At 36.9% G+C, this 108,224-nt stretch overlaps 6 protein-coding genes and 2 non-coding genes across 10 annotated transcripts; 3 read left to right on the top strand and 5 right to left on the bottom strand.

The window, feature by feature from the left end:
• Positions 1-23,328: 23,328 nt before the first annotated feature.
• Positions 23,329-23,408, top strand: TRNAL-UAG (transfer RNA leucine (anticodon UAG)). The gene has a single exon. It is a non-coding gene; the product is annotated as a tRNA-Leu (tRNA).
• A 9,246-nt stretch (positions 23,409-32,654) lies between these two features.
• LOC104111788 (protein CHLORORESPIRATORY REDUCTION 42, chloroplastic) lies at positions 32,655-34,661 on the top strand. Its single transcript, XM_009621554.4, has 2 exons — positions 32,655-32,956; positions 34,449-34,661. Exons 1-2 carry the CDS (start codon positions 32,688-32,690, stop codon positions 34,549-34,551), a joined length of 372 nt encoding a protein of 123 aa, XP_009619849.1. The 5' UTR covers positions 32,655-32,687; the 3' UTR covers positions 34,552-34,661.
• A 684-nt stretch (positions 34,662-35,345) lies between these two features.
• Positions 35,346-35,417, bottom strand: TRNAK-UUU (transfer RNA lysine (anticodon UUU)). The gene has a single exon. It is a non-coding gene; the product is annotated as a tRNA-Lys (tRNA).
• Positions 35,418-35,819: 402 nt separating this feature from the next.
• On the bottom strand, positions 35,820-36,194 carry LOC138891661 (uncharacterized). The gene has a single exon (XM_070175351.1). The coding sequence runs from the start codon at positions 36,192-36,194 to the stop codon at positions 35,820-35,822; it is 375 nt and encodes a 124-aa protein (XP_070031452.1).
• Positions 36,195-37,613: 1,419 nt separating this feature from the next.
• On the bottom strand, positions 37,614-42,842 carry LOC104111787 (uncharacterized). The gene is made up of 9 exons (XM_009621553.4): positions 42,361-42,842; positions 41,399-41,603; positions 41,094-41,184; positions 40,867-41,012; positions 40,336-40,579; positions 39,759-39,863; positions 39,464-39,646; positions 39,169-39,373; positions 37,614-38,425 (listed from the first exon to the last, which is right to left on the bottom strand). The coding sequence occupies exons 1-9, from the start codon at positions 42,572-42,574 to the stop codon at positions 37,944-37,946; spliced, it is 1,875 nt and encodes a 624-aa protein (XP_009619848.1). The 5' UTR covers positions 42,575-42,842; the 3' UTR covers positions 37,614-37,943.
• Positions 42,843-51,697: 8,855 nt separating this feature from the next.
• Positions 51,698-52,093, bottom strand: LOC138891660 (uncharacterized). Its single transcript, XM_070175349.1, has one exon. The coding sequence runs from the start codon at positions 52,091-52,093 to the stop codon at positions 51,698-51,700; it is 396 nt and encodes a 131-aa protein (XP_070031450.1).
• A 20,037-nt stretch (positions 52,094-72,130) lies between these two features.
• On the bottom strand, positions 72,131-82,716 carry LOC104115143 (abscisic-aldehyde oxidase-like). 2 transcript variants are annotated; one of them, XM_018777222.3, is made up of 11 exons: positions 82,377-82,716; positions 81,992-82,198; positions 78,900-80,573; positions 77,533-77,792; positions 77,192-77,401; positions 76,624-76,842; positions 75,061-76,026; positions 74,187-74,282; positions 73,762-73,860; positions 73,483-73,672; positions 72,131-72,690 (listed from the first exon to the last, which is right to left on the bottom strand). In XM_018777222.3, the coding sequence occupies exons 2-11, from the start codon at positions 82,137-82,139 to the stop codon at positions 72,449-72,451; spliced, it is 4,104 nt and encodes a 1,367-aa protein (XP_018632738.1). In that variant the 5' UTR covers positions 82,140-82,198; positions 82,377-82,716; the 3' UTR covers positions 72,131-72,448. The 2 variants fall into 2 exon arrangements, with proteins under 2 accessions (XP_018632738.1, XP_070048728.1); XM_070192627.1 differs by having other exon boundaries at positions 81,992-82,716.
• Positions 82,717-85,000: 2,284 nt separating this feature from the next.
• Positions 85,001-89,207, top strand: LOC104115135 (uncharacterized). 2 transcript variants are annotated; one of them, XR_001972980.3, is made up of 4 exons: positions 85,015-85,183; positions 87,020-87,276; positions 87,935-88,479; positions 88,681-89,207. XR_001972980.3 is itself a non-coding variant. In XM_009625719.4 (3 exons), exons 1-3 carry the CDS (start codon positions 85,078-85,080, stop codon positions 88,400-88,402), a joined length of 831 nt encoding a protein of 276 aa, XP_009624014.1. In that variant the 5' UTR covers positions 85,001-85,077; the 3' UTR covers positions 88,403-88,576. The 2 variants fall into 2 exon arrangements, 1 of the variants encoding a protein (XP_009624014.1); XM_009625719.4 differs by lacking the exon at positions 88,681-89,207 and having other exon boundaries at positions 85,001-85,183; positions 87,935-88,576.
• The last annotated feature ends 19,017 nt before the right edge of the window (positions 89,208-108,224 follow it).

Below are 108,224 nucleotides of genomic sequence, written 5' to 3'. Positions count from 1 at the left end.
AATTCATATATGGTTTGTGTCTGAGAGATATTGAAGGAGTTTCGGATGGTTAACAGATCAAAATTTGGACTTAAACAGCTGCTGGAAATTTCTGCTCCTGGAAAAATCGAGGTCATGAAAAAAATTGAGGTCATAAAAATCGAGGCTGGAGAAAATCGAGGTCATACAAACCGAGGACTGAAAGCCGAAGACCGAAGGCGGAGGACCGAAAACCGAGGGCCTGGACAGAACTGTAAGTTATAAAGCAGGGGACTTCGTCCCATTTTCCATTTTTGTCAAATTGGAGATTGGGGAGAGGCGATTTTTGGGAGATATTCAGAGAAAATATCGGGATAAGTATTCTTAACTCAATTATGGTTAGATTACCCGAATCCATCATTTGTTTTCACCATTTAATTAGTGTTTTGAGATTGAAATTTCGAATATTTTAGAAATCTCATAGAAACGATTTTTTGAGATTTTTGTGTCGATTCGGAGTTGGATTTGAGTGAAACTGGTATGGTTGGAGTCGTAATTGAATGGGTTGTCGGATTTTATGAGTTTTTTCGGATTCCGAGACGTGGGCCCTACATGCAGCTTTTGAGCTAAAATTCGGGTTTTTATGGAAAATTAACATTTTCTTATGGAATTAATTCCAATAAATTTTATTGATTGAATAGAATTATTTATGGCTAGATTCGAGGCGTTTGGAGGCCAATTCACGAGGCAAAGACTTAGCGGAATAAGAATTTCACTGTTTGAGGTAAGTAATAGTTTTAAATCTGATCCTGAGGGTATGAAACCCCGGATTTTATGTCATGTGATTATTTTATAGGTGACGAACATGCTAGGTGACGGGCGAGCGGGCGTGCACCGAGGGTATTATGACTTGGTCCGTCCCGTGAAACTCTAAAGTTGAATAACTTGTTGTTAGCTATATGCTCTCTCTATGTGTTAAAGAAATTTGACTGTAAATCATTCTTAGGCTATGTGATAGTACTGTTGGGAACCGCAGAGGTCGCGTACTTGTTAAATTATTTGCTAATTGATGCCTTGTACTCAGTCATGATTTTTCTTGCGTATCATATCTCAGACTTTCTTGATTTTTGTTGATACATTATGTTGTCTTTGTTTGGGCTGATCTTTGTGATTTTCGAGAGCCCGAGAGACTAGAGAGGTTGATAACTGAGTAAGGCCGAGAGCCTATCCGTGAGGTATGGATATTATAGCACGTGAGTTGTCCGTGCAGATTATAGCGCTTGGGCTGTAGGAGCCTCTCCGGAGTCTGTACACCCCAAGTGAGTGCGGGTACCCATTCAATGTGAGTGCTGAGGGCTGAGAGCCGAGTGGTTGAGCTGTTGTGACGAGTTGAGTGACTATTGCCCTGAGATGTTGTACTTGTTTTTCATTTGCTGTTGAACTTAGTTGATATTTGTCATAGTTGTGAAATTCTCTGAAAGATTTTTATATTCGGATTAATTCTGTATAAAACTGGTTTGACTTAAACTGCTGGATTTGGAAGTACGTCTATTCTTTGCTGGAATTACTGAAAGTGAACTATAACTATGTAGCTCGTCATTATCTTAAATTCCTTATTTATTATTGTTACTTGCTGAGTTGGTTGTACTCATACTACACCTTGTACTTCGTGTGCAGATCCAGGTGTTCCCGGATCATAATCCAGTTCTGAAAAATTGCATAGCTCTGTTATGTCATTTATGACTTGTTTGCAAAATTTGAGGTTAATCAGAATTGATTTGATAGGTTTCGGCATCGAATGTAGAAGTTGGAAATTCTTAAGTTCCTTAAGCTTGAATTAGGGTATGATTCATGGTTTTAGCATTGTTTGATATGATTTGAGGTTTCGACTAAGTACGTATGATGTTATAGCACTTGTTGGTATGATTTGACAGGTCCCGAGGGGCTTGGGTGTATTTCTTTTTGGGTCAGTAGTTGAGAGACTAGTAAGATTAAGAATTTTGGGAGTTTGACCATGGTTAATATCGGGTCAAGACGACCTCTTTTCAGTGTTATGAGTGCGCGAGCAAGCCCCTAGCGTATGTTATGATTGAAATTCATATATGGTTTGTGTCTGGGAGGTTTCAGGTTAGTTTCAGATGGTTAACTGATCAAAATTTGGACTTAAAAAGCTACTGGAAATTCTGTTGCTGGAAAAATCGAGGTCATGAAAATCGAGGTTGGAGAAAATCGAGGTCATACAAACCGAGGACCGAAGGCTGAGGACCGAAGGCCGAGGGCCTGGACAGAACTGTAAGTTATAAAGCAGGGGACTTTGTCCCATTTTCCATTTTAGTCAAATTGGAGCTTGGGGAGAGGCGATGTTTGAGAGATTTTCAGAGAAAATATCGGGATAAGTGTTCTTAACTCAATTATGGTTAGATTACATGATTCCATCATTTGTTTTCACCATTTAATTAGTGTTTTGAGATTGAAATTTGGGAAAATTTTAAAAATTTCATAGAAATGAATTTTTGAGATTTCAGAGTTGGATTTGAGTGAAACTGGTATGGTTGGACTCGTAATTGAATGTGTTGTCGGATTTTGTGCGTTTCGCCGGATTTCGAGACGTGTTTGAGCTGAAATTCAGATTTTTATGTAAAATAAGTATTTTCTTATGGAATTAATTCCAATATATTTTATTGACTGAATCAAATTATTTGTGGATAGATTCGAGGCGTTTGGAGGCCATTTCACGAGGCAAAGGCTTAGTGGAATAAGAATTGTACGGTTTGAGGTAAGAAACAGTTTTAAATCTGGTCCGAGGGTATAAAACCCCAGATTTTTTGTCATGTGATTATTTTGGAGGTGACGCACATGCTAGGTGACGGGCGTGCGGGCGTGCACCGAGTGGATTGTGACTTGGTCCGTCCCGTGAAACTGTAAAGTTGAATAACTTATTGTTAGTTGTATACTCTCTCTCTGTGTTAAAGAAATTTGACTGTAAATCATGTTTAGGCTATGTGATAGTATTGTTAGGAACCGTAGAGGTTGCGTACTTGTTAAATTATTTGCTAATTGATGCCTTGTACTCAGTCATGATTTTTCTTGCGTATCATATCTGAGTCTTTCTTGATTTTTGTTGATACACTATGTTGTCTTTGTTTGGGCTGATCTTTGTGATTTTCAAAAGCTCGAGAGACTAGAGAGGTTGATGACTGAGTAAGGTCGAGGGCATGTCGGTGAGGTATAAATATTATAGCATGTGAGTTGTCCGTGCAACACATGAGTTGTCTGTGCAGGATATTATGGCATGTGAGTTGTCTATGCGGATTATAGCGCTTGGGGTTGAGAGTCATTGAATGTGAGCGCTGAGGGTTGAGAGCCGAGTGGTTGAGCTGTTGTGACGAGTTGAGTGACTGTTGCCCAGAGAGGCTGTACTTGCTTTTCATTTGTTGTTGCACTTAGTTGCTATCTGTCATTTTTGTAAAATTCTCTGAAAGATTTTTATATCCGGATTACATGAACTTGAACTGTATAAAACTGGTTTGACTTAAACTGCTGGATTTGGAAGCATATCTATTCTTTGCTGGAATTACTGAAAGTGAACTATAATTGTGAAGCTCGTCACTATCTTCAGTTCCTTATTTATTATTGTTACTTGCTGAGTTAGTTGTACTCATACTACACCCTGCACTTCGTGTGCAGATCCAGGTGTTCCCGGATATAGCGGCTATTGATTCTTTCGCAAGGTTAATTTTCGGAGATTCAGAGGTAGCTGCCGTGTTTCGCAAACCTTGCCTCTCCTTTCCTACTTTCTTATGTACTGCATTTAGTCTCAAACTATTATGGACCGTATTTCCAGGCTTGTATTCATATTAGATGCTCATGCACTCAATGACACCGGGTTTTGGGAGTGTTTATATATGTATTTGTGAATTTTCTTCCGCGGAATGTAATCATTTTGTTTTTAAACATAAAATATATGGGAGTTTATTGAGATTGTCGGCTTGCCTAGTATTGAGATAGGTACCATCACGACATATGAGATTTTGGGTCATGACAATTTTATAATAGAAGGAGATTCATACCCAACATATATCCCTAATCTTCTTTGGGGTCCCATCTTTGTGCATTGTGGTGGAGCAATTGGAACATATATTGCACATCCAAATATTCTAAGATGGAAAATATAGTTACTCCTAACCAAAAACCAATTATATTGGGGAGACTTTATGATAACTTGTAGGTGTGATCCGCACAGGAGTTGTTGCATGCAAAATAGCATGGCCCCATGCTGAAATGGGAAGTTTTGTTCTCATAAGCATTGGTCTAGCAACTAATTGGAGGCGTTTGATCAATGATTCCGCTAGACCATTTTGAGTATGAACATGAGCGACTGGATGCTCAATTGTTATCCCAGTTGATATGCAATAATCATTAAAGGCATGTGTAACGACCCGATCGGTCGTTTCGAGTATTATAAACCCGTTCCTCCATTTACTGCCCAATTTATGCTTTACAATTATTTTATGACTTGTCGAGTTAATTGGTTCGAGTCCGGAAAGAATTCGGAGTGAAATGAGATACTTAGTCTCATAATTAAAAATTTAAGTTAGAAAAGTTGATCGGATATGGACATATGTGTAAAAGACCTCGGATTTAAATTCTGATAATTCTAATAGCTTTGTATGGTGATTTTGGACTAAGGAGCGTGTTCGAAAAATTATTTGGAGGTTCGTAGTGGAATTAGGCTTAAAGTGGGGAAATTCAAAATTTTTGGAAGTTTGAACGGGGGTTGACTTTTTTATATCGGGGTCGAAATTCGATTCTAAAAATTTGAATACCTCTGTTATGTTATTTATGCCTTGTGTGCAAAATTTGAGGTCAATCGGACGTGATTTGACAAGTTCCGAATTCGTTTGTAGAAATTGGAAATTTCAAAGTTCATTAGGCTTGAATTGGGGTGTAATTCATGGTTTTAGCATTTTAGAGGTGATTTGAGGGCTCGATTAAGTTCGTATGATGTTTTAGGACTTGTTGGTATATTTGGTTGAGGTCCCGGAGGGCTCGAGTGAGTTTCAGGATGGTTTCAGATCATTTTCCTTGTTTTGCAACTGCTGGAACTGATATCTGGTATTGTTCTTTGCGAACGCGAAGGGTCTAACGCATTTGCGAAGAAGGAATTTTGGGATTCACCCATCGCGAACGCGAGCAAAGAGACACGAATGCGAAGAAGATACTGGGGAAGCCTACGCAAACGCGAGTGGGCTGACGCGAAAAGGAAAGGGAGCTGGGGCTTGCATGGAATTAAGCTTTCGCGAACGCAGCTCGTGTCTCGCGAACGCGAAGGGAAGAGGTAGGAAGGCATCGCTAACGCGATGAAAAGGTCGCGAACGTGAATAAGGAACCTTGGCAGTACATTTTTGTGCTTCGCGAACGCGATAAAGGCATTTCTGGGCAGAATTAAAAGTTCCAAAACGGTCACGAGGAAAAGACATTGGAGAGTAAAGAATTTCACGGTTTGAGGTAAGTAACAGTTATAAATTTGGTACTGAGGGTATGAAACCCCGAATATTTGTGTCATGTGATTATTTTGGAGGTGACGCACATGCTAAGTGACGGGCGTGTGGGCGTGCACCGAGGGGATTGTGACTTGGTCCGTCCCGTGAAACTGTAAAATTGAATAACTTGCTGTTTAGTTATATGCTCTCTATGTGTTGAAGAAATTTGACGGTAAATCATGTTGGAAATCATGCTTAGGCTATGTGATGGTACTGTTGGGACCCACAGAGGTCGCGTACTTGTTGAATTATTTGCTAATTATAGTCTTGTACTCAGTCATGATTTTACTTACGTATCATACCTTAGTCTTTCTTGATATTTGTTGATACATTATGTTATCTTTGTTTGGGCTGATCTTTGTGATTTCCAAACCCAAGAGACTAGAGAGGTTGAGGACTGAGTAAGGCCGGGGGCCTGTCGGTGAGGTAAGGATATTATGGAACATGAGTTGTCCGTGTATAATATTATAGCACGTGAGTTGTTCGTGCAGCACATGAGTTGTCTGTGCGGATTATGGTGCTTGGGTTGTAGGAGCCCCTCCGAATTCTGTACACCCCCACTGAGCGCGAGTACCCATTGAGTGTAAGTGCTGGGGGCTGAGAGTCGAGTGGTTGAGTTGTTATGACGACTGGAGTGACTGTTGCCCTTAGAGGTTGTACTTGCTTTTCATTTGCTGTTGCACTTAGTTACTATTTGTTATTGTTGTAAAATTCTCTAAAAGATTTTTATATCTGGATTAAATGAACTTGAACTGTATAAATTGATTTGACTCAAACTGATGGATTTGTAAGCATGTCTATTCTTTGTTGGAATTATTGAAAATGAACTATAACTGTGTAGTTCGTCACAATCTTCAATTCCTTATTTATTATTGTTACTTGCTGAGTTGGTTGTACTCATACTACACCTTGCACTTCGTGTGCAGATCCACTCTGGACATAACGAGTGTTTATTTTCTCGCACAGCTGATTTTTTGAGATTCAGAGGTAGTTGTCATGTTTCGTAGACCTTGTCTCACATTCCCTATCTTCGTGTTCACTATATTTGGTCTTATATTACTATAGACCGTATTTATTTTAGACTTGTATTCATATTAGATGCACATGTACTTAGTGACACCAGATTTTGGGGTGTGTTCCTATTAGTATTTGTAGGATCTTGTATTGTATTTAAATATTATATTTTCAAACTTAAAAGAAATTGTGGTTTATTGAGATTATCGGCTTGCCTAGTATCAATATTTGCGCCATCACGTCAGGTTAGAATTTTGGGTTATGACAAGTTGGTATTAGATAGGTCTTGCATGTTTAGTATAGTCTTGCGAATCGGTACAGAGACGTCTGTATTTATCTTCGAGGGGCTATAGAACCCTTAGGAAAATTTCACTTTCTTGTATTCTGTCGTGCGAATTTGTTGATTCCGGAAACTAAAATTCTATTTTTCTTTTCTCTCACAGATGGTGAGGACACGTACTACCGGATCGGACGGTCAGCCACCAGTGCCACCAGTTAGGGCTGCGAGAGGTCGGGGCCGTGGTAGAGGCCGGGGCCGAGGTAGAGGTTGAGGTGTAGCTCGTACCACAGTTGGACCAGCACCTGTAGTACCACTAGTTGCTCCAGCTCAGGAGTAGATTCCAGAAATAGCTGAGCCGACAGGTCCAACTCAGGCACCAGTTGTGCCTATTGAGATTCCAGGTCTTCAGGAGACTTTGGACCAGATATTGACAGTTTGCACTGGTCTTGCTAAGGTGGTTTCGGCTCAGGCCGCACCTGCCACTTCTCAGGCCGGGGGAGGTACTCATACCCCTCTTGTCCGTACTCTAGACCAGGTAGTACAAGGACTTCATATACCGGGAGCACTACCAGCCTAGCCGGTTGCAGCTGCTCAGGCCCCGGTAGTTCCTATTATGGCAGATGATGAGCAAAGGAGACTTGAGACATTCGAGAGGCTTCGACCTCCACCATTTAGCGGCACTGAGTTAGAGGATGCTCAAGGTTTTCTAGATAAGTGTCAGCGGATGCTTCGGACAGCGGGTATTCTGGAGACTAGTGGGATCTCGTTCACTACTTTTCAGTTTTTTGGGGCTGCCTTCAGATGGTGGTAGGCTTATGAGAGGTGTAGGACAGTCGACGCAGCACTTCTTACCTGGCAGCAGTTCTCCGGTCTATCCCTGGAGAAGTTCATGCCTTAGTCCCTTAGAGAGGAGCTGCACAGGCAGTTCGAGCAACATCGTCAGGGGGATATGTCCGTGACACATTATGAGATGTTATTTTCATAATTGGTCTGTCATGCTATTTGGTTGATTCCCAAAGACAGGGAGAGGATCAGGAGATTCATAGGTGGCCTCACTTTTCAGCTGCGATTACTCATGACTAGAGAGAGAGTGTCTGGTGCTACTTTCGACGAGGTTGTTGACATTGCTCGTCAGATTGAGATGGTTCGCAACCAGGAGCTGGTTGAAAGAGAGAAAAAGAGGCCTCGTGGTTCAGGTGATTTCAGCGGTGTTCCTTCAGAGGGTCAATTTTACCGCAGTAGGGGTTGTTCTTTCAGACACGCTCAGGAAACTCGTCCCGCTCATCGTGGTGCATCAACTAGCCACAATTCTTATAGTTCTCACTCAGGCTAGTCTTCATTCAGTGCACTACCAGCATAGAGTTCTCATCATGCCTCATCCGCTCAGGCTTCTACAAGTAATTCTTCGGGTTATCGGGAGCAGCAGTTCCATCAGAGGAGGGGTTGTTTCGAGTGCGAAGAATTGGGTCATTTCAAGAGAGATTGTCCTAGGTTGTTGAGAGGGGCTCTACAGTAGAGTTCTCGACCAACGGTACCAACACCAGTAGTTACACCACCCGCCCAGCCAGCTCGGAATGGGGGTCAGGAAGCTAGGGGTCGCCCAAGAGGGGGAGGCGGGTCAGGCCCGATTCTATGCCTTTCCTGCCAGGTTAGATGCTGTTGCCTCAGATGCAGTGATCACAAGTATGTTTTCAGTATGCCATAAGGAGGCTTCTATATTATTTGACCCTGGTTCCAATTATTCATATATATCATCGTATTTTGCTCATTATATGGATATGCCTTGTGAGTCCTTAGTTTCACCTGTTTGTATATCTACACCGGTGGGCGATATTATTATTGTGCACCGTGTGTATCGGTCGTGTGTAGTAACCATTGGGAAACTAGAGACTGGAGTTGATCTCTTATTACTTGGTATGGTTGATTTCGATGTAATCCTAGGTATGGACTGGTTGTCTCCATATCATGTTATTCTGGATTGTCATGCAAAAATTGTGACGTTGACGATGCCGGGGTTGCCAAAGGTTGAATGGAGAGGTTCTCTAAATTTTGTTCCTAGCAGGTTAATTTCTTATTTGAAGGACTAACATATGGTTGGAAAGGGATGTCTGTCATATTTGGACTTTGTGAGAGATATTGTTACAGATACTCCTATTATTGATTCAGTACCGATCGTGCGAGACTTTCTGGATGTATTTCCTGCAAACCTGTCGGGTATGCCACCCGACAGGGATATTGATTTCGGTATTGACTTGGTGTAGGGCACTCGGTTTTCTATTCCTCCGTATCATATGGCACCAGCTGAGTTAAAAGAATTGAAAGAGCAATTTCAGGAACTCCTTGAAAAAGGGTTTATTAGGCCTAGTGTGTCACCTTGGGGTGCACCGGTTCTGTTTGTAAAAAAGAAAGATGGTACTATGCGGATGTGCATTGATTATAGGCAGTTGAACAAAGTTACAATCAAGTATAAATATACTTTGCCGCGTATTGATGACTTATTTGACCAGCTTTAGAGAGCGAAGCTGTTCTCCAAAATTGATTTGAGATCTAGGTATCACCAGTTTAAAATTCGGGATTCAGATATTCTAAAGACGACATTCAGAACTCGTTACGGCCACTATGAATTTCTTGTGATGTCTTTTGGGCCAATCAATGCCCCAACAACATTTATGCATTTGATGAATAGTATATTCTAGCCATATCTTGATTTATTTGTAGTGGTATTTATTGATGATTTTTTGGTGTACTCACGTAGCCAGGAGAAGCATGCACAACACTTGAGTATTGTATTAGAACATCTGAGAGAAGATAGACTTTATGCCAAATTCTCTAAGTGTGAGTTCTGGCTTAATTCGGTGGCATTCTTGGGACATATATTGTCCAGTGAAGGAATTAGGGTAGATCCGAAGAAAATAGAGGCAGTTCAGAGTTGACCCAGGCCATCTTCAGTTACTAAGATTCGGAGTTTACTCGGCTTGGTTGGTTATTATCGTTGCTTCGTGGAGGGTTTCTCGTCTATTGCATAACCTATGACTAAACTGGCCCAGAAAGATGCTCCGTTCAGGTGGTCGGATGAATGTGAAGAGAGCTTTCAGAAGCTCAAAGCAGCTTTGACTATAGCTCCAATATTTGTGTTGCTTACAGGTTCATAGTCTTATACTGTGTATTGTGACGCGTTGCGTATTGGTCTAGGCATAGTGCTTATGCAAAACGGTAGGGTGATTGCCTATGCATCCAGACAGTTAAAGGTACATGAGAGGAATTATCTAGTCCACGACCTTGAGTTAGCAGCTATTGTTCATGCCTTGGAAATTTGGCGGCATTACTTGTACGGTGTCCAGTGTGAGATATATACCGATCATCAGAGTCTACAACATATTTTTAAACAGAAGGATATTAATTTGCGGCAGCGAAGGTGGTTGGAGTTGCTTAAGGATTATGACATTACCATTCTCTATCATCCCGGAAAGGCCAGTGTTGTAGCTGATGCTTTGAGTAGAAAGACTGTGAGTATGGGCAGTCTTGCGTATATTCCGGTTGGTGAGAGACCGTTAGCTACAGATGTTCAGACTTTGGCTAATCAGTTCGTGAGGTTAGATGTTTCGGGTTCTAGCTTTCATAGCCGCTCGGTTTTCTTTATATGATCGCATTAGAGAGCGCCAATATAATGATCCACATCTTCTTGTCCTTAAGGACACGGTTCAGCACGGTGATGCCAAGGAAGTCACTATTGGAGATGACAGTGTATTATGGATGCAGGGCAGGCTATGTGTGCCTAATGTAGATAGTTTGCGTGAGTTGATTCTCTAGGAAGCTCACAGTTTGCGGTACTCCATTCATCCAGGTGCCGCGAAGATGTATCAGGATTTGAGGCAGCACTATTAGTGGAGGCGAATGAAGAAAGATATAGTCGAGTTTGTAGCTCAGTGTCTAAATTGTCAACAGGTAAAGTACGAGCATCAGAGACCGGGTGGATTACTACAGAGACTTGAAATTCTGGTGTGGAAGTGGGAGTGTATTACCATGGACTTCGTAGTTGGGCTCCCACGGACTTTGAGAAAGTTTGATGTTGTTTGGATAATAGTAGATCGGTTGACCAAATCTGCACATTTTATTACAGTTGGTACAAATTATTCTTCGGAGCAGTTGGATGGGATTTATATTCGCGAGATTGTTCGCCTACACAGTGTACTAGTGTCCATCATATCAAATCGGGGCACGCAGTTAACATCACATTTTTGGAGAGCAGTGCAGCGAGAATTAATTTCACCCATGAAGGGTGTGTTGAGGTTCGGGAAGAAGGGCAAGTTTAGCCCTCGGTATATTGGGCCTTTTGAGATACTTAAGAAAATTGGAGATGTGGCTTATGAACTTTCTTTGCCACCTAGTATATCAGGTGTTCATCTAGTGCTCCATATATCCATGCTCCAAAAGTATGTCGGGGATCCGTCTCATATTCTGGATTTCAGTACAGTAAAGATGGACGGTAATCTGACTTATATTGTGGAGCCGGTGGTTATTTTAGACCGGCCAGTTCGAAAGCGGAGGTCAAAGGACATAACATCAATGAAGGTACAGTGGAGAGGCCAGCCAGTCGAAGAAGCTACTTGGGAGATTGAGCAGGAGATGCAGAGCAAATATCCACACCTGTTTGAGACTCCAGGTATGATTCTAAACCCATTTGGCGACAAACGTTTGCTTAAGAGGAGGAGAATGTAATGACTCGGCCGGTCGTTTCGAGTATTATAAACCTGTTCCCCAAATTTACAACTCAATTTATGCTTTACAGTTGTTTTATGACTTGTCGGGTTAATTGGTTCATGTCCGGAAGGAATTCGAAGTGAAATGAGACACTAAGTCTCACAATTGAAAATTTAAGCTAGAAAAATTGACCGGATGTGGACCTATTTATAAAAGACCTCAGATTTGAATTATGATAATTCCAACAGCTTCGCATGATGATTTTGGACTAAGGAGCATGTCCGAAAAATTATTTGGAGGTCCATAGTGAAATTAGGCTTAAAAGGCGAAAATTGAATTTTTTAGAAGATTGACCAGGAGATGACTTTTTTATATCGGGGTCGAAATCCGATTCTAAAAATTTGAATACCTCTGTTATGTCATTTATGACTTGTGTGCAAAATTTGAGGTCAATCGGACGTGATTTGACAGGTTCCAGATTCGTTTGTAGAAATTGAAATTTTCAAAGTTCATTAGGCTTGAATTGGGGTATAATTCATGGTTTTAGCATTTTTTGAGGTAATTTGAGGGTTCGACTAAGTTCGTATGATATTTTAGGACTTGTTGGTATATTTGGTTGAGGTTCCGGAGGGCTCGGGTGAGTTTCGGGATGGTTTCAGATCATTTTTCCTTGTTTTGCAACTACTGGAACTGATATCTGGTATTGTTCTTCGTGAACGCGAAGGGTCTAACGCGTTTGCGAAGAAGGAATTTTGGGCAGTTGGGATTTACCCATCGCGAACGCAAGTGGGCTGACGCGAACGCGAAAAGGAAAGGGAGCTGGGGCCTGCATGGCGTTAAGCTTTCGCGAACGCGGCTCGTGTCTCGCGAACGCGAAGGGCAGAGGTAGGAAGGCATCGCGAACGCGATGAACAGGTCGCGAACGTGAAGAAGGAACCTTGGCAGCACATTTTTGTGCTTCGCGAACATGAAGCCATGGTCGCGAACACGATGAAGGCATTTCTGGGCAGAATTAAACGTTCCAAAATGGGGGTTTTGAGTTTATAACACAAAATTGAATTGGGAACTCGGTAGAAGCCGATTTTTGGAGAGATTCTTGCGTGGGTGTTTGGGGTAAATGATTCTTATCCGGTTTTTATTAATTTTCATGATTATGTCTTTGAATTCATCATTTAATGGGTGAATTAAGTTGAAAAATCTAGAAAACCCTCTTGGTTTAAATTGAAGATTTGAGGGTCGAGTTGAGTTCGGATTTTGGTAAAATTGGTATGGTTAGACTCGTAGTTGAATGGGCTTCCGGATTTTGTAACCTTTGTCGAGTTCCGAGGCGTGATGTTTGAGCTAAATTTTAGATTTTTATGGAAAATTAGCATTTACTTATGTAATTAATTCCAATGAATTTTATTGACTGAATCAAATTATTTGTGGCTAGATTCGAGGCATTTAGAGGCCAATTCACGAGGAAAAGACATTGCAGAGTAAAGAATTTCACGGTTCGAGATAACTAACAATTATAAATATGATCCTGAGGGTATGAAATCCCGAATTTTTGTGTCATGTGATTATTTTGGAGGTGACACACATGCTAGGTGACGGGCGTGTAGGTATGCACCAAGGGGATTGTGACTTGGTCCGTCCCGTGAAACTGTAAAGTTGAATAACTTGTGGTTGGTTATATGCTCTGTATGTGTTGAAGAAATTTGACTGTAAATCATGTTAGAAATCATGCTTAGGCTATGCGATGGTATTGTTGGGACCTACAGAGGTTGCGTACTTGTTGAATTATTTGCTAATTGTAGTCTTGTACTCAGTCATTATTTTACTTATATATCATACCTCAGTCTTTCTTGATATTTATCGATGCACTATGTTATCTTTGTTTGGGCTAATCTTTTTGATTTTCGAGAACCCGAGAGACTAGAGAGGTTGGGGACTGAGTAAGGCCGAGGGCATGTCGGTGAGGTAAGGATATTATGGCACATGAGTTGTCCGTGCAACACATGAGTTGTCCGTGCGGATTATGGCGCTTGGGATGTTGGAGCCCCTCTGGAATCTGTACACCCCCAGTGAGCGTGGGTACCCATTGAATGTGAGTGTTGAGGGCTGAGAGCTGAGTGGTTGAGATGTTATGACGAGTGGAGTGACTGATGCCCTAAGAGGTTGTACTTGCTTTTCATTTGTTGTTGCACTTAGTTGTTATTTGTCATTGTTGTAAAATTCTCTGAAAGATTTTATATCCGGATTACATGAACTTGAACTGTATAAATTGATTTGACTCAAACTGCTGGATTTGAAAGCATGTCTATTCTTTGTTGGAATTATTAAAAATGAACTATAAGTGTGTAGCTTGTCACTATCTTCAATTCCTTATTTATTATTGTTACTTGCTGAGTTGGTTGTACTCATACTACACCATGTACTTCGTGTGCAGATCCAGGTGCTTCTGGATAAAGCGGGTGTTGATTTTCTCGCACAGTTGATTTTCCGAAGATTCAGAGGTAGTTGTCGTATTTCGCAGACCTTGTCTCTCCTTTCTATCTCCTTGTTTGCTGTATTTGGTATTATATTATTATAGACCGTATCTTTTCTATACTTGTATTCATATTAGATGCTCATGTACTCAGTAACACCAGGTTTTGGGGAGTGTTTGTATCAGTTTTTATGGGATCTTGTATTGTATTTAAATATAATATTTTCAAACTTAAAAGAAATTGTAGTTTATTGAGATTATCAGCTTGTCTAGTATCGATATAGGTGTCATCACGACAGGTTAAGAATTTGGGTCGAGACGGCTTGGGACGTAAATTCAACAGCATTATCAAGACGAAGTGTCTTAATTGCATAATCTAAAAATTGAGCTCTTAATTTTATTAATTGAGTTAGTAACCTCGCAAAGGCCAAATTACGGGTTGATAACAAGCACACATGTGACCTTCTTGTAGACGCATCTATCAAAACCATATAATATCTGAATGGTCTACATGGAAGGTGTATGGGCCTACATATATCACCTTGTATACATTCCAAAAATGCAAGAGATTCAACTCCAATTTTAATTACTGATGGTCTAATAATCAGTTATCCTTGAGAATATGCAGCACAAGAGAATTCTTTAGTTTGAAGAATCTTCTGGTTCTTCAATGAATGACCATGTGAATTCTCAATTATTTTGCGCATCATATTATAACCAGGATGGCCCAACCGGTAATGCCAAATAATAAAATCATTAGTAAATTCCTTGTTTACTATGGCATGTGATTCAACTACACTTATACTAGTGTAGTATAATTCGGAGGAAAATGTGGGAAGTTTTTCAAGCACATACTTCTTTTCCTCTTTTATTGTAGTAATATAGAGGTATTCAACATTTTCTTCATTGGTGGTCTCAATATGATAGCAATTTTGGCGAATATCTTAGAAACTCAAAAGTTTCTTTGAGACCTACTACAATATAATGCATCATTAACAACCAATATAGTTTCTTCTGGTAGTAATATAGTTGCTTTTCCAGAGCCCTCAATTAATTTTGTACAATCAGATATTGTTATGATATTGGCTTCTTTCATAATTAAATAAGAAAAATATCTCTTATCTTTTAATATGGTATGCGTTGTAGCACTATCAAAAAGGCATATTTCTTCTTTATTATTCATACGGCCAAATAAAGATTGAGAAGTTTTCATATTCTTCATAAAGAAAAAAAAAATACATCATAAGCAATATTAAAAATTTTAAGAACAAAAGAAACTATATTTAGGGAGGTAAATACTAACAATATAAAAAGTTTTATTCAAAATATGAACTTCATAAAATAAAAAGAACAATTATTCTTATAATTTTTCCTAATAATAAGTCTTCAGTTATGATGCTTAAAGAAGTCTTCGGCTTCTAAATGACTATTATCTGCAAGGCCTTAAAAAAATATCCTCTTTATAGGCAAGGTTTGCTTCAACTTTATCATGATTATTCATATGGTCCGCCTCAAAATTATTCTGAGAGGCCAAGTGAGTCTCAACTTTATTTTATTTTCTTTTTTATAGAGGCTTGATAAAGTTTAACAAATGTTCAGGCGTACGATAAATTGGTGCCCAATGATTTTTCATACTACATCGGTGGTAAATACTACCTTTACCTTTTGAAGGATTATTCCGAGAACCCTTATTGTTCTCTTGTTTATAACGACCACCACTATAGAGATTATTATTTCGTCCCTTGCCACGCCCATAAATATTCATACGGCCACAATAATTATTTTGTCTTCTTTCAGACTTTTGATCTATCGCTATCACATTCGCTTCACGGAATGGAGGTGATCCAGTGGGGCGGGCTTCATAATTTTTCATTAATAGAATATTTTATTTGCCTTAGCGATCATTATGCCATCAATATCATACATTGGGATTCAAACCCAATGTCTTAGCATCATGGTGCACCAGGACTTAAACCTGGTGTCTTACCCTCATGGAACACTGAGACTTGAACCCACCGTCTTACCCTCATCGCAAGATGTTTCATTCATTTTAATGAATGTAACATAATTTTGTGTACGATAAATTTAATTTTTGATCAATTCGACATAGAGAAAACTATCATAAATAATCAATTTAATTTACATGATAATTATTTTTTTACAAGTGATAAAGGCATGTAAACAATTATGAATGACTAAAACATAAAGAGATATTCTAACCGTTCGAGACAAATACATCAATTAGTATAGATAGACATTTAAGTCAATATTAAAGAGGTACTGTATCTTTACGTTAGCATACTATAACTAAAAGATGAAGAATCTATAAGTATTACTCTAGTGATTGATCAAAGTAATATGTAATCATTTTTTATTTTATTTTTGCGATGTAAGTGTGCACATCAAAGTTACTAATTTGAAAGTTCAAATAATTCTAAAAGTTACCCCTAATGCAAACAAGAAGCAGAACATGAGATGGCAATATATTCTATGTAATTATCTATTATATTTATATATACATGTTCAGGAGCAATATTGCACGCAATCTTTCAATTTCATAGCAAAGTTAATATTATTATAATTCTCATAGAAAGTCATGCATGTAGTACTATATTTAAATCCAATTGTTGGTCAGAAACTTGAGAAGATCCATAAAACGGTATAAACAAATGAAAGTGTACCTGGACTTGAGAGAAGGTTAACTAATAACTTTAGGAAGAAGATAGAACCCGACTGAAACACATAATTCGAGTTGGTAAGAGACTCGTGCTGATAACGTTTTAATAAATGAGAGCAAGCTAGAACAATATAGTAATGAAGACAAGATATATAGGAGGGAGAATGATTTTGTTATTTCTCTTCTTGTGGGTGTTTTTCATAAGGTCAAAAGTTCTCTATTTATAAAGGTACAAATACATTCAAAGGTTATAAGTTAATGTACTTCTTATATGAGTACATGAATACAAAGTACGTTAAATGGACAGACAAATGCATTCATCTCAATCACGTGCATTCATCTCATAACAATTTTATAATAGTTCAAAGGGTAATAGGACCCCTGAAAAAGAAAGGTGTGTAGTTGAAACTACGGTCATAGGTTGAGGGGGTACTTATGCCTTTTCCTTATTTTAAATGTACTATGAGTTTATTGCTAAAAATATTAAAGATCGAGATCAAATTTCAAATCTCAATCAACATATGCCATGATGGTGAGGCCAGTGGTTGCTACTTTTTTGCCTTCTTAATCTTGAGAAGTCCCCTTCCATTCCAGAAACCCCACTTTATATTGATCCCAGCCTTATTATAAACTTAGTATATCCTAGTAATTTCTCTTTGGTACGTTATGGTTGAGTAATGACTTGAGAAATGGAAAGTATGCTAGGTTGGAAAGGGAATGAATTGAATCAGAGTGACTTGGAACATGAAAATTAAAGTTGAATTTTTGTGTTTACGCTAACAAGTGAAAAACACGATCTAATTAAACTTTAAGATGCAACAACTGCTAATGTAGAAATTATTAATCACAACTCCTTTAAGAAAATTGTAACAGTTGAAGTCTAGGTTCCAAACAATTTCAATGGTTCGTCATTTGAATATTTTTACAAAAAGTTATGATCGATTTACGGAAGATATTAGCATTGCATTCACTCCTATAACAATGAAGGAAGTTAGGATTTTTTTTAGTTTGCGTTTTAAATGTCAGTGAGCAATAATCCTAAGCAATTATAAGAAGTGGCAGCATTTAAATTGCATACAATAACATATTTCTTCCATTTCATTTTAAGTGTCTTAGTTTGACTTAGCACGAAATTTAAGCTGTCGTTTGGCCATAGATTTTAACTTCATGTTTTCAAAAAATAAAATTGAAAATATTGTTTGTTTATGAAATATGATGATGTTGTAGAAAAAAAAATTAAAATATTTCAAGTTCCCAAAAACTAGTTTAGGGTAATTTTTGGGTGAAAGTTTTTTTTCCACTTACAAAACTTCAAGTTTTTTCAAATAAAATGCATGTCCAAATATAACTTCAACTTCCAAAAATTATTTTTCAACACAACTTCAAATACTCTTTTTACAAGTTTCAACAAAATCTATGTCCAAACGTGTCACGACCCAAAATTCAACTAGTCGTGATAACACCTAACCCAACCCGCTAGGTATAAGCCAATTAACAACTATCCAATTTAATGAGATTTATTGAGACAAATGAATGATAAAATAATTTAACATTTATACATTTCCCAAGGACTGGTAGTACAAATCATGAGCTTCTAAGATTTAGAACTTATAAAGCTGGTATGAAATAAAATACATCATTTGTTTGAAATATACATGAACAGATTAAAATTATAAAGCTACAAAGATCAAGAGGCAGCTATAACTGGAACGCAGGTACATCTTTAAATCCAGCTCGTGCCGTATACAACATCAATATCCAACATTTGCGCACAAGGTGCATAAGTGTAGTAGTAGTACAACCGACCCCATGTACTCAATAAGTGACAAACCTAACCTTAGGTTGAAAGTAGTGCCGAGCTTGGACAAGGATCAGAGTCCAACACCAATAGCTAGGAACAACTCATAACAATATAACTAAAGCGGTACAAGTAATAACTCAAAGATATAATGCTCAGCTCGTTCACAGTTTCGAAAAATAGGCACGCTTTTCAAGTATAATAGTAAAACCCAAATCTTTTACCGAAATCACCAAAATATGAGTAAGTTTGCAAAACTGTAAATTTTTTCAAAACTTTCAATAGTAAATGTTTTATTATCATATGGCATGAGGAAAGTATATTTCTATGCCTACATGTCAATGTGTATGTGAAGTCATGAATGATGCAATACCATACATCATGAGAAAAATATATCTCTATACATGTATGTTGAGTGTGCATGTATAATGCAATGCAACACGATGATAAAACCATATGCATACTCTCAGAGTATCAATTCACTCAGTTCTTCCAGTCACTCTGTCCCCCCAATCACTCAGTCCTCACACTCACCCAGTCCTCAAAATCACTTGGCACTCGCACTCAGTAGGTACCCGCGCCCACTGTGGGTGTGCAGCCTCCGGAGGGGTAGATCCATCCCAAGAGCTATAATAAGCCAATCATGGCATAAATCAATAAATCATGTTGCGGCGTGCAACCCGATCCAATAAACATCCTCACAATCATGCCCTCGGTTTCACCCAATTATCAATCTCTCCAGTCTCTCGGCCTCACAAATCTCATGCCAATCGGCCCAAACAATGATAATATGATGTGAGCCAAATAATTACAGAGACTTAGATATGATATGCAATGAATGAGTATGACTAAGTAAGTAATTATAATTTAAGCAAATAACTCAACAATAGAAATGATATCGATGGGTCCCAACAGGATAAGCATATAGTCTAAACATGGTTTTTAACATGGATCACAACTCAATTACACTAGCATGTAGAAATCTCATGGATAGAAACAAGATTATATAACTAAACAGTACCACAGAAACAATCGAGTCATAATTCACATGGTGCAGGCCCACACGCCCGTCATATCACGTATATTCAGGGGTTCATACTCTCAGCACCAAGTTTAGAAGTGTTACTTACCTCGAACAAGATGAATCCAATACTGAAAATGCCAACAATACTTTACAAAACACCATCCTACGTTACCGACCTCCGAACGGCTCAAAACTATCCAAAAACAACTCAAATACATCAAATAATGCCTAAGGAAATAATTTCAAATGATAAAGGTCGAATATTTAATCAAAAGCCCAAAGTCAACCAAAAATTCAAAATCGGACACGTACCTCAGAACCCAACAAAACTCACAAAATCCGACACATATTCAATTACGAGTCCAACCATACTAGTTTCACTCAAATCTAACTCTAAATCGATGTTCAAAACTCGAAAAATCACTATATGTAACTTTGGACAAAACCCTCCAATTTTCTCTTTAAATTCACAATCCAATTACCAAAAAGAAAGATAGATTCATGAAATATAACCACTACCGAGTAGAGAACACTTACCCCAATCCTTGTGATGAAAGTTGCCTCCAAAATCGCTCAAATTCGAGCTCCCCAACTCAAAATGTGAATAAGATAGCCAAGACCTCGATATATAGCTTCTGCCCAAGCATCGTCGCATCTACAACACACTTAGCCACTTCTGCGGCATCTCTTTTGCGACCAAAAACTCGCTTCTGCGAAAAACCATTGAAACTCGCCCATCGCACTTGTGGAAATTGCCCCGCTTCTGCGCACACGCAAGTTCGACAACAACTCCTGCTTCTATGCCACACTACGTTTCTGCGTTCAAACTCACCGCATATGGGATTCCGCAGATGCGTCCAAAACGGTGCTTCTGCGTAAACAGTCCCACACATCCTACTTTGCCTCTGCAACCAAATTGCTGAATCTGCGGGCTCACATCTGCGACCAGCCCTCCGCAGATGCAGATACACTAGAACTAGAATCTCTAGCCAAGCCAACTTGATCCAAAATGATCTTAACCTCGTCCGAAACTCACCCGAGTCCCCGTCTAAATATACCAACAAGTCCCATAACATAACACGGACCTACTCGAGGCCTCAAATCACGCATAACAACATTAAAATGACAAATCGCACCCCAAATCAAACTTAATGAACTTTTAAACTTTCAACTTCCAAAACTCGCGCCGAAACATATAAAATTAACTCAGAATGAATTCAAATTTTGCACACAAGTCCCAAATGACATAACGATACTATTCCAATTCCCGGAACCACAATCTGAACCCGATTTCTTAAAGTCAAACTTATGAACTTTCCAAACCTTCAAATTTCTAACTTTCGCCAATTAGCGCCAAAACATTCTAGAAATATCCAAATGCAAATCCGAGCATACGCTCGAGTCCAAAATCACCATCCGGACCTAACGAAACCATCAAAACTCCAATTTGAGGTCAAATACTAAAATATCAAACTTGGTCAACTCTTCCAACCTTAAAGCTTAAATCATGAAATTCATTCTTCCAAACTAATTCCGAAACACCTGAAAACCGATACCGATGATACACACAGGTTATAATACATCATACGAAACTAATCGAGATTCCAAATAGCTGAACAGAATGCTAGTGCTCAAAATGACCGATCGGGTCGTTACAAAACGCTAGCTAAGAATGCAAAGATAACTTTTAAATCTTGTGATCATAAACTAAGAACGCATGTATAACATATAAAAAATATCCTTATTGTTAGAAAATGTAACAGAATATGAGATGAAATAATTAGGCCTTGATAGTGTAGTCACTGTCCTTAAGAATTTTAAGCCTCACAATTTTGTTGTTGTAGGGATTATGGTAGAAATCCTTGAGGATTCTACAAAGCCTTTGAAATTCTAGTATCAGTAATTAACTCGAATTTCCACTAGAACAAACTTTGTGAATTGTAGATAGCAGAAAGAGAAGAAGATGAAAAACTCGTATTTTTCTGATGATTTTCGTTCTGGAGAGAAATAAAGTATTTATAAACCCTTTTACGTGTCTGTTAGAATTAACAGACTCAACTTTTGCCAACATGTACCTTTTTAAAATCAAGTCACCTTTTCAAAATTAATAAACTGTTAAAACGTTTTAATAATTTAAAACATTTTTATTAAATAACAAAATTAATAGGTGACTAAAAAATTAAATTTCGGACAATTCTAATTGGCCCAAGGCCCAAGTGCCCCAAGCGCCCAATCTTGACTATTAATAATATAGTCAAATTCTAATTTTCCTCCAAAACACCTTCAAAATATTCAAACCATATAAGACAAAAAAATACTTTTAAACACTTCTTCCTTTCTTTCTTTTTCCACTAAGGGACAAAACATCCTCTTCTAATATACTACACTAACTAATCTAACATTTATCATGTGATTTTACATGTCATGACATCATTCCTTTAAAGAAGTGTCACTAAATGTAATTTTAATTATTAAATATGTAAAGATGATTTTTTTTTTTTTAAAATAGACTAAAAAGAAAATTACTACATGACATTCTGCATATGCGGTTGTTTGTCATAATTTCTTTCCCTACAGAATTTTTATTATGGAAATATAACTTCTTGCTGTTCTCTTTGAGAAGGAAAAAATAGTGAAATTAATTGCCAATTCTTTGACGGGTTTGGTGTTTTAAAATATTTTACTCTAAAATTTTGGAATTCATTTAATTCCCTTTTTTTTAATTTGAAGTATTGGCTTATCTGGCTGACCACATTTTCTTTTGAATGTTTTTGTGACATCAATGTTATTTCTATGAAGAATATCTTAGAGTGCAAAAATAAGAAGGGACCTGTACACAATTAGCCGGCCGTATCCTTTGTTTATTATTCCTAATTGGTATATAAAAATTATAATATCATTATAGACGATTATATATATATATATATATATATATATATATATATAAAATACATGGACTAAACGTATATCAGACATGACTATTTTTAATCTAGGCTATTGAATATTTAGGTTAATTCTTCAATTAATAAAAGAATATAATGGCTATGAGCCTATGAGGACATGTATTGGGCTAAGATTATACATGCTCCTTCGGTGGGTTCAAATAGCCACTCTAAATGACTGCTATTTAGAAATTAGTCAGTGCGTCCTGAATTTTATTTTTTCAGTAGAAAAATGTCTTGAGTTCTTCTGAAGTTAAGATTTTTTATTTAAAATTTTAGGACAAAATAAGTACTGATTAATCTCTAAATAGCATTCTTAAAAATGGCTATCTGTGCACTTGCCCTGGAAAAAAAGGGAAAGGTGCATAGTTTTTTTATCCAAGAATACTTATCAAAAGCTGAATACAAGGAATTAGTTTTCTGATAACTTAGTTATTTCTTCTGTCGGATCTGCCTTTCATTTGCAATAACAACCATATGTATGCGATTTTAGGTTGTGGTTTAGGTATTGAGTATGCGTTTAGACAATATTTAGTTGAAGTTATTAATAAAAAAGTGTACTAAAATTGAAGTTGATAAAAAGTTTTTAAATTTTTTTATATCATATGGTTAGTGAGGGGAGATCTGCATAGAAGAAAAACATTAAGGGTTGTTGGGGTTATCCCAATATAAATTTAGGATTAAATTTGATCAGTATTTAATTGTGGGTATTAGTAAAAGCAGAATAAAATTTATACCAAAATTATGGGATTGTTCATCTCATATAAAAGGGGATCATCTATCCTGGTTATATTCCCAGAATATAATCTTGGGATAACCTTATTTTGAACCAAATAACTCCTAACTATTTTAATTGTTATAATAAAGAAGGTTATAGTGTCGTTGAATAAATAATATAAATGATGCCACAACGTGCAACTCGACAGTTTGGCCGAGTGGTCTAAGGCGCCAGATTTAGGCTCTGGTCCGAAAGGGCGTGGGTTCAAATCCCACAGCTGTCACGTTTGTCATTTTTTTTAACAATACAAATTAAAATCAAACAAATTGTTTTCAAAATATCTTTCCGAAGAAAACAAAAGGACAAAAGAATACAATATTAATATCACCACCACATCAATCATAGGAACACCATGAAATCCAGAAGAAAAATATAAAACAAAAGGAAACAATATTAGTATCACCAAAGCAATCATAGGAAAAATATTAACACTATGAAATCCAGAAGAAAGATGCAAAGCGATAGTTAGTAAATAGGGTGTGAGGATGGTAATGTGTACGCAGACATTACTCATACCCCGGAGTAGAGGAGCTATTTCCGATAGACTTCGGCTCCCTCCTTCTAAGAACTCCACACCTTATTCTTAAGGTGACTTGAACTCACACTGAAAAACGAAATAGTAAGACACAACATTGTCACTAGCTATCCTAGACAAAATCAACCTTGCCACCTTACACAAAAACCTCTCATTGATTACTTCATATAAATTGGCACGGTGCAAATCAAAATGGAAAGGAAGGATATGAATTCGAATTCTTTTGAAACATCTCAATTAGACTTGTGTTTGTAGCTATCCAATCCTCTCGGAAATGTATTCTTCTTGTTTTAATGTTTGGTGTTTAGTGCTCACGTTTGTTTGATCCAAAAGCTGATTCTAGGATATACAGTTAATTTGTACTTTAAGTTCACTAACAAACACATTAATTCAAAGCTCTTATAATGAAATGAAGAACAATAAATAAAAAAGAATTAAAATTGAGATAAAAGAATTCTTATTAAGTGCCGGCATTCCATGTGGCTGTTTAAAAGTGAATTACAATCTTTGAAGTCTTCTCATTTCTGTAATTATATTTGTTCTTGAGCGTATTTTAGACGTGAATTCTATATATGACTGTTGGAGCTGATTGTTTGAAACCAGACTCCATGACCGAGAAAGTTGAAGATGAAAGAAGAAGAGACAAGGAAAGAGAAATTGGAGCTTTGGTCTGCACAAAAGCTTGGTCACATTGACCAAAACTCTTTATCTGCTTTTGATACAAAGCAGTTGTCCACTTTTCACTTTAGTGCATGTGAGCACGTAACCCACAAATAAGAATAGTACATTTATTGAATAAAGTAGTTGTTTTTATATTCTTTCATATACTATGTAAATAACAATGTAAAGGCACGGGAAAAAAGCAGAAAACTTCTTTCCATCATTATCATTTCCTTTTCAATATTCTTACATGGTATCAGAGCAGTGAAAGCTCGATCCATCAGTCGTCTTTCTCATCTTCATATCAATTATAAACAATGTCGGATAACACTGCAAACACAGTGGCTCTGAACACCACTGGAGGAATCCCCACCATCGACTCAAACCATGCATACTTTCTTCATTCTTCTGATGCACCGGGAATGTCTCTTGTCAACACAACTTTTGATGGAAAAGGATTCCAAGGATGGAGAAAGTCTGTGCTTATAGCACTATCTGCTAAAAATAAAATAGGATTCATCAATGGTGCTTGCCCTGCTCCAACTCTCACTTCCAGAGACTATCAGCCTTGGAGTAGGTGTAATGAATGGTAACATCCTGGTTGCTCAACTCATTGTCCAAAGACATAGGAGACAATGTCATTTACTCTATCTCTGGACCAGTCTTGAACATAGGTTTGGTCAGTCAAATGGAGCTAAGCTCTATCACCTGAGGAAGGAATTATCAAGGTTAGTACAGGGAACTAGTGACATAGCAAGCTATTTTACAAAATTCAAACGTTTATGGGATGAATTGGATTCACTTAATTATGATGTGAAGTGTAGTTGTTTGTGTGTCTGTGAAGGGAAGCAAAAATTGGAAAAGTCACTAGATGATGAAAGGCTTATTCAGTTTCTTATGGGTTTAAATGGTAGTTATGGCCAAGCAAGGGGAACCATCACAATGATGAACCCCCTACCAAGCATAAACCATACATATTCCCTAGTATTGCAAGATGAAATCCAGAAAGAAATTTTTTCTAACCCACTCATTTCTCCAGATTCTTCATCTTTCATGGCAACAAATCAAAACGACTTTGCACAAAGAAGTGCAAGGAAGATGCAAAGGAACCAAATGCAACATCAAAAGTTTGGGAACAACATCCAAAAAGTGACTAACTCTACTCAAAGAAACACAACTTTAAAGGGAAAGAAAACTAAGTTTAACCCTAATGTAACATGCAGTCATTGCAAGAAAGTAGGTCATATTGTCAGTGATTGCTACATAATTATAGGTTTCCCAGAAGACTTTGAATTCACAAAGGAAAATCAAGTTCACGCCAGAAGCAATGGAGCATTTCAAATTGAAGAATCAGGTCAGAACATCAACAATCAAAATGAAGTATTAAATCAACACCTCTCACATGATCAATTTTCACAGCTGGTACAACTGATCAAGCAGGTTAAAGGTGCATATTCAGGATTATTGATTCTGAAGCATCTGAACACATGTGTTTTGACTCAAATGCCTTTATTTCCTTGACACCTCTCCTAGTTCCATTAAACATAAATCTGCCTAATTCTTTCAAAGTCATTGTCACTCGCATAGGAAGAATATCTATTCTTCCTGATTTTATTTTAGAAAATGTATTACATGTACCTAGTTTCAGATATAATCTATTATCTGTTAATAAGTTTTGTTTACAATTTCATTCTATCCTCTTTTTTACCTCTAGTAACTGTATGTTGCAGGGGCTTTTAGTGAAGAGGGCACAAGTTTTTGGTAAGGCAAGGGATGGGCTCTACCTTTTGGAACTAAGTGGAGTTAGAAATAACACAAGTCTGGTACCACCTTCAGTTTTAAATCAAAATGTCTTTAGTCAATTGCCAGTCTTATCTGCAAGCTCAGTTTCAGATGTAAGCCTTTGGCACATTAGGTTAGGATATTTGCCCTTTTCAGCAATGAAACATCTCAGTTTTATTTCTTTACCTTCTAGCTCTGATTGTTTCTGTCAAATTTCTCCTAAAGCTAGGCAAACCAGAATTCATTTTCCATTAAGTCAAATTAAATCAACAAGGGCGTTTGAGTTAATCCATGTAGATGTTTGGGGGCCTTACAAGGAGTCAACTTACAATGGTTTTAAGTATTTCTTGACAGTTGTAGATGATTATAGTAGGGCAGTTTGGACTTTTCTTATGAGCACCAAAAGCAATGCTTTTGGACTCCTTAAAAGTTTTCTCACGATGGTAGAAAGACAGTTTGGTGTAAAGGTACAAAAATTAAAAACAGATAATGCTTTTGAACTTGGGAAAGGTTCTTAGGAGGTAGCATTTTTAGCCTCTCAAGGAGTGCTACATCAAACATCGTGTGTGGCAACCCCTCAACAGAATGGAGTGGTTGAGAGGAAGCACAAACATCTTCTGAAAATTGCAAGGGCTTTGTTATTTCAATCTAAGCTTCCTCTTTCTTATTGGGGAGAATGTGTACTAACTGCAACATATTTGATCAATAGGTTACCTTCTAGAATGCTTAAAAGGACACCTTATTTTGTTCTATTCAAATAAAACCCCTCTTATGAACTATTGAAGTGTTTTGGTTGTCTTTGCTTTGTATCTACTTTGACTAGCGGAAGAGGTAAGTTTGACCCAAGGGCAAAGCCCTGTGTGTTTTTAGGTTATCCCTTGGGGCAGAAAGGTTATAAAGTTCTAGAGTTGGATACAAGAAGAGTATGTGTATCTAGAGATGTATACTTCTATGAAAATCAGTACCCTTTTGCCTCTACTACTACACCTACAGATTCTTTTTTTCCTGTTACATCATCCCTAGAACATAGTGTAGACTCTTCATCAGAACACATAAAGGATAAGCCCATTATTCCTAGCTCACCCTTACCTTCACTGCCTACCTTTTCAAACCCAAGCAACTCTAGTACTCTTCCTTCAACCTCAGGTACAAGTTCTATTTCCCAACCTTGATCATTTCCTTATTCACCCTTACCTATATCCCTTCCTGAAGTCAGGAAATCCACTAGAATATATAATCCACCCTCATATCTCCAGGAATATGTGTGCAACTCATTCTTTCTCACATACCTCACAAACTCTTGCTTCAATGCACCAATCCAGCCCATGGTTCTACCATTCACAGCTCTTTCTCCTATCAATCAGTCTATACTTAATTCCACTTCCTACCTTGTTGAACCTACTTCTTACTCGCAGGCATCTTTACACCCAGGGTGGTAGGAAGCAATGAAAAAAGAATTAGAAGCTCTAGAGCTTAACAAAACCTGGGAGGTTGTGCCTTTACCTAGTGGAAAGAAAGCTCTTCCTTGTAAATGGGTCTACAAAGTGAAATACAAGTCTGATGGATATTTGGAAAGATTCAAAGCTCGTTTGATTATTAGGGGAGATATTCAAAGAGATGGGATAGACTTTACCGAGACTTTTTCTCCAGTTGTAAAAATGACAACAATTAGGTGCTTACTTGTTATTGCAGTGAAAAGGGGATGGAAGGTGTCACAACTAGATGTGAATAATGCCTTCTTGCATGGGGATTTGCAAGAAGAAGTGTTTATGAAATTTCCAGCAGGGACAACACCACATTCACCCAATCATGTCTATCTTTTGAAAAAATCACTATATGAGCTGCGGCAAGCCTCAAGGCAGTGGTATGCAAGGCTCACTGCAGCCCTAAATTTTAAAGGATATTCACATTCTTTAAATGATTATTCCTTATTTTTTAAACAATCAACAGGAAGGATTACCATAGTTGCAGTTTACGTTGATGATATTCTAATCATAGGGGATGACCCTACTGAGCAGGCAGACCTCAAATCTTTCCTTCACTCTGAATTTAAAATAAAGGACCTAGGGGATGCACATTATTTTTTGGAATTTGAGATTATAAGGGAAGCACATGGAATAATTTTGACTCAAAGGCGTTTTACCTTAGATCTCTTGTCTGAATTTGATTGCATGAGCATGCGCCCAGTTTCTTCTCCTTTGAATCCTACTCAGAAATTACGAGCAGAGGCAGGGACTTTGCTCCAAGATCCCACTTATTATCGTCGGTTGTTAGGAAAGTTGAATTTCCTAACACACACCAGGCCGGACTTATCCTTTGCGGTGCAACATCTTAGCCAATTCATGCAAATACCCCGTCAACCCCATTTAGATGCTGCATTTCATTGCCTCAGGTATCTCCTCAAGGACCCTTTTCTGAATTCAAAGCCTAATTATCAGCTCCTTGCTTTCTGTTATTCTGATTGGGGATCTTGTCCTCAATCTCGCAAGTCCATTAGCGGATTTTTCATCAGCTTTGGGGGTTCTCCCGTTTTCTGGAAATCAAAGAAACAAACCTCAGTGTCATTATCCTCTGCTGAAGCAGAGTATAGATCTATGTGGAGAGTCACAACAGAGGTTACCTGGTTAGTTCGTCTATTGACTAATCTTTCGATTTCTCCTCCATTGCCAATAGATCTCTTCTCCGACAATCAGGCCGGCATTCACGTCGCGAAAAACCCAGTTTTTCACGAGCGTACCAAGCATGTGGAGTTAGATTGTCACTTTGTCCGACAACAATTTCTGGCCGGAATCATCTCTCTTTCTTACATTCCTTCACGTTCTCAGGTGGCTGATATTTTTACTAAACCTTTAGCAGGGCCGACACACAACTCCATTATTGGCAAGTTGGGTGTGGTTACACCCCCTCCAACTTGAGGGGGGGGTGTTGGAGCTGGTTGTTTGAAACCAGACTCCATGACCGAGAAAGTTGAAGATGAAAGAAGAAGAGATAAGGAAAGAGAAATTGGAGCTTTGGTCTGCACAAAAGCTTGGTCACATTGACCAAAACTCTTTATCTGCTTTTGATACAAAGCAGCTGTCCACTTTTCACTTTAGTGCACGTGAGCACGTAACCCACAAATAAGAATAGTACATTTATTGAATAAAGTAGTTGTTTTTATATTCTTTCATATACTATGTAAATAACAATGTAAAGGCACGGAAAAAAAGCAAAAAACTTCTTTCCATCATTATCATTTCCTTTTCAATATTCTTACAATGACTCAATTTGGCACTATCTTATTTTGGACAAGAATCATATAACTTTCTACAAAAACGAATCATGATCGAGTCTTCTCCGTTGTTGAATAAGATGCAAAAGAAATATCTTCTTATTAATATACAAAACGAGAAGGAGCTGATTATTTTTTAATGTATGTTTTTATGTATAAATATATGCAAAAACAATTATACTTATGACTTAATAACCACAGTTAGATGTTGAGGGAAGGCTAATTAAGACACGTATTTAAAAATAATGGTTATATATTCAAAATTACATGAAGTATATTAGATTAGAAATTAAAACTTCCTATGGCCCCTATTCACCAAAAAGAAACCAAGATTTCTGAATCTCAAAATCAATTTCCCTTTTCCAAAAATTATTTTGACTTCATTGCTCCAATTCTAACAAACTCTATTCCTTTCAACTTTGAATTTTCCAGAAATTAATCCTAATACGCCTTTTTTGACAAATCATTTTGAATGTTTTTCAATTTTAAATTTTCCCATGAGTTCTTCTTCCTTGAGTCATTCATTATCCCTTTTTACAATTTATTTGTTGTTTTCAATATGAATATTCCAGGAATTCTTCTTCTTTGGATCCTTAATTAGCCTTTTCTACAATTCGATTTTGCAATATTAAGAATTCTTTTTCTTTGAATCCTTAATTAGCCCCTTTACAATTTATGGGTTGTTTCTCAATTTGATATTTTCCATGAATTCTTCTTCAAATCCTAATTAGCATCTTCTACAATTAATTTTGACCTTTAACTATCTATTTTGGTGATTTCAATATTAATTTCCCTTAAAATCTTTTACTCTGAATCCTTAATTAGCCCAACTTTACAAATCATTTGAATGTTTATCAATATGAATTTTCCATCAATTCTTCTCCTTTGAAGTCCTTCATTAGCCCCTTTTACATATTTATTTTGTTCTTTCCCCTCAAATTTTGGGTTTTTACTATTTATTTTGGTGATTTCAATATTAATTTTCCTTAAAATATTCTACTCTGAATCCTTAATAAGCCTAATCTAACAAATCATTTTCCATCGATCTTCTCCTTTGAATCCTTCATTAGCTCCTTTTTTTTAAAAAAAAATTGATTTTTTCTCTCTCAATATTTTGGTTTTTTTTTCTTTCCAATATTAAGAATTCTTCTTCTTTGAATCCTTAATTAGCCCTTTTTAATATTTATTTTGGTGCTCCTTTTTTCCGATTAATTTCGACTTTTTTCAATAATGAATTCACCGACAATAACAGGGGGAGAAGACTCATCGACGGTGAACCGCCGGCAACCGCTGCTACGAACAACAACCAGTGCGACACCGACAACGACGAAGAGTATCGAAAGTCCGCACCGGCGGAGGGCCGGGGAGGTGGCGGGACGGACGGCAGCGGAGTGCGCGACGGTGTGTTGCTGTTTTCCATGCGCGGTGGTGCACTTTCTCGTATTGGCAGTGTACAAAGTTCCGACGGGATTGTGCCGGAAAATGTGGAGAAAGAAGAATCAGAAAAAGCTTTTGAACAATAATACGAAGAAGAATGAGCCCAAAGGTGCCTATGATATCGTTGCAAATGAGAAAAATGGCGGCGGCGGTGTTGGAATCGGTGGCGGCGGAGGAAAGCCAGTGGTGGCGGAATCTGAAACGGAGATGTGGAGCCGGTTTTATGAAGGTGGATTTTTTAGGAGTGCATCAGAGAAGAAAAAAGATTAAATTTAAAAATATTAAATAATGGGAAAATTAAGTCAGTGGATTACATATAATATAAGAACTTTTGGAAAAATATATATATAAATAAATAAAGGATATTTGATCTTTATTTTCCCTTTTCTTTTTTGGTAAGAGAAATGGGAGAAAAAGGGATTTCAATGACATTGTTTGTACATTTTTTCTTCTGTACTTTTTGCTATTGCTGTAATTTCTTTGTAAAAATGAAGGATTCAGAACTGTGAATTGGAAGTTTTACAATGTTTGATTTTCTTGTTCTTTTACTTGTAATGTTGTTTTAGCTTAATTTCAGTTCCATCCCATGCATTTCAATCTTAGCATATTTCTAATTTAAATTTTGATAAGTAATTTAATTTTTTTGAGCTAACATACCACTAGACAAAATGTCTACAGGCTAATTTTAGTAATATTAAAATCAAAATTGTGTAATACAAAGTGTTCAAAATTAAATTTTGGACGAATTAAAAAAGCTAGAGCCAATATAGAACTTATAATGAACTCCATATTAGCACGAATAAGAAAAGCTTGAGGTGGCGTTTAGTTTTCATAAAGGTGTTCATTTGGATTTTTTTTTCATAAATTTATATTTAACTTAACAAAGTTTACTAGTATAAGATCTCATGTCATATATTTATTAGTTTGACTTATTATGATGCAAATAGATTTTCTTTAGAACCCATATTAGTTTACCATAAGTAAATGATAAATTAATATGAGCATACACATTATTCAATCATAATTTATTAATAAATATGTTTATAAACTTCATATGTTACGTATTTATTGATTTAATATAAATATCGAGTATGTATAAATTTATACTTTGATTTCTCTCATCTTATCCCCTATCTCCAAGGGCTTATGCAATAAACAAACTATGAGTTCATCATAGTCTATAACGCTTAGATCAAGCATATATGTTAAAAAGAATTATTAAATATGTACAAATAATAGATTTTGAACCTAGTAAATTAAATGGAGATAGTGAAATTACGAATTTGAACTCATAAAATTTAATTCTTGGATTCGCCTTCGTCTCTTCCTTTAGTTGAAATTTTAGAGCTCCAGTTTTAAAGAATTCTCATAAGTGGCGGAGCCAAAATTTTCATCAAAGGATATCAAAATATATTTAAAAAATAGATACACCGGAAAGTTTAAGGGAGTCAACATATATTAAATATATATAAAACATAAAAATCTATCTAATAATATAATATAATTATCCGGTGAAGGACACCCCTTGTTGAATGTGGTTCCGCCATTGATTCCCGTATCTCTCATCCAATGTCCAAGGATATGACCTAATTATGTAAATAAAATAAGCCGAAAACATATGAGATCTCAAGTTAAAATCTAGAGGCATTTAAAAACAAATTCGTATCTCTCTTTTCCCAATTTCTCTTTAAACAACGTGGTCCCCACTATATTATGCAAAAAACAAATAAAAAAAATCCAGTAGTATTCTATACCAAGAACCACAAAAACATCATCTTAAATAATTTAAAACCATACCTTTTTTTTTATTCTTCCAAATGGCACTCTCTATTACCTCCATTTCCAAATGCCGAAGCTCAAGATTATTCAGCCATGGTTCAATATTACAACCCCCTCTCAAAATTTACAATTTCGTCACAAAGTGTGACTTAAAAGAACCATCAGCAGACTCAAAAATAGACTCAAAAAAGCTTGGAATTGGGTCTCCCATTATAGTAATAGAGGCACCCAAATTGCTTAAAACTGCAGCCTCTGTGCCTTGTCTTAGACCCAATGATGGCCTTGTCAAACCTGGTGATGTTGGCAGGTACTTAATTTTTCTTATATAATACTCTCATTGTTCCACTTTAATTGATTTTTTTAATCTTTTTTTGTAGTTCACAATTTTCTTATATAATACTTTTTAAAAAAAAAATTATTCTTGGAGTAAAGAGGTATTTGTTATATTTCCAAAGAATAAATTAAAGTTAATATAATATGAATTCCGTAATACATGTAAAACTATCCAAAAATCAATTAAAGTGGAACAAAGCGAGTATATATATACCCTCACACAATTAATGCAATTTCACCTTTTATAGAAAGTTATTTTGTCTTATTTATTACTCTATCCGTTCACTTTTACTTAACATGTATACTAAAAATAGATTTTTATTTTTACTTGTCACTTTACGCATATCAAGAGAAGATAATTTTCTTTTACTATTATACCCACAATATTTATTATTCATTTCAAATCATTTTGTCAAATTCAATAAAATATGCATCAATTAATATGGGTATCATGGTAAATTATGCACTTCATTTATTATTTCTTAAGGAGCGTGAAAAATCAAAACGTACCAAGTAAAAGTGAACGGAGGGAGTATTTATGGATAGTCACCTATAATTGCGTGTAAGGTGACCTTATAGTTTATATTACGTTATTGCATTTTTATAGCCTGTGTACATTGTTATGTTTGTATTTTCGTGCATTTGATTTGTTTTACGTGAATTATCTAAAAACTTATGCAACAGGGGTTGAAATTTACTGAAAAGATGATCCGGGATAAGTAAAATCATCAAATATTCCCAAAATGGATTAAGAAGAACAAGAAATTTGAATTATTTGGATTAAGAAGAACTAAATGGTAGCTCTTGAACCAAAAAATGTTTATATATTACCTTTTCTTTTCAGTGTTAACACAGAAATGTGATAAAAAAAAATGTTACCTTTTTTATTTTATTTTGAGTTTTCGTTCTCAGAATTTGTATTTAATTTATCCGACAATTATAATTTTTCCAAGTCGAAAAGCTAAGACTCAAAAAAGGACAGCCTGATACACAAAGCTTCCCGTATTCATGCTGGATTAGGAAAATGGCCGCATCCTAAAGGGATGTGATGCAGATAGCCTAACCTAATGCAATCATTAGTGGCTATTTCCGCTACTCGAACCCGTTAGTGGCGAAACCAGAAAATTCAATAAGGGTGTTCAAATCTATCTGCCAGCGAGCTATGCAATGGCATTTAAAGTCTATTTTTTTAATCAATAATAAGTAATATTTTACCTTATATATAATATAATTTTTAGGTGAAGAGTGTTCAGTTGACCACCCTTGGCCACACATAGTTTCGCCTTGAAACCCATGACTTATAGATCACACGAAAATAATTTTATCGTGTTTAACCCGATATATATAAAGAGTAGAATTCAGTGATTCTAAATTTTGAATTTACGATTGATTGTCCATATGGAGACATACTGTTTATTATTATTTTAGAATTTATTTAAATTAAGTGAAATTGAATTAAAATGCAGGATAGTATCAAGGAAGCCTATGGATGTGTGGGCAGTTCGTCTCAGCATTGGCACTTATCTTATTGATGGGAAATATTTTAAGCCCTTAGAGCTTGAGAATTGATCCCTCCGTCTTCTTCTAGGAATGTATGCACTTAATTTATTTATTTTTTAAAATATTCTTATAAAATCTCATATATATATATTGCAGTAAGTGGTAGTTTCCCTTTATTATACACAACCTCTAAGACGTATGAATATTAACCTTTTCTTTTTTGGAGCACTTCTGTATAATTTAAAAACTTAAAGGAAAGATGAAAAAGTCATGTTTTTTTGTTTTATTTTTATTTTTTTAATCTTTTTATAATACGATAGTTGCCCGCCTTAGATGTAGCTCTCATTTGGCCATAGATTTTGGCTTTAGTTTTTCAACAAAAAAAAACGTTGTTTGATTATGAAATATGATTGGGGAAAAATATCAAAACATTTTAAGTTTTCAAAAACTAGTTTATGACATTTTTGGGTGAAATTTTCTGTTTCACTCACAAAATTTTAACTTTTCTGCAAATAAAATGTACTCTATGTCCAACCACAACTTCAACTTTCAAAGATTATTTTTTCAACACAATTTTAAAAATTTTATTTTCAAGTTTCAATCAAATCTATGTCCTAACACTAGTGTAGTTTGCATTTGCAAGTATAATTTTTGACTTTTGTAATTCTGTTTGTTTGAGATAAAAAATAAAAAAATATTTTTAAAGAAAAACTCAAATTCATTTTGCACAAAAGAAAAAAAGAAGCTTCAGGAAAATAACATTTTCCCAAAAACAACTGCCGATTTTATTTTTGTGATGTAGCATGAGATATAGACTTGTCAAATGAAACATTTACGGAGAAAGAGAGCAGCCAATGTTAGATCGCCGTCTGTGGGGATCGAACCCACGACCACGTGGTTAAAAGCCACGCGCTCTACCACTGAGCTAAGACGGCTGGTTTAATATTTAACTGCACAAATGTCATAATATTTAATTTTCAAGATAGACGAGGATTTGCACACATCATGATTAATCCAAAAACATATCAAGTGTACTCCTACAAGTGGAGTCTAAGGAGTATATGATGTACATAGATCTTACCTCTACCTTTTAAATGTAGAGTTCAAATAGACTATCGCCTCAAGAAAAGTATACTCACATCAGTTATGAAAAGGAAATATGATAGTGAAGAAGCTAGGAGAAGAGAAGCAGTAATAGCAACCAAAAAATACAACCGAAGCAAAAGAAATAATAGGTAATAATAGAAATCTTAGAATATGAAATACGAGAATAACACTAGTACTACAAGTATAAAAAATAAATACATCTATGAAAAAGAAATACGCTCGGCAACCTACTAACCTACTACCCTAATTCTCGACCTCCACACACTCTTATCAAGGGTCATGTTCTCAGTAAGCTTAAGATGTGTCATGTCCTGCTTGATCACCTCTTCCCAATACTTCTTCGACCTACCTCTCATTGGACCTACCATCGCCAACCTCTCACACCTCCTCACTAGGGCATTTGCGCATCTTCTCTTCACATGTCCAAACCATCTCAATCTCGCCTCCGGCATCTTATTCACCACGCATGTCACTCCCTTCTTGTCCCGAGTATCTTCATTCTTAATCATATCCCTCATAGTATGTCCACACATCCATCTCAACATCCTCATTTTCGCTACTTTTATCTTTTGAACATGAGAGGTCTTCACTGGCCAACACTCCATCCCTTACAATATAGTCCAATAACCACTCCGTAGAATTTATCTTTAAGTCTTGGTAGCATATTTGTCACACAAGATGCCGAATGTGAGCCTCCATTTCATCCACTCTGCTCCAATAAGACGTGTGACATCATCGTTAATCTGATCATTAACTTGGATTATAAACCTCAGATACTTGAAACTTTCTCTCGTAGGAATGACTTGTATTTCCAGCCTCACTTTCACATCAGCCTCCTAAGTCACTTCACTGAACTTGCACTCCAACTATTCTATTTTAGTCTCGCTCAACCTGAAATCTTTAGACTCTAGGGTCTACTTCCAAACATCTAATAATGAAAAATAGTGAGCTATCCTTAACCAGAGGTCGGGTTCGAGTCCTGAAAATAAAAAAAACTTGATATGAAGTATTTTTTTCCTTTTGATGAACGTTAAACAACACGAATTCAAATTTGTCGGATTCAAATAAGAATACCAAATACTGGGAAATCACAAAAGGGTGAGCTAAGTAATTTGTAAGTTTAAGGTGATACCGTTGTTGTTTAAAAAGAAAAGAAATAAATAAACCTTGTTCCCTTGAGTGCTTACATGTAAAGACTTTTTTACTCTCTTTTTAATGGTAAAAACTAAAAAGGATACTCATATTAATAATTAAAACTTGACTTTTCTAGGATAAGAAGTTCTCATACAACCATTCAAAACTTTTACTCTTCTATAAAAATATACATAAACTCTTCTTGTAATTTAATTTGACGAATTTTTAAAGTAGCGGTTGAAAAGAAAGAAAATATGGCATTTAAATTAAAGTATTATCAGTTTAACAAATTGTGAAAGTTGTACAGAGACACAGAATGGTGTCAAACATTTCGGAACGTCCCAAAATAAAAGAGTGTCGTATAAATTGAAAAGGAGTGAGTATTAATTCTGTTCAATGCAATTTTTAAAAGTTTGGTCACTCTGTGTAGGGATCTCCTTTCTTGATATTTCAAATATTTGATTCCATATTATTTTCGTTTTGATTTGGTTCCATCTATTATAATTTTTCTTTATTTTCATAGAGTCATGATATTGCCAATTCTTTCAACTTTAAAAGCAATATTATACCTGTTGTGGTGCTGCCCTTTCTCCGACGCCGCGTGAATTCAAGATGCTTACTATTGCGAATAACTACAAACCACTTAGTTTATAGGGCTGCCCTGCTCATTGAATAACTACAAAACCACTATGTACATAAATAAATATATTATATATCTATCTCCCCGTGAATGCATGATGCTTAATTTACCGGGCTGCCATATTCATTACGAATAAATACAAACCACCATGTACATAAATAAATATATTAGATATTTATCCATGCGTGAATGCATGATGCTTAGTTTATCGGGCTTCCATATCCGTTACGAATAACTACAAACCACCATGTACATAAATAAATACATTAGATATCCATATTATTTATGTGATGAACCTCAGCAAGCTCAATACAATTATATGCCTATAGTGCTATTTACAACAATGGATAAGAAAAATAACAAGATAATGACTGCATTCACAATATGTTAAAATAAAATCAGCAAGTCCTTTTTTTTCTCTCCTCCTCTTGCTTGCTAGTCTACTAAGAGCTCTTAACCATATGAAGCTTTTCTTAAAAAATGACTTCAATTAAATATGTTTTCTAGTTAATTCCCATTCACTCGGGTAGGGATAAGGTATGTGTACACACTATCCTCCCCAGACCCCACTTGTGTGATTTTAGTAGGTTGTTGTTGGTTGAGTTGTCAGGCCAAATCCAAAGGGAAACAGAGGATCATAGTGTGGATCGCCAACGTTCATCGGAAGCTGATCGACTCTCTTGAACCAAGTACGCGCGAGTTTTCCAGTGAATCCATAGTCACCAAACAAAACATCAGCAACACCTTGTCCTTCTGTCCCAGGAAGCCAAGCAGCCACTAGCGCGTCCATTCTTTCAATGTATGGTTCGATCACAACAGGACGGCCAGAGATAACGACTACAACACACTTGACAATGCCACAGACGTTTTTGATAATGCTAGGACCAGGATCAAGTATAGTGAGATTTGAGCTATCACCATACATCTCAGCATATGGAGGTTCGCCAACAACTACGATAGCATAGTCGAATTGGCTAGACTCGACTAGGACAGGATTCTGCTGGTATACTACTTCTGTTGAAGGATCAACAGTATTCATGATAGCCTTTGAAATGGTAGTTCCTGTAACATTTAAAGATATATTAGCTTGATTTTACTCGTGCTGCAAAGAGAACTCTTCAGCTCTAATCAGTAGCAGAACCAGAAATTTATACGACGGGATTCACAAAAAAAATAAGTTCACTATATCCAAGCATATTGTCAAATGAAAACGTAGATATGTTGCCAAATTTTGGCCAAAAATGGCAAGCACACTAATCCAGGTAACATGGATTTGCTTAAGTACAGAGGCGGACCTATGTTATCAAGTGAGGGTCGCCACCACCTGAAAAGTTTGGCAAAATTTTCATGAATATATGTAGTAGCGGCACCCTGTATACAAAGCATATTTTGGTTGAAAACAAACTTGCACCCCCGATCTTCAAATCTTGGGTCCGCCTCTAGTACGATACACGTTATAGTATGATTTTGGTTGCTTACGTATCTAGTACGATACATGTTATACTATGATTTTGAATTAGAAGAGGGATTTCAAAAGATGGTTAGAACTATTCATTCTATTAGTAACCAAGCCGGATTTGGTGTATCACAAAAGATTTGCCTTTTCTATTGATGTCCTAGAGAATGGATCAAAAACAATTCTTGAAAGAGGCGAGGGATAAACCGAAAAAGTGATTGGCTCTAATTTGTATGAAGAGAATGAATCTTTTTCTCTCAAAAGATCAGAAGAAATGTGTCAAGTATCGGTACATCAAGTTTTTGCTGCAGAAACTCAAGTCGAAACGACAGAATAGGACAAAACATACCGATTGTAAGATTATTGCCAGGAACACCCTGCCATTGAATTGTCCAGCCTCCACACTGATATCCTAAATTTTCAGCATGAGTTCCGGCAACAAGTATCCTTCGCGCTTTCTTCGGAAGGGGAAGTAATGGTTGATCAGGTTTTTTGCCATTCTTCAAAAGCACAAGTGATTTCCTCACTGCTTCCCTTGCCAATTCTCTATGCTCCTACAGAAAGATATTAAAATAACATAAATATAACGCGAAAAATCCAACGAATTGAAACATTTTTGGTTATAGCACATCAGCAATTTGCACCTGGCAACCCAAATACTTTGCCAAGCTAAGATCAGCCATTGGATCCTCAAAGAGTCCCATGACAAACTTAACCCTTAATATCCTCTTCACTGCATCATCAATTCTGCTCATCGGAACAAAATTGTTTTTCACTAGAAAAGTCAAGTTGCCGATAAAATCTGTATAGTTCTCCGGTACCATAATCTGTGCATACACAAACCATTCAGTATGAGCAACTAACATTGTAATAAAATATGAAAACCATCATCATTTTCGTATTGTTTAAAAGAACGACGAAGAAATTTAGTATACTAACCATGTCAACTCCTGCCATAACACTTGCTTGAACGGAATACGTGTAGTTAGAGTTAGCTGGGTTAGTAATACGGTTAATACCTTCCCAATCTGAAATGACAAAGCCCTGAAATATACAAGCCATAAAAATAGGTAGTTATTTACTTTGGATACATCCGTCACCGACCTTAACCAACTGAACGTCAAACCGAACGTGCACTTACAGTGTAAGAAATTTTTACACTATCAAATCACTTAAAGGATAGCTACAGTTAACTGTCCATAGAAATTGAAATTTAGTAACTTGAAAAATAAGGCAGGTTATTCGCTAGGCTACTACAAGGGGTAAAAGTACATTGGCCGTGTAAAAGTTCTTTATAGTATCAGCCAGTGGTGGAGCCAGAGTTTTTACTTTAGGGGGGAGGATATAAAAAAGTAAATCCAAGAAGAAGCCAAGGAGTGTCAATATATAGATTTTTTTACCTAGCAACATAGTCATTGTCAGACAAAGGGGTGTCAATTAACACCCATCGAATACATGTGGCTTTGCCACTGTTGTCAGTGTATATAAGTTAAATCTGTGAGCTAATCATTCTTACCCTGAAGTTCAGCCTCTCTTTTAGGAAGCCAGTAAGTAGATGTGTGTTGGCGTGCATCCTTTCACCATTCAAGCTCGAGTAAGATGCCATTACTGTCGCGACACCCTTTATGACTGAATCATAATATGCTGGCATGTGAATGCTAAATAATCCTTGCGAGTCGATTACTGTATTATTTTCATCGATTCCATTGACCGTGCCACCATCTGCCACAAAGTGCTTAGCACAGGCCACAACCTTTTTCCTGCACAACCAATTAATAGTTCAATTAATACCAAAAATACATTCTCTGAACCAGATTATAAGTTCAGTGCAACGCGAATATTGTTAAAAGAGAGAAGATTTCATGTGATGGCAACCGTATGTGGTGAATCAATTGCACTAATTCTTAGATCATTAACTCTGACGTTCATCTTGATATCCATTTATCCCTTTTACGTTGATATATAATTTAGTCAGATTTTGTTCAAAAGATACGGACATTGTATAGATCATTGAATGAAAAGGAAATACAGTAATAAAGATTCATACTTTCCATCAACAAAGGGAACACCCTTGCTCATGTTAGCCGGCACATCTCCTTGTAAACCAGGAATGATCTCTGTCATGCTTCGCACGATATTAACATCTTCGCTGTAGCTTTCATAACAACGGCCCCACCTCGGGTTTCTACATATCTACATTAACAAAATATATATTAGTATATCAAACAAATAAAAATGCCTAATGTGCAAGAAGTGTTAATCACATCAACTTACTGCAAGGCAGGGAGAAAAAGCATATTGTATTCCTGTGGCTCTGACTTCAAGTGCAGTTGCAGCCCCGATTCGTTTCACAAGATCAGGATCCCTGTATTAAAACAACCAAAATCTTGAACTCAAATACCTAAGATAATTGCTTGATCATAAGTTTTAACCAGAAGGAATCGGCTATCAGGCATCTTTATAGTCTAATTCAACAATAGAGCTCGGACAACACGGCTTAATAAAATTTCAGATAGTACTAATAACACGAAAAGCGCCTGAAGTTCAAAGAATGACTTAAAATGTATATAGATACTTGCCTGGTGACACCAAGTCCAACATTGTGAGGAAAGATTGTAGCTTTGTACACATTGTTATGGCCATGAACTGCATCAATGCCATAAATCATGGGAATACCAAGGCGAGTCTTAAGAGCGCCCTTTTGAAACTCATTTACCATATTCACCCAATCCTCCGCGGAGGCATTAGGTTTTGGTACACTCCCTCCACCACTCAATAAGCTCCCTGCCAAAAAAGAATAATCGAAGATGAAAAATGAATTCTCTTACTTATGAGCAGAAGTTATTTTCCTTACGACTATCTTAACTTTTAACTTCGTATTATTTGCTCCAACTAACACATAAACATTACTATTAATCTTCGGTACCAAAACGTTTCATTAAAGCATTCTTCGATAACTTTTACTTTTCTCAAAGAAAATATTTTCCACTCACAACATAAGCACCAAAAAACATTCTTCAAGGAAAATATTTTCTCCGAAAACCAAATTTTCAAGAAAACATTTTCCATGAGAGAGACGACTTCTGTCATATTAAACATTTTCAAACAAGTCACCCTCTTCCCTCTACCTTATTCCCTCTAAATGCAAATATTTTTAGAAAGGGATTGCTTTCGTGTTGTGACTGTGCGTGCATGAGCCGAGGGTCTCTTGAAAACAATAAGGTAGGGGTAAGGTCTGCGTATACACTACCCTCCCCAAATCCCACATGTGGTAATATACTGAATATGTTGCTCAGACTCTTTAAAAATGCCGATAGGCGCGTGTCGAATCCTCCAAAAGTAGTACATTTTTGGAGGATTTAACACGGATGCAATAGTATTTTCGGAGAGTCCGAGCAACATAGACAAAAGACGCACATTATGAACAAATGTGGCTTTTCAAACATACAATGCACAAGGTTTTAACATCAATTATCCACAAAAATGAATTCAAGAATGGCCAATTCAATCTTAGAAACTAAACAAAAAATCATAAACATACCAATGAAATATTTCTTCATAACATCAGCTGAGGCAACTTTCCTCTCAATTTGAGTCATCTGACCAATTTTCTCCTCAAGTGTCATTCTTTTCATCAAATCTTTAATTCTAACACCCAATTTCTGTTTTGGATCCTTATATTTCATGTGTTCTGCCTCTGTGACAACAGCCAAGAGGCAAAATAGCCCAAATCCCATTATTAAAAATCTCCCCATTTTTTCTTACAACCTCAAAATCTTTCTTCTAAAACAATATGGTACAAACTCGATAGACACAAAAAAACAGTATACAAAATATGAATTAACAAACAATAAAAGTTAGTTAAAAAGTAGGAAAGGAAAAGAAAACATATGATCAAGAAGTCAATATAGCAAAATTTTTTAGCTTTTCTATTTTTCTATTTTTATTTTTTTGGGGATAGAATTTAATAGGAAAAAAAATATATAGAGCTCTTAGTGATGGTTCACATATTTATGAATTATATACACAATAAACACATATATATACACAAAGAACGTTACATGGTAGTGGGATAGCGGGATTAACGGGGAGGGGAGTGATTTATGAATGGATGATTTTAGTTGAAAATTTTTTTAGTTGACATTTTCAAAGGGACTTTAATCTGACACGAAATTATCTTTTGTAGACATCCGATAAAATTGAAAATACTTATTTGACGTGAAATATTTTGTTTATCTCTTACAGCTTGTACGGATGGATATAGTACATGTTATATCGTTTTAAATACGATATTTATTTTATTTGATTGTTACTTAAATTTTATTGTAATAAAAAATGTCACTTTATGGAACAGCCGATTTAATGTGGTCGCGTTATTACCTTTTTTTTCTTTCATCTTGCCCTTCCTTATTATTAAATAATCATACCTACCTTTTGTATAATAATTCTACCTTGTAGTTTATTTTTTCTTAATAATATTGCAAGTATATTTTTCGTATTGTTGGTGCATGACATCATAAAACGACGATAAACAATACAATCTATCCAAACATTTTATACATCAAAATGATACAGTACAATATAATATAATACTATATGATACATTATAAAACGATTCATAGCAACCATCCAAACAAGCTGTTAGAGGTTGTTCGATACGATGGATTAACAAAAATAGTCCTGGGATAATTATTTAGTACAACCTTATTCCTGATTTAGTTACTAATCATAGGATAAGTTACCCCAGATTAAAAATAGAACCGGTATAAGTTATACTATGGTAGAATAGTAATCCAAAGATAAGTTATCTCAAGATAAAACAGAAAAATTGACAATCTCAAAATTAATTCAATATATTAAATAATCAATAAGAAATAATACCAAAATAACTAATTCCAACATAATTAATCTCAGGATAATTTGTCTTCATACCAAACTACCCCTTAGAGTTATTTAAATTAATATTATGTCAAATCATGTCTTGATTTATTTTGTTGGATGAAATTAATATTAGTATGAAGTTCACTTTACATTGATAAGATTAAGATTAGTATAAATTCCACTTTAGTATTTTTGTTATAGGCGGTAAGAACTATTGGAGAGATGTCTATTCAGCAAATAGTACTGTAATATGGACCTTCATGTGATGGTGAAGTGGAAAGTTAGGAAACTGAGATTGATTGATGTTGAAGTTAGGTAATTCAAGGGTATTCAAAATATAATATATATATATATATATATATATATATATGTACAAAACAAATTTTGCTTTATATGTATAGTATAATTTTTCGGCAAAAGAGATTCGAGTAAATTCCTTCCGCCCACCCTAAATCTGCCCCTGCTCTGCATATGGTAGTGCCTAATAGATATATAACCAAGTATCATTTGAAAGCTAACAACAATAAAGAAAAATATACAAAAAAAAAATTAATAATATTTAAAAAACAAATAATCTTTATTATAAAAGAGCGTACATAAATATATAAACAATAAATTATTTCCCCTAAACAAGACTTTTCAAGCTTTAAAGGACTATATTATGAATATTATAAAATAAGAAAAAATAATCCTCAATTTACAAAAGTTTAATCTTTTCTTCCAACAAAAAAAAAAAAGAATTAACCAAATCTGAAAGCTTTATATATACATATTTTTTTAGGAAAGGTAAGAATTATTAAGTAATCAGGCAAACACCTAATATTTAGAATCATTACATGAGATGTAAACAAATTAAGAGATGAGGATATATATATATATATGAAAGTACAAAAGGGGTGGGGTGAATTGTGATCTATTAAAACTTGGTTGACTAAGTGTGAGTTTAGTCGACTAGGTTTCGCACAACAAACAATCAAAGTAGAGATGAACCAAGCAAATTGAAAGCTAAACAAGACACAACAATTTTTATATTAGTTCAGTACTTGTATGGTACTTACGTCCAATTCCCCTTGGGTCATAAGAGTTCTCTTAGATCTTAATAAAATGTTACAATAGTAATGGTTTTAGTTCGCTCACCATCAACGATGTTTGGCAACAATAGTTTCTGTGATGTTGACACAATTCTCTTTTTGTGTTCTAACTCTTCCTATCTTTTATGATACTTGTAGACTCAAGAATACAATGTTTGTACTAAGAACTAGAGACTTAGAAAACAGTTTGCGTAGTTGCGTGAGTTTTCTTCTTGAGATTGGCAGTCTTCTTATAGGAGAGTTTGGGTAGCCGTTGCAGATTGATCTTGATTGAGGCATTGAATCCTCTAACATATTTGACCCAAGGGGTGCCTCCGAATCCTGCACTTGAGATGAGCTGGATTCATTTATGTCCTTCCCCTTTCATGTCCTCATTTCATGGAGTGATTTGAGGCTTCGATTTGGTTGGTCAATATTCTAATATAGTCCTTGAGGAGAGGCCTGATATTCTCGGGCTGCACTTGATATGTTTCTTGTTAGACATCCTCGATGTCCTTTGATTGAGACTGAGATGGCGGGACTGATTTGGCTTCCTTTTTGATGGCTTGACTTCTTTTGATTTAGCATCGTCAAATTCTCTTCGATCCCATTTCCTTTTGTTGATGTACTTACCAGAAGGATTTTCCTTGAAGTGGTGCTTTGATTCCTGCAATCAAATAGATATGATTAGTTTTGCATTATTATCATCATTGAAACTTAGATATAACAATATCCTCCATTTTGATGTTGACAATAAAGAAAAAGTAAACAAGTTTACTTCCCTTTCATATAGCTTAAGATGCCTTCTCCCCCTGAATTGTTACTATATGTACTCATCACTGCTCCCCCTGAGTTGTTGATTTACTCAGAGTTTTCTCCCCTTTGACATCAATAAAAAGGAAAGAAAATGCAGACCAGATATACAAAATATAGGATATAATAAACAGATAATATGCAAACTAGTTAGGGCAGCAGAAGTGATGCCTTCAGCAGAGGCATAAAGTGATGGTCCATACAGACCAATGCAAAAGTAAGTCACAAAACAAAAGCAAGCAAAAAAGTATTTTTAATACACACACACTCCTTAGTTTCTCCCCAGGAAGTACTTTAGGGTATTGATCACTTTGGTGCAGAAGGAGTCATAGGAGGTTTCAACGTCTTTGGTGAGTTTGTCCATCTTTTCTGTCATGGAGTTGAATGCTCTAGTTCCTTGCCTCTGCGTGGCTCCCATGTCCATCCTAAGTTTGGCCACATCTGTACCTGTTTCCTTGGTGACTTCCCTGATTTTGTCCACATGTTCTTTCATCTCAATGAGCGGGAGTTTTACCCCATCTAGATTTTGCTGAATCTACTGAAGATTGTGAGAGGCAGTCAACTGAGACTCTGGTGGTTTAGTGGGAGCTTCAACCTGCACTAGAACACTTTCAACTTTGGCGCGCCTGACCCATCTATCGTCACTTAAAGTGCAACCCATCATAGCAAAAGTTATTTTATCATAGGTACTGGTAATGTGCTTGGGTGAGAATGGTGCCAAATCAACCTTCATAACTTCAAGACTATGTGAGATAAGTAGTCCATAGGGTAGGCAAGCAGCATAAGGGGATATATCCATGATACTCTCAAGCATATACTGACGAATCCGCACAAACCAGTCAAGTCTTTTATTGTTCACAAGACAGTAAAGAACAAAGATATCTCTGGTAGACAAAGTGCTGAAGGACCCAGTTCTAGGAAGTAAAGTGGTGGCTATCATGTGGGCCAAAATACGGTATTCAAACTTTAGATTTTTGGGACCAATGTCATGAGGATTATTAGACAAGAAGGCTTTTGCTTCTTTTAAGGAAACTTCAAAATCTTTTGACCATGAATTTTGCGCAAAAATATCATACCCGTTAAACTTAGTAGAAAGAATCTTCTCAAATTGATAATAGTCAAGAACAATTCGAGTGCCTAAAACTATGGACTCCAAGTCATCTTTATTATTAACAAACAGATTTGCATAGAACATTCTCACATGCTCTTTATACACAGAGTTCCCAATAGTATTGAACAAAGAAGAAAGGCGTTGAAAATAAAAAAATAACAATCATATCACGGTGCAGATTTTTCATAAGACAGAGACTTATAGAGCGTCCATAAGCCATAGATTTTGACTTATAGGACTCAAACCTTGATTTTTCATTTGGTCCATAGAAGATTAGTTTGTCCTCTGGCCCAAATTCCATACTCTCCACTTTCCTTTTCTTGCATGCAGCCTTTTGGGGGGTTTGCTCCGTGGGCCTCTTTCCTGCCTTTTTTCTGGCTAATGGGTAGATCCTCCGAAGATTCACTAATTTCATTGTCGGTTTTGAGAAATATTGAGTCGATGGATGATTCCAGGTCTACGGTTTCTTCAAGGTTATGGGTTTTCTGAAAACGTCTGCTTCGTCTGGTGGCATTGGAAGATGAGAGGTTTTTTTTCCGCCATGGTGAAGGAATTTATTTATAGGATATGGAGAATGAGAGGTAGAAGAGGGTTCTTATATAGGCGTTTGGAAGGTTGAAGGGTTGCATTGGTTAAGGGAAAGAATGAATTCAGAAGGAAGTGACACTTCGGAAAGATGTTTCGGCGGTACTGATGGAGGTGTAATAATTACACTCACATCAAAATAAATACACTTCAACAATTAGGCAAACTTAAGAAAGGAAATAAAATATTTTAAACAGATACGAAAGAATTATTTACAAAATAGGCATAATGCCAATTTTTTTTCGCAATAAACAAAAATTTTCTTCTAAAAGAGGTTTTGTAAAAATATCAGCAAGTTGAGATTCAGTACTGGTGAATTCTAATACAATATCACATTTGCAACATAATCACGGATAAAATGATGCTTGATTTCTATATGCTTTTCTCTAGAATGATGCACAAGATTTTTTGACAAACATATAGCACTAGTATTATCACAAAATATAGGAGTAGAGGTAAGATATAAATCATAGTCAAGAAGTTGATGCATGATTCAAAGAATTTGTGTACAACAACTTCCAACAACTAAATATTCCGCTTCAGTCGTTCACAAGGCAACACAATTTTGTTTCTTACTATGCCAGGAAACTAGTGCATTTCCCAATAGTTGGCATGTGCCACTAGTACTTTTCATGTCGATCTTATCACCTGCAGAATCTACATCTGAAAAACCTTTTAAAATAAAATTGTTAGAGTGAGCATACCATAATCCTAATTCAGAGGTCCCAATTAGATATCTAATAATGCGTTTAACTACAGTAAGATGGGATTCCTTTGGAGCCGACTAAAACCTTGCACATTTACACACACTGAACATTATATCTGATTGACTAGCAGTGAGATATAATAAAGATTCAATCATTCCTCTATACATTGTTTCATCAACACTTTTTCCATTATTGTCTTCTTCAAGCGTAGTTGTTGAACTCAGTGGAGTTCCAATGGACTTTGAATTCTCCATGCCAAACTTCTTTATAAGTTCCATGATGTACTTGGTTTGGCTGATAAAGATCCCTTTGGGAGACTGTTTGATTTGCAGTCCAAGAAAGAAAGTTAGCTCTCTCATCATGCTCATTTCAAATTCTTCTTTCATAGCATGAGCGAATTCTTCACACAATACATAGTTAGGACTTCCAAAAATAATATCATCAACAAACATTTGAGTAATAAGATTACCTGAATTTGAGTGCTTAATAAATAGAGTTGTATCGATATTACCTCGTTTGAAATAAAGGAGCTTAATCTTTCATACCAGGCTTGGGGAGCTTGCTTGAGTCTGTATAGAGCTTTAGCCAACTTGAATACATGATTTGGGAGGGTGTCATTTACAAATCCAGGAGGTTGCTTCACATATACTTCTTCAGAGATGTATCCATTTAGAAAAATACTTTTTACATCCATTTGAAATAGTTTGAATCTTTTATGAGCAACAAAAGCAAGTAATATTTGAATAGATTCCAATCTTGATACAAGTGCAAATGTTTCATAGTAGTCGATTCCTTCTTGCTGAGAGTAACCTTGAGCAACTAGCCGTGCTTTATTTCGTACCACTTGTCCGAATCTATTCAACTTACTTCCGAAGACCCATTTAGTTCCTACAATATAAGCATTTGATGGTTTTGGAACTAATTTTCACACTTTATTTCTTTCAAATTGATAGAGTTCATCTTTCATTGCTTTGATCCAATAAACGTCTTTCAGTGCTTCATCCGCTTTCTTTGGCTCAAGTTGTGAAATTAAAGCCATGTGAGAGTTGAACTTTTGAGATCTTCTGGTAGTGATGTCTTCCTGTGGATTTCCAATAATGTATTAGTGAGGATATTCAGGTTCACTTTTCTACTCATTTGGGACGTTTATGGTTGATTCCCTTTCCTCAGTAGTCGACTAAACAATATCCAAAAAATATACCTTCGTCACTTTTTGGATCAAACTTACCCAGATTGTCCTTTTTATTATTGTGAATGAAGCATTTGCATCCAGATGGGTGAAAGTAACCGATGTTGAGTTTCTTACAATTCCATAGCTCATATGGAGTCTTTTTAAGAATGGGTCAAATCAAACACCTGTTAATAATATGACATGATGTGCTCACAATTTCTACCCAGAAGTGGTGGGGTATAGAGTTTTCCACAATCATGATTTTTGCCATGTCCTGTAAAGTTCTATTTTTATGTTCTATTACTCCATTTTGTTGAGCCCACCTTGGCAAAGAGAAATTGTGAGAGATTCCTTGGTTATTGCAAAAGTTTTCAAATGCTCTGCTTTCAAACTCTCCTCCATTATCACTTCTGATAGTGGACATGTAGTATCCTTTTTCATGTTGAACCTTCTTATAGAAAACTTCAAAATTCCTTAGAGCTTCATCTTTATGACTTAGAAAAATAACCCACGTAAAATGAGAAAAATCATCTATAATAACAAAAGCATATTTTCTACCACCTATACTAGCAGTTCTAGTTGGACCAAACAAATCCATATGCAAGAGTTAAAGAGGTTTAGTAGTAGAAACAATGTTTTTGATTTTGAAAGATGAACGAGTTTGTTTTCCTAGTTGACATGCATCACAAATATGATCTTTTGAAAAAACTAGTTTTGGAATACCAAAGACAAGATCATGTTTGGAAAGTTTTTGAATAGTATGCATGCTAGAATGACCAAGCTTTCTATGCCATACCCAAGGATCATCAATTATAGAAGTAAGACAAATTTGATCACCAAGACTATCTACATTACTGATAGTATAGACATTCCTGTCTCTATTACCAGAAAGAATAACTTTGCCTGATTCGTCTTCTATAAACCAGCCATGTTTCTAAAAATGAACCTCATAGTCATTGTCACATAGTTGACTGATACTGAGAAGATTGTAACCAATTTCATCAACTAAGTATACTTTGTCTACATCATATGTTGAGTTTAGAGGAACTTTTCAAATTCCAATTACGTTTCCTTTTGATTTATCTCCAAAGGTAATTGTTTCTCCATTTAGTTTGGTGACTGTTTTGAATAATTGTTTGTCACCAGTCATATGTCTGGAACACGCACTGTCAAGATACTATTTACCGTTTCGATTCTTCTTGCGGTGTTCCTCTAAAACAAAATTACTTGTTTTTAGGTACCCAAGCTTGCTTGGGTCCTGAATGGTTAGGTTTCTGAGTATTAGAATTACTAGAGAATTTAGGTCGCCAGACCCATCTCCTGCTGTCCTTGAACCTGCAATAGTTAGATGTATGACCAAGTTTTTCGCAATAAAAATAAGACGGATTATTAAAATTTTCAGAGCCCCTTTCTGCTCTGATTCTATTCCTGTATTGGTTAGTGTTATGACCATTTTTACCATAATAAGAGCAATCATGGGAATTTTTAGTTCTAATCAAAGGCATATGAGGAACAATCTAATTTGATTTGATAGAACTATGACTGGTGGATTTACACAATCCATTTAGTTGAAGTTGTAGTTCATTAACTTCATCTTGGAGCATATCACGCTCAATTTCACAGACTTCCAGCTTCAAGGCCCAGTCTTTCTTTTCTCTTTGGATTTTTCTGAGTTCATTTAGAACTCTCTCAATATCTTCAAGAACAATATCAACAAATTCTTGAAGTTCATAACAGTTAGGACATGTAGGAAGACGTACCTCGCTGGTTCCCTCATCTGCCATAAGACAAATTTCACTTGAGTCCTCTTCTTCATCTGTTTCTTAGTCTGCCATGAGCCCAAGTTCTGCTGAGTCCTCATTTTTATCTTCCTTTATAGATATGAAACACATATTTGCAATTTCGTCATGGTCAGATTCCTCTTCATCACTCCATGCTCCAAAGGACTTCTTTTTTGAAAGTTCCTACTGAGCTTCTTCTTCAGTTCAGGACAGTCAGCTTGAATGTGTCCATGTTTTTCACATTCATAGCATCTTCCATCATTTTTATTATTTTCATTATTTGTCCTTCCTTTTCTGAAGTTTGTTTTACCTCTCCTGCTATTTCTGTTTTCCTCATCATGCTTGTTACAACTTGAGAAAGCATGGCAATATTTTCATCATATTCTCCTCTTTCCTCTTCCTCTTCCTCTTCATTTTCTGGTTCATCCATAGTTGCTTTAAATACAATTATTTTCTTCTTTTATTGTTGAATCTGCCTGTCCAAGTGAGTTTTCTCAAAGGCAATTAGATCACCTCTAAGTTCATCATAGGATATATTATCAAGGTCCTGATATTCCAGAGCAATAACCTTGGGCTGCCAAATCATGGTGAGACTTCTAATAATTTTTCTGACTTACTCTCCGCTTTTTATTGGTCTACCAAAAGACTTTGGGTCTCCAAGGATTTTACTGAACCTGGAGAACATTTCCTCTACTGATTCTCCATCCTTCATTTGAAATAGTTCATAGTCCCGAACTAGAAGATTGATCCTTATTTCTTTCACTTTGTTGGTTCTTCATACGTGACCTCCAATTTATCCCATATTTCCTTAGCAGTTTCATAGCTTGAGATATTTTCATATTCTTCTCCACTTATAGCATTATATAGTAGATATTTTGCTTTGGCATTCACTGTTATGACAGTTGATTGTTCATCAGTGTAGTTATCCAAGTCAAGTAGATCAGTTGATACTATGACTTGACCATTTTCATCTTTCTTTGGCAGAATTAGAAGATTTCCTTTTTTGATCACGCGCCAAACTTTAATGTCATAAGACATAGTGTATGTTTCAATACGTACTTTCCAGTGAGAAAAGTGTTTCCCGTTGAAATATGGAGGTCGTACCTGGGAGGTTCCTTCTTGAAATAGTACTCCAACGACTATGTTTGATCCCATGATCTTTTTCTCACTAGTTGTTAAGCAAACATTGTGAGCCTTTCTCTAATACCAATTGAAAGTACAAGAGGGGGGAAGGGTGAATTGTGGCCTTTTAAACCTTGGTTGACTAAGTGTGAATTTAGTCGACTAGGTTTTGCATAAAAAAACAGCCAAAGTAGAGATAAACCAAGCAAATTGAAAGCTAAACAAGACACAACAGTTTTTATACTGGTTCAGTACCGGTATGGTACTTACGTCCAGTTTTTCTTGGGTCACAAGGGTTCTCTTAGATCTTGATAAAAAGGTTACAATAATGATGGTTTTAGTTCATTCACCATCAACGATGTTTGGAAACAATAGTTTCTGTGGTGTTGATACAACTCTCTTTTTGTGTTCTAACTCTTCCTATCTTTTATGACACTTGTAGACTCAAGAATACATTATCTGTACTAAGAACTAGAGAGACTTAGAAAACAGTTTGCGTAGTTGCGTGAGTCTTCTTCTTGAGATTGGCAATCTTCTTATAGGATAGTTTGGGTAGACTTTGCATATTGATCTTGATTGAGGCACTGAATCCTCTACGAGATTTTACCTAAGGAGTGCCTCTGAATCCTGCACTTGAGATGGGTTGGATTCGTTTATGTCCTTACCCTTTCATGTCCTCATTTCATGGAGTGATTTGAGGCTTCGATTTGGTTGGTCAATCTTCTAATATAGTCCTTGAGGAGAGGCATGATATTCTCGAGTTGCACTTGATATGTTTCCTTGTTAGACAACCTCGATGTCCTTTGATTGAGACTGAGATCGCGGGACTGATTTGGTTTCCTTTGTGATGGCTTGACTTCCTTTGATTTAGCATCGTCAAATTATCTTCGATCTCATTTCCTTTTGTTGATGTCCTTACCAGAAGGATTTTCCTTGAAGTGATGCCTTGATTCCTGCAATCAAATAGATATGATTAGTTTTGCACTATTGTTATCACTGAAACTTAGATGTAACAATATATTGCACCATATTAGAAATAGAGAATAAAATAATTACATTAACTTGGATCATTTAGTTAGCGAACAAGTTCTAATAGGATTATGATGTGTGGGATACAATGTTAAATAATGATTGAATTATTTAGTGAATATATAGATTGTATAAAAATGAATAGGTCAATCTTGAGAATGAGAAGATTATTCAATTTGATCAAATTTATTTGTAACGAAGGGAGTAAAGCATTCACACAAATTTCTATGATAGTTTTCACACAAATTTCTATTAAGAAAATTAACGTGTGCTAATTATATTAATCCGGGTGTGAACAAGGAATAATGATATGATAAAGGATGTCAATTTATCATGGTAATATGTGTACAAGGTGTATTAATAATGGTTTATGGTCTAAAAAGAACCCTAAGGCTAAGTCAAGTTGAAAATTATATGATGGGCTAAAGATTCGAATGCATTTGCGCAAGTCCTTATTTCAAATGAGTACAACTCCCAATATATGAAGATTTATGTGGTGTACGACCTATTGAGTCTAGTTTTCAATGCTTCAAACCATTTTTCATTTGGATATTCCTACAAGAGGTTAATTATGATCTTTTTACTGAAGGGTAGCACAACAACCACGCGAGCTATGAGTAGCTATGATGCCTTGTGCGTAGCTGATTCCAAAAACTAATCAAATGAAAGGGAGCTAATAGAAAGGGGAGCGTATCTACGCTGGAGGTGTGTGTAGTTATGTATGTCATCAAAAACTATAAAAGTGACTATTTCGGGGAGAGAGAAAGAGATGAAAATTTGGACAAGGGTTTGGATTCTACTGAGAAGGAGAAACTCTCCCACCATAAATACACTTTAAGGTAGGTTTATTTGGTATACGAATGATTATGTTGCATCATTTGATATAACACTAACATTATTATGGATCAAAATCCATAGAAAATGGGTTGAATCTTCAACAACACCAAAAAGAGAAAAGTGAGATTCTTCCATCAAGATGTATTTTCTTTACTTGAGCTTCACATATATGTTATATTAGAGTACGCATAGCATGTTTATGAAGTTTATTTGAAGTTAAAAATTAAGTATTATAGATTGTCACGACCCAAAATCCCACCACAGGCGTCGTGATGGCACTTAGTCTCTAAGACTAAGTAAGCCAATTATAACAACAATTCAAACCATTTTTTTTAAAAAAACATATAATTTAATACAGCCTCCCAAGACTGGTAATACTGAGTCACGAACTCTAACTAAATACATAGAATGATCACGAGGACCGAATATACAATATTGTTTGAATAAGAATTAACAATACAATAAAATGAAAAGACTCCAAGGAACTGCAACGATCAAGCAGCTTTACCTCGAATCCTTGCGACCCCACTTTAACTCTATCCAAGTACGATAGCTCCAATACTTGGCTCTGCAAAAAAATGTGCAGAAGTGTAGTATGAGTACACCACGGTCAGTACCCAGTAAGTATCAAGACTAACCTCAGTGGAGTAGAGACGAGGTACAGTCAAGATACTCACTAGTTTAATAACATGTGCAATATAATATACAAAATAATAGAAAACAAATAACAATAAGGGCAACACGAATCAACCATTAATATTGCTCAGCAAATGATAAATACAAGTACACCCAATTAAATCAAGTCCTTCAAATAAATATCTTTCACATATGATCCTTCCAATAAATCTCTCTCAATTATAATTCTTCAAATATAATTCTTTCAATAAATCTCTTTCAAATATTATTTCCTCAAATAAATATTCTTCAAATATCATTCTTTCAATAAATCTCTTTCATATATAATTTCCTCAGATAAATATCTTTCGAATAAAAGTCACCATGTGACACCTCATTTGAAAATCATAAAGTACGGGTCTCAGCCCAATTTCATATTTTCACGGTACCTCGTGCCAATTTCTGCACCACAACCTCACGGACAACTCATGTGCCAAATATCATTATCATTTAATCACCACACCTCGTTCCCAAATTTCATATCACAATTGCACGAACAATTCACGTGCCAATATCATCATTATTTACTCACGTCACCTCGTGCCCACATTTCCCTTCATAATCATCCTGGCTATAGCCACATGCCCCCAATTTCAACATAAATCAGATTGTTATCAATTTACTAACAACAAGACAAATTTGTACAAGGTATAAAAATAAACACAAGAAAAATCTCAACATCACATAAAATTTACCAACGCAACAACTCTACCCCCATCATATATCATCCCTGACAATAGCCACCCTTATCTCTCCTATAGCCTCCCTTATCACTCCTAGAATAGCCTCCCTTATCCCTCCGCCCTGACAATATCAATATCCACCCTTATTACTCCTATTGCCACCCTTATCTCTCTTATAGCCATCCTTATCGCTTCGCCCAGATAATATTCCAACAAACACAACAACAGTGAAATGCCACCCTTATACCCACATAATAACAACGGTGAAATGCTACCCTTATATCCTCAGAATAACAACTCATACAACACAACAATTTACACGGAAAATTATCACGACAACATAACAAAATCAATTCATTTCACAATTTACCCAATGGCCAAAACCAAATTTCAAAGATACAACCAAATCAATTAATTTCACAACAAATATCCGAAGGCTCCACACAATGTGTATAACACCCCAAAGACAATCAACAGAGATAGAAATTATTCAGCATAAAGCAAAGACTTTATTAATCCAAATTCTCAATAAATATATAAACACCTCTTCTTAAGATCATTTAATTAATTATTTGCAGAGGAAAAATCAATAATAAAATTAAATTCCAAGAATTATCAAACCAACAAACTCACGGAATTACATAAATAATCAAGTAAAAATCACATCAAATTGTCATATAACAACAAATTCAACAACAAGGATTTAAGCATGACAAATAGATGATTAAATATATGATGACAATTATCCAATTTACTACACAATATGGCCAAGACTTTAACTCAATAAATTTTGCACATATAATCCCGAGTATATACTCGTCACCTCGCGTATACGGCTTTTCACATTTCACAAATGGCACATAAGACTCGATGCCTAAGGGGTAATTCCCCCACTCGAGGTTAGGTAAGACACTTACCTTTTTGAAGTTATGTCGATATTCCAAAATCGCCTCCTTGGTTGAATTGACCTACGGACAGCTCAAATCTATCCAAATTAATTGTATAACTTTATTAAAATTCATCGGAAATAAATTTCGGATAATAATACGTCGACTTAATAATTTATTCAAAAAAGATAACAAAAGTCAATGCGGGGCCCCACCCCACGACACTCGACATAATGTTTATGAAAACACCCATTCCTATACGATTTCAACCATACTAATTTTATCGAATTCTAATAACAACTCGACCTCCAAATCTTAAATTTTCGTTTTTGGAAGATTTTATAAAAATCTTGATTTCCTTTATTTAAATCCGAGTTAAACGATGAATATAACCATAAATTCATGAAATATAATCACTTTAGGATATATAATACTTACCCAAACCAAGTTTGTGAAAATTCCCTCCAGAATCGCCCAAATCCGAGCTCCAAAAAATCCAATACGAAAATGACGAAATGACCATTTTTTATCCTTAAACATTATGTCCAGTTTTCGCTTCTGCGGACAAATTTGCCTTCTGCGCAGCCGCTTTTGCGGGACTCTTCCCGCTTCTGCAAAAGACCACTACCAACAACCCCATCGCACCTGCGAACTCCTTTCCGCTTCTGCGCATTCGCAGGTGCGATGCAACCTGCGCATCTGCAAAAGCAGTCGCTTTTGCGTCTCTCTTTCCCGCTTCTGCGATTCCGCAGGTGCGGAAATTTCTTTGCACCTGTGAACAATGTCATGCACTTCAATCTTCTCTTCTGCGGTGAAATCCTATTTTCTGCGGTGAAATCCTCGCTTCTGCAAGGTCGCCAAAAATTCCGCAGGTGCGATTCCAACAGCTGCTCCCATTTTCCAACAGCTTTTTCCAAGTCAAAATTGCTCCGTTAACCTTCCGAAATCCACTTGAGGCCCCACGGGACCTCAACCAATTATAAAAACATGTCCCAAAATATAATACGAACTTAGTCGAGGCTTCAAATCACATAAAACAACGCCAAAATTACGAACCGCGCATCGAATCGAATTATAAGTTTTCAAATATTCCAACTTCTATATTTTGTGCCGAAACGTATCAAATCAATCCGGAATGACTTTAAATTTTGCACACAAGTCATAACAGACGTAATGGGGCTATTCCCATTTCTGGAATCAAAATCCGATCTCGTTATCAAAAATTTATCCTTCGGTCGGACTTTCCAAAATCTTCTATTTTCCAACTTTCGCCAAAATATGTCGAATTGTCGTACGGACTTCCAAATCCAAATCTGAACATACGCCTAAATCCAAAATCATCATATGAAGTTATTGACATCATCAAAATTCCATTCTGAGGTCGTTTTCTCAAAAGTCAACTCTTTCCATTTAAGCTTCAAAATGAGAATTTCTCTTTCAATTAAATTCTAAATCTTCTGAAAATCCAACTCGGCCACACCCGCGGGTCATAATACATATTATAAAGTTTTTCGGGACCTTAAGTCACTGAACGGAGCGTTAATTCTTAAAACAACAAGTCGGGTCATTACAAAGATTGAGGTAAGTTGATTATGATTTACTCTTCTTGAGAGATTCTCTCTAAAACATGTTTTGAGTTAATACATGATATTAATTATAAATGTACATCCATACTCGTGGGGACAAGTGAGAAGGATGTCACCATGTGTTTTTAAGTTTGTTGCTTTTGAAGTGTATGTGATTTTACATAAAATCTTATTTTATCAAAACTTGTTTGCAAGATGACACTTAAGGAAAATGTTATAAGTTTTATTAAAACTGATGTGTTGATAAGAGTATAAACTATTTGAATGCTAAAGATATGTTTTCATGAAAAAATATGTGTTTTGATATTTGAACAATGGAGTAGCACTTCTTGTATCTTTAAACGATTGATGTTATTCATTTAATTTGTTTCAAATGGTTTGGATTGGCTATGAAAATATTGATTTGACAAAAATAGATCCTTTGAGGTTATTAGGCTATGAATTTATTTTTTATATTCAAATATTTTGGGAATTACTAGTGGAGACCATTGAGATTGCTTCGAATGTTGAGTTCGTTACTATGGAACTACACTCGCATTCTAAGGTTAAGCCGAGATTTGTAGAATAAAGTTTCCTCTTTGAGATGGAAAACGATCGTTACTTACAGTAATGAAGTTAGATCGACTCGTACGGCACTACGGGAAGCCGCCTAGACAAGTAGGGACAAATACTTGTTGCTAGGTTGATCACCTAGTAGTTGTTTAGTATGTCGATGTCGGTATAGTACTCCCGGTGAAAGGTAAATGAGACTTTCTTATGTTTAGTCTTAAGGAGCCGAAAGTGATTTCAATGACTTAATGAAATTGAAGTGGTTTTGTATGATTTTTATTAAAAGTCTTCGGTTGATATAAATGTTCTAAGAATTTATTTCATGGTTTATATTTCACATGTCTTTTCATTTGAAATGCTAAAAAGCATGATTTATATAATTGTTTAGCACTTTATATCAAATATTGGTTGCATATTGTTTGTAAAATCTTGTCTGAGAACTTAAGTTAGAGAGAGTCTATGATACTTATTGAGTACCGTGGTGGTGTACTCAGCCCTCAGTGGCCCCTCTACAGGGCTCGCTTACTTTACATGTTTTAGGATGGGGGGCATGATATGTGGCATGCAGGTATGGCTAGGATGACTCTCTTCCCAATGTATACGGTAAGGCACCACTCCTATTTCGTGGTAGCTATAGCATGTTGCCTTTTTATTTTATGCTAGCCGAACATTGACCAAAATATTGAGTTTTGTTCTTGGTATAGAGACTCCATAGATAGTTGTGATGAGTTGTAATAACAGGATGGTACACAACTATGATGACCCGAAAGGTCATCTTTAAATTTAATATTCATTTATGTGTTTTGGAACCTCGAATAGAACCATTTAGAATTCTTCAACTTGCATGCGCAGTCTGTCTATTTATCTGGAAAGCTTTTATGTGAAACATTGATAAAAATAAGAAATAATGCTTTAAAACTCAACTAAGTTGACTTCGGTCAAAATTTATAGCAAGCAGACCCGGATCGGTGTTTTGACTATCCCGATGGGTTTGTATCTTGATTTGGGACTTGGGCGTACGCCTGGAATTTTATTTGGAGGTCTCTAACTTGAGTTATCGCCATTTACTGAAAATTAGAAGTTTGAAAGCTTAAGGATTTTAAAGTTTGACCACAAATTAAATTTTATTGATATCGGGCTCGGATTTCGATTCTGAAAGTTGGAATAGCCTCGTTATGTTGTTTGGAACTTATATGCAAAAAGTTATGTCATTCCGGACTGTTTTGACGTGTTTCGGCGCGAGTTGTAGAATTGAAATTTTCATAAATTCATTTAAGTTTGAATCGAGGTGCGAATTGTATTATTGACATTGTTCAACGCGATTTAATACCCTGAGTAAGTATGTATTATGTTACCGGACTTGTTGGAATATTTGGACGAGGTCCCGAGGGGCTCGGGTGAGTTTCGGACGAATTGTAGACCATTTTTGTTCAAGAACACAGGTCTGGTTATGGTGCGTCGCATCTGCGCAATTTTGGCCATTTGTGCATGCCCGCTTCTGCGGAATTTTGGTCCCTTCTGCGACGATGGCACTGGCCATTTACTGGCCGCTTCTGCGGTGCATTTGATGCAGGAGCGATGTCGCTTTAGTGGCTGAGAGACCGCAAATGCGGAGGTCTCACTTCTGCAGCTTCCTTCGCGCTTCTGCATAGTCGCTTCTGCGATGTGAAGGTCCGCAGATACGGTCCTCTGCTTGGATTCCCTATTCCGCAAATTCGAGCTCACAAATGCGGAAATTTAGTTCGTAGATGCGAAAATACTGGACAGAATACATAAAATCGGGTGTTAGCCATTTTTACTTATTTTTGAGTTTTTAGTGCTTCAGGACGTTCTAGTCCATTTGGTGAGCCTTATGAAAGGTGTGGCCCATAATGGTACATTTCCAGTGGCACCAGCCATCTCACAGACTGGGAGAGAAGCACAGACTCCCACTACTCCTGCTCTGGAGCATTTGGCTCCCCAGAATCATGCTCCAGCAGTCCCGCCAGTTGGGGTAGTTCAGTCAGTTGTTGCGGCACAAACCGGTCATAGTCCCGCCATGTCTTCTGAGGATTTATCGATGTTGGACAAGTTTACTAAGCTCTTTCCAGATCACTTTAGTGGTACACCTTTTGAGGACCCATGGGATTATCTTGTCCGCTGCCATAAGGTATTGCGAAACATGGGTATAGTTGAGACAAATGGGGTTAATTTTGCTATATTTCAAATGACGGATTCCGCCAAGAGGTGGTGGAGAGATTATATGTTGACCATACTAGTTGGGTCGCCTGCACTGACTTGGGAGCAGCTCTCACGGCTATTTCTAGAGAAGTTTCTCCATATCCCATTGAGAGAAGATTACCGCAGACGATTTGAGCATCTCCAGCAGGGCAGTATGACTGTTATTCACTACGAGACCCATTTTGTAGATCTAGTCCGTCATGCTCTCATTTTACTTCCTACTAAGTGAGAGAGGGCGAGTAGGTTTATTGATTGACTCACTCACCCTATTAGGATTCAGATGGCCAAGGAGACCGGAAGTGAGATTTCCTTTCAGGCGACTGCTAATGTTGCTAGGAGGATCGAGGTGGTTCTTGCACAGGAGAGAGGGCATGTGTATGATAAGAGGCCTCGTCAGTTCGGTGAGTTCAGTGGTGCCTCGTCTGGAGGCAGGGGTAATTTTGGTGGAGGCTATCCTCCCAGGCCGTTTCATTCAGCGCTCCAGGCATCCCACCATGCTTAAGGTGGTCGCGACCCTCATATGTCTCATTTCGACCAGCTAGCCTACAGTGCACCACCAGCTCCTGTTAGTGCACCTCCGCTCCAAAGTTTTCAGGGTGGTTACTCAGGTCAACAGGGTCATCAGTCATAACAGCCGAGGTCTTGTTATACTTGTGATGATCCAAGGCATATTGCAAGATTTTGCCCTCGGGCACCGGCCAACTCACAACAGCAGGGTTCTCGTACCATGGTCCTGGCATCGGTTGCGTCACCGCCCACTCAGCTAGCTAGAGGTAGGGGTCAGGTAGCTAGAGGTAGAGGTCAGGTCATTAGAGGTGGAGTCCAGCCAGTTAGAGGTCGTCCCATAGATGTAGCTCAGAGTGGTGGGGCCCAACCCCGATTTTATGATTTTCCATCTAGGCCTAAGGCCCTGTCATCCGATTCCATGATCACAGGTATTGTTCCAGTTTTCCATAAAGATGCTTCAGTTCTATTTGATCCAGGATCTACTTATTTCTATATGTCTTCCTATTGTGCTTCATATCTGGTTGTTCCTCGTGATTCTCTGAGTGCTTCATGTGTGTGACCACACCGGTGAGAGATTCTATTGTGGTAGATCATGTCTATCGTTCGTGTGTGGTTACTATTGGGAGTCTTGAGACTAGCATGGATCTTCTACTTCTTGATATGGTAGATTTTGATGTCATCTTAGGTATGGATTGGGTGTCACCTTATCATGATATATTGGATTGTCACGCCAAAACAGTGACCTTAGCTATGCCGGGGTGGCCTCAATTAGAGTGGAAAGGGATTCATGTCCCTTCTACTAGTAGGGTTTATCTCTTATGTGAAGGCCCGACGTATAATCGAGAAGGGTTGTCTAACGTATTTTGGCTTATATTCGTGATTCTAGTGTGGATGTTCCTTCTATGGATTCATTCCCAATTGTCCGTAAATTTCCAGATGTATTTCCTGCAGATTTGTCGGGGATTCCACCCGAAAGAGATATTGACTTCTGTATTGATTTGGCTCCGGGCACCCAATCCATTTATATTCCACCATATTGTATGGCCCCGGCGGAGCTAAAGGAATTGACTGAGCAGTAACAAAACTTACTTGATCAGGGATTCATTAAACCTAGCGTCTCGCCCTGGGGTGCACCAGTGTTATTTGTAAAGAAAAAAAATGGTTCAATGCGGATGTGTATAGATTATCGAAAGTTGAAAAAGGCTACTAACAAGAACAAGTATTTGTTGCCAAGAATTGATGACTTATTCGATCAACTTCAGGGTGATAAGGTGTTTCCAAAGATCGATTTGAGGTTTGGTTACCATCAGTTGAATATTAGGCGTATGATGTCCCTAAGACAGCTTTTCAGACTCGGTATGGGCATTACGAATTCCTAGTGATGTCATTTGGGCTAACAAATGCCTCAGCAACATTTATAGATTTGATGAACCGGGTATTCAAGACCTATTTGGATTATTTTGTGGTTGTATTCATTGATGATATCTTGATTTACTCCATCACTCAAGATGAGCATGATAAACATCTTCGGATTGTGCTTCAGACTGTGAAGAATAATCAGTTATATGCCAAATTTTCAAAATGCAAATTTTGGTTAGACTCAATTACCTTTTTGGGACATGTTATATTGGCAGAAGGCATAAAAGCGGATCTTAAGAAGATTGAGGCAGTTCAGAATTGGCCTAGACCTACTTCAGCTACAGAGATCCGAAGTTTTATGGGTTTGGCAGGATATTATCGGCGGTTTGTGGAGGGGTTTTCATCTATAGCATATCCATTGACCAAATTTAAAAAGAAGGGTGCCTTATTCAGATATTCAGACGAGTGTGAGTTGAGCTTTCTAAAGCTCAAGACCGCTTTGACTACGGCGCCAGTGTTGGTATTGCCCACAGCTTCAGGATCTTATACGGTGTATTGTGATGCATCTCGTATTGGGCTTGGTGCAGTATTAATGAAAGAAGGCAGAGTGATTGTATATGCGTCGCGGTAGTTGAAGGTTCATGAAATGAATTATCCTGTTCATGACTTAGAATTGGCAGCCATTGTTCATGCGCTGAAGATTTGGAGGCACTACCTTTACGGTGTCTCATGTGACGTATTCACTGATCATCGTAGTTTACAATATCTTTTCCAACAAAAAGATCTCAATTTGAGCCAGAGAAGATGGTTGGAGCTATTGAAAGACTATGATATCACCATTTTGTATCATCCCGGAAAGGCCAATATGGTGGCCGATGCTTTGCGTAGAAAGGCTGTGAGTATGGGAAGCCTTGCGTATATTCTAGTTGGTGAAAGACCGTTAGCTGCAGATGTTGAGACATTGGCTAATCAGTTCATGAGATTAGATGTTTCAGAGTACAGTCGGGTTCTAGCTTGCACAGTCGCTCGGTAATCCTTGTATGAACGTATCATAGAGCGACAATATGATGATCCTCACTTGCTTTTCCTTTAGTTTACGATACAACATGGTGGTTCCAAACATGTTGTTGTGGGGGAAGATGGAGTTCTGCGGATGTAGGGTCGTATTTGTGTGCCTAATGTGGATGGGCTTCGTGAATTAATTCTTGAAGAGGCCCACAGTTCACGGTATTATATTCATCCAGGTGCCGCCAAAATGTATCAAGATTTGCGGCAACATTATAGGTGGAGGAGAATAAAGAAGGACATAGTTGCATATGTAGCTCGATGTTTAAATTGTTAGCAAGTCAAGTACGAGCATCAGAGACCTGGTGGTTTGCTTAAGAAGTTAGAAATTCCTGAGTGGAAGTGGGAGCGTATCACTATGGATTTTGTTGTTGGGCTCCCACGGACTCAGAGGAAGTTCGACGCAGTATGGGTCATTGTTGACAGGTTGACAAGTCAGCACATTTCATTCCGGTAGAAGTTACCTATTCTTCAGAGCGGTTAGCAGAGATTTACATCCGCAAGATTGTACGCCTTCACGATGTGCCCGTGTCTATTATTTCAGACCGAGGTACGCAATCCAGCACACACTTATGGAGGATTGTACAACGTGAGTTTGGCACGCGGGTTGAATTGAATACAACATTTCATCCTTACACGAACGGACAGTCCGAGCGCTCTATTCAAATATTGAAAGATATGCTTAACGCTTGTGTTATGGATTTCGAAGGTTCTTGGGATCGATTTTTGTCGCTTGCATATTTTGCCTATAATAACAGCTACCAATCGAGCATTCAGATGGCTCCATATGAAGTATTATACGGGAGGCGATGTCGTTCACCAGCTGGCTAGTTTGAATCGGGAGAGGCTCGGTTGTTGGGTACCGATTTGGTACAGGATGCCTTGGATAAGGTCAAGATTATTCAGGATTGATTTCGCACAGCTCAGTCTAGGCAAAAGAGTTATGCCGACCGTAAAGTTCGTGATGTTGCATTCATGGTTGGAGAAAGAGTATTGCTCTGGGTTTTACCTATGAAGGGTGTAATGAGGTTCGGAAAGACGGACAAGTTGAACCCTAGGTATATCGGACCCTTTGAAATTCTTGAAAGGGTGGGTGAAGTAGCTTACAGACTTGCACTTCCGCCTAGTTTATCAGCAATTCATCCGGTGTTCCATGAGTCTATGCTCCAAAAATATCATGGTGATCCGTCACATGTGTTAGATTTCATCTCAGTCCAGTTGGACAAGGATTTGACTTATGAAGAGGAGTCGGTAGCTATTCTAGCCCGGCAAGTCCGACAGTTAAGGTCTAAGAGTTATCTATCAGTTCGAGTACAATGGAGAGGTCAGCCAGTTGAAGCATCTACTTAGGAGTCCGAGTCGGACATGCAGAGTAGATATCCACACCTTTTCACCAGCCCAGGTATTGTTTTTTCTAATTGCGTTCGAGGACGAACGTTTGTTTTAGAGGTGGAGAATGTGATCACCCATAAGGTCATCTTTAAATTTAATATTCATTTCTGTATTATGAGACCTCGAATAGCACCATCTAGCATTCCTCGACTTGCATGCGTAGTCCGTATATTTTTTCGGAAAACTTCTATGTGAAAAAATTGATAAAAATGAGAAATAATGCTTTAAAACTCAACTGAGTTGACTTCGGTCAACATATTTAGTAAACAGACCCGGATGAGTATTTTGACGGTCTCAGTGGGTCCATATCGTGATTTGAGACTTGGGCGTATGCCCAAAATTTAATTTAGAGGTCCCTAGCTTGAGTTATCGCCATTTACTGAAAATTAGAAGTTTGAAAGCTTAAAGATTTCAAAGTTTGACCACAAATTGACTTTTATTGATATTGAGCTCATATTTTAATTTCAAAAGTTGGAATAGCTCAGTTATGTTGTTTGGGACTTACATGCAAAAATTTAGGTTATTCTGGACTATTTTGATGTGTTTCGGTGCGAGTTTTAGAATTTAAATTTTCATAAATTCATTTAAGTTTGAATCGAGGTGCGAATTGTAGTGTTGACATTGTTCGACATGATTTGAGACCCCGATTAAGTCCGTATTCTATTACGAGACTTTTTGGAATATTTGGACGAGGTCCCGAGGGGCTCGGGTGAGTTTCAAACGAGTTTTAGACCATTTTTGTTCAAGAACACATGTCTGGTTCTGGTACGTCGCATCTGCGCAATTTTGGTTATAGGTGCGTGACCTCTTCTACAAAAATTTGGTCGCTTCTGCAATGATGGCACTGGACATTTCCTGGCCGCTTCTGCGGTGCATTTCACGCAGGAGCGATGCCTCTTCTGCGGCTGAGAGACCGTAAATGCGGAGGTCTCGCTTCTGCGCCATTCTTCGCGCTTCTGCGCAGTCGCTTATGCGGCGTGAAGGTCCGCAAATGCGGTCCTCTGCTTGGCTGCCCTGTTCTGCAAATGCTAGATTTGTCTCACATGCAAGCTCGCATATGCGGAAATTTAGTCCGCAAATGCAAAAATGCTGGACAGAAATATATAAAATCGGGTGTTAGGCATTTTTATTCAATTTTGAGTTTTTAGTCTCAGATTTGGGCGATTTCCAAGGGATTTTCATGACTTCGACTTGGGAAGTGTTCTATATCCAAAAGTGATTATATTTCGTAAATCTATGTTTATATTCATCGTTTATTTCAGATTTAGATGGAAGAAATTGAATTTTTTGTAAAACTTTCCAAAAACGAAAATTTAGGATTTGAAAGACAATCCGATGTCGGAATTTGATAATTTTGGTATGGTTGGACTCGTGGGTGAAGGGGCGTTCGTATTTTGTAACATTTGTTGAATTCCGAGACGTGGGCCCCACTTTTGATTTTTGAATTTAATTTCGGATTTTAATTGGGAAATTTAGTATTTTCATAATAAATTAATTTCTATAATTCTTGTTGAGCATATTGAAATGTTGTGACTAGATTCGAGGCATTCAGATACCAATTCGCGAGGCAAAGGTTTATTGGAATCTTGAGTTGGTTGTTAAGTAAGGTAAGTGTCGTGGCTAACCTTGACTTGAGGGAGTGGGACTTGTTTGTCTATTTGCTACTTGATTTAATATGCGGGTACAACGTATATGTGAGGTGACGAGTACTTATGCATTGTTGTTGAGTCAAATTATGTTGGAGGAATTTGTTCATTTTGAATAATTGCCTATTTAATTAAGATATTCCTGCTTAAGTTTATTATTATTTATTTGATCATTATTCATGAAATTATTATTAATTTAATTATTGTTGAATGTTGTGGAAGAGTGTAAAAGTACAAGGGTGATGTCGTGCCATTTATATTATCATTGGCATGGTGAGAAAGAGTGTAAAAGAACGAAAGGTATTGCAGTGCAATTCTCACATTATTATTTATTGATTTATGAAGTGAGGAAGAGAGTTAAAGCACGAAGGATGATGTTGTGCCATTTAAATTATTTATTCATCATACTATGGCAAGAAAGAGAGTTAAAGCACGAAGGGAGATGTCGTGCTATTCATATTATTTATTCATCATTTTATGGTAAGGATGAGAGTAAAAGCACGAAGGGTGGTGCCATGCCATTTCCTTATCATCAGCTACTTATTTTATTGTTGATGAATTAATTAGCTGCTACGTGATCCTTCTCCGGCTGAATTTTTATATCATTCCCCTTCGCATGTTCTCTCCCAAAATTTATAAATTGTTGATTATTGTGTTCATTGTTGCTTCGTATTTGTATATACTTGTACAAGTTGTTTACGTACGTGTCTTGTCATAGCCTCGTCACTACTTCGTCGAGGTTAGGCTTGATACTTACGGAGTACATGGGGTTGGTTGTACTCATACTATACTCTGCACTTCTTGTGCAGATTTTGGAGTTGGTCCCAACGGCGTACTATAGACTTGTTCGGATTCAGCTACCCAGAGGAGACTTGAGGTATAAGTGCACAACATCCGCAGTTCTGAAATCCCCTTCTACTTTATCTTAGCTGTGTATTATCTTTCAACAGTCTAAATTTTATTCAGACCTTTATTTATATTATTCTAGTAGCTCGTGCACTTGTGACACCAGATTCGGGGATGTATTTGGATGATTCGGTTGTTATGGTCTTCCGCACTTTATTTCAATAATTGACTTCTGTTTAATGTCATGACCCAAAATCCAACTAGCTGTGATGGCACCTAACCCAACCCATTAGGTAAGCCACTTTACAAATATCCGGTTCAAATAATATTTAACTGATTCTTATACACTCCCCAAGGACTGGTAGTACAAATCATGAGCTTTAAAGATTAAAATTTACAAAACTGGCGTGAAATAAAAATACATCATCTGTCTGAAGTATAGAACAATACAATAACTGAAAGGAAAGAGAGTCAAGGTCAGTGGATGCCAAGCAGCTACCTTGATAGTCTCCAACTGATAACACTATGAGATCTAACAGTCGTCGTATCCGAAAGCACCTGGATCTGTACACGAGGTGCAGAGTGTAGTATGTGTACAACCAACTCAATAAATAACAAGACTAACCTTTGGGCGGAATGTAATGACGAGATCAGCAGGTACAGTCCAATATAGAAATAACAGTACAAAAATGTAGGCATGCTTTCAAGTTCAACAGTTAAACTCAATACAAGTAAAATAGATCAATTCTGAATGATATGAGGAATATGACATCTCAGTGGAAAACCTCGTGTACTCACGATCACAAATTTCTCGGTCACTCAGTACTCAGTATTATATATATATATATATATATATATATATATATATATATATATACACACACACACACACATCAACTGACAGTCAGTCACTCAATACCGTATAAGGCCAATCTAGCTCAGGGGTAATTTATCCCCCAAAATATAATGATTAGGACAAGATCCATGTCCAGAAAAATTTATTACAATTTTTAAATAAGGCAAGTCCATCCTGAATATATATAAATAAGGCAAGTCCATGACTTGGGAAGTCCATCCCGAATATAAATCATCTACGCTCACTGTGGGGGGTGAAGACTCCGGAGGGGCTCCTTCAGTCCAAGCGTGATATAAAGCCGATATGGCCTGCTGCAGGCGGGCAACCCCGATCCATATAATAATAATACCTATAAGGCATGTTGTAGGTGGGTTGTCGCGATTCATATATAATAATAATATATATAAAGCCAATATGGCCTACTGCGACGCGCAACTCGATCCCATAAATATCCTCACAATGGATGAATATGATTGAGTATGAAATGTACATTTTAAAATAATTAATTCATCAGCAACACGACCCTATGGGTCCCAAAATATCGGCACGTAGCCTAAACATGATCTTTAATACGAGCCTCGGCTCAATTTCTCTAGTACGTGGAGGATACGCGGATAATAGCATGATTCTTTAATTTTACAACTCCACAGAATTTATTCAAGTCACAATTTTTATGGTGCACGCCCACATGCCCGTCACCTAGCATGTGTGTCACCTCCAAACAATTAATATAACAGAAAATTCAGGGATTCATACCCTCAGAACCAAGTTTTAAAATGTTACTTACCTCTAACCATATAATTCTTTACTCTGCTATGCCTTTGCCTCGTGAATTGACCTCCGAAAGCCTCGTATCTAGTCACAATTAATTCGATTCAATCAATATAATTTATTGGAATTAATTCCATATGAAAATACTAATTTTTCAAAAAAATCCGAAATTTAACTCAAAAATCGCATGTGGGGACCACATCTCGGATCCCGATAAAAGTTACCAAAATATGAATGCCCATTCAACCACGAGTCCAACCATACCAAATTTATGAAAATCCGACATCAACTCGACCTTCAAATCTTAAATTCATATTTTGGAATCCCTAGGCCCAAATCTAATTCAAAACCCAACAAATGCGAACTTCCCCCTCCCATGCCCAAGCTCGCAAATGCGATGGTTTCTTCGCAAATGCAAGATCTGCAGCAGACACCAAAAACTAAAATGCACCAGCTATGTTTCTAAGTCCAATTTCACTTTGTAGCCTATCCGAAACTCACCCGAGCCCTCGGGGCTCCAAACCAAACATACACACAAGTCCAAAAACATCATACGAACTTGCTCGCGCGATCAAATCACCAAAATAACACCTATAACTACGAATTGAACATCAAATCAAATGATATTTTCAAGAAAACTTTAAAACTTCTATTTTCACAACCGAAAATCCGAATCACGTCAAACCAACTCAGTTTCTCACCAAATTTGACAGACAAGTCATAAATACATTATTGGACCTATACCGGGTTCCGAAACCAAAATACGGACCCGATATCAATAATGTCAAACATTGGTCAAACTTTCAAAATCATTAAACTTTTAAATTTCAACAAAGTGTGATAACTCGGGCTAGGGCCTTCCGAATACGATTCTGGGCATACGCCCAAGTCCCAAATCACGATACGGACTCATCTGAACTGTCAAAACACGAATTTGGGCCCGTTTGCTCAAAATGTTGACCGAAGTCAACTCAAATGGATTTTAAGGTAAATTTTTTTATTTTTATCAATTTTTAACATATAAGCTTTTAGGTAAAACACCCGGACTACGCACACAAATCGAGGAGGACTAATATGGGATATTTAAGTATTCAAAATGCAGAATTAGGTTCAAAATCATAAGATGACCTATCGGGCCATCACATAAACAAGCTATTCTTATTTTTATTTTATGTTGTTTAGACTTTAGACTACCTCAATAGAACAGTGTATATAAAGTTGAATTTTTTAACACCATTATTCTATAATGAGCTAGTTTTACTGAATTTTCACAGAATATTCATGTTCTAAGAACTTATTTGGAACTTGAGCTTGAGTAGCTCTGTTCTACAACAATGATAATCATGGGGGCACGTTTGTTCCTACATATAGCAATTATCTAAATTTTAAATTTGAGATTATACTATCAAAAATATTGGCATTAAACTCCTAACAATAAATCATAAATGATAGAAACTAGGAGTTCACTAAACAGCATGAAGAACGAGGTTCTCTAACTATTTTCACATTAAATAAGCAGAAAGTAAAGAGCATGCGATATTTACGTGAAAACCTCATTGCTCAAGGGATTAAAAACCACAACCTACCCTAGTAGGATTTCAACTCCACTAGACTGAGAAAACTTCATATTACAACCTATTGCAATCTAGATATTAAACTTTTAATCTCTCACCCCTTACAATAACTATTGTAAGCTCTTTGTAACAACTCTATTACAAAGCAACACTCTTTGACTAACTTTAGTCAAATAACCAAAACAACAATGGTTGAATAATATCCTACAAAATACTTCTCGAAAGTCGTGTAGGTTTACAAGTAAAGAACAAAAGACAAAGATTCAACAAACTTAAGGACTCAAGACATCTTTAGTGTTGGGATCTGGTACTTGGTTTGTAGCAGCTTTGTTCTTGAATGTACCTGTGGAAAACAGTGGCGGCTGGCACTTGAGATGATAGGTTTTTCAGATTGTCAAGTTTTAGGTCAAACCTCGTATCATGTTATATATATATATATATAAGAGCATGTGAGAATATATACATACAATACATCTTTGGGTTTGGCCTCTAGCAGCAACGCATGTGTGTTGCACTCCTGCTAGTCGGTACAGTGAGAACTTTTACAGCTGTAGGATTGACTATACGATGGCGGGGAAACTGATCATATCTGGTTCCTTGAGAAAATTTGGCTAGACATCGAAACATATCACAACAGTCGCAAAGGAACTGATCGTATTAGGTTCCTATCTAGTTACTCAATAGAGTTTGAAAAATTATCAAAACCCACAATAGCGTAACTTATCATTTTCTTCCCTTTTGATGATGACAAACCTAGAATTGGTATTCCCTTGAGAACCAGATTTCCAACATGTTCCTCCTACGGATCAGGCCTAGATTCAGCTGTTACCAGATTTGATTCAACTGTTACCCCCCCCCCCTCTTAATTATCTTTCTCCTTTTGGCATCATTGAAAAGAATGAAAGAAATAGCGCAAGTAAAAAGAAGTTCAGCAACATTAACATAATACTTTTACGATTTTGGGGTATTTCTTCTCGTGTATTGAATTGCATCTGCTGGATTAGTCCTTGTTGTATTCTTTAAGTTCATGAATTAGCTCTAAGCAAGTAATAAAATATTTTTAATGATTAAATTTATTCCTTTATGTACTTTTTCTCTCGATGGGTTGATACTTGCTGTTTTGAACAAAACTTTATCGACAGTGTTTAGAACATTTTTATTTTTATATTTGTGAGCACTTTAATTAAGAATATTACAGTTTATGGCTCTATGCACTAGTTAATATTGAAGTCGAACAAACCGAAATAATTGTACCGAATAAACCGGAACCGAAAGGAGAAAAACTGAACCATACCAAATTTAATTAGGTACAATATTGGTATAGCATTTTAAGAAATCAAATACCGAAAATACTGAGCCGAAATGTCTAAATATCATACCGTACCTACCGACAAACACCCCTATTTGAGATAGAGCAAGTTACATTTGTGGAATATTTTCATCCGCGATTGGAACGGCCTATGTTGTAACGCAGGAGAGAAGGTGAACCAACTTCCTTTGGTCACCTATCCTATCGGGTCGAGTAGCATTCGCTCCTTCCTACTTACTTTATTATAATATAAGCTTAACATAAAAATAGTTACATTCATTAGCCAAATATACAAAATAAAATATAATGTATAAAATATGTATATTACACATTAAATATGCACAAAATATACATTTTACCGGTTATTATTTTTGAAAGCTGCTATACTAGGTAGTTTTCCCTTTTAAAGGCTTGTATACATGAATTATGGATTTTGCTTGTACTATCATAAAACAAAACAAAAGCTAGTTCTTGTAAAAGCTAAAAGAGAATATCTTCACTTCATATAATCCAGGCCACACAACAACACAACAACAGTCCCACAAGTGGGCAAGTGGAGTCTGAGGAGGGTAATGTGTATGCAGACCTTACTTCTACCTAGAAGGTAGAGAGGTGGTTTCCGATTTTGTAATGAAGCAGACTTTCCAAGTATTTCTCCACATAATCTAGGCCACATTGTGTCTTCACAACAGGTAATGTGGCAGGAACATTCAAATAGAATTCCGAATCAGACTCGTCGAGCTTGCCCCAAAGTTTAAGTTGTTTTCTTGCTGCTTTAATGGCTGCTCTTGTTGCACAATGAACCGAGGATGCCAGAAGTAGTGGCGGTTCACCAGATGCTGCAAAACGTTGTTATAGCCGTACAGACAACATTATGCACAAATAAATGGACATATACCATTTTGAGGAAACTTCAAAGTGATCAAATTGTTTCGTCCCTATAGTTGAAAAATGCCTTGGTCAATTTTTTAACCTTCTAATAACTTTTTGGAAAAATCATGGAAATTTCTTCACAAGCTCGTTCAACACCTATGTTGCATAGATCCTTCAAAATCCTTACTGCACCCCTGTTGATCAACACGATTTTGGGTGTGGTTGTGGCATCCGCACAAGATTTGGACAACCTAACTTGGGTTACTACACCTATGGCCAAGAAGCATAGGTTGATCGGGTATATATATAACACACATAAAGTACTAGAACACTTCACTATTATACGAGATAACCTATGAATAAAATACTAAGTGTTTTAAAAGAACTTAACCATACCAGTTTTCATTTAGTAACTTCTATTAATTGTCGAAATCTACACTCCTATATGTTGTAATATATATTTATTGACTGTATCTTAATGCTCATACCCATACTCCTATTTGTAACCCCCCCCCCCCCCAACCCCAAATCCTTAGATTTAAGTAATGAGGAATCCAATTTCTAGATCCGCACATGTATCGGGTGCCCGAACCCATACTCGAGCAACATAGATGGCTTCAACAAGGTATACTTTTTTCCAGCACAAGAGACATGTTGCATTCTCGGCGGCAAAGACGTGTACATTTTTCAGCAGCATAACATGAATATGAAATATTTGGAATCTCCTTTTAAGTGATGAAATGAAGAAATAACAGTACCTTTAGACGAGAGAACACGTTTCTCGTGATGTCCACTGTTTAGCACTTGAACATTGAAATTTTTCGGTATTGTGTCAATTGTTGGGATCTTGTATGTCCAAGTACTATCTGAAACGACCAACCCGTCTGTGTTTGTAAGATACTCTTCGAGCAAAAAAAATCCAATTCCTTGTACAAAAGCCCCTTCAATCTGCAACAAACAAAATTAGTAAATGTTTAAGGAAATCCACATTATAAAAGCTAAAACTTAGAGTACATTGAGGATAATTTCCGACAGACCTGTCCCATATCAACAGCTGGGTTCAAGCTTTGTCCACAGTCATATATAATGTCTGACTGCAAAATTTTTGTTTCTCCTGTCAGGATATCTATCTCTACCTGCAAAAACCAACATCTTTATTGTTATTTTCTGTAAAAAGGTGCTGCCGCATGTAAAATGGTCTCGCATGTAAAGACGAGGTGAAGCAATAAATCTTTCCACAATTAAGAAATATATGTCGGCCGAAATATCCAAACCGATTAATCCGAAACTGAGCTTAAAAAATCCGATCCAATCCAAGCTTATTTGGATTGGATTTGGATTGTAATTTCTTCAATCCGAAAACCGAAAATCCAAATCGAGATTTTCATATCTAGTCTGAACTGCCCGAACGCTCACCCCTACATGAAGCTGCAAAATTAAGTGAAAAAGAAAACAAGTTCACCTCGCTTACAGCAGCACCATAGTTCAAATATTGCATGGAACCGAATGCCGGCACATAATAAGAGTTCGCTGCTAAGTTAATTGCTTGCATTTGTGCCTGAAAAGGGTAGAGTAGGATCAGAATTTGAACACTTATTATTCGACGTATATACAAAGAATGTTTTAAGACATTAAATTCAGACAGATGGATCAGGAGCTACGTTTCATGCATTTCCCTTTCAACTTAAACCAATGTATCATGGTCTTTAAAATTAAGTCCAACACAGGATATCCACTGACACATGTTTCCAATTTGAGTCAGTTCTTTTACCATATATTATTCTCTTGACTACTTCAATTTGACATCAATTTTTAGAAACTGGAATTCTATTTGGAATGGTTCTATCTGATGGGTATTCATAACATATGTTGTGCAGACTCTCCAAAATGATGACGAACCCGTGTCGCATCCTCCAAAAATACACTACTTTTAGAGGATCCGACTCTCAACTAACGACATTTTTGGAGAGTCCGAACAACATAGAATCATAACTGACATGGTCAGAGGCAAAGCTAGGATTTGAAGCTTATGGGTTCGGATTCTAGTTCTTTTAAGCTACTGGGTTCTAAAATAATAATTTGTATATATTCAATGAAATTTTTAAGACAAATACAGGATTTGGACGAAAACTACTGGGTTCAGCCGAACCTGTAGCCGAAAGGTTAGCTCCGTCACTGGACATGGTATAGGCTTGAGATAAATACGTCTAAAAGTATAAAGCAGAAATCAGCTCGATTGCATAAACTGTGCCTCGTGAAAGGACAGTGAACGATTTTATCTTACAAAATTGTAAATTAAGGAAGTCAAAAGAGAAGATCAGACAGAAAAGAGAAACCTGGCGAATCAATGTAGTCCAATCAACAGAACCATTTTGTTCTTGCAATGTCTTCTTCAGAGGGGTCAGTCTTTCAACTAATACATTACAGCAAAGTCTAACAGCTTCACAGCTCGATTCAGATGTAGTACTTCCAGCAGTAAACCCGCCTTGCACTAAGCTTAGAGTGTCTGATTGTATGACGCGTACTTTCTCCACAAGTTCTTCACCCCAACTACTTTCAATCAAACTAAGACCATAGGCTGTCATTTGCTTCACCTTTGTCCATAGACCTTGGCCTATTTCAATACCTCCGACCTCAACAACTATTGATCCGTCCGACAGAATGCTTACTTTTCCGGGCGTTGGTCGTTGTGTAGATTCATAAACAAGTGGCACTCGAGAAATACCCCTTTTCTTCCATATATTTTTCTGGTTATATTGTTCTATCATCTCACTTCTTTGAACGAAACTTGATGATGTGGCCAGCTTATCCATCATACCTGGTAAAGTATAATCTCCTATATCTCCTGCACTGTGCTCATAAAATAATTTAAGACTTTCAAATGTATGAATATTTTGTTTTCTGATTGAGTCCACCTCCGAAGACAGTACACTCGCTACATGCTCCATTATAGCTTCGGCAATATACGATCCTTGTACCTCCCCCGGGCCCCGCATAGCTGATTTGCTAGTAAGGTTCGTCTTACATACCTTTATATCAAAAGATAAGGCACCCCAATCATACTTTTTGAGAGCCCCGATAAAGTTCGACGGTATGATAGGGCTTACATCTTCAATGATCCCAGCATTTATCAATACATCAAGATGTAAGGCAGTGATTTTCCCATTTGACTTAAATCCAACACTGTATGTTATTTTCATGGGGTGTCTCCCTCCTGCCATAATCATGTCAGTCTTTCGGTTGACGCATATTCGGACAGGGCGTTGTAACTTGAACGCTGCAAGTGCACAGGCTGTGGAGACCTAACATGTCATACATAGATTTTCATAACGGAACTAGAATTTCCTTTGCAACAGAAAGAAAGAGAAGGAGAAAGAGTAAGAGACAAAAATGTTTCATACATAATAGGAAAACATAGGAAAAATTTATTAAAGAGAGCATCAGAAAAATTATAAGGAAAAACTGTTTGTGCCTGCTTAAGCATGGAATCTGCAAAGCTTCTAAAAAGAGCTAGTTTATTACGACCGAACCAAAAAATGGAAAAAAGAAACGGGAGAAAATCTTATTTAAGATTCTGTGACGCGGAATGCGCACAACGTACTTGAATCGTCTTCTAGTAAGTTTATCTAAACATATCGATAGCTGCTTATGAAGTTCCTATAATCCTACTATTAAAGACTCCCACAAACTTTCGCGGTGTTGTCCACAGATCATTGCACTACTACCATCCCACAATTAAGACATGCACATCCATTGGATTAATAACAGAACACTTTTTACTTATTTTTTTATTTTTTAAACCATGTTAGCAAAGAGTTTATCTTACCCTATAATATTTTCCAAGCAGAAAATTTATGATTTCTTCAATTTTTACTCTATAAGGAGTAACAGATACTTACAGGCATCGCTCTCACCGCCTTGCCTCCAAAGCCACCTCCAACCCTTCTTGTAACAACACGGATGTTGTGCTCGGGGACACCAAGACAACTAGCAATTACACTACCTACATACTCGGGGCACTGACTTGATGCATAGACAACCATACAGTTATCTTCATCCGGAACTGCAAGAGCAGTCTGTGTCTCCATATAAAAGTAGTACTGAGACCCAAGTCTCATCTGCAAATGATAATTAACAGAGCCAATCACTATTAAATTTGAATCATTAGCATATTTTTACACGTAGCTTTTTTAATTATTTTGGACGGCCGCCCAAAATAATTACAGGCGGTAGCCCAAATATACAAAACATATACACTGATTATGTATATGATATGTATATTATATGTTTTTTTGTATATTATATGTATATTTATACTTAATTTACGAAACATATACATTCGCCGGCTATTATTTTTTTGGGCGGCCCAAAAATGTAATTATCCCAATATATAGTATTCCACCTCGCAGGAACCGAGATTTCGAAAACTTGTTTAAGAGAAATCACTGAAGAACTAATCAAAAATACCTCAGCAGAGAGGATCTTGTGGTCAGCTTCAGCCATTCCTTTTGAGAAATCACCAACTTTTTTCGGATATAGAAATGGTGGAACTTGAAAAAAACTGGACTTCTGAACTGCTTCCTCGACAGTTAAAATTGGTGAATCTACATTTTCAGTGTCATATTCAACGACGGCCATGTTTGCGGCCACATCAGCAGACCTCTGACTTTCAGCAACCTAAGTTATTTAGCCACAAAATTGAACATAAAAGAAATAATTTAAAATAGACCTCTCTAGTGAAGCATATGAAAAATCACCTTGCCTGAACCTCTTCTAGCAAAAGGGCGATGAAAAAAATAAGGGCTTACCACAAAAGCAATTCGGTCACCAGCATATCGGGCGAGATCATCTGCAAATAAAGGTTCGGGACCAAATATGGTCTTAGATCCTACATTTGCTCCTCTGCTCGGGATATCTTTAAAAGTAATAATGCAACTAACTCCATCAGGTAATGAATTAGTCCCAAAATGGATGCCCTTTACCCCTGCTAATGGTCTTGTACTATAGATAAATGCTCCATATAGGCAGTTTGGTGGTGATGGAATGTCGTCCACGTAAACAGATTCTCCTGCAAATTTCATTCTTTTTGATAAGGTAATGAAATTTATTGATTGCAAGGGAATTTCCCACATACAAGATGTGTACAATATAGAGAATTACATGCATGATTCTCTACTACATGTTGCTTCATTTTTAATGTTCTTGAGCCGAGGGTCTTTCGGAAACAGCCTTGCGTGCACACTACCCTCCCCACACCTCACTTGTGGGATTTCACCGGGTTTGTTGTTGTTGTTGTTGTATTCTCTACTACATGTATTTAATCATATATGCTAGCAAGAGTGCTCTAGGTGCTCCCAAACATGCACTAATACTAGAATAGTGACATCTAGTGTTAGTAATTGGGCTCTAAATCTAATTATTGTTTAATATTTAGTGGATTTCTTTAGGCAAATACAGGATTTGGACTAAAACTATTGGGTTCGGCCGAACCTGTAGCTAGGCTAAACAACCTTATCCCACTAACCCAGATCATGCCCGTAGGACCCACTAGAGAGGGATCCTATCTACCCCACCACATTCCTTGGTGTTCATGTCTATCGTAATTGATAGAACATTCCAAAATTTAACTTCCTCATCTTTTTGGTTCCCACTCACCAGCCTTTCTTCTCCTCGACACTACTTGCTTCCTCGCTTCCGTTGCTCTATCTTCTCTTCCACCCTTCTCTAGTTTCCCATATCCTTCCATTGTTTCCCCATTCTCCCTCTTTTCCATGTCATTTTACTCACAGAGACAACTGTCTCGCCCACAAAACTATTAAAGGGCCAAATGGGATTATCTCCCATTTGTTTCTCCTTATCACGTCCACCTCACAAGGGAGCGAGTCAACAGATCCATCATCAGCCAATCTCTGCTTCTCTTGTAGCATAGGGTCTTTTCCTTCTAGCAATTGACAAGATAACAACAAGGTGATTTATTCAAGCATATAAGAACTTTCAATTAATTTAACTTGAAAACTTTGCAGAAGTAATACAGGTAGGCTTTTAATTAGTTTTCCCTATCACTACCCACTTTATACACAGTCAGCAATTTCAAAGCCAGAAAAAGGATGCAAAATGACATAAAACAGAGTTTTTATGCATGATGTGGAATAAAACACAAAAGGGGGAAACAGACCAGAAGCTTGTAAGGAAGCTCCAGATTTCTTCATTGGTTCACCCACCGGATAATACTCTTTACTCGATTCCACAACTTGCTTAGCAGATGATAGAAGTGTGTCAACTTTCTCTTCACTAATATAACCGTCTTTGTTACTCTTTGAGACTTCCTCTACCAAAGTACTTTGGTTTAACAGACCACCAGATATCGTGGGACAAACATCGGTGAACCGAAATAGAAACTCAAAAAGAAAACCAACTGCCATGCTTGACCTGTAATCAGGGTGTGAAGTTCCATCTTCGGGTACCACTGCTTGTTTGACTAATTTAAGTGCTTCGGATAACACATTAACGTTTAATATCTTCCCAGTTAGATATTCTTCTACTTTTTTGGCCCTTGTTGCTTGTTTTGTTCCATAAGCACCAAAAGCCAACTGGATATTGTTAATCAAGAACTGATTACAGTGGGGAGAAACATCAGCAAGGAAAGCAGCATTTACGTATGCCAATGCATTTCCAAGAGGTCGTGCTGCAGCTCGATAGGTTTCAAACAAATACTTCGAACAGGTTTCAAGAGAACTTCCATCCTTTTTAAATGGAATTAAAAGACTAAGTAGCACACTCCTTGAGTCTAGTGGCGGCCTTGCTAAGAACTCCACGAACGTAAGTTTTTCATGTCTTTGACTGGTCATTATGCAAACAGTAGCGCCCAAACCAAGAAATAATGTAGCTATATCTGAAGGAAAACCATTCTTTTGTGACATAACCAAATTTCCCCCAACACTAGCGGTGTTTCTAACAAATGGTGAAGCAATCTTCTCCATGAGCTGAGCCAACTTTTCGCTAACCAGCTTTCCATATGAACTCAAAGCGACTTTGTTTTTATCCTTCAAGAATGATATAAGTTTAGAGATAGTGACAGTAGCCCCCAATTGAATTCCTGTGTGATCTAATTCAATGATCGAAAGTTCAGAGATATGTCTCAGATCAATATATCGGTCATGTCGCTGGGTTTCCTTGTAATATCCTGTGCCTGTGTTACCAACAACCAGCTTAATGCTTGCATCATTTTCAGCCAAATTGGAGTTCAACAAACTTTGAAGCTCGTCGACAGAAATAGGAGTGTACCAGGGATACCTTCTGGAGTCCAAACATGTGGCCGATTCACTTTTCAAGAATTGAGGAAATGTAGTTAAATTCTTACTTGGATCATAGGGAGGTAACTTACTCACTTTTATATCCCTAGAATCTTCTTTTTTCCAAAAAGAATTGAGCCCCAAATCCTCTATGTCAACATCGGCCGCAAATGTCTTGCACGCATCAGCAATGGGCCGGTATCCAGTACAACGACAAAGGTTCCCTGCTATGGCTTTTTCAGCTTCAGGTGCGGTCAACTTAGAGAATCCTGGTGGAGAATCCGTGTGGTTTGCTTTATCGGCATTGACAAGAGCCGAGTAAAAGGACATACAAATTCCGGGAGTGCAATATCCACATTGAGAAGCATGAAACCCCGCAAACCGTTCATGAATCGAGTGGTAACCATCCTTGGTGTTTCCAAGGCCTTCACTTGTAGTAATTGAGCAACCATTTAAACTGCAAAGAAGCGTAAGGCATGAACTCACACTAAAATCTTCAACCCGTTTAAGCGTCGGATCATATTTTGAGAGAAGAACAACACAAGCTCCACAACCGCCTGCAACCATTTATAGGAATTGAAGAGATCTTTTCAAACTAAAGTTCTCAATTATCTATACAAACATCATAAAAAGATTGAAGAGCTGAAAATCACCTTCAAAGACTTCTAATGAATAAAAGATTTTCTAGTCTAAACTTACCAAATTGCAGAACCAGAATTCCGTGTAACAAAGTATCGAACTGCGCTATTTTCTATAAGTAACAGAATGTATGAAGTCAGCCCGACAAAAAAGCAATAACTTAGCTAGCATTTCGGGAGAACCTAGTCATTTTGTTCCGTACATAACTATCTCTATAGAGCAAGGAGTAAAGTATTCATACTTAAAACTTCCTATCGACCTCAGGACAGCAAAAGTGCTTAATAACAGTAACTGAGAGTTATATTTGCATGTACAGAATGAGAACTTCATTTTCCTGGATCACCTCCTGTACAGGAAGAGCTAATGCTTGTCGGGTATTTTGTTTCGACACTGATTCACACTCCTAAAAAGAAGGAAGGGAGCTACATCTGCGGGAAGTTATGAGCATTACATTCATACATAACTTCCATAGTCTATGAGCAGTAACAATTGTCCTATGAACACCGTAATGACATTACACAGTTCAGGACCCATTCAGTGACTTTGGCATTGGATATTTGGACGTTCCCAAAATAGGGAGTATTAGGTAAATTTGAAATATATGCACACTTAGAGATACCGTGTTTTCAAGAAAAAGGCACAAAAAAAAATAAACAAGGAGCCAACCTATCACAACAAAAATACCAATATAAAAAAGTTCAAAGCATTACCCCCAAAAAATACAAGAACAACAAACTCAGTGTAATACCACAAGTGGGGTCAGGGGAGGGTAATGTATAAGCAGACCTTACCCATACCTCACGAAGATAGAGAGGTGGTTACCGGTTGACCCTCTGCTCAAGGAACAATTACCAAAAAACAAAACAAAAAGTTCAAAGCTTTTAGCATTTCTTTTGCAGTTGCACCAAAATAAACATATAGAGCACAACTTCACATAGCCCAATGGAACCCATTGTTCACATATTTACATGTATAAAATCTTTGAAATTTCAACAATTATTAACTTTTTGAACCCATAATTTCAAAATTCAACGAGTTCAACGCTAAGAATACAAATAAAAGGGTAACCCGTGCACTAAGCTCCCGCCATGCGCAGGTCCGCGGAAGGGTCGGACCACAAGAGACTATTGTACGCAGCAGAGACTATTGTACGCAGCCTTGCATTACTGCAAGAGGTTGTTTTCAAGGGTCGAACCCATGACTTCCTGGTCACGTCACATCAACTTTACTAGTTATGTAAAGGCTCCCTTTCGCTAAGAATATAGATTGGCGTCATCAAATTTAAATCATGAATCGTCTCTGTAAATATAAATAAAGGGAGAGGAAGGAGTATGACCTTCACCACAGCCAAGCTTGGGACTTTTGAAGCAAGTCTTAGTGCGCAAGAACTCAAGCAAAGAAGTTGAAGGGTCAATACTAGGAAGCTCAAATCTTTGTCCATTCACAGCAAATACCAAGATCCCATTTTTCACTGTCTCCTCCATTTTTCACTCTACAGAGAACTAAAAATGAGGTGTTGAAGTTCAAAATTTTGATTTGTGTTCTTTTGGCTGATAATTGTGCAGTAAACAATCTTGACTTCAATTGGGTGTTCAAGATTTTTTATTTTTAAGTGTCTCCTCCATTTTTCACTCTCCAAACAAGCTCAGAAGAGAACTAAAAATCAGATTTCAGACTTCAAATTCTTGACTTTTTGTGTTCTTTTTGCTGAAAAACTGCACAACTAACCAATCTTGACTTCAATTGGGTGTTCAAGATTTTTTATTTTTCAGTGTCTCCTCCATTTTTCACTCTCCAAACAAGCTCAGAAGAGAACTAAAAATGAGATTTCAGACTTCAAATTCTTGACTTTTTGTGTTCTTTTTGCGGAAAAATTGCACAACTAACCAATCTTGACTTCAATTGGATTTTTCAAGATTTTGCATTTTTCACTGTCTTCTCCATTCTTTACTCTCCAAATAAGATTCTTGGCTCAAACAATCCCTTTTAAATTTCATGTAATTATAAGCGAATTATTAAACTCTCCACCTCCACCTCCACCCCCACCCCCACCCCCCTCTTTTTTTCTTTTCTTTTTTTGGTTGGCTGCTAATGCAGAAGAATCTAAGGAAAGGGATTATTAAGAAAGGCCATTTACTTGAGAAAATCTGACAAAATATGCGGTGAAAGCACCGACTAAGTACGGCTGAGGGAAAAGACAAATCAAGTTCTAAGACAATATACATTTTTTTTGTTCCACAATTTTCTCTCTTTCCCTACTTCTTTTTATTTAGCATAAGAAATAAAGAAGATCGGTAATTTCAAGGATGATCTTGACTTGTAATTCTTATTTTACTATTTACTCTGTTTCAATCATTTTTTTTGTCCGTTTCAAAAAGAACGATTTCTTTCTAAATTTGAAAATAATTTAGCTTAAACTTACAACTTTATTCTTAATGAGAAGTTTTTATAACCATATAAATACTCTGGGTCCATTTTTAACTTGTTTAGGACTACAAATTTCAAAAGTTTTCATTTTTTTTAAAATTTCATGCTCAGTCAAACAGGCTCACATAAATTAAAACAGAAGGAGTATATTAAAGTCGTTAAATTATTTTTTATAATAAAAAATCACTTAATTTTATTTAAAGATTCCAAATATAGACTATTCTTTTTTCTTAAAAAAGCACTCAACTTTGCTTGAATATTATAGGAATTGTCTCATTTGCCTCCTCATAGTGACTTTTAATGATATTTGGGCAAAGTCAAATAATTGTTTTCATCACAAAAAAAAAAATCAGACAAAATTGAGTAATTTTTTTACTACAAAAAATTATTTAACGCGACATAAATATAACAAAAGTGAAAGTTGAATGACTATCCATAATATTAGCTTTCGAAAAAGGTAGTAAAAGGTTTTCTTTACCAATTAGAGAGTTAAAAGTTTAGGACAATCAATCAATCAATAAAACCATAGGACTTATACTACAAAAAGAAAAATCAGAATTAGTTATGAACTTCGTCGCTAATTTATTGTTAAATCGCTCATAGCTAACAAAACTTGTTGATAATATGTCGCTAAAAAGGATTAACGACGGATTCTTCTATTTAGCTCCAGAATTTATCTGGCACTAACTCCTATTTTTTAGTAATTAATAGAAAACCAACACCCGAATTAGCTTTAAAATTAGGCCGAGTTAATAAGAATTTGTCTACATAGGTATGTGCAATTTTCATTTTGTTTTTATATAATGACATGCACTTATATAAACTAGACTAACTCAAGGGATGTTAATAGTTAGTGATAGCTTCGCTTGATTATAACTTATAAATACTCGCTTGATTAATCGAACATAATTACGTATAATAACACTGTAACCAAGGGTGAAGCTACAATATTGTGAAAATAGCATGAACTATCCAGTTTTCGGACTGTTAATTGAAAAAATAGTCAGTATTTGTAAAGTCATTGAAAAATAGCTACTATTTTGCTAAAACACGGAAAGTTCCAGAATAATATGCGAGATTATGGAGCTCCTACATATAAACTTTCAGTATATTATGTTGGAACTCCGATCCAGCACACGAAAAGTTCCAGCATAATATGCGGGATTATGGAGCTCATGCATATAAACTTCTCGCACATTATGTTGGAACTCCACCATATTATGAAATTCCAACACATTATGCTGGAAGCTCATATGTAAAGAATTCGAACTCCAACATAATAGATATTTTCGGAAGGGAGTTTTTGTTTAGATTTTATCTTCACATGAAAAAGTGACTAAATTTCGATTACTTTTGAAACTGTGGCTGATTTTTAATTATCAGTTGTAATAATTTTTCCCTACGATATTACGTATAAGTTAAGATGAATTCAATAACTTTTGCTTAGACTATATATTTATATTAAGAAATTTATTAATGTGTATAAATATTTAACTGCAAATTTTGTAATTATCTAAAACGAGTTATGATTTCAATGCAAGTTCAGAATTTAATAAACTTCAAATATTGGCTCCGTTTTTTTAATGTGCAAATATGTTAAACATAAGGACAAGCTAATTTTTAAAAAACAATTAAATTAGAATAGGATGTAGAAACGAGACATGCAGTTCACATTGAATTATTCCAACTTTTCTGGTAACAATTGAATATATTCTTAATAATGTTTTAAAGGAATCTATATCTCTTTCCCATGCACAAAGAATATGTAGTCAAAAGTTGACCAAAAGAAAGGCATAGAATTATATATGTTTAAAGAATATTTAAATCGAAAGTTAACACAGAAAGCATCTCAAGAAAATACTTTCTGTGGATTTTCTTGTATATATATATATAACCTACAAACTTCCATCCTTTCTATATCTCAACAAGAAGAAAAGCCTTAAAAGGAAATATATTACTAAAATCTGTCCAAAAAAAAGAAAAGAAACATAGAAAATGGATATAAAGAGAGTTGCAGCTGCTCAAGAATATGAAGATTTTGTGCCAACATCAATGATGGTTCAGGAAAAAGACTATGACACTCTTCTCTTTAATCTTTCAGGTGAATTCTTCTCAATTTTTGTCCGGTAGCGGTAACGCCTTAAATCAAAGGGTGTCATCTGACTCCGTTTCGTCGAAATTTTTTACTATTTTATAGAAAATATTTTTCTAAAAGCAATATACATATACATATATATTATAGGACGACACCATGAAAAAAAATTATTGTATACTAACATGCCTTACAAGTTGAAATGTAACAATAGGCCGATATCAATTGCGCTAAATCCTAGCTGTCACACCCTTTGGGGTGCGGTCCTTCTCCGGACCTTTTTTAAGTTTTTATTCCCTCCGTTCAAGAGCTCCCCACTTGGGTGACTCGAACCGGGCTGCCTTGGTTGTCAACCCTAAACTCCCCCCCCCCCCTCCCCCCACACACACACAAGAAAATAAGGAAAAAGAATAATAAGAACAAATGGAGTGTGCAATATTACTTGGAAATTCCTGAATGGGAGAGTGATATTAACTTTTCTTGATAAATTATAGTTGACTCTAAAGTGAAAATTTTACTATATCGTCTGTATGAGATATTTTCAGAAAGAAGAAAATGAAGGCAAATTCCAAATTCAAAATTTATTATTCTCAGCATAAAATTCTCACAAAAATAAATATAATCAGATCAAATATTGAGAACTCATGTATGCTTAATTTCGTTATTACATAGGATTGCTGTTACTTCATACTTTTCATAGCCAACCTTAAAATATGTTCTATCTTCAGGGAGATAATGATCCGTGGAATATGTGAAAATCTTGAAAATCTTGAACGCATAAAAATTAAATTTTGAGTAGTTTCCATGTATAATTGCCTCATTGTTGTTAAAGGCTTGGTTAAAGTGCGTAAACCCTGAAACTCGGTGAAGCTCAGGTTATGCGCTTCGCCTTGCTTAACTGGCACTTTACTGTAAGCGTGCTAATATATAAGGTGTGTGCACCTTCACAGATGGTCCGTCTTTAAGAGCACAACAACATATAAAATAGCTTTCCAAATACTTATTGTTTTTATTTATAGTTAAATTTTCTAAAATAGCTTCTTTTTTTTGTTCTTTGGCGCTTTTTTCGCTAAAATCTACACTTTAATATCGCTCTGCGCTTAATAAAGTTCCAACATATCTCTCTAGTTTTGCGCTTTTCACTTTTGATATATTGTTTACCCTAAAAACGGATTATAATTGAATTTATATGTGATTTTAAGGACACGTGATTTCACTTGGCACAAACTGAAAAAATATGTGAATTGATATTGAAAATTGACTTTAAAAAATAAAATAAAGCAAACTAAGTAAGTCGTGTAGCTTTGGCCCTCGAGACAGGTTACCCTCGAACCAAAGGAATGGGCATAATGAGATATAAAGTAACAAAGTATCGAGAGCTTAAAGAATAGTATATTGCTTTGAATTGTGTGAATATGATCTCTTTACAAATGATTAGGCCCCCTTTATATAGTAGAGGAGTCATACTTATGGATAATTCTAAATACGGTAAAAAATCTCATGATTGTCTAATTAACCGGCCTCATCTTGATACGTGCTGAGATTTCTGTCGTGATCCTTGCTCGATCACAGATGTTTCGACTTACCGTTACTTGACTAGGTAAACCTCCTCCGATGTCGCTCGATCTCCATTCCGCTTGGTCTCGATCTTGGTTGATCTCGTTCTTGACCGGTCTTTGAATTAAGGGCTCGGCAATCTAATTTCGTACTGAGGCTCGATATAACGCGAGGCCGAACCAATGCCTATCGTGATCCGGCCTCGATTAGTCATGAGAAGGGCAGGCCCGTTCTGACCGTATGCATATATATACTCTGAAATACCCTAACGAAATTGAAATTCTACAGGTTTCAAGAAAGAACAAGTTAAAGTTGAGTTGTGCAAAACAGGGAATCTGACAATTAGTGGACAAAGGCCAGTTAATAAATGGCAGAGGTTTCAGAAAGTCATTCCTGTTTCAGAAAATTGTGACAAAAGCAAAATCAGTGCTAGGTTTGTAAATAGCAATATTCTTTGTGTTAAATATCCAAAACTAATCATTTCAGAAGAAAAAAAGGATAAAAATTTGCCACCTTCAGCTACAAGCCAAAAGACCACTTTAAAGGTGAGTTTAGTTTTCAGGATAATATTTTCCATATCATTTTTTGGTGTTTGGATTCTAGAAAATGTTTTCCAAGGAAAACATTGAAAGGGTGAAAATGACTTCCGGAAATCATTTTCCTTAAATTCTTACCTCTATCTTAACTTTTAATTTCATATTACTTGCTCCAATTCACTTTAAGAAAGTATGTACCTAGTAATATTTTGGATTCAATAAATTCATCTAAAGGCTCTCCAATATATATATATATATATATATATATATATATATATATATATATATATATATATTCATTTTATAAAAGGTTTTCCGCTCAACAACTAAAATACATTTTTCGAAAAATATTTTCCACATAAAACATTGGTATTTTCGTGAAAAAATGTTTTCTTCGTACCAAAAACACACTAAGGGTCGTTTGGTTGGAAAACAAGTTATTTTATGATTAATTATTTCGGGATTAGTTATTTCGGGATTGTTATCCCACCCTCTCATAGGGATAGAATAACACTATAATCCCAGGATAACTAATCATCGAATTAATTATATCATGATTTTATCTCAACCAAACATGAAAAAACTCTTCTCAAATTTAATTTCGGAATTAATTATTCTTTATCCCTCGTACCAAAAAAAGACTAATAGAGATGAATTTACTAAGCAGGATAATGCTGAGAATGGTCCTACTAAAGAGCCAGTACTGAAAGAAGAACCAAAGAACATTATTCCAAAAACTAATGAACAAACAGAGGCCAAAAGTCTTCCCAAAAGCACTTCAGGAGATGGAAAAACAACTAGTTTATTCACAAAACCAGATGATCAATCGATAAACGATAAGGAATTGCCACAACAGGATCAAAATACCGCTTCAATTGATGAGCCAAAGATCAATAATTCAAGAACCGGTGAACAAACAAGAGTTAAACCAGATAACGACAACAACAACAATAACAACAATAATAATAACAACAGTGCCTCAATTCCAAACAAGTTGGGGCCGGCTGGTGATTTGTTCGCAAAGCTGAAGATGCGAAAGGAAGTGATAAACATGACCCTGGTTGCTCTGTTGTTTCTTTGTGTCGGTCGTTGCGCCATCAATGTGATGAAGTCTCCCAAGAAAGCTAAAGAATGAGGCTAGCTTGTCTTCCTGGAAATTAAATTTCAAAGTTGGGATATTATGCATTTCCTTTGGTGATAGAACTTATAAAGGTTTATTCAATGTAATCAATGAAATTGTTATGATTAGAAAAACTGTCATTTGGATACCTCCATTTATAATATATTACTCATTGATGTTTGGCTAAAATTTTATATTTGTGCATGTAATTTGCCTTGCATTATATCTTGATCTCGTTAACTTTAGTATGAATATTTGTGACTCGAGCTTAATGATGATATTTATATGTGTAGGAATCAATTGGAAGTGATTTGGGGAATTTGCATGCAAATTGACGTCAAAAAGGAAAGAATTTGGAGGAAGTATAAGTTTGGTGTCCAGGTTGGTGCCTAGCACCAACCAAAACGCCAAAGACAAAAGACCAAAAAGTTTGTTGTCCTGGTTGGCGCCAGGTGCCAAGCGAAACGCCAAAAGGCGGATTTTGTCCTAATTCGGCTGGGACTTGGGGATTTCAACCCTAAATGTCCCCAATATGTATAAAAGGGGTTCTAAACCTATTTTTGAGAGGTTGGTGGTTAATATTTTAGATGAAGGAGCGAACATACTTTTGGACCAAGGGAGAGCACAGAGCCGCCGTGGAAGCCGAAATTCATCAGATTCCATCTTTCTTCCATCAAACTTAGTAATCTTTACATTTTTTTTAGATGATTTGTTGTTTGGCTACCATATCTATGTGGAGCTAAACTTCTCTTCTAGGGTTGTGGTTGCCATGAATATTGAATTTTATTAATTACATCACCGTTAACTCGAGTTAGAGAGAGCTTGTTTTTGAACCCGTGGCTCGGGGAAAGATTTCGCGGTTAGGATATGAATATACCTAACAGTCTTGCTTAGTTGAATACCGTATTACATTCGTTTATGATAGATTCAATACCATAAGAATATAAGGTTAATATATTGTGGATAGACGAATAGTATTGTGGGAATATGTTATTTATATAAACGATTCGATCAACTAGAAATCATAGATAATTCAGATTAACAGATGTAATTACAAACTCAATAGGATTGATAAACCAACCACAACCCTGGAATTTATATCTCCCTTGGTTACTTGTTTAAATTTCGCAATAGTAGTTTTGTAGAAAAATAAGATTTTTGATTATCTTGAACAGTAAACTGATTTTAGTCTGCTTAGTGAACAATTAATCTAAGTCTCTGTGGGTTCGACATCCGACTTTCGAGTCACTTTATTACTTGATGGACACGTATACTTGTGAGTGTACTTGGGGAACCAACACTCTCTTTGTTCCCATTTATGTGAACTTGTTAGACTGGGCGCGAAGTTTAAGAAAAAATAAAGACTTTTGAAATTTGTAATCCTAAATAAGTCAAAAAGGGATCCAGAATATTTGTGTGGTTATAAAAGCTTCTCATTAAGGGTAGAATTGAAAATTTAAGCTAAATTATTTTCAAATTTAGAAAAGGGTCAGTCTTTTTGAAACGGACCAAAAAAGAAATAGGTTCACGTAAAGTGGAACGGAAAGAGTAATAGAATACAGTGGATGATAGTTCTTAATGAAATTAATTACCTCTTCTTCGTCCATTGTGATTTCCAGGCGGGTGAATGTAGAGTGTTGGGCAAAGCTCATGACGTGGCGCAGAGCTAGTATTACCGTCAAGGTATTGGTACGCCCGTAAGTGTAGCCAGAATTTCAACTTAATGAGTTCTGTTTTAGAACGACTATTTCAAGTGCTAATAATTGGGGTCTAAATTATTTCAAACACATACGCACTGTTTGATCAAAAGCTATTAAATTTGGCCAAATCAGTGTATAGGCTTCTACCTCCGCCCTGTTGGTAGCATATAGGAAATTGTTGGAAGCGTGTCAGACTATTTAAAAAGAGAAAAATAATAAATTGCACAAGACAAGACAAGATTTACGTGGTTCGATAATTTTTGCCTACTTCGCGGCCACACGAAGAATAACTCTTTATTGATATTGAGAGAGAAAGAAGAATGTTGTGAGTATGATTTACAATGGCTAATTAACATACTTTGATCTAATTAGCTCCATATTGATCTTTTAGACTTATTTTTGAAACAAAACTAAAATTAGAATATAATCCTCTAATTGCAATACCATGGAATAAAATGATTCGATTTATTTTCACATGTCTATATTATATTGCTCGTAGAAAAATATTGACAATTCATGCAACTGAAAAAATATTTTTTAAGAATGAAATTAATAAGATCTTACCTAAAATAAACAATATCTTAAGGATGTTGGAATAGATTGGTCATATTGTCAATAAGGAAAAGAATGTTAGAAGAAGTTGATTTTAAAAAATAAGTAACGTCTTTAAATCTAAAAAGCTAGAAGAATTAAATTCAAATAACAATGTGCATAATTATATTCTATTTAATAATTTCAATGCCTCTAATAAGAGATATAGCTTTAGGCGACGTACATCATTGAGCCGCCCCTGTATGTTGGTCTAATTCATTTTGGATTTGAATGGTTGAATGGCGGTTAATGATGGTTCGCTTGGTAAAGGTGTTGACGGTTGTCAGTCACGAATTGTGACGATTCGATATGTCGTTTTGAGTATTAGCCTTTATTTCTGAATTCTGAGACCTCCATTAGTTTCATTTGATATTTTTTGTTTTGCGTGCGTAGTCCGTGTCTTTTTTCCGAAAAGATTTTACGTAAAATTTTGAAGAAAAAGTAAATTTTGGTTTAAAATAGAACTTGAGTTGACCACGATCAATATTCTTGGTAAACGACCTCGGATCGGTATTTTGACAATTCCGATATGTTCGTATGATGCTTTTGGACTTAGACGCTCTTTTGGTTGGGGTCCGGAGTGACCCGAGCACATTTCGGCGCGTTATATGAAAATTTATGAAAATAACTTTCCAAATTGAAGATCATGAGTTTTGATGATCGATTCTTGTTATTTGATGTTATTTTGATGATTTGAGGTAGCTAACAAGTTATATGGTGTTATTACACTTGTGTGCATGTCTCGTTTGGAGCCTGAGGGGCTCGGGTGAGTTCAGGTGTGTATCCGATGAGTTTTGGATGATATGAGTTCTGGCGTTGATATGCAGATCTCGCATTTGCGAGGTGTGATGACCCAGAATGTCATATTTATTTTAAATATTCATTTTAGTGTTCGGTGACCTCGAAAAGCACTATTCATCATTCCTCGACTTGCGTGCACAATCTGTATAATTTTCTAGAAAGTTTTTGTATGAAAATTGATTGAAATGCGTAATAGAGCTTTAAAACTCAACTGAGTTGAATTCGGTCAATATTTTAAGCAAACGGATCCGGATTAGTGTTTTGACGGTTTCGGTAGGTCAGTATCGTGATTTGGGACATGACGTATGTCCGGAATCGAATTCAGAGGTCTCTAGCTCAAGTTATAGCCATTTAACGGAAACTAGAAATCTTAAGGCTAAAGGTTTCCAAAGTTTGACCGTGGAGTTGACTTTATTGATATCGGACTCAGATTGAGATTCCGAAAATTGGAATAACTCTGTTATGTCATTTATGACTTGTGTGCCAAATTTAAAATCATTCCGGATTCATTTAATATGTTTCGGCACTCTGATGTTATTCTGAAACTTTTGGAAGTGCGGGGACACATGCACTGATTCTCGAATTTTTTTACAATACATGTGCGCATCAATTCCTCTCAAAAAAGATTTTTACTCTCCGCTCACCATCAATTTGGGGTCCACATGTTTTGGATTTTTCTGGCTTCTTCTCCAAGATAATCACTTAGGCGGAAATATAGATTCACTCATACATATAGAGAGAGAGAGGGGGGAGGGGAATGGTGACAAGACTTTGAGGGGAGGAGAGGATTTTTGGGAAGAGAGAGAGGGAGTGGGGGACAATAGGAAAAAAAAGAGAACTTTTGGGCAAAAAATTGGGTGGATTTTCGGATAAACATAAGGACAAAGAACTAGAGTATTGGTTTATATATATATATATATATATATATATATATATATATATATATATATATATATATGGAAATTTTCCTTTTCTGATTTTGGGTTCTTGTTCATTCGTAGATAAAAGAAGAAGAAAAAGATTTCAATTCTTTTTAGTTTCAATTTGATTCCAAATTCGAAAATACACAAATAGTTTCAAGTTTCCTCTCTGATTTTTGGGTTCCGAAAATATGGAGATTAGTTGAGGTCCGTTGACTACTCATGAGGTTCAAGTTCTTTTGAATCCATTTTTATTGATGTCTTGCTTGTTTGTTGTTGGACATTCGAATTCCGGCGCTAGATTTGCTTGTAATAACTTCCGAACATAAGTAATCGAAAAACTCTTATATTCAAACTTGTGGATTTTGGACACGAATTCGCGAGGCAAAGGTTTATTGGAATCTTGAATTTGGTTGCAAAGCGAGGTAAGTGTCGTGGTTAACCTTGACTTGAGGGAGTATGACTTATTTGTCTATTTTCTTGATGATTTAATGTGCGGGTATAACGTATATGTGAGGTGACGAGTACTTATGTATTGTGGTTGAGTCAAAGCATGCGGGTGGAATTTGTTTATCGAGAATAATTGCCTATTTAATTAAGATATTCCTGCTTAAGTGTATTATTGATTATTTGATCATTATTCATAAAATTATTATTCATTTAATTATTGTTGAATATTTTGGAAGGTGAAGTCGATATTCTGGTATTGAATTGATTGATAAGTGTATATCCCTGCATTTAGATACTCTTCCGAATTTATATTATTATTTTCATGGTAAGAAAGAGTGTAATAGCACGAAGGGTGTTGTCATGTCATTTGTGAGTGTAAAAGTACGAAGGGTGATGTCGTGTCAATTTCAGAGATTGTAAAAGCATGAAGGGTTATGCCGTGTCAAAAGAGAGTTAAAGCACGAAGGGTGATGTCGTGCCAATTATTATTATTTATTTATCAGTTTATTGAAGGAACGAGAGTAAAAGCACGAAGGGTGGTGTCGTGCCATTTTTATATTATCAGTTGCTCATTTTATTATTGATGAATTAATTGGCTGCTATGTGACACTTCTCCTGCTAAAATTTCTATATCACTCCCATTCGCATGTTCCCTCCCAAATTTATAAATTATTATTTATTGTGTTATTGTTGTTTCGTATTTGTATATACTTGTACAGGTTATTTATGTACGTGTCATGTCATAGCCTCGTCACTATTTCGTCGAGGTTAGGCTCGACACTTACGGAGTACATAGGGTCGGTTGTACTCATACTACACTCTGCACATCTTGTACAGATTTTGGAGTTGGTCTCAGCAGTGTACCATAGACGTGTTCGGATTCAGCTACTCAGATGAGACTTGAGATATAACTGCACATCGTTCGCAGTTCTGAAGTCCTCTTTTATCTTTTCTTAGCTATGTATTATCTTTCAAACAACTTGAATTTTATTCAGACCTTTAATTGTATTATTCTAGTAGCTCGTGCACTTGTGACACCAGATTCGGGGATGTATTTTGATAATTCAATATTTATGGTGTTCCGCACTTTATTTTAGTAATTGACTTCTATTTAATTTATTTGCTTAAAAATTATTAAGATTATTTTAACATTGGCTTGCCTAGCAAGTGAAATGTTAGGCATCATCACGGACCTGAAGGTGAAAATTTTGGGTCGTGACACGAGGTTTGGCTCGCAAATGCGAGCCTCGCTTTTGCGATCAAGACATTGCATTTGCGAGCATGGGCTTGGGCTTGGGCTGGGAGACCTCGCATTTGCGAGGAAGAGTTAGCTTTTGTGATGGGGGAAAGTCATATTTGCAAACTAATAGGTTGCAATTGCGATCGCTGGGCATCTTCGCAAATGCGAAGTGGATATCCGTATTTGCGAGGAGGGGGGGGGGAGGTCCGCATTTGCAATAAAAGTATCGCATTTGCGACTTCTGGGTTTCTGATGCGCTGATCGCATTTGCGATCCGTGCTTCGCATTTGCAGATTTCCCAATTACAAACAAGAGTTCGCAATTGTGATATCTACAACTGGGTAAAAAGGGGAAAAATGGGACTTGACTCATTTTACACCATTTCTCAATCCTAAATACTCTAGAGGCAATTTTCTTGAGAGCTTTTCTTCCTAATCATTGGTAAGTGATTCTAATCTATTTTCTTTCAATTACCCATTACTTTTCATGAGTTTTTAACATTAAATCTAGGATTTCCATGATTGAATGGTAGAAATTGGGAATTTCGTACAATTGAGATTTAGACCTCAAATTGAGGCTGAATTTCGAAACAAATCACATAACCGAACTCGGGGATTGAATGGGTAATCGAATTTTGGTCTGAATCTCGGATTTTTGACCAAGCGGGTCCGGAGTTGACTTTTGTTAACTTTTTTAAATTCATCAAAGTTTGAATTTTGTTTCGTCGTGATTAGTTCGTAAAGCTTATTTTGAATTATTTGATCGATAACTAGTTAGATTTGGTTGGCTTGGAGGCTTATTCAAAAGGCAAGGTCGTAGTTAGTTGATTGGTTTGGTTGTGGAGTAAGGTAAGTGTCGTATCTAACTTTGACTTGAAGGAATTAGGACTTGTTGGTCTATTTAATATGTGAATTATATGGGGAACAACGTATATGTGAGGTGATGAGTATATATGCACCGTCATGGGGTTAAAGCATCCTGGATTTGGCTATTTACGTTCATGTATTCGTTTGTTCTATTTTATCACTTGTTACATGCTTTAGTTTCTGCATGTTCTCATTTGTTATCCATGCTTTACTTGTTATTTGTTATTTAATTGTTACTTGTTTCTATTTGTATATTTCGTACTCCATATCTTCTTACTTGCTACATGCTTTTAATTGTCTTAACTGTATATTTTAGTTGACTTATGTTCTACTTGTTTTTATTGTTCTTATACTACATGAAGCACTTTATTATGTCATGCTGTTTATGTGACTCATTGGCTATTTTGGTATTAATATTTTTCCAAGGTTTGAGGATTATGAAGTATTGGTTATTCTTTGTTTGTAGTGGTGGTTCCCTATCGTTTCACACGTTCCATTTCTCTTTTATGTTGATATTTCATAAATAGTGGTGTTGAGTTATTTATGTTGATAATTGATATTGAGGGATCGATTACGCGCCGCAACGGTAATGAAACAAATTGATAATGAGGGATCGGGTTACACACCACAACATGAAATGATATGATATGATATTGGAAATGAGTTGTACGCTGTAAATATTGTGTTAAAACTTGGGATCGGTTGCACGCTGTAATGGATTTGGTGTGTTGCAGTTGGTTGTGGTTGTAGAGTTTATTCTCGGTATTGTGATATGAGATTTGAGATTATGTTGTTTTGGGGGCCTCTCGTAGATGACCTTCGGGCTTGTTTATATGAGTTACTACTTATTTACATTTCTGTATTCTATTATTATTATTATTCGTACAAGTTTATTGTGAGTGTCTTGTCATAGCCTCGTTACTATTTTGTTGAGGTTAATTTCGGCACATATAAAGCACATGGGGTCGGTTGTACTTATGCTACACTTCTGCACTTCTTGTGCAGATACCAATGTTAGTCCCAACGACGTTTGGAGGAGTTCTTGCCCAGACCGACTTACCGCAGGAGATTTGAAATAGAGTTGCTGGCGTTCGCAACCCCTGAAGTACTCTTTCTACTCTATCTTTATTATTTATCTTATTTCAAACAATTGTATTTCGTTAAGACCATACTTTATAGTATTCTAGCTGCTCATGTACCGGTGACACCTGATTTTTGGGATTAGACTAGACCGTGTTAGGATATGGATTTATCTTGTGTAATTAAGTTTTGTTAATCGTTAATTATTACTGTTATACTGTTTTAAATTCTAGAAACGGATAGTTAATGATATAACATCGGCTTGCCTAGTACGTAAATGTTAAGCGCCATCATGATTCCGATGTTAAAATTCCGGGTCGTGACATGATTCCCTGTGATTTTGGACCGTGACAATACTACATATATAAACCCCAAAGAGGTTGACTAAACCATATGCTAGTATGGTAGTCGAAAATGTGTGACATTATAGTGGAGACGGCTAGAAATTCCTTCAACATAGCCGGACTTGAAAATTTCATAATATCTTACATATAGTGATCACTGAAAATACATCCAAAGAAGGAGACTGGCATACATCACACACCATTATTTATTTCACACACTAGCTAGAACTAGCCAAATAGTCATCACACAAACACACACACATATATATATATATATATATATATAACAACATATATCTTTTATTTCTTGAGAAGGTGGGCATCTATATCTTTGGTCACATCAAGGCGTAAATCCATGAAATCGAGGGGCTCATGGGTGTCTTCAGTTTTCTTCTCGTACACAAAAGTCCATGTAGTCCAGTGATATTCACCGGATGTTACTCCTAGTTCAGTAGTCAAATTCCTCATAAAAGATAAACTTTCATGAAAAAACTATAGATTTGATTATACCGTGTTTGATATGACTAAAGCAATTTTTCATGAAAAACGTTTTGTTCTGCAAAATATTTCCTGATATTTGATTCGTGAGTGAAAGATATATTACGGAAAGCATACATTAAAGATCGATAATAATAATAATAATAATAATATTAAAAATTTATTGATCATTTAATTTGATAAAAAATTTGAGTGCTAAAAATTAATAATAACATTTAAAGGTTAATTGGAGCAAGTAGAAGTGTCACGACCCGGAATTTCTATCGTCGGGACCGTGATGGCACCTAACATTTTACTTGCTAGGCAAGCCAATATTAAAATATTTTATTCATTTTTTAATAGTTTAAATTATATAATGAGAATGATTGAAATAACTGTAATAGTCCAAAGTAATGTGCGGAAGCTAAAATAGTTAAAATATCTGATACAACCCTGGACCTGGTGTCACAAGTACACGAGCTACTAGAATAATACATACAAGGGTTTGAATAAAACATAAAGCCATCTAAAGGAAAATACACAGCTAAATAAAAGAAAAGGGGACTCTAGGAGCTGCGGACGCTGAACAATTGTATCTAAAGTCTCCTCAAAGATGTCCAATTCGAGCACGCTAACAACCGCCGCTGGGACCGACTACAAAATTTGCGCAATAAGTGCAGAGTGTAGTATGAGTACAACCCCCCCATGTACTCTGTAAGTGTCGAGCCTAACCTCAACGAAGTAGTGACGAAGCTAAGGCAGGTCACTCACACTACAACCTGAACGTAGTATATAATAAAAACAGAAAAAGGAAATACGGAACAAAATAGGCCAGCCAATTGAAGATAATAGCTACAACCTCAAGAAATAAGCTAGTGACTATCAGAATTATCAAATCCTTAGAGTTTCTAGTGAAAATACCAAAAAACCAATACAGCTTAAGGAAAATAGAAACACATAAGTTGTTGCGGCGCGCAACCCTATCCCACCGTATAACACAAATCCTCCCTTATTACACCGTAGCAATATCAACAATCATAAATAAATATATATGTTGCGCCGCGTATCCCGATCCCACAATATAACAAATCAGTTTCACAATTCACTCTTATTTAACCGTATAAATCCACCCTTATTTCACATGTTGCGGTGCGCAACCCGATCCCACCATATCAGTATAAATTCACTCTTATTCCTCCGCATCAATCCACCCTTATTTCACCTGTTGCGGCGTGCAACCAGATTCTATCATATCATTACAATTAATCACTAAGTACAATAAATTTCATAATTCAAATCATAAGAACCACCGTAACTGATGAATATAAAGCTGAAATAGTAAGGAAACTTTGTGCTAACTTGGAAATTCACGTATGAAATACTACGCAGCAAGACCAGTCCAATAAATGATAATTAGAAGCTGCAAGTACGCAAATTAAGGCAAATAGCAGCAAGTCATGAAAGCACGAAGAGGTCTAACATTTTTTAATAGGAGAAACAATGATTAACAAGTAGCAATTAAAGCATGGAAGGCATTTAGGGCACATAATAGTTAAGCAGAGAAGGAGATAATTAAGGAAAAGAGGAAAATCAGGGACACAAGTAATTCTGCGGCGTATAAGCGATAGCACATAGTTCAAGGGTTCCTAATTCCCTCAAGTCAAGGTTAAACTCTACATTTACCTCACTCTGCAGTCAACTCAGAGCTCTACCGAGACCTTTCCCCAAGAATTCACCTCCAAACCACTTGTATCTAACCACAATTGACTGAATAATATCAAATGTTGCTAAAATAATCAATTACAAGGCATAAATTTAGAATTCCCACACTTTTTCCCAAAAAGTCAAAAATCGACCTCGGGGCTGCTTGGTTTAAACCCGAAATTCTGACCGAACCCCGATTATCCATTCACCCCCAAGCCCAGTTATGTAATTTGTTTCGAAATTCGACCTCAATTTGAGGTCTAAATCCCAATTTTACAAAAATTCCTAATTCTACCCAAACCCCCAATTTCTCCCATGAAAATCCTAGATTTTAGGTTGAAATCTTATGAAATGTAATAGAAGATTGAAAGAAAATAGGATAGAATCACTTACCAATGAAGTAGGGAAGAAATGTTCTTGGAAAAATTGCTTCTAGGGTTTTCTAGTTCTGAAAATTTGAAAGAATGAACAAAATCTCATTTTCCCCTTCTTTTACACAGCTGGAGTTATCGTAAATTGCGACACAAAGTTCGCAATCGCGATCAGTTCTTCACAAATGCAAAAAACCTTTGAGCCTGATATCATCGCAAATGTGACATATCTGTCGAATGGCATCCCCGGCAATTCTGCAGAAAATATTTTATTCATTATTCAACAGCTTAAATTATATAATGAGAGTGATTGAAATAACTATAATAATCCAAAGTAATGTGCGGAAGCTAAAATAGTTAAAATATCTGATACAATCCTAGACCCGGTGTCACAAGTACACGAGCTACTAGAATAATACATACAAGGGTTTGAATAAAACATAAAGTCGTCTAAAGGAAAATACACAGCTAAATAAAAGAAAAGGGGACTCTAGGAGCTGCGGACGCTGAGCAACTATACCTCAAGTCTCCTCAAAGCTATCCAATCCGAGCATGCTAATAACCGATGCTAGGACCGACTCCAAAATTTGTACAAGAAGCGCAGAGTGTAGTATGAGTACAACCGACCCCATGTATTATGTAAGTGCCGAGCCTAACCTCGACGAAATAGTGGCGAGGCTAAGGTAGGTCACTCACACTACAACTTGTAGGCAGTATATAATAATGACAAAAAAAGGAAATACATAACAAAATAGGACAACCAATTGAAGATAATAGCTACATCCTCAAGAAATAAGCCAGTGACTATCAGAATTACCAAATCCTTGGAGTTTCGAGTGAAAATACCGAAAAACCAATACAGCTCAAGGAAAATAGAAACACATAAGTTGTTGCGGCGCGCAACCCGATCCCACCGTATAACACAATCCTCCCTTATTCCACCATAGCAATATCAACAATCATAAATAAATATATATGTTGCGTCGCGCATCCCGATCCCATCATATAACAAATCAGTTTCACAATTCATCCTTATTTCACCGTATAAATCCACCCTTATTTCACGTGTTGCGGCGTACAACTCGATCCCAACATATTAGTACAAATTCACCCTTATTCGTCTGCATTCATCCACCCTTCTTTAACATGTTGCGGCGTACAATCTGATCCCACCATATTAGTACAATTAATCACTAAGTACAATAAATTTCATAACTCAAATCACAAGAACCACCATAACTGATGACTATAAAGCTGAAATAGTAAGGAAACCTTGTGCCAACTTGGAAATTCATGTATGAAATACGAAACGGCAAGACTAGTCCAGTAAATGACAATTAGAAGGTGCAAGTACGCCAATTAAGGCAAATAGCAGCAAGTCGTGAAAGCATGAAGAGGTCTAACATTTTTAACAGGATAAACAATGATTAACAAGTAGTAATTAAAGCATGGAAGGCATTTAGAGCACATAACAGTTAAAGAAGTGAAGGAGATATTTAAGGAAAAGCAGAAAATCAAGGAAACAAGTAATCCAGTGGCGTATAAGCACTCGTCACCTCTCTTATATGCCGCAACACATGAAATTCACACAGCTCACAGTTCAAGGGTTCCTAATTCTCTCAAGTCAAGGTTAAACTCAACACTTACCTCACTCTACAGTCAACTCAGAGCTCTACCAGGTCCATTCCCCTAGAATTCACCTCCAAACCACTCGTATCTAACCACAATTGACTCAATAATATCAAATATTGCTAAAGGAATCAATTACAAGGCATAAATTTAGAATTCTCACACTTTTCCCCAAAAAGTCAAAAATCGACCCCGCGCCCACTTGGTCCAAACCAGAAATTCGAGCTAAAACCCGATTACCCATTCATCCCCGAGCCCGGTTATATAATTTATTTCGAAATCCGACCTCAATTTGAGGTCTAAATCCCAATTTTATAAAAATCCCTAATTTTACCCAAACCCCCCAATTTTTATCATGAAAATCCTAGATTTTAGGTTGAAATCTTATTAAATGTAATGGAAGATTGAAAGAAAATAGGTTGAAATCACTTACCAATGAATTGGGGAAGAAAGGTTCTCGGAAAAATCGCCTCTAGGGTTTTCTAGTTTTGAAAATTTGAAAGAATGAACAAAATCCTGTTTTCCCTTTCTTTTACCCAGCTGTAGTTAACGCAATTGCAACACAAAGTTCGCAATCACGATCAGTTCTTCGCAAATGCGAAAAACCTTTGAGCCTGATATCACCGCAAATGCGACATATCTGTCGCAAATGCGAGCCAAGGTTTTCGTAAAAGCAAACTTTTTGTAACGGCTCGATCGGTCGTTTTGACAGTATTAGCCCTGATCCTCTATTTACTGTTTCCTCTGTATCTTTTCTGCTTATGTGACTTACTGGGAGGTTTTGTTTGTGATTTCGGGGTGATTTGGGACACTTAGTCCCTAAAATGAAAGTTTAAGTTCTAGGATTTTGACCGTAGTTAGAATTATGTGAAGACGACTCTAGAATGGAATTTCGTTAGTTTCATTAGATCCGTTGGGAGATTTTGGACTTAGGAGCGTGTCTGGATTGTATTTTGGAGGTCTGTAGCGTGCCTTGAAATGGCAGAAGTTGAATTTTTGAGAAGTTTGACCGGAAGTAAACTTTTTGATATCGGGGTCGGATTCTGATTCCGAAAGTTGGTGTAGGTATGTAATGTCAATTATGAATTGGGTGTAAAATTTGAGGTCAATCGGACGTGATTTGATAGGTTTCGGCATCGGTCGTAGAACTTTGAAGTTTCAAAGTTCATTAAGTTTGAATTGGAGGGTGATTCGTGCTTTTAGTGTTATTTGATGTGATTTGAGGGTTCGACTAAGTTTGTATGGTGTTATAGGAATTTTTGGCACGTCTGGTTGAAGTCCCGAGGGCCTTGGGTGGATATTGGGTGGTTAGAGGATCAATTTTGGACTTGGTGAAGTTGCACAGGTTCTGTTGTTTCCAGTTGTTGGTTTCCTTCTTCGCGTTCGCGAGGGGAGTTCCGTGACCGCGAAGAGGAACTGGAGACAGGAGGAGATTTTTGCTTCGCATTCACGATAAAGGTCTCGCGTTCGCGAAGCTTTGAGGTAGCAAGTCTACACGTTTGCGATGAGGGTCCCGCGTTCGCATAGAGGAAGCTGGTTAATTGAGTCCCCAGACAATTTGCCTATGCATCCGCGATGATGGTCTCACGTTCGGGAAGGATCGAGCTGAGTAAGCTTTGCGCTCATGATTAGGCCATCGCATTCGCGATGAAGGATTTTGGACTGAAGCAATTTTGTGCTTCACGAACGCGAGGGTTCTTCCGCATTCGCGAAGAAGGGATCACTTGGTAGTATAAACATTTCAAAAACGAGGGTTAGGCCATTTTTATCAAAACATGAGATAAAGAGCTCGGATTTGGACAAAATTTTGGGGGATTTTCAGAGGAAGCTATTGGGTAAGGATTCTTGACTCATTTATGGTTATATTCCATTAATCTATAGTTGATTCCACCCTTTAATTTCGGATTTGGGTTGAGAAAATTGGGGGAAATGGAAAAAGTTCTTCAACTAAAATTTTGAGTTTTGATTGAGATTTTGACTTAGGATTTGAGTAATTTTGGTATGAGTGAACTCGTGGGTGAATGGGTGTTCGTATTTTGTGACTTTTACCCGATTCCGAGACGTAGGCTCGGGTCAACATTTTGGGGCGATGTTCAAAATTCTTGTTTAAGTTTTGATTTCATTAATTATATTAGTCTATTATAGTTGTATTTATGGTATGTAATTGTTTTTGGCTAGATTAGGTCATTCAGAGTCGGATAATCGAGGAAATAGCATTCTTATTGATTGATTGAGCTTGGTTTGAGGTAAGTGGTTTGCCTAACCTTGGGTGGAGGAAATCCCCTTAGGATTTGGTACTGTTGTGATATTTTTGTGATATGTGAGAGTCGTGTACGCGAATTGACGAGTGCATACACGAGCTATTTATTGTAAAAATATGGTTTTTCACTGAGTAGTAGCATGTTACACCTTAATTGAGTTATACCAACATGTATAGTTATCATGTTTAGTCTAATTGCGCATGTCTACGCGTCTTAAATGCTTATTTGCAATATGTGCAACATGTTTAATTGAATTCTTGCCTTTACTTGATTTGTATCAACCTTAACTGTAGAGTTCTTGCTGTTAATTGCTTTTTCCATCGATTTGAGCTGTGTATTTACTTTTGGGATTACTAGGCGGTACCTTGGGATATCCCCCTACACATTTACTTTTAGGACTACGAAGCGGTACCTCGGGAGATCCCCATACACATTTACTTTTAAGACTATGAGGCAGTACCTCGGGATATATCCTTGCATATTTACTTTTGGAACTACGAGACGGTATCTTGGGAGATCCCCTGTTGAGTATTTACTTTTGGGACTACGAGACGGTATCTCGGGAGTGCCCCTGTTGTTTATCTCATTATGTTGTGTTGTTATTTCTCTGTGAGTTCCTTCTGTTAAATTCTCCGTCTTTTCTTCATTTTATTATATCATCTATCTTATTATTTTATTCCAATAGGGCCCGGACCTAACCTCGTCACTACTCTACCGAGGTTAGGCTTGGCACTTACTAGGTACCGTTGTGGTGTACTCATGCTACTCTTCTGCATATATTTTGTGTACAGATCCTGGTACCTCTTATCAGCCCTGCTATTAGCTGAGAATGCTTGCTGTTGTACGGAGACTTCAAGGTACATTTGCCTCGTCCGCATACCTTGGAGTTCCATTCTATTCCCTCCTATGTCATTTACCTTTTCGTATTTTTCTTATATTCTGGTGTATAGAGATACTAGTTTCTTCTGTATCTTGTGATTTTTGATTTACCGGGTTTTGAGAACTCTGTGTATACTCTAGTGCTGGGTTACTTGTATATGTTGAGCGGTATTTTTATCATTTTATGGTTATCTATTGCAATATAGTTGTTAAATTCTATTTTCATTTCTGTTATTCCATAATTTGTTAGGCTTACCTAGTCGTAGAGACTAGGTGGCGTCACGATATCTTACGGAGGGAGATTTGGGTCGTGACAAATTGGTATCAGAGCTTTAGGTTCATAGGTGTCGTGAGTCACAAGCCAGTTTATTAGAGTCTCGTGGATCGGTACGGAGATATCTGTACTTATCTTCGGGAGGCTATGGAACTGTTAGGAAAACTTTTACTTCTTTGATTCCTTTTTGTGTGAAATTGTTGACTTCGAAATTCTAAATTTCTGTCTTCTATTCTCTCACAGATGGTGAGGACACGTACAAGGGGATCTGATGAACAGGCACTTGTGCCCCCTGCTAGAGCCACGAGGCTGGGGCCGAGGTAGAGGGCGAGGACGTCCACGCGGTGGAGCCAGAGCACGCGCACGAGCTGCTACAGAGGAGCCCCCAGTAGCTCCATCTGGAGGGAAGGCACCTCAGGTATCTGTTGCTTCTCCAGCCCTCCAGGAGACTCTAGCCCAGTTTCTGAGCATATTCATCACCTTGGATCATGATGGATTGATTCCACTTTCTCTTACCACATCTTAGGTCGGGGGAGAAGCACAAACTCCCGCCACCCGTACACATGAGCAATGGGTTCAGGTCGACCAGGTTCTAGAGATTATAGTAATACCGTCGGTAGCTCCAGTTCAGCCCAAGGTTAGGGTAGTAGTTTATGACGTGGAGCAGCTCAGACTTAAGAGGTACAAAAATTACCACCTTCCTACCTTCAGTAGATTGGCGTCAGAGGATGTCCAGGGTTTTCTAGAGGAGCGTCACCATATTCTCCGTACTATGGGTGTAGCGGAGTCAAGTGGGGTTTCTTTTACTACATTCCAACTTAGAGGAACATCTTATCAGTGGTGGCGTGCTTTGGAGTTGGGTAGTCCAGCTGAGGCAGCTTCACTTACATGGATTGAGTTCTCGGACATGTTCTTTAGGGAGTATGTTCCCCAAAGTCTCAAAGACGCATGGCGTGTGGAGTTTGAGCAGCTGCGGCAGAGTTCTATGATTGTATCATAGTATGCAGTTCGCTTCAGTGATTTGTCTCGACATGCACCAACCTTAGTTGCTACAGTTCGAAAGAGGGTCCGTCGGTTTATCGAGGGACTCCGCCCAGTATCAGGCTTAGCATGGCCCGGGAGTTGGAGATGGATATTTTGTACCAACATGTTGTGGGTATTTCTAGGAGATTGGAGCGTATGCTTGCTCGGGAGAGAGAGAGGAGAGGAAGGCCAAGAGGTCTCGAGAGTCTAGCATTTATAGTGGTACTCGTGCCCCAGCTACATCTCATCATGGTAGGGGCTATGTGAGTCACCCCGTTCATTCAACACTTTAGTCTACCAGACCTGGCCCGAGCCAGCCATAACAACCGCGCCCTCCAAGATCTTGTTTTGAGTGTAGCGACACTCTATATGTGGTGAGGTATTGCCCCAGACTTAGGAAGGGTGCACCTCCACAGACATCTTTGGCATCGCGTGCTCCACCGGGTCCTCGAGTTATGATTATATCACCAACTACCACTTCACTTACTCAGCCAACTCGAGGTGGAGGTCGGGAGGTATAAGTCACCCTAGAAAGGGAGGTCAGGCCAGATATTATGCTCTTCCTGCTCATAGAGAGGCAGTTACTTCTGACTCTGTCATTACATGTATTGTTCATGTCTGTCATAGAGATGCGTCAGTTTTATTTGATCCAGGCTCCACTTATTCTTATATGTCCTCTTAGTTTTACCGAATTTGGGCATATCTCTTGATTCTTTGAGTTCTCATATTTATGTGTCTACACTAGTTGGGGATTCTATTGTTGTTGACCGTGTGTATCGCTCGTGTTTGGTGATTCTTAGTGGTTTTTAGATCAGAGTCAACTTATTATTGCTCATTATGGTAGATTTTGATATTATTTTGGGCATGGACTGATTGTCGCCCCATTATGCTATTCTTGATTGTCACGTCAAGACCGTGACATTAGCTATGCCAGGATTACCGCGATTAGAGTGGAGAGGTACCTTAGAGTATATTCCCAACAGAGTTATTTCATTTCTTAAAGCTCAACGAATGGCTGAGACGGGGTGTGACACGTATCTAGCTTATGTGAGAGATGTCAGTATTGATACCCCTACAGTTGAGTCAGTTCCAGTAGTGAGGGATTTTCCAGATGTATTTCCAGCTGATTTTTCGGGCATGCTACCCAACAGAGATATTGACTTCGGTATTGATTTGTTGTCAGGCACTCAACCCATCTCTATTCCTACATATTGTATGGATCCTCCTGAGTTGAAGGAGCAGTTATAGGAGTTTCTTGATAAGGGCTTCATTCGGCCCAATGTGTCACCTTGAGATGCTCCGGTCTTGTTTGTGAAGAAGAAAGATGGTTTTATGCGTATGCGCATTGATTATCACCAGTTGAACAAAGTTACAGTGAAGAACATGTATCCATTGCCTCAAATTCATGACCAATTTGATTAGTTACAGGTTGTTAGGGTATTTTCCAAGATTGACTTACGTTCAGGCTATCATCAGTTGAAGATTCAGGAGCCAGATATCCCAAAGACTGCTTTCAGGACTCAGTATGGTCACAACGTGTTCCTTGTTATGTCATTTGGGATGACCAACGCCCTAGCAACATTTATGCACTTGATGGACAGTGTGTTCCGACCATATCTTGACTCATTCGTCATTGTGTTTATTGATGACATTCTGGTGTACTCCCGGACACGGAAAGATCATGAGCAGCACCTGAGGACTGTGCTTCAGACCTTGAGAGAAAAGAAGTTATACGCAAAATTTTCAAAGTGTGAGTTTTGGCTAGACTCAGTGGCATTCTTGGGTTATGTAGTATCGAGTGATGGGATTAAAGTGGATCTGAAGAAGGTTGAAGCATTGCAGAGTTGGCCCAGACTGTTCTCAGCTATGGAGATCCGAAGTTTTTTGGTTTGGCAGGGGTATTACCTTCGATTTGTAGAGGGTTTCTCATCTATTGCAGTACCTATGACCAGGCTGACCTAGAAGGGTGCTCCGTTCAGGTGGACAAAGAAGTGTGAGGAAAGCTTTTAAAATCTCAAAACAGTTTTGGCTACAACCCCAGTATTGGTATTGCCTACAGGTTCGGGGTCTTACACTGTATATTGTGATGCGTCGCGGATTGGTCTTGGTGCGGTGTTGATGCAGGATGGTAGAGTGATTGCCTACGCGTCCAGATAGCTGAAGGTTCATGAAAAGAACTATCATGTCCATGACCTTGAGTTAGTAGCTATTGTTCATGCCTTAAAGATTTGGCGGCACTATTTGTATGGTGTCCCTTGTTAGATCTACACCAATCACTGGAGAGTGCAACATCTGTTCAAATAGAAGGATATTAACTTTCGTCAGCGGATGTGGTTGGAGCTGCTTAAGGATTATGATATCTCCTTTTTGTACCATCCCGGGAAGGCCAATATGGTGGTTGATGCCTTGAGTTGTCAGGCTGAGAGTTTGAGGAGCTTAGCATATCTACCATCAGCAGAGATTCCATTGGCGTTGGATGTTCAGGCCTTGGCCAACCAGTTTGTTAGATTGGATATTTCTTAGCCGAGTCGAGTGTTGGCTTATGTGGTCTCTCGGTCTTCTCTTTATTATTGTATCAGGGAGCGTCAGTATGATGACCCCCCATCTGCATGTCCTTAAGGACACAGTACAATGTGGTGATGCTAAGAAGGTCACTATTGGAGATGATGGTGCATTGAGGATGCAGAACAAGATATGTGTGCTCAATGTAGATGGTTTGCATGAGTTGATTCTCTAGAAGGCTCACAATTCGCGGTACTCCATTTATCCGGGTGCTGTGAAGATGTACAGGACTTGAGGCAACATTTATGGTGGAGGAGAATGAAGAAGGACATAGTGTAATATATAGCTCGATGTCTAAATTGCCAGCAGGTAAAATATGAGCATCAACGGCCAAGTGGGTTTCTTTAGAAGTTAGAGATTCCGGAGTGGAAATGTGAGCGGGTCACTATGGATTTTGTTGTTGGGCTTCCACGGACTCAACGGAAGTTTGATGTAGTTTGGGTGATTGTGGATAGGCTGAACAAGTCAACTCATTTCATTCCCATGATGACTACTTATTCTTCCGAGCATCTGGCTAGAGATTTTATCCATGAGATCGCTAGGCTTCATGGCGTGCTGGTATCTATCATCTCTGACTAGGGTATGCAGTTTACATCACGGTTTTGGAGGTCCGTACAGCATGAGTTGGGTACTCGAGTGGAGTTGAGCATGATATTTCACCCTCA

The sequence above is a fragment of the Nicotiana tomentosiformis genome, chromosome 1, assembly GCF_000390325.3.
Source record: "Nicotiana tomentosiformis chromosome 1, ASM39032v3, whole genome shotgun sequence".
NCBI lineage: Eukaryota > Viridiplantae > Streptophyta > Magnoliopsida > Solanales > Solanaceae > Nicotiana > Nicotiana tomentosiformis.
This window is presented reverse-complemented; position numbering and strand designations above follow the sequence as displayed.

Bases quoted from the DNA above. Each gene is read 5' to 3' on its own strand.
- LOC104111788 (XM_009621554.4), top strand. From the start codon at position 32,688: ATGGCACTCTCTATTACCTCCATTTCCAAATGCCGAAGCTCAAGATTA. The intron at 32,957-34,448 runs GTACTTAATTTT...ATTAAAATGCAG, and splicing joins AAACCTGGTGATGTTGGCAG to GATAGTATCAAGGAAGCCTA.
- LOC138891661 (XM_070175351.1), bottom strand. From the start codon at position 36,194: ATGGAGTGTTGGCCAGTGAAGACCTCTCATGTTCAAAAGATAAAAGTA.
- LOC104111787 (XM_009621553.4), bottom strand. From the start codon at position 42,574: ATGGGGAGATTTTTAATAATGGGATTTGGGCTATTTTGCCTCTTGGCT. The intron at 41,185-41,398 runs GCAAGTATCTAT...GTTTTAATACAG, and splicing joins GTTGGACTTGGTGTCACCAG to GGATCCTGATCTTGTGAAAC. The intron at 39,374-39,463 runs GTGCAAATTGCT...ATCTTTCTGTAG, and splicing joins CAAAGTATTTGGGTTGCCAG to GAGCATAGAGAATTGGCAAG.
- LOC138891660 (XM_070175349.1), bottom strand. From the start codon at position 52,093: ATGGGATCAAACATAGTCGTTGGAGTACTATTTCAAGAAGGAACCTCC.
- LOC104115143 (XM_070192627.1), bottom strand. From the start codon at position 82,139: ATGGAGGAGACAGTGAAAAATGGGATCTTGGTATTTGCTGTGAATGGA. The intron at 74,283-75,060 runs GTTTCTCTTTTC...TACCCTTTTCAG, and splicing joins GGACTACATTGATTCGCCAG to GCACAAATGCAAGCAATTAA. The intron at 73,673-73,761 runs GTCTGTCGGAAA...TGTTTGTTGCAG, and splicing joins CAGCTGTTGATATGGGACAG to ATTGAAGGGGCTTTTGTACA.
- LOC104115135 (XM_009625719.4), top strand. From the start codon at position 85,078: ATGGATATAAAGAGAGTTGCAGCTGCTCAAGAATATGAAGATTTTGTG. The intron at 85,184-87,019 runs GTGAATTCTTCT...GAAATTCTACAG, and splicing joins TCTTCTCTTTAATCTTTCAG to GTTTCAAGAAAGAACAAGTT. The intron at 87,277-87,934 runs GTGAGTTTAGTT...TTTACTAAGCAG, and splicing joins GCCAAAAGACCACTTTAAAG to GATAATGCTGAGAATGGTCC.